Source organism: Gambusia affinis, linkage group LG20, assembly GCF_019740435.1.
Source record: "Gambusia affinis linkage group LG20, SWU_Gaff_1.0, whole genome shotgun sequence".
Lineage (NCBI taxonomy): Eukaryota > Metazoa > Chordata > Actinopteri > Cyprinodontiformes > Poeciliidae > Gambusia > Gambusia affinis.
In genome coordinates this window covers 3,369,484-3,482,976 of record NC_057887.1, presented here as the reverse complement: position 1 = coordinate 3,482,976, position 113,493 = coordinate 3,369,484, and the positions used below count along the sequence as shown (strand labels likewise).

Sequence of the window (113,493 nt, the reverse complement as noted above, 5' to 3'; positions counted from 1 at the left end):
TTCAGTCCTTTCTGTAAAAAGCTAAACAACCAAATGTTCGGTCTTTCAGATCGATCCCTTGTTTTGGCTCCGTTTTGTGCAGGTTTACCCCGGAAGTTGTTGTTTTTGTTTTTTTGTTTAGTTTATTCTTTTTTTTTTTTGTCTACAATAACGTGGGTGCGATAGCCCCTACCTCTCCAAAACCTTGTCAAAAAATACACTAAAAAAAAAAGGCGCATTGGTGCTTGTGACCTACAACAACCCATACTGTACACTTTAGAAAAAAGAAAAAAAAGTTAATACTGTACAGTAGCTTAGGAGCATTTCTGTCTTTTTGTTCCAGACAGCACATATTCCATGAAGAAGGGGGGAGGGGGGAAAGAAAAGGAGCAAAAACATGTCGTTTGCACAGATTTGTTTTTAAATATGTACACTTTTTTTTTTGACATTTCTTTACAAAGAAAAACAAGAAAATGCATCAAAGTCCACAATTTCCTATTTTTACAGTACTAACAAATCAAACCTTGCTGCTGCAAATGGGAAACGAAATAGGCAAAATAATTGAAAGGAAAACCGTTAAGGTAGAGGGCGAAGGCGGAACTTGCTCAATCTTTCATATGTCACAGAAAAACAGCGCTGGAAAAATATTTACAACCTTATTGAGGAAAAAAAAAAAAGAACAAAGAAAAACGGCAATATGCCTTTTAATTCCTCCACATTTTGTAGGGGATCGATAAAAGGGACTGGAGGGATGCATATTCACAAAAAGGCTGAGAAGTGGGCGCAATCCGTCAGGTACATGTGGCCAAAATCTGCCAAAACACGGTAAATGTTTAACAAAAACCTGTAATAGAAACCCCTGATTCTCTCTCTCATACACACACCTACAAAATAAAACTCGTGTGCGTACACACACACACACACACACATTTCCTCCCGCCTGCTCAAAGTAAATAAATATCTGGAATTTGCTGCAGTCACGTACAAAGCTGTGTTCACCATTCTGAAGAAGACCACTGTAACGGAAGATATGTTCGTGTTCCTTTCACAATTCATCGACGGAACGAAAATACAAAATAATCAGACTGGAAAATACAATCATGACAGGGGATTTCAGGGGAAAACAATATATATATATATGTATATATGTATATTTATAAAAAAGGTACATCACTCACTTTAACTTTTTTATAACCACATTTGAAATCTTAAAAATCTTCTTAAAAAGGCAAAATACTCAGTCCCCGAAAATATTGTCATATTTAAGGAAGAAATATCTCCACCAGAAACTCTACCCTTCTGCCTTTTTGTACACAGTTGGCAAAAATATATAGATATATATATATATATATATTAACAGCAATAACTTACCATTGTTTTTAATTTATTCATTTATTGATTTCTAAGATTAAAGTCGCATCTCCCATAGGAAGGAAGCTTTAGTTCGTATTTATACATCACAAAAATGTTTAAATAAAAAATAAAAACTTCTAAAAGCCCCGGCTCGCTGAATGGCAGTTTGTCGTCTGGGGCAACAAGTCAGAGCAAAAAGTGGAGGCGAGGCTACATGAGATTGTGGTTGAGCTCCTGGCTGTTGCTGCTGCCGTTGTTATTGTTTCCCCCCAGCATGTCCGGTTGCGTGCCTTGCCCTCCGTGAATCCCTGCCATCCCGCTCAGCTGGGATATGATGGAGTTCTGGTCACTGAACTGACTGGGATCCACGGAGCCCCCTGGTGGCTGCTGCTGCTGGGACAACGCTGGCTGTTGGACCTGTGGCGGTTGGGGCGGAGCCATGCTGGGGTGGTGCTGGGCGAGGTGGCCCGGGTGCGGCGACCCGCTCTGCGTCTGCGGGGAGATGCGGTGAGGCGAGGGCTGCGGCTGGGAGGAGGGCTGCATGCGTGGGGACGGGCTGGAGTGTGGCGGCTGCGACTGCGGCCGGGGGGAGGGCTGAGGGGAGCGGACCTGGCTGCCCAGTGAGCCTGCCGGGCCGAGGCCACCTTGGCCCGGGATGTGGGGGGACTGGGCCATCTGGGGGCTCATGGGGCTGCTGTGCTGGGCGGGCGAGCCGCCCCCCAGATGTGATGGCTGCAGCAGCCTCTGCTGGAAGTTCTGGTGAACCATGCCTTGGGACATCTGTGTCACTCCGACTCCACCCTGCTGCTGCCCCGGCCCTGAGGTACCCTGTCCGGGCTGCAGGGGGGGCCCAGAACCCCCCCCACTCAGGTCAGGTCCTTGGTGACCACCCATGGGGTTCTGCTGCATCTGATGCAGCCTCTGCTGCAGCGCAGCAGCTACTTGTGATATGGGGTACCCTTGCTGTCCCCCCTGTGGTCCTTGTTGCTGCTGCTGCTGGACCCCCACAGCGCCCCCTGCAGGCTGCGGCTGAGAGGACGGAGGCATCCCTGCCTGTCCTTGTCCAGGTTGCATGAAGCTCTGCTGCACTTGCTGCTGTTGCTGAAACTGCCCATGGTTCGCCATTTGCTGCTGCTGTAGTTGCTGCTGCTGCTGTAGCTGCTGTTGTTGCTGCTGCAGTTGTTGTTGCTGCTGCAGTTGTTGTTGCTGCTGCAGTTGTTGTTGTTGCTGCTGCAGTTGTTGTTGCTGCTGCTGTTGCTGTAGCTGCTGCTGTTGCAGCTGTCTCCTCATTAGCAATTCTCTGAACTGAGGATTCAAATTTGCCAGGTTGCCTGGTTGTCCAGCTTGCATTGCTCCCTGTTGCTGCTGTTGTAGAGCAGCCATCTGTTGTTGCAACATGGGACGCTGCTGCTGCTGCTGCTGCTGTTGTTGCTGCTGCAGCTGCTGCAGCTGAGCCATGGTGGGCATGCTGCCTCCCCCGGCTCCACCCTGAGCGATATTCATCCCCATCTGGTTAACGTTAACTTGTTGTTGCCCATCCAAGTTGCCAAGCGGGTTGGCTCCAGGTCCCCCTACATTAGGCAAGCCTCCAGCAGAGCCTGGAAACCTTACACCTCCAGCGGCCCCTGCTGGCGGCCCCCCAGGGCCTCCCTGAGAACCGTGGTACCGGGCCGTTCTCTGGCGTATGAAGGCAGCCATCAGAGTTGGGTTGGAGCGCAGGATGTTGAGGACTTGTTGCTGCTGCTGGGGTGAGGTTGGGGAGCGGAGGGTACGCAGTAGCTCCTGCACTGCTCCCTGGGGCAAGTTACCCGTTCCCCCTCCTTGCATCAGCCCAGGGGCCCCTGCTGCCCCTTCCGACACACCCAACACCTGCATCAAACCTCGGTTTCCTGCTTGGGTCTGCTGTGGATTCATTTGTGGCTGCTGCTGCTGAGTGATGGCAGCCTGCTGCTGGGGGGGCATAGACCCCATCATAGCTGTCCTTGCTTGTGGGTTCATGGTCGGTCCCCTGGGGCCCCCCCACTGCTGGTTTGTTGACTGAAGTGGTTGTTGAATTTGAGAGGTCAGCTGGGATTGTGTGCCAGCTACCATCCCATGTTGCTGCGATTCTAACATAGTCCTGCCAACCACTCCCTGAGTCTGGGGGGCCATGCCCTGGGCCCCAATGTGGGGCATTACCATCTGTGCCGGGCTGTTCTGGTGGTGAGGGTGTTGGGGGATCATGCCACCCTGCCCCAAGCCACGAATCTGCGCCTGGGCCTGAGCCATCCGACTCTGGGTCTCTGCTAGCCGTTGGATCTTCAGGGCCGTCTCTACTGCAGCTAGAGGAGGCCCCTGCGGCTGGCTTTGTACAGGCATGGACCCCTGCCCCTGGTTGGGCTGCTGCTGCTGAGGTGGGGTGGCTGGACCCAACCCAGGTTTCCCTAGCGACTGATGGAGAGACGCCGGCCCCGGTGGTCTGGGATTGTATGGAGGTAAACCTCCAGGGTGCTGCAGCTGCTGCACGTTGGGCGTCTGCTGCTGCTGAGGAGACATCATCATCCCTTCTGCCTGGAACTGCTGGTGGTGATGCTGAGAGGTCATCGCACCGCCTGGCTGCTGACCCGGAGTGACCATCCCACCCATCTGAACTCCTGGTGGCTGAGGAAGTGGGGGCATGCTGCCGGGGGTGGGGGTCTGTGGGGTTGGAGGTTGTGTACCAACGGATGTTGGGGTGGCTGGACCGGTTGCTCCGTTGTTGCCACTGGGAGACGGCAGCCCATTCCCCCCAGGTGGGCCGCCCGGAGGGGCCTGGCCGACCCTCTGCATGCTGGCCATTCTCCTCCTCAGCATCTGGGCTTGCTGCAGCCGGTGCTGTAGCTGCTGCTGCCGCAGCTTGTGCTTGATGTTCAGGCAGAATGGCACTGGACACTTGTTCTCCTGACAGTGCTTGGCGTGGTAGCAGCACAATGCAATGAGCTGCTTGCAGATGGGGCAGCCGCCGTTGGTTTTCCTCTTGCAGCCTTTCGTGTGTTGGACGACCCGTTTCATCTTCTGGCAGGATGGCAGGGAGCAGTTGGCGTTGCGACACTGGCAGGCGTGGACCAGGGACTGGATGCAACGCTGGATGCTGAGGCGGCGCGAGTCTCCCGGGCTCTGGGTGGTGGCAGCGGCCTGGTTACTGCTCTCATCGTCCAAGCCCAAGCCTAGCTTCTCCATCTTGTGCTCGTGGCCCTTAGTGTTGTAGCAGGTGATGCACAAGTCGTAATCCTGTAGCAAACACCACAGACAGAACAATTAAGATGAAAGTTGTAGAATAGGAAAGTTAGAATTTATCGACATTTTATCATGGAGATATTTAATGCGTTCCCAGACTTAGATATAAGAAGTAAAGAATAGCTGACATTTAAACTATGGGATAAGAGATATAGTCTGGAAACAGAAATGTATACACTTGTCAGTACACCTTCCAACTTCAACAGGTCCGACCCTCCACCCCGACACTCACCTCACAGACAGTGCAGTGGAAGCGGGTCTCCACATGGTGCTTGCACTCGTTGCACGTGTAAACAAAGCGGTCCTGGCTTTGGTTGTGCAACTCCACCAGCATGCACATGGAGCTCCACTTGGCCCTCCTCAATGAGCTGAATTCAAGGTGTTTGTCCCGGGCCAGTGTCAGAAACGCATCCCGACCGTCCATCAGGTCGCATGCCATCAGGGGATCCGGGTCCACGATCGGGGGCAAGGCGTTCGCCATGGGACCCGCGATCAGCCGGATCACAAAGAACACCTGGCAGCAGGAAGAGATGAGGGATGGGTGATTAGCAGGCTTTAAAAAAAACCCAGACAAACAAAGGAGTTCACTTAAATCTGCAGTAATATTGTTTTTCTGTTTTGTCACCATTGTAACATTATGAGGCAGGTAATCTGAAAAGATTGAGCTCCACCGATCAATCATAGCCAGATTGTCAATTTGACTGACAACCAATCAATTCTCAATCAGATTAACAATTGAGCAGCATTGGGTAACAATGATGCTCAATGTGCTAATAGCAGAGAAAAAAACTTACCATTCCAGGAAAACCATTTATGCAAAGACTATGCTAACTAGTCTTGGCATTCCTGGCAGTCTATATTGTGGTGAACCAGGTGTAGCGTAGCACAGAGCTAGGGTAAGGGGGTTAGCACAAGCATGATTGACAGCGCTATAAGACCCTCCCCCTGGCTCTGATTGGTTGTTTTTCTGATTTATTTCTGCAGTTTACACTGCAAGAGTGCAGAGCTCAAGTTTTTCACAGATCATTTATATACTTATACTGTCACAACATAATGCTAATTTTGACAAATATGTAAAGCACATTTTTCATAGTTGTTTACTGCCATGTTAAAATTATTCAGTAAAGGTGCCGAGAGATTTGGGCTGGTGTTTGTGATTGGACGGTACCAGCCCAATCCAGAGTGATTCAAATAGTATATTCCGCTTTACCTTTGAATAACCAGAACATTTTAAAGATATTTTAATGAAGATGCTGTCCCAAACCTGCACATGGTTCAGCTAAAATATTGTCCCGGGCCAGTGTATGGAATAAAATGTGTATACATTTTATTTTATGTATACACATTTTGGTTTTATTGTGTTTGTGTCGCCAGGTCGTTGTTTCTAAATGAGAATTCATTCTTAATAACTCACCTGGTTAAATAAAGACTAATAACAAATCTTTTGGCCCATATTTCTTATTGAAAATAATGGATTAAAAATGTTTGTGTTTTAGAGAGATCAGAGTTAGGGTTATGGATCCTGCGTGTGCCTCCATACCTCTTTGTGTTTCTCCATCGTGGCGTAAAGTTTCTGCGACAGATCGTTGGAAACGTTGGGCATCCCTGGTTTCTTCTTATTCGAGCGACTCAAGCTGCTTTTGTTCTTGCTCGTCTTTTTGTTGTTCTTCTTCTTTGCGTTTTTGCTGTCGCTTTTTGCATCCTGCACAAAGGAGGAAGAAAAAGGAGAAAACCCGTGATTGTTTCATCGATGCGTTCTGGAACCAGTTCATGACTCCTCTTCCCAGAAACACAGTCTGAATCAAAGAGCAGAGAGAAGTGACTCAGCCTTACATCAATGCTCTCATTAGAAGTACTGCTCTCCTCCTTCTTCCTCTCCTCCTCCTCCTGCTCCAGCTCCTTGATACTCTCCTCCAACACGTTGGGCCAAAAGTCGCCCTCAAAATAAGGCAGTTCCTTGGCACTGGTTAAACGATCCTCCGTCGCCTGCTTGAAAATATCCTTTGACGCAAGAAACAAAGCAAAGTTAATGTTCTGCAAAACTGATTTTAATCTGACATCCTAAACATTGTCCAGTAAAACTCAGAGGAAAAGGAAACGTAGAAACTAAAACAGGTTCTAGTGGTGTGTACCTTGTAGTCGTGCACTATGCGCTCTGCTACGGCTTTGTCGAGCATCTTCTTGTACCACTCCTGCAGTCGCTTGGGCTTTGGGATCTTCTGATCCAGAGGATGGCAGTGGAAGATGTAGTCGTCGCCCTCGCTAGGCGGGCAAGCCCAGATGTGACCGGTGGTGTAACTGGGCAAAACAGAAACCCAACACGGGTCAAAACCAGTGGCTCCTTACTCACTTCAAGATTCCACGCTGTGACACACTTAAAGCTTTAGATTTGAGAACGTTTTAGATATTGGAGGGGAAAAAAAAAAAAAAGACAAAAAAAGATTCTGATTGAATCAAAATCTATTGATACTGATTTAGAGAATCTGAACTGAATAATCATATTAGGGGCAAAAAGAGAGTTTATAAAGAGTTTTTAATGACTTGGTGTTTATCTGTGTGTTTTATACCAATAAACTCACAAACCAAAACAATCAATGGAACTGAAATTTTGAATTTTTTTTATCTTTCAGATTGGAAAGAAATGACAAAAAGTGAGCAACTTACATTGCATTCTTTAAACTCTGTGTACCAACAAAGTTTGTGTTCAAAGAAAGGGACATCCAAGAGCTCATAAATAAGTTGTACTTTGCGGCACTCACCCTAACTTCTTGACGTACTCCAAGTAGCTGATGAGGATTTCATGGTAAACTGCTGTTCTTAGGCAGCGAGGCCGAAAGAAGTGAACACTGTCCAGGTAGGAGATGTAGACTCGCCTGGGAGGAAACCAGGATGAAGACTTGATTCAAACTCCTTCACCTGATTTTAAGTCGGGTTAAAATCACAAGAGGTGGAAAAGGTGCGGCAAGGTGGGTTTCTGTACCTCTGGTTGGGCTGAGGGCAGTCGGAGCCGTACTCCTGAACATGCATACCAAAGAAGCAGACGTCCACACCGTCGATGTCCTCAAAGGCAAAAAGAGCTTTGGTCCTGTAAGGGAACGACTCGGACATCTCTCCACTGTCCACAAACCTGAGAGCAGAAAGATCAAGAAATCATGACTGTGACACATAAACCAACACATTCTGAGGTAGAAAGGCACCAAAAGGTTAAGAAAAATTGAGCAACATCCATGCATTTGCATTTAAGGCGACAACTTTTAGCTTAGAAACACTCAAGGAATCTGAAGGTTAACTCCTTCAGTTTAGCAATCACTGTAAAACAACCTACTTGTAGATGACAAACCATGTTCACAAGTCTTTTTGTTGTTGTTTTTTTTTTTTTGTTTGTTTTTTTTACCTGGACTTCATTCCTGGTTTGACTTCCACCACTTTGTCAGAGACATGGACGACCCGGATGAAGACCTCTCCGGATTCCGGATAGGCCTGGCGCTTCAGGAAGTCGTTCACTCTCGACTCCAGGAAGGTTCCCAGCTTGGTCTGGGGCAACCCTGTAGGACAAACAGCAGAGAACGGTCAAGAGAAGCACCATCACTTCTAACTACGATGACACTGAAGGACAATTCTCCTCTCATTCACCATGTGTATGCAGACTGTTACCCAGTATGCATCACCAGTTGGCTGGAAGGTCAGAATGTAAGAAAAACTGCAATCTGGACTCAATCTATTATTACTATTGTTACAGCCTATAGGTAACACTCAAGGTCCCAACACATTTTTCATGTCAAAGCTTCATGTTTTCCCACTCACATTTATTGCCTTGGTCCCTTTTAGTCATAATTTAAATAAATAAATAAGCTTGCAAACAAATTTATGGAGGTATTTTTATGATGATCCAGCTTTAAACATGGAATTTGGAAATCTGGAGCAGGAAATGGAAGAACACGCAGACAAAAAGAAGGATGAATGACGTGATGGTGAATGGATAGCTGGATTGAAAGATGATTGATAACCATCATCAGGATGGAAAAAGATGACTTCATTAGCAAACAAATGGATGGACAGACAGAAGGACCAATGGGCAAAAGGAAGAATGAACTGATGAGCTACAAGACAAAATGTTGCAAGAATGAAGGGATGGATGATGGACAGACAGATGGACAAAATGATGGATGAATGGACCTTCAGACAATTAGATATGGAATCAGGTTTGGAAATATAAATATTATTTATATTCTTTTAGCTATTCTGACTTTGAAGATACTTAAATTCCAGACTTCTATAAGATGTAAAAGAACTCTGCACTTAATAAAGTCTAATTAATTAATAATTAAACGAGCTTAATGCGCTGTTTGATAACTACGACTAACTGGAATACATGTATGTATGATTGAACAGAAATTATTTTTTGTAAAGTCCCACAGGACGTCCTTTTTTGTGAATTGGTGGTGTATAAATGAACCCGAACTGAGTTCACTTCTGCCTCACCATAAATTTGGTTCACCATCAATGCATCACAACAGGAGCAACATCATCATGCATTACTCACTTTTGGCAGAATACTTGTTCTCTTTCCTCGTCTTGTTTGTCTTCTTTAAACAGCTGTCACAAACAAACCTACGAAGCACAGAGCAAGCAAGAAAACAAAAACCCAGGTCAGGTAAAAATCAATAAAAGAAGCAATTTGTAAACTAATTAGCTATTCCATACAAAAACTATGTTGCTTACCCTGCTGGCCAGATTGTGTCATTGTGCAAAACGCAGATCTGATGCATCCTGCGTCCGCAGTCCATACATTCAACTAGCCTGGACAGAGAGAGAGACATGTTAGGTTCAGGTCGCCATAGCGCTGTGGCGACTAATGGCTCTCGACTTACAGCTCAGGGTCCAGTGTGTCGTTTTTCTTTTTCTCAAACTGTTCCTTGTTTATGGATCTGGAATGAGATCAGTGTGACAGGTTTAAACCTCAGCGATGGGATGATTAAGACGCAGCAGAGATGCTCCGGAACGTTGGCAAGAAAAACAGAAATACTCACGTTTGCGGCTGAGTGGGGTCGTCGCCCAGGGAAACGGTCTCTCCCTGGATCTCGTTGAAGCACTTCTCGCAGTAGTGGTACCTGTCAGCAACAAGCCCAAATTTTGGTGAACTACACCATTCCCCCACAGCACAGTCAACCACAGACAGCGCATGGGAGAGGGCGAGGGGGGCGGCCACCGAACAAGGCGGGGAGGAGGACAGCAGGACGGCGGGGGAGTCGTCGTCAACATAGCCAGGCATGATTTCAACGGGGAGGAGAGACGGGTGAGGGGAGGGGTTGGGGAAGGACAAGCCAGTGTTGATGTCACAGTGAGTGGGAGAGAAGACAGGACAACGAGACGGAACAGGACGAGACGAACACCAAGGACAGCAGAGAGGCGAGGCAAAGCACAAATTAGCAATTTGGACATGAGAGGATGAGCAACAGGTAGCATCGCAGCTAACGAAGCAGGAGCAGAGTTAACAGCCGCTGTACAAGGGGAGGTGTGGGAGGGGGGAGGGACATGTAGATTACACAGAACAACAGGGGAAGCACAGGAGAAGGCTCAGCTCTTCATTCAAACAGCTCATCTTAAAGTCGGTGCTTTTACAGTGAACTGGTTTACTTTGGTTAGCAAAGGTCAGAGGTGAAGGATGAAAATGAAGGTAGAGACCAAGATGTTCAAATAATAGCTTTAAACTGCATCATTTCTCCTCTCGACTGGCAATGAACACTTCAAAACTCAAAAATCCAATCTTTTAGTGTTCACTGGAAGTACCACCTAGTTGCTACTAGATTATGTTAACAACACTCTTCAGTGGGAATGTCGTTACTTTTATAACCTACCTGTAATTCCTACCTGTCAGGAATTACAGGAAGGTTAAGAAATGGAGAACATGAAGTGAAATGTTTAGGGAAACCATAAATCAGATCAACATATACATATAACATTCATATAGTTGATTATTAGTAGTAATGCTACCAGTCAAAATACCAAGTTGAAACCTGATCTTGTGTTATTCAGTAATCATCTCCTCTACATACCTGTTTTGGTAGCTGAAGTAAACGGCGTCTCTGGGGATGGTGCACAGCTGCTTCCCATAGCAGCACAGTGTCTGCGGAGAAAACTCCAGCTGATGGACACAAGACAAGAGGACAGCGGACAGGTCAATCTGATGGCTCTCTACAACTTGAAGTTTGAAGAAAAACATTGTCAGGGATCAAGAAGACACCTTCAACTAAAAATGCTGTCATTTTAAAAAGCATTTAGCGAATGCACTCAGTAATAATAAGTAAAATAGGAAGAAGACTAATCCAAACATCAACTTTGAATAGTCTGACATTAGTGCTAATATGTCTAATATTAAGTCGTTAAACGTAGACCACTCCTCATACACACAGTAGGTTTAGGTATTTGTCTGTAAAAACAAAAATAGACCCTCCAATAAAAAGTGAACATGATATTGCAGTAGTACGGCCCTGACTAAAATTAGTTATGAACCAACGTCACAGGCAAAGCAGACTTCATTTTTGCATTTGAGAGCCGGATCAGGTTTCATTAGCGGAGGAAACGACTTGTCCACACAGATTCACAGAAAACAAACACTTCTAAAACAATTAGAAAACTGGATGCAAAGAAATGGATGAATGGTTAAATTAAACAATGTTTTGTATATGCAAGAACTGGTTGGTGTCACAGAGGTTTGACTGGGCATTTCATTTTATTCTGCTTATTTCCTGCCGTTTTTATCGTTTGTTTGTCCAAACTGTGTCTCCTTTCGCTTTTGTGTGACCAAAAGGTCTAAACCTTTTGTCACATGGGACAAAATCATCAAGTCAAAAAAATAACTTTAGTTTTTAAAGGACTAAAACCACAAAACAAACATAGTATATATATACACATCTTTTTATTTAAGTGGCTCAACAAACTGAGCATACAACAATTTTAAAGAAACAAGTAAAGAAGTCAGTTTTTTGTTGTTTGTCTTGCTTTGTTTAAATCACTGTAAATCCAAACCTTAAAAAGGATTTTGCACATTAATGAAAATGCTTTTGGGTTTGGACAAAACATAAAAGAATAAGTTCAGCTTATCCTCAGCAATAAAAGCAGAATTTGGGTCCCACTTTTTATTTTTATTTTCAATATCAATCCAGGTATAATCAATTAGTAAAAAGAAGGTTTTCGTTCTCTAAAACCTTTTCCTCTAAGTACAGGTCAGTTGACATTATTAACTCAAACTTCAAAGAGAAAGCAAAGCGTGTTTTTGATGCAAGTACTTTGCCATATTTCATGCTGAAAGAAGAACTGTGTGTCTACACACCTTCCTGCCGCAGCAGTAGCCCAGGCCCTGCATAACGGGGTCGATCTCCTGCTCAAACACCTCGGCCAGCTTGGAGCAGTACTTGTAGACGCGGGACGTTTTGCGATTGTACAGCCAGGCATTGTTGAACATCAGCCAGATGTCGTCCACGTACTGCCACGGGTCCTGGTACTGACCTGCAGCGACACAAACGCCGCGAAGGCGGAGCGAATCCCCGGCTGGTCAGTTACTGTGTGATCACTGATGGATCCAGAGTTTTAAATGACTCTCTGGTCAGTAGAAGAACTTTACATTAAAATATAAAGAGAGGGGATTACTTATTGGTTAAGTAACTTTTACGTTTTGTTGTCACTTGACAGGACATGCTGAGTCGTGCATTAGTCATGAATTTTTTTCCACAATCTGTCACATTACAGCCTCAAACTTTAATGTATTTTATGTGACAGACCAACACAAAATGTCTCATAAAAAAAAAACTAAAAAAAAGTTTTTGTTTTTTTTCTTTAAAAAAAAAAAATCAACAAATAAATGTGGCATGAATTTCAGTCCACCTGATTTAGCTCTGGACTTTAATTAGGCCATTCTAACACTTGACAATGCTTTGTTCCAAACCAATCCTATGGGCATTAACTGTATGCTCTGGTCACCATCCACCAGTCAGGAGCTTCATTTACTGACCAACGTCTGACTACACAAAACTTTATTTACGGGTACCAGAGCAGAGCGGGGTGGAAGTTATTGAATATTTTAAAAGCAAATTCAGATTTTCCATCTTACTTCACAGTTCTCAGAGGCAGCTTGCATCGATTTATCACTTCACATCCAAGTAATATAGAGATGCGTATAATTTTTGCGGCGTGGAAAACGCAGACAGGATTTAACAGACAAAATGGAATCCACAACATTTATGTTCAGTGGTGGCGAACATGGAAGCTAAGCGCCAAAACGCTGGCAGTCATCACTTCACTGGAGATGAAAGAAATAAAAATGAACAAAAGGTCTTGTTCTTCAGGGAAGTGTGCATGAGCTTTTACTATTTACTGTTTTGTTTTTTAGCATTCTGATCAACTCGAAAATATTTTAATAAGGGATACTCTCTTTTACTTTAAGAACAAGATTCTTAGTTTTGCTCATAATGATCAAAATAGAAAAAAAAATGAAGGAGAAACTAACAGCTTGTAAAACCACAGCAGTTTGTTTCATTTGTGATACAGAAAAGAAGAAAATGTTGACCTCTACTCATCGATATGTTCCATCTTTTTTCTGTTCACACTGTAATCAAGTATTCCTTGAGCTAGGAAATATGGTTAAATTGGGAAAAAATGGAATTCTGAAAATAAATATAGTGAAGTTTGTAGCTCAAAGTGTAGAAAGAGACTACACTTCTGCTGGATACCTCTTCCAGCAGAGATACCTCTGCTGGAAGAGGTATCTCTTCCAGCAGACAGACACTCACCTGTATCTAACTTTCTCTTGATAGTCGACAGGTCCATCGGGTTCTTCACTATGTCAAAGTAGTCCTGTCCAAATGTTTCAGAGGAAACATCATTAGACACATGCAACACAGTCCAGACAGAAGCTTTGTTTCCATTACAAACGTTTGCAAAACTTTGTCAATATTCCACTAATTTCAAAAATACACAATTTTGCACCTGCCGTGTTTCCATTTAATAAGAATCACGATTAAAATCAATGAATAAATTTTTTCCTGTGATAAGTCATTAAGAAACATGATCCTACAACTACTTATTGTTGTTTTGTTTTCTTCACCAGCAGTGAAATCCATTTTTTGTCTTGTGTTGCGAGAAAAAAAAAATCTTTCTATTGTAGCTTAGATGCTGAAAAAAACCTCACAGTAACGGCAAAACTTTTGACTTTCCATTAAGCAAATGAATTCTTGTGATTCCAAGTAGTGCAGCTCTGTGGTTAATAGGGGAAAAGGATGTGCAATACTGCATATTTAGATATCAATCCAATATCAAGTAAATACAACTCTCGCTGATACCGATACTTTTTATTCAAGTTTGATATTGATATATAATCAAACTACTGGCGTTTTTGTTGTTCCTTTTTTCTTTGAATTATTTTATTCAAATAATTCAAAGAATAAATTCTGGCACAGAATTTGGACAAAGTCTATACATGCATCTACAAAATAATTTAATCACATATTAACATGGTTTTTTGTGCATTTTTCCTAAACAAAGTGGAAAAATGATCATTTGAGAGAAATCCAAAACAAAATTATTTCTGAGGTATAGTTGAGAATGCAAAGCCTAAATAAAATTTCAAGATGGAATTTTGAACTTACTATCAATCTTAGCACGCTAATGCTAACACCAACTTGGTATTGATGTTATTGATATTTTGGATGGATCCGCCCACCTCTAGAGGAAACGCGGCTATAGTAGCAACATGGAACTGGTAGTTATGGTAGTTATGAGAGAGAGCGGGTTGAGGACATTGGATATTGTTCTGACTCAGTATACGTACGGGTATGCAGAGCAGCTTTGGGTCCACAGGCATTCTGAATGGGAGGGATTCTGGGTCTTGTCGGTAGAGAGACTCCAGCGTGGGCATGAGGGCCTGACGAAGCTCCTCCGGCTTGAAGACTATGAAATTATGGAGAGGGGGGAAAAAAGTGAAATTTAACTCAACTAGTCTGTGACGTAGTATTTTCAGCTCTGTAAAACAACGCCTTACTCTTCTTCTTCACAGGAGCCTGTGGAGCAGCTGCCTCCGAACTCTCCTCCTCCTTCACCTCTGGCTTCTTCTCTTCGGTCTTCATGGCCGCCGACGGCCTGGACGTGTCCATGGGGACTCCCTTCCCTCCGTCTCTGGAACACTCCTCCTTCTTAGGTTCTAGTTTGACGGGTTTTTCCTCCGCTTTGTGGTTGCTCAGCTTCCCCCCTTTGGAGCAACTGCCTGTGTCGCTCTCCTCCTCCTCATCCTCGTGCTTCACCTCCGCCTTGGGCTCCATCTTGGTGGCGGAGGCGTCCAGCGGCGGCTGCTGGGACGCTGCGTCCAGACTGCCGACGGAGGCCGGCGTCATGGCCTGGCTGTCTCCTGGGAACGAGCCCTTCTGGGACAGCTGCAGGGACCATTACAGACAAACTCCAGTTAATAAGATTAAATTAACAGAAAATATTTGCAATCAGTGGCCTATTTTTTCCCAATCATACCTTCTGTGAGTTGTAGGACAAAGTATGAGGGCTGGTTATGGGGATTTTTGTTTGCTTTATGGGAGCGTAGTCAAAATATTGGCAGAATAAAGACAGAATTTTACCAGAACGTCTTAAAATTATAAAGAAAAAAAAGTTGTTTTAATAAGAAAAACAGCTTCTACAGGTACTAAGATCTATTGTGGCCCATTTGATTATTTCTTCTAAATGAACCCGGTCGTTTGCTCAATCGTTTTAAAGTCCTGTTGCTGTGAATAATTTGATGCTGAAATGAAAATACATCATCTTTTAGCACATCTGAAAATCCATTACCAAGCAACAACGTTACAAGTTTATCGACATTCCTCATTTCTTTTTTTGCGTAGGAGTTACTAATAAAATGCTTATAAAATTATTAGTTCATTTTTCTGGTATTACAATGTTATTTTTGTAAAGTCTTAGCCTGGACCTGATATTCCAATGTCGAGTTGACCTGAATTCAAAGGTCAACTCTACTGCTGCTGTGAAACATACTTATAACACAAGACGGACACCCTGGGCGAGTTTACGACCGTCAAAAACTCTAGGATGATAGATTATAGGGCTGAAACGATTCCTCGAGTGATTCGAGTACCTCGATTATTAAAATTCCTCGAGAAAATTTGTCTGCCTCGAAGCTTCATTAATTTATGTTTTATTATTTAATGCACCGTGTTGTGGATGAGTTATTATTAGCAATGTGCAGAGCTCTCACTTCTGCCTGAATTGTTGACGAACGCTAAGTGTTAGCAGCATAACGTCCAGTTTTCACGTTCGGCCCGGGAGGATTTTATAGATTGATAATAATGTCTGGGTCTTTGTCATTTTTTGGGGGACCAATAAGCATCTTTAAAATGACGGGAGCCATGCCTGGAGTACGGCAGCTTTTCTCCTCCGGGAGCTGCTGGTTCAGAGCGAACAGCAGGGAAGAGCGCTGAAGATGTATTTATACAGGTGAGCGGATAGACTGAATGCTACAGGCGGCTGTGCATTAGATGATAAACGTAAGTGTAGCTTTATGGACGAACCGAAAAATTTATTTCATATCATCCCAGTCTCAACAAATGTGTGGCGGAGCTCATCATGGCGACACGTAGCTGGTAGATGTTTCTGTGTCTGATGAACGAAGGTGTCATATCCCGTCACCAACATGAACACAAAAGTTAGAAATGTCTGGGCAAGATGAGAGTTCATCTATTAAATTGACTGAAGATGAAAACATGAACTAAAAGCTGGAGTATAGACATTTCTTCATTAGCATATTTGTGAGCTTGCCTCTTTATTAGTAAATTGAATATAACTTCAGATTAACTTAGAAACGAGCTGTTATTGTTACAGGTTCATTTTCTAAGCTACAGAAAAGTTATTGTTAGGGAAGCTCAAATGTGAAAAATTGGACTGATGTTGATATGCGATAGTAAAACTGCTGTTATGTTGGATTTATCAATGTTTTATTTTAGCTGTTTTTTATCCAAGTACTCAATTAATCGTAAGAATAATCGATAGATTACTCGATAACTAAAAGATGTGTTTACAACAGCCCTAATTGATTGTCTCAGAAATTACTGAGATAAACAATAATATTGGCATTTTGACATCAACTAATATAATAACGGCAATATAATGCGAGTTCATCCTCTCAGAGATCAACTAACTTTTGTTGTAATTTTGTACAGAACACTAAACACTGAAACTGGAAGATATTTTAAATATCCAAAACTAAATATAACAACAAAGAACAATAAATAAAGTGGAAATTAAAACCACACATGACCAAAACCATTAAAAAAATTATTACGTTTCTGTAAACAAAATTGCCCTTTAAAAAATATTCATCAGAATGGAAAATATGGAGCTCATTTCACATTTGTAAAAAAAAAAAAAAGATCCTGATTTTGCAAAAATTAAATCTATAATAGCCAAAATTTCAATAAATCGATTTCATCGATTTCATTGATTTATCGATGAAATTGATAAATCGAATCTATTATTGGAGTAGAGTCCAATAATAATGGCTCTATTAGCCAATAAATGGCTAAAAGAGCCATTAACAATAGAGCCATTGTTATTGGCTCTATTAGCTGTAGTTTAAAACCAAACAGAAATCGATTTATGACCCAGCCCTGCTTTATGATTGTACTGAACAGATTTATACTTGAAATAAAAAGACAAACGTCTTGCAAATAAAACTTAAACTAATAAGATAAATTATTTCCTTTAGAGCAGGAAGAGCTGCAGCTCTGACTAACCGGAGTGCGGGGCAGCTGAGCGGCATGCGGCGTGGAGCTGGGGGCTAGTCCGGGATGAGACGGAGTGGTTGAACCCGAAGGCCCCATGTGTTGCTGCTGGAGCGGCTTGTTGGAGCCAGGCCCCTGGCTGAGCTGATTCTGCTGAAGGGCCAGTGGGGGCCCCGCCAGCTGAGGAGCGTTGGGGGTGTGTGGCTGCGGCGTCTGGGAGCCCGCTAGTCTGGGGGGCGTCTGGTGGGGTGTTGGGGAGCGACTGTGTGCCGGGGAGGGGGAGCTGCCACGCATGGGTCCCAGGTGGGGGATGGAGTTGGCTTGCTGGTTGGAGTTAGATGAGGTTACGGATGGAGCGGAGGTGCCAAGAGATGCGTTGGGACCGCCGCCTCCCACGCTCTGGGGACCCATGGGCCCCACAGTGGGGACCCCACTGGGACCCCCCACTGAACCGGGCTGTGCCATAGGACTGGCCACGGAGAGAGATGGAGGAGTTCCCATCTGGGCCTACAGGGAGGAGGAGGAGGAGGAGGAGGAGGACAGGGTTCACCAACTCATATTTAAAACGTTTTAAGATTTTTTTTAAGACCACGATGAATGAAATCTAAGAGCTGTGATATACAAAAAAAAATAACATATTTTATACTATAGTGTCAATGAAGCATCATATGGCCTGGCAACAGAAATGAACCATTGGCGAAGAAAAAACTTGCCAATAATCTGCACCCACGATGGATGCAAACAAGCTAACTAGCGGTAGCCTCACCCGGCTCAAGTTACAGAACAGGATGAAAATGTCTGAATGAGACTCAGGGTTTTGTGTGACAGAAAAGTCTTGCGAAAAAAATAAACTACATGTAGTATAAGTCATTTTTTTGCCAAAAGTTTTTTTTTTCCTAAAACATCTTTGGGAGTTGGTGATTTCTTTCTTTCTTTTTTTTAATGAAGAGATTATTGAAAATGTTTGTCATATTCTCAGCATATACTCAGTTAAAGAAAAGCTAATGTCTGGTTTGAGCGTCTGATTTTAAAAACCTAAGAAACCACAAACATGATTAAAAAAATCTTAGCCATTGCAGGTGTGCTTGCACAGTGTTTGGTCCTGAGCCACAAGACAGGAGTAACACACCTGTGAAACTGATTTTACTCACCACCATTCAGATTTCAGATGGAGAGTGTCACAAAACCTCTCAATAATGTCAAGACCAAACATGAGTTCGGAGTAAATAAACATGGCAGACAGGGAAGAATTAAAGGAATGTGAGTCTTCCTACCTGTACCATCCCGCCCTGAGCTCCAGGCTGGGACAGTCCAGGCTGAGGTGCTCCAACTCCAGGTCCAGACCCAGGAAACTGTCCATGGGACAAATACTGGGTCGGCATTGTGTTGACGTTGGGCTGTCCCACTCTGGGCCCAACCATTCCAAGCTACATGAATAAATGTGTAAATAAACAACAACAAAAAAAAACTTTTTTTAATTGTCTTTGATTAAAACGTCATCTCTATGGAGATGTCCAAGAAACAATAAATGGCTCTATTAGCCGTAGCTTAAAACCAAACAGAGCAAAGTGCTGACCTGGTTGCCAGATGCTCCCATAGGAAGGGGCGGTGTTGACCTCTGACCCATAGTTGGCATCCCCATCTGATTGAACTGGTTCATACCTGACAAAAACACTCACATAATGTTAGGAACAAAAATTGTTTAATGGAAAATTGACATTTTGTGTGCAAATAAATCATATCTGAGCAGATAAAACAATCCTTTGAGGAAGTTCTCTACCTGGGTTTTGCATCCTGTTGATCTGATTGGGTACAGGCGGCCGCACCATGGATGGATCAGACAGAGGACCATCTGCAGAAAGGAGATAGACAGTGACACCCATAAGTGCAAAATGGGAGAAAGTAGAACTGCAGAGTTGGTTTACTGAGGCGCAGGTTTCAGAAGTTAGAAAAAGGAAAACAGATGTGACGACAAATTATTTACATTCCAAACCCAAGATTTCTATGCAACTCATAGGAGTGAAAACAGAAATAAAAGGTTAGGCACTGGCATGAGAATCTAGATGTCCACTTACTCTGAGGCAGCCCGGTTGGTGACTGACCCATGCCGGGCCCGGCTGTGCCCTGTTTCTGCAGCCGAGTCCGTCTTTTTTCCTCCAGCTCCTTCTGGATCTTATAGATCTTCTCCGCCAGCAGGTGATAGTACTCAGCCTGGGAAAAAAAAAAAAAAAAGAAGAAAAAATCAGAACGGCAGAACCACCAATGAAGAAGACTGAAGTCGGCATATTCCATTTATATATATTTTTTTGTATAATTAGTGAGGTTGAGAAGAGAGCAGCTTACTCTGCTGTTGGCCGACTCGTACATGTCTCCCTCTACCTTCCGGGCGTAGGCCACCAGGTTCTCCATCCGACGGTCTTTCAGCGCGGCAGGATCCGGAGTCGGAAAGATGGCCTGGACACTGTGAGCGAACAAGCAGACGAGAAGAGGCTAATGGACGAGGGAACAGCAGAGTCTGTGACTGACTAACGGAACGCTGTGGATAGTTGTCATGTGGAAGGAAATGGATACATGGGTTTCAAAGTTTCACAATTAAAACTCTGAATTTAAAGTGTGGCATGCATTTGTATTCAAGCCCTAAACTCTAGTTTCCCTGAATAAAATGTAGTGCAATCAACTGATTTCAGAAGTTATCCAATTAGTGAATAAAATCCACTTATGAGTAACTCAAACCGCATCAACAAGCCAAGGAACACAGACAAGTTAGAAATAAAGTTTAAATTGAAGCTAGAACGGTTCAATCAATCATCTCAAAATGGAAGGGGGTTGAAGAAAGCAGCATCATAAAGATGCTGCTTTTTTTCCCCTTTGGTAGAAATGTGCAAGTTGGCTACAGTACTCAAATGGATGGAGCTAAATAGAAGGAAAAGTAATTTAAGCGACAATGCAATGGTTTAGATAACAGCACAATCATGTGTTTAAATATCCTAGTCAAAGTCCAAACCTGAATCCAGATAAGAAACTGTGGAAAGGCTTTTAAAAGAAAGTTACTCAGCGACTAAAAAGAGCAAAAATAAATAAATGGGATAAAATTATAGTGTGCAGAGCTGCTGGAGACGCTGAAAGGAGCTTCCACAAAGTGTTGACTCAGGGAGTTGAATGCAAATAAATCCCACACTTATCAGACTTTTCTTACCAAACAACTCAGAAAAATCAGACGTCATTTCCAATCCCCTCCACAGTGATGTGCCACTTTAATTTGGTGTATTTACATGAAATCCTAATAAAATAAGCTGACGTTTGTGCTTTTAACGTGACAAAACGTAGAAAATCTCAAAGGGTTTTCGAAGTGGTGACACAAGTCGAAGTGTGTCGTGTTTTGCTGGTGACGCTTACAGCTTGTGCACCAAGTGGTTCCGGAGGTCCTGTGTGATGTCTTCATGCCAGCCTTTCTTTATGCCGGTGGCGGAGGGAGGGGCTGCTGTGGGCATGGATCCAACTCCCACAGCATCATTCATCAAACTGGAAATAATATTAAAAACACAAAATGGAGTATCATTAAACTGATTTTGATCTTGATATTTTAAGTCAAACTTCTCATCACACATCATGGTGCCATTTCTTACCTTTGGTTATTCACATTAAGATGCATCATGGTGTCCTGTAGTAAACTGGCTTGTTGACTCTGAGTGGGGCCGCCCACGCCGCCGTTGACCCCGATCGGATTAACACCTAGACAAATAAGAGATCGGCTTTATACAACTTCTTCTTTCCTAACAGAACGCTCTCTTATTGGGTGACTTTTGTCTGCAGTTTTACTCTTAATAATTCAGTTCCATCTAAATTTTCTGGATTTTGGCAATAAGACATTACCCAGGTTGGGGTGGGCAATACGGACTTACAGTTTTATCACAATATTTTGCCGTACTATTGCGGTAACAATAAAAGTGACAACATTAAGTATTTATTTCCTCATTTTTAGGTTACTGTATGGCATTAAGTATGTTTTCATTGTACATATAATTGCACAGTTTGACATTTCAAAAATAAATTTGCTTAATAGGAATTTTGAAAACATTGCTGTTTTTCATAAAACGTGTTAGCGTTAGGGTGAGGTGGTGTTTGTTTTTGGCTGCATTAAAAGTGGTTTATTTTGTTGAACTGTGACAGAAACACTTTCTTCACGAGTCACATGATCAGCAACCAGATGTTGGTGCAAACCATGAAGACGACGACAGGAAGTAGTTTGAGGATGAGCGTCGGCATGTTTTTTAGTGACACAAAGAAGCATGATTTGTATCACACATTATTTTCAAATTTACTGAATGTTTATTGACATTTTTGTTTCAGTGGAGAAAAGAGTAAAAATGACAAAAGTGACAGTTTTGGGGGGTTTTAAACATCATTAATTGGAATTTATCACGATAAATTATGAACGATGCAATTATCGCATCGTTCATAATGATGCACCATGCATCATTATGATCCAATTACATCCAAGTAATTGGAAAACATCCAACTAGTTGGATGTTTTCTGTTAGCTTAGCTTGTTTTGTTTAACTTACTCATTGGGTTCAGAGGCCTCATGCCAGCCTGACCTTGGCTGGACACGTTGGGTGGACCAGTCTGACCCTGGATCTGGTTTCCCTGGTAGGTGAGACCCAGGGCGGCGTAGGCTCTCTCTATTGAACTGGGGTCAATCTGGCTGGGTGGGTTGATGTTGGGAGTACTGGGCTGACCACCGGGAACCGAACCTAGTGAGCTTCCCAGTCCTGAACCTGCTGCATTCAGCAGAGCTGAGGACAGCAAGAATAATATTGGATCAGTGATTATTTATCTCCTCTGCTCGAAAGTATCAACAACAGTGATTTCAACAAATACATTTAAAACGTCAATGCAAAAGCTTCTAAAAGAGCAGAGTTTACAAGTGAGGTGAAAATGAGGTTGTTGGTTCTAATCCATTACCAAGCAAAGCTGGACAATCTTAGAATTAAAATGTCTACGAGCTACTGGAGTAGTCGAAGCTAATAAAATTGTAGAAAATAAAGCAGATGTACAGTATTTGGGAACAAAATAAGAACCAGTGTGGATGTGTCGGTTTGGTCAGATACAGACACTCACACTGCGGGTTCCTCTTGTCCCCGGCGTTCTTCAGTGGCAGACAAACAGGACAGTCGTGGCGCGTGCAGTTCTTCCAGTGGGAGATGATCTGTCTGGAGGACGCACAGTGAGCCACTGCAAAAGGAAAGAGGGGATAGGGCAGACACAGAGCACAAAATGTGAAAATGAAATATGAGCACATGAAGGACAGTAAAATTTTCAGTGCACCAATTTCAGTTTTCTGACCATTCATCAATCTTTAAAAAAAACCTGAGCTGCCCAGTCTGATTTTGACCTGATATTTTGACTAAAATTCTCTAAGTTAACAACAAGGCCCTGATTTCAGTAAATCAATAATGTGAAGAAATAACCTCTCTGTCTGTCAGCAGACCAAAAGGAAGCAGTGGCTGATTCTCAGACCTTTGCAGATGTAGATAAGATCAGAAACTTATGTAAATATCAGCCGATCGCCCAATATTAAGAAAATCAGAACTGATTTATTAGCACCCAGCGTCTTAGCGCTGTCAATCAGGCTCATGTACACGTTACTCACACCAGCCCACCTTTCTCTCTGCTACACTAAAGCTGAATTTTAATAGCAGAGTTTGCCATGAATGCTAAGGCTAGTTAGCATTTTCTGGAATGGTAAGTTGCTTCTCTGCTATTAGCACATTTAGTAGTGCATGCATGAGTTGATTGGCAGCTCTAAGCCCCTCCTCCTGGCTCTGACAGCAATAGCAGTTCAGGGGGTCTCATACCACACTGTCAGGATATAATGTCAGTTTAAGAAAATATGTTTAAAAAAAAATAGACCTTTTCTTGTTTTTTTTTTTTTACAAAGTCATATACTGTAGCTATAAGAGCTGAACTTCAGCAGAGTCAAACATACTTCCAGAGAAACGCAGTCATCATATTAAATCTGTCTGACATAAGGTAGCAGGTTTACAGCGCCGTAACTCTCACCTTGACAGGACTTGCCGGCCTGGCAGTGGGTCATGTGGTTCAGGACGTTCTTCATGGTGCGACAGTGGGGCAGGTTGCATTGCCGGACTTCTCCGTTGGCCTGCTCCCGCCGCTGGCACTTGTGCGCGTGAAGCAGGAGGACCAGCTGCTGCTGGATCAGCTTGCGCTTCTCGGGGTCGGCTGTGGGTGGCGCTCCGGCCGCAGCGGACGCCGTGGAGGCCTGTGCGTTGTACCCTGCTAGGCCCGCCTGCGCGCTGGGGACCATCCCTGGTGCTCCTCCCACCGGTGCGCCCGTTGGACCGCCCACACCCGTCTGCGACTGCTTGGTGGCCCGAAATGGGAAAGCAGCAGAAGAGGGGGGCAAAAAAAAAAGTTGTTTGTCATGAAAAGTCTTCTGAAGAAGCGGTAAAAACAATGACTGTGTTCGGCTCGTCATAATTAAATCTGAGTGCATGCCTTACCATGGCACCCATTCCTTGCATTTGCTGGGTCTTCTTGTCCACATTGAACTGGCCCAGGTTGTTGGCCATGGGCCCTTTGTTCTGGAGCTGAGGGCCCAGCCCTGCAGCTCCCAGACCCTGACCTCCTTGATATGGACCTCCAAACGAGCCGCCTGGGTTTCCCATCATGCCCGGCTGCAACAGAACGCATCAAAAGAAAAAGAGTGAAATTATCTGTCTGTGAACTACAACTTTTTCATCAATATAAATAATTATTGACTTCAACAAGAACTTACACCATGCTGGAAAGTAACTTGTAAGTCTTATTTCAAGTCTACCAAGATATCTGAACAAAAAGACCAAAAGTACTTTGTAAGATGTGGAGTTTTTGGGATTGTCATCATCACTAAAATTGTACAGACGTACAACTTAAGCTACAGAAGAATCTTGTTATAATATTTTGCAACCAAGTTATCAGAGATAATCCAAACAACTTCCGTTTTATGCTTTACTTTCTTTCTAGTCTTTCCTTTAAAGTCCAGTAAAGAATGTTGTGTGTAATAACTGCTTATATAAATAATTAAACTTGCTTATTTCTACTCAATCATTAAAACTCCATATGATGCAATAGTTGCACCAGCAACCCTCCCAATCCCACTAAGGGACAATGGTGAACAGAAAATGAATGGATGAATGAATGGATGGATGGATGAATGAATGGATGGATGGATGAATGGATGGATGGATGGATGCAATAGTTGCATATGAACCATTTGTGAAGATTTAGATTTAAATGTCTTCCAGCTGTAATGAGCCCAGTCAGGGATAAAGGAAAATGATTCCTTGGGATAAATCTCCAAACAAGCTTAAGATGCTAAATACAATTTGCGTCAGGCATGGGAAGTATGAATTTGAAGTTTTAATCACAATAGTTTGGTGAATGTATTGCAAAGACAGTCTTTTTAGAGACAAATGTTTCACTGCCTTCAGACTAGGAGCTTAGAAACCAAAGTTACAGAAACAGAGGTGGGACCAAGTCACTGTAGTGCAAGTCCTAAAGTTTTCATTTAAGGTTTTTAATGAGTTATTTGACCAATTATGTAATTTAATCAGAGAAACAATAGTTGGGGTTTTTTTGTAATGAATTGAAAAGGGGTTATTTTGTTTACCAGAACAACTAGGAAAAAGAAATTAACTTTAGAATCATTTGAAATTCAGAGCTGTTGTTGCTTTTTACTGTACATATCAACCAAAATAATGAAAACCTCCAATAAATTTAGAAAATTATTAACTAATTGACCTAAAAATGTTTTTAAAAAATCTGATTTCTACAAAAAAATATACCCATGTTAACCAACTACAATAGCAGTAGAATATATGAGTAACATCAGACTATTAAATTAACTCAAATTATGTATAAAGATGGTATTTGTAAAGATATGGTCCACCAGTGTCCGTGCTGATTTTTTTAAAAAAAAACTATTTTACTATGAAGTTAAAATGATTAGAAACCTGAAAATAAAGACTGGAATCAGAAAAACAGAAAGTAACAAACATGCCAAGTGCAACAGCGACTGTCATTTGTGCTTTGAAAGTTTTTAATTTAATTTTTTCATTTAGCACAATTTCTTTTAATAAAACAAAATCATCTGTAAGGTTTTGCATAATTATTCCAAAAAATTGTTTTTTAAAATAATGTTTAAAACTTGGTTTATGTGTTTTTAAAATGTTGGCAATTCTTTGTTTTGATGCATTTATTTAAGGCCACTGATAACCAATCAGAGCTGATCAATGGACAAATACTGACTGGTGCATTACTAATAATAATAATAGTGTATTGGATTTCATAAACTTTTACTGCGGCTCCTCTTACATATGTTCCTGTAGCACGGCTCACTACGCAGTCGTTCTACTTGATGTTTTAGATCCGTCTCTAACAGTAAATGTACATCGGAGGATTCACATTCAGAACCATGATGTGTTCATGCAAAGTACTTAAATGATCCAAAAGCTTCCTTGTAGCATCACCTGATTGGATAGCATATTAAATATTGTTAGACTAACGTTTTCCTAATATTAAGACACATTTTCTATCTGTAGACCGATTAGCTACAACCAAAGTTCAGGTTTCGCCCCCCAACATGTAACATGAGCATCTTCAGCTGGATGTGACTGAACTCCATCAGCTCTCCATGTGAACAGGCTCTGGGCCCCTACCTTGTTCATGGCTCCATGCTGTTGGCCCCTCATGACTCCTGGCCCCGCGGCTCCCTGCTGCTGCAGCGTGTCGGCCAACATGTTGCCGCTGCCGGCCATCCCCTGGTTCCCGAAGCCCATCCTGGGGGAGCCGTTCATCACCTGGCTTCCCATCATGCCCGGCTGCTGCTGCTGGCCGTTATTGGCTTTCTGCTGCACGCCCATCATGCCCCTGTTACCCATCATCCCCGACTGCTGCTGCTGCATCATGTTGGCCTGCTGCTGGGAGAGATGCTGCTGCTGCCCCCCCATCATCTGCTGAGGCCCCTGACCTGAGGATACCTTTATGTTGGCTAGGTGCTGCCCCATCACTCCGGGGCCTCCAGGACCACCCATGGCTCCCGGATGTCCTTGTTGACTGGAGGTGGTTGTACGCAAAAGCTCTGACAGTTGCTTGTGCTTGGCCACTGCGTCTTGGCCCCCGCCTACCCCGCCAGGTTCCCCCCCGGGACCGGGGCCAAAGCCCAGCCCCATTGCCCCTGCTGCTCCACCCGCAGGTCCTCTTCCCAAGCTGCTGTTCAGCTGGTTCAGGTCCCCATCGTTGACAAGAACCGGTTCGCTGGGGATGATCAGCTCATCCGGGAGATCGTGCTCCAAGTCCAACAGCGTCCCGAAATCTGAAAATAGGAAGAACAAAACAAAAACAAAAACAAAAAATATCAAAGATTAGACAAGGTGACAGGGTTTCCCCTGGTTTATTATAAGCCTGGTGGGCCAGCAGGCTTCATTTGTGTCCCCACCAGGCTATGTATTACTTGTTTATTCAAGTCATTTTAAAATGTTTGCATTTTTTAAGGTTTTATAACAAATAATTATCAAGTAATATTTTCAAATTTCCTGTCAACTTTAAACATTTTTTAACTCAAAAACACGACGTGCTGCTGGATGAGAGACTGTCCTAACACTCAACCACCGGGCTTAGCAAGATTTCAGGGGGAAACTTTGGGTGTCATTATTAAAACACACACACAAAAAAATAATCACCACAGTCATGCTAATATATAATAAATAGTCAAATTTCCAGAAGGATAAAGTGAAAAATGCAGTAAACCATTAAGACCAAATTAATAAATCACATTCATTCAGGAATACATACAAACGCAACCACTAGTGATGCACTGATTAGGCCTTTCGCAATAAGCAAACAATTTATTAACCACACAATAAATTAAAGCAAGCTTAATAAATTCAATTTGCCTGATTTATCATTTTTCTCTCTTTCTACCAGAATCTGGATGATAAAAGTCTTCAGTCTGGTGCTTCGGTGTCAATCAGCAGGTTTTTTAGAGGAACTATTTAAAGAGACTATAATTCATTTTATTTGTCGCTTCTGATTTGTTTATTTATTTTGGATATTTAAAACGTCTTCCAGTTTCCAGTGTTTAATGTACATTAGAATTTAAAGTTTATTGTTATTTGAGATTGTGTTTAGCATTATTATGTCATCAACATTATTATATTACTTAAAAACGACCTCAAACAACAATATCATAGTTTAGAGCATTTACTAGACAATTTATCGTATAGCTAGCCTAGCACCAAACCTTTTGACAGATGTACAAACCCACTTTTTCTCAAAACAAAACAAGAATCATAGGAAATGAAAATGCATTTTATTTTCATTACAGTAGAGATTTTAAATCAGTTCTCACAGAGAGTGAAAACATATGAAAACTGATGGGAGTCTTTGCAAATCCAGCTCTTTGCTGTTTCTTAACACCCGTCAAGTTTCTAGAAGCTAAGAATGACGTGCAACACCAATTTCTAAATTAGTGTTTTTATTTAAAGGATTTTCTGAATTTTGCTCATGATTTCCGCAGATGTAAAAAACCACGTAACCATGACAGCACACCTCACCTTCCAAGAAAGAAATCAACAATCAAAGTGAAATTTAGATGTAAAAAACTGTGTATTTTTTGCAATTTACATGTTGCACATTTTAGCTCTAGACTGCACACTTCAATGTAGTTATTGCAAAAGCATTCAGTCTACATATTTTGTTACGTTAGATCCATAAATAGCAACATACGTTTGGTGAGATTTATTTTAAACGCATTATTGCACAATTGTAAGAGAGAAAGAAAAATAATAGCTTTGTGACTTTTAAAAAATAAAAATCGGAAAAGTGTGGCATGCATTTGCAATCATCTGCAGTTGGTTGATGTTGCAGATGCTAATGTTTTGGGGTTTGGCTCCAACACTTTTTCACATCAGACACAAACTTTTCAGCATTCTTCTTTGCAAAATAGACTCAAGCTCAGTCTGAAAGGACTGAGACCATCTCTTCAAACATTCCTTCCAAGTCTCGATTCTCAAATTCTCAGTTGTGCTTTGACTGGGCCATTCTAATACAATAATACATTTTAATCCAAATCATTTCGTCACAGCTCCGTCTGTAACATTAGAGTCAGTGTGATAATAGACAAGTTAAAAAAAAAATAAAAAATCCACCCCAGAACAGTTCTCAGATCAGTGTCTGAAGAGCACTTTTTCCAAATATATTCTCAACTGATTTTAGGTCTGAACTTTGACTGGGACGTTTTAACGTAAAGTTGTTATGATCTAAATTATTACACTGTAACTCTGCCTGTATCCCAACTGCACTGAATGAACAAATTAAAAAGTTGTTTTTGCATGTTAGACCAAGCTTGTGAAGATGCTGGTGGCTTTAAGTGTGATGTAATGATGCAAAATTATCAAGTAAATGTGTAGTTAAGTACATTTGTGTCTGTGTTTTAAGAAGGAATAAACATTTTAAATCAATTCAGTACTGTTTTTCCCAAATCAAATCGGTATCGGTCAATACTAAACCTCTGATATCGGTATTGGTATCGGAACTAAAAAAATAAAACATAAAAAGTAGATCAGTGCATCCTTAGTTTTCTCCCAGGATTGTCCTGAATTTAGCCAACCCTGTTTTGTGTAAAGGAAACCAGGTGCACTGGATTTTATACAGGGGGTTTTGTGTAAAGATGACCACACTCTCCAGCTTAATATATGAAATAAAACATAGGTAATGCACTGTTTGCTTTCCATTTCACCGCTATGCGCTACTTTGTTGTTGGTCTTTCTCGTAAAAAGGGTACAGTTGTAGGTTGACTTTTGCAAACCACTGTTCTGCATGCCACTGTCACATACAGTAGGGACAATACATTGCATCCTTGCAATCTTAAGATTTTCTTAAAGACTGCAGTTCCTTCCCAAAATACCATAGAGAGCTACGTGACATGTGTGAAGCATTCTGGATGGTTAACCTGTCAACCTGACGATAAGTTGGTGACAATCGTGCCTGATCATGTTAGAAAGGGCTGAAGTGAAAAACCATAAAAATTAATCACGAGCTGTTTATTGCTAACAACTATCCTTGAATTGGAGCAATGTTTCAAGCGTGGCGATCTAGATTTCTCCTAGGCCATTATTCCAGTTGTTCCCACAAACCATCAACCAATTAAAAATAATCAAAAAGCAGGATAGAAAAGACAATTTCAGCTTAACAACAACTGAAGCCCAAATGTACATCTCATACACCGAGAAGTACCATTTTAAACACTCTACTTTCACATTCTAACATTTCAACATCTCATCATAGGTGAGACAGAGAGCAGTGCCTTTAATAATGCCTTGTATAATATATCAGCCTTTCCAGACAAGTGCTTATGTGACACAACGATAAAGCTCCCAAAACTTTAGCATAAGTTCCCCTGGGACAGAGCTTTTAATCAACCAAAGCGAAGTAGCCATTAGGCACGACATCGTCAGCTGTGGAGCCGTATAAGCGCTTGGAGTTAGCCCCGTGGCTAACGCAGCTTCCTCCGGCTAAAATGGCTGTTAGCAAGGGAGCTAACAGGGGAGCCCTTCCTCACGTCCGACATACACACTCTCATAGCAAGCTAACGTTAGCGAGCCGCGACAAAAACAGCCAAATAATGGCGCCTCGCCGCCCTCTTTCAGTCCCAAACGCCGCCGAAAAACATTTATGTAAACCAATATCACGGCAGCGGTGGATAGGTTAAATCAAAACTTACCATTTCCATCGCTGGCGGAGGCGGAAAGTGCCGGAGAGGAGAGTTTAGGCCTCTTGGCTGAAGGCGGGCCAGAGTCCAGAACGTTCTCGGCCATATTTTTTCGAAATAAAAATATATAAAGTATCCACAATTGCAGACGTTTTCACGCCTTTAGAAGCCCATTCCTTCTCGTTGCCAATATTGCGACTTTTCCCCCTCCGTTTGGGGTACTAAGAGGGGGAAAGTCCCGTGTACAAATTACTCCGCTTTCCCTGGGTTCGCCTCTCGATTTCAGCCTCGGCGCATATCAACCCCCCTCCCCTCCCTCGTCGGATTTTTTGTTCTTTATAAATTTCTGCCAGCGGAGGAGGAGGGGGTCCGTGAAAGTAAAGAGGGGGACACACGCATCTGTTTCTCTCTAGTAAACTTAAAGCGGCTCTTCTGGTGTAAATAAACCGTCCCCGGGTGTCGCCTCCATGGTTGCATCCGTCATTTCAGCCCCCTTTCCTGCGGAGTCAGGATGAAGATAATGTCGGGCAGAAAGGCTCGCTTGGCTGCGAAGTGACGGTGTTGCTGCTGGTGGCAGCGGGGTGAGGATGATGGGATGCAAATCAAATGTATAAAACTGACAAATGCACAGCAATAATGGACAAAAGTATTTTCATTAATATTTTCGCCATAGTTGTTACAGGTAAACAAAAAAAAGTCTATTAATGCAGAAACAAACTTGCATATCCTCGTTTTTAAGTGACCATAATGCAAAGAAATTTGAATTATTCCAGACAACAGTTATCTTTGGCAGAAGCTGACTGGTTTAATGTTTTGTTGTTGTTTTTTTTATTAGTAATAGACTCAAGCAAACTTTGTGCCCACAACACCAGAGACGATGTTCCAACTCTACAAATCTATAGTCCACAGTTCCCACTGAACTTAGTCACATTTTTGTTTCAACCAAGTTTAATGTTTTTAGGTGGAATTTTATAAAATACAGCAACACAAAGTAGCCTATGATTATACTGGGAAGAAAGTTATACTTTTTTTTTTTTTTCTCAATAACCCCCCCTCTGAAAACCATTGTCTGCTCATATGATTTCAGGTTTTTAATACAAATTTACATTTCTATTTACCCCTGGTTAATTCATTCTGCAACCACCTTTTACCACAATTACCGTTGAAAGTTGTTTGGGATGCACACTAAGACTAAACTTTGACTGGGCCATACTGAAAATGTACATACTTGGATTTAAACTGTTCATCTGTTGTAGAAAAGCAAACATCTTAAGTACTTTGAGACATCTTAATGTTATTCTTCTGTTGTCCGGAATTTGATTCAATATGTCTTCTCATTGATTCTAAGTTAGAATTAATAGTTTTGTTGGTCTGTCACATGAAATCCCAGTAAAAGTTTGGGATTATAACATGACAAAATGTCAAGGAATTCTGCAAGTGTGAATATTTTTGTAAAGCATTTCATGCATAATTTATTTTAAAGATGTATCTTAAAACCTTTCATGAATGATGCTCAGTAATATATTTTTTTCTTATTTTATAGGTGCCATCACTTCCAAAATAAAATTGAACCAACCCATAAGTGATGTCAAGAATTGTCTATGCATTTAAAAAAAAACAACAACTCTCAAAGTTGAAATTTTAAAATCTAAGTTCAAACAGCAGTTATTATCCCTCACATATACTATTTACTCTTGATCTCATAGCCTTTATTGCCCCACTCAGCTATATTTTACAACAGGGATACGTTTACAGTATAATGATTCATAACATCAAATAAAACAACATGTCATGAGAATAGTGTCTCACATTTCACCAAAACAGAATGTGAGTGTGTTATGTGTTACGATGATAATAAAATCAAACTTTTGCTGTGTGTGCAAGATAATGTAAAAAAAAAAAAAAAAAAAAAAAAAAAAAATATTTAAGAGCACTTATTAAAAATATATTAAATCAAATTGCCACACATTTCATATTTTTGCCCGTGTAATCAAATGTGATCAATGCTATCCATTCAAAATAAGCAGCGTTTAAGAAACAGCTAGTAACATTCATCCACTAAGCAGGTATATTTTCATGTGTGGGAATATTTTTTTGAATCTTGAATGTATATACATAGGAAGTAAGATAACATCAGTTATCTTACTGACAACTGCACTCAGTTATCTTAACAGCTCTGTTAGGAATATCAGCAGCCACATAGGTGATGGCGCTGTAGCTTGATGTGATATGGACAAGAGAGCTGTTAAATAAAAAACCAGAATGATGTTTTGGCATTGAACATCCTTGTTTGTTCACAATGTCAGGCAGGCTCATAGTTTCAAATTTAAAATTTAACATTTTTTATTAACCCCAAAAGGGGAATTAAGTGATTTTGTAACTTGCTTTAGCCAAGTTTCCTCTAAGAGTTATCGGAGATGGTGATGCCTGTGGAGGGATCTCCTAAAGCAGTCAGTGTCTCAGGATCAAGCAGTCTCTGACTGAAGACACTCTGTTGTCATATAATCTCATAAAGAGGACGCTCAGGGTTGTCACTAATCTCCTTCATATTATTAATAATCCTTTGCTGCATGGTCTCAAGAAGGTCGACGGTTGTCCCCAGAACAGAACCATCCATCTTTGTCAGCTTGTTGAGCCTTTTTAAGTCCCTGGCTCTGATGCTGCTACCCCAACGGATCATGAGCAATGGATTTATGGAAGATATGCACCATTGTGCTCCGAACACTGAAGGAGCAAAGCGTCCTCAAAAAGTACACTCTGCTCCATACTTTCTTCTTGACTGCTTCACTGTTGAGTCACAAGACACCTTGGTTCATTAGTCAATGATCAATATTCACGTGATTGTAATTACAACCATATTTCTTGACTGAAAAGATTATTTAGACTGACTGTTGCCAACTGATGGTAAATGGTAAACGACATATCAACAGAATCAAACCGGCAACCTACCGATTAGAGGATGTACTCCTACTAACATTGCCACAATCATTCCGCATTGATTTAAGTGGCAGTGGAGAGCATGGCTGACTGATAGAGTGTACTCAGACTTCCAGTGAGAGAGAATATATCTGCAGAATATATTACTACTCTGCCATACTAAAATATATGATAGAATATATTAATAAAACTGCCCATTAAAGAACAGGTAAAATTTCAAATAAAAATACAAATGCACGTAACATTGTTCAGATTTTTGGTTGCATCCTTTTCTGCCACTTCACATTTATTCAATAAAAAGCTTTCAGTAACAGCAGGTGGCAGTATTGAGACAAATTAAGTTTAGTTAAATTATCAGAAGTGTTGAAGGGGGGAAGAAATGCTATTTACTTATATTGCAGTTTCTTCGGTGAACTAACATGTTTAGAATGATTTAATTAATTATTATTTTCATTTAAGTTTATTTTTCATTTTATTTTGTGTAGATGTCAGAATTCTGCTATACACTCCTTACCAGTTGGTGGCAGTAATGCACCATTAAGTTGTTTACCAACCGCCAATAACTGTCACAAGAAGAAGAAGAAGAAGAAGCTGTCACTACTGTACATATATTGTGCTTCCAAAGATGTCGAACAGCTCATGTCTGAACATGTTACAGTTTTATACATCTTTAAATCAAATGTTTGGACATTACTAGACACATGAAGTAGTAATTGAAGGTAATATCGAATTACGTGTTGTATTATTCACGGACAGATGATGAAGTGTTCATACGGTTAGCAGCTAGCTTTGATTTACATTTTGTCATATTTTTGGTTCGATGTGAGTGACGAGCCTGTAGAAAGCTGTTAAAGCTAAGATACTTCGTTGTTTTAGTATTTATTTATGAAAGCTTAGCTTACAGTGTTTAGAAAACCAATTCTTTAATGCTTTGTCTGTAAAATAAAATTTTCGCTGTGATATTACGGGACATATAAGCCTTGCGTTTGAAAATGGATTTTTGTAGCATGGCTTTTCGTTCACTAGAAACAGACCACATGTGGAAAGACCCAGAAACCCACCACTGAACGCAGGCTTGTGCGTGAAGCTCTGAGAAGCTGATGGTCCCATTTTTAAGATGCCCTACCACTGCGTGGCCTACGGATGTGGCAAAACAGTCGAAGATGGGGTGACTTTGTTTAGGTTCCCAAAGGATCCAGATGAGTTCCGCAAGTGGGAGAAGCAGGTTCAGAGGACCCGCGTGAAGTGGGTGGCCACAAGCTTCTCTCACCTCTGCAGCGAGCACTTTGGCAAAGAGTACTTTGAGGACAAGATGCCTTCAGGGACAGTTAAGCTGAGGCCGGGAGCAGCTCCCACAGTGTTCGTCCGACCACACTGCTCCTCCTGCGGGGGAGTGGGCTGCAAACAGTGCCTGCCTTCCATCCAGCGCCGCGCCTCTGTAGCAGAAACAACGGAGCGCAAGAATAATGTAAGTAAGCTGATCGATTTGTGGGGTTTTCTCGGTGGTTCAACATAAACCTCCGCTCCGTTTCTTTACAGGGAGAACAAAAAGGAAAGGAGGATGACGATAAGAACATTCGCACAGAAGACTGTTTGCCAAAAGTACGGGTGATCAGGAGGGAAAAAGCAAGAAGTGATGGACCATGTGAGGAACAGATATTTGAAAATAATAATTGTAAATGTTTTGCAAAAGAAAAAAAACCTAGGCTCTGATTACATTCTCCACTTCGCAGTGATTTGTGAGATGTGTGGAACAACCGGCACTTTCAGCACCTTCTTTTCAAAATCAAAGCGTTTTTGCAGCTTATCCTGTTCACGCTCTTATTCATCCAACTCCAAGAGGTCGTCCATACTGGCACGTCTGCAGGTCAGAATGAAATGCATCCTCTTGGCACATGCTGCATTTTAGATAGGGTCTTCTTTTCAATTCTGTCTTAACGAATTGCCAAACTTCAGAGAACATTTACAGTTCTTAATGCACACTTTGGTACACATTATGTATTCTGCCTTTGCAAATTCCTGCTTTAGACTCAATCTGAGTGTCTTCCAGGAGGGTTTTAAGATTCAGCTTGATACCTTGGCATTGATCCGTTCAAATCTTTTTGTCAAATTAAAAAGTTGTTCCTGGTGTTTTGTTAGACATGTTTCCGATATAGTCAGATCTAGGGACCCATCTACACATTAATCAGCTTAAAGGTTTTGATCTGAAAGAGTCATTTGTTAAAATAAAATAAAAAAATAAAAAAAGGTATTTCTTGAGTAATTTTACAGGAAGAGAAATGGAATATTGTCTAATGTCAAAGAGCAATACATTTATGAGAAACAGGTTAAATTTTCCACAATTGAAGGCATAAATTAAAATTTGGACATTGAAAAATAAGAAATTAGTAAGAAAACAAAATTCTTAATTTTATCCACCCAGGAAATGTCATCCTGCTACAGAAAAATAGCCAGGATCTACTAACACTTTAGAAAATGTCCAGATGTGAATCTCCTGAATGTCCCTCTAAAATCCTTGACAACTTCTGGTATTTTTATTTTATCCTTCTGTTTTAATCCTCTCAGAAATTTTTTCTTTTCTTTCATGCAAATTTTTAAGATTTTACAACCGTCAAGAATATTTTAGTTTTACTAGTGAAAATATAGTAAATGATATTTACTCATTTAAAATTAGCAATTGGTTTCCACTCTTTAATATACAGGAACATTCTCTATTTTTTTCCTTTTTAAAATGTGTGAAGTTAATCTAGAAATGTTTGTCTTTTTTCGGCAGAAATGTACTACTTCGTTCGTAAGTTATTATTATTATTATTATTATTATTATTATTATTATTATTTTAATCCACAACTACCCTAATCTTCCATCGGAAATCCGTCACCAACCTTTCAACGCTCCTAGTTATTAAGTCTTATCGTTAAGTGACCAGTAGGTGGCAGCACTGAACTACTTTGCGGCTTCCAACTTCGGGGGAAATAAGTAAAGAAGAAGAAGAGCGCGCTAGACTTTAAATGCTACTGTTGTTGTTATGAGCCAGCGTGTGTTGGGCTCAGCTCGCATTCGTCTTGTTCCTCACGGAAATGCCCAAAACCTGTTGCGTGGATTCCTGCTTGAGCAGGCGGTCTGACTTCATCTACCATCGGTTTCCTGTCGGCGACCCGGAGCGATTGAGACAATGGCTGTTTACGCTGGGCATGGACCCGAACACCCCGGTCCACGTCGTCAGCAAGATCTTTGTGTGCCAGAAACACTTCCAGCCGGACGATTACCTAGAAACGGACTCCTGTGTGAGACGCCGAGGCCCCATGCTCAAAATCACCGCGGTCCCGACCGAATGCGTCGACGACCTGTTAGGCGTTCCATTCAGGCGCAAGGTGGTGAGTTCCCGCGGTCACCACGGTGGACGGGATGTTGGAAACCAGCGACCTAACACTGAACCAGCGTCGGTCCACCGTTTGATGGGGACATAAATATCTGAGGAAAATTCAGATGTTTATATTTGATATCGGAAAATAATTCAAATATCTATTCACTCCTAAAAAAGTTTGGAAAAGTATTACACTTCTATATGATTTGGAGTTTGGACAACTATGCAAAAATACATTTGACTGGAAAAATTTTTTTACATTTCCTGACATCATACCTGATTTCATTTTCTAAAAGGAGATCAATCCATTAAAAGAACTGAGTTTTTGACTACACCTATTTAAGTTCATATTTACTTTTGATGGCCTTTAGCTTCATGTTGGCAGAAATGCAGCAGTCTGTTTGTTTTGTTTTGTTTTTGAGCCAAAAACAAAACAATAATTCTAATTTTGAATCTAAGCATAACAAAACATGAAAGAGGAAAAACAAAGTGTTATTGATTCTTTTATTGGAGATAGATGTAAGAATACAACAGAAAAGTATTGTATCTTGATCATACATGGTCCCACCCTGGCATACTTGTAGTATGTAATACCACTAAACAATAAATTTTCTTCTTCTGTAATTTCAGTAGTGAGAGCAGAGAAACTGATCTAACTTTATATATAATGCGCTTTCATCTCTTTAGGGCCGACCACCCTCAAAAAAAGCCACAGTTCTGAACAGAATGAACAAAGCCTCCGCTACTGCAGGAGCAGAAGGTAACACACACACCTGGCTATAAGGGGTCAAAACTAACAACTTGCAATAAAATGCAGCTTTAGTATACAAATGTAATAATTATAAGCTATTGGTTAGATTGTCACAGATATGTTACTTTTGATCCTGTGATATGGACTTAAAGTTTAGTTTTCTTGTGATATTTTTTGGTGCCTAATGCTGGGTTGCAGAATAACATGCGAAATTCAGATGGGGGTCAGGAAGTTTATTTCTCCAATTCAAAACAGAGCAGGATGGATCACAGCGAGTACCTAATGCCCTACATGGGCTGACGCAGACGAGGCATCTTGGGGGAAAAATACACGCATGTTTAGGATATGATCCATATTGCCTCAGGGAAAATAAAGAGACTTGTCGTATAATCTTGAGGATTTCTTTGATCAGGTTGGGTCAACCATTTTGGGTCATTCTTTTGATCCTAAATGGTTGAAACTAAATAACGGCATGCTTCCAGGCTTTTGTAAACATTTCTTTGGCTCGTCGTATAATATGAAGTCTGCAGCACCAGATAGTTGGTTATGTCCATCGCCTCAACTCCGGGTAAATCCTCAAGATTATATAACGAGTCTTTTTTACAGAGACAATATGGACCGTATTGTAAATAAACGCGTATATGCCTCGTCTGTTCCAGCCTATTTGGGGGATTAGCGTTCTCGCTGTGATCCGTTTTGAACCGGAGAAATCCACTTCCTGACTTGGCCTTATTGTTTTTGTTTTTTTTCTTTTTCTAGCATCTCTCATACACGATGTTTCTCTTGATAACTCAAGCATACACGTAGCTTTCTGCTCTGCTCACTCTGCAGCACATTCAGTGTTTGACTGGGGCTCCTACCTGACGACTGAAGCAGCGCTGGCTGCTCCCGTCTCCAGCTTCGCACACGTGAGTTTACCTTACCACGTCCCGCAAGTTACACACATTATGTCCTGTGTTGCTTTTAAGAACTGATTGGTTAAATATAGAGAACGTCTTCAGGTTGAAAATACTGCTCTGACTACGTGTTGCTGCAGAGACGAGAAAAATGACCAGAAACGGATTATGGGTAGTTGTGAACTCGTGTTGTGCATGAAGAAGGCGGCTCATGATCTTCCCCTCTGCAGGCTCCACTCAGCTCTGACTGGGATGATGTGGTCGTCGGGATGAAGGTGGAGGTCCTTAACACCAATGCTGTCCTGTCCAATAAAGTCTACTGGATTGCTACTGTTCTTCAGGTCGCAGGTTTATAAAGATTTTCTGCTTGTTTTCAATTAATGTGCCGTCAAACCACGAGAGTTGTACTTTTTAATACCTGCTAACAAATGTGTTTTTGTCAATTATAAAGTTTGGTGTTAGATGATGATGATGATGAAACTCCTTACGTTTATCATCTCTGTATAACCAATGTACACTTGTTTGCAAAAAGAATTCACACCCTTTGAACTTTTCCAGATTTTGACACATTACAACCACAAACATGAATATATTTCAGTGGAACTTTATATGAAAGACCAACACAAAGGTGGTGTTTCGTGCTTTTAACTCCGTCCTCCGCTCGTCTGTCTGCAGGCTACAAAGCTCTGCTTCGATACGAAGGCTACGAACACGACAGCAGCCATGACTTCTGGTGCAGCGTAGTGTCGGGGGAGCTGAACCCGATCGGGTGGTGCTCCATGACCAGCAAGCTGCTGGTGCCGCCGCGAGGTGAGCTCCTTTTTTTTTTTTCTTTTTTCCAGATTTGAATCTTAGCTAACCGTAAAAGGACGCGTGAGAAAACTGCGTTCGCTACCGGTGGAAAAAACCCCCCAAAAAAACACACACACACAAAAAAAAAAAACCCTCGTCCGTTTTGCAGATGCGAAGAATATCTCCGACTGGAAATTGTATTTGATGAAGAAGCTGGTGGGCTCCACCACTCTGCCCGTTGACTTCTACGCGAAGGTAGACGTTTCGCTGTTTTTGACGCGTTTCCTGTTGTCGGAAGACGAAACTGAGTTTGTTTTGGCTTCGTCAGCTGGCGGAGAGCATGAAGTCCTCGTTCAGGGTCGGCACACGCGTGGAGGTGGTGGACCCCAAACACGTGAGCCGCACCCGCCTGGCCGTCGTTGACGCCGTCATCGGCGGCCGTCTCCGGCTGGTGTACGCGGACCGGAGCGACGTCCCCGACAACGTGGTCTTCGACTTCTGGTGCCACATGTGGAGTCCTCTTGTCCACCCGCTGGGCTGGTCCAAGACCGTGGGTCACACCATTAAAGCATATGGTGAGTTCATAAGCGTTGTTGTTGTTGTTTTTTTTTCACACCGAGTGTTGAGCCTTTTCTAAAGACGTCATGTGTTTTAAAGTTGATTTTTTTCGTTCTTTTTACATGTTCATGGGGAGCTGAATTTGTATTATTATTATTATTATTGCTACATATTAATTAATTCTTGTCATAATGGAGAGTTTAACAGACCATAATGGCATACCACTGCTCTGCTGTGGCAGTTTCTGCTATGATTGCCATTTCTTATTTTCCACTTTGTTGTGTATTGTGTGTAAAGTTAGAAACAACTCAGTCCTGGGAACATTATAAAAACTGTTAATTTGACTTGTGGGTAATAGCTTAGAATAATGAGGGTTTCTGTTTTTCTTTTTACTGTCAGTTACTCAGTCTTCTTGTTTATAGGAAACAACATGGAAACTTCAAGCAACCCAAAGGGAAACAGTGAAAATATGTTCCAGGGCCTCTTTAAAAAGGTAAGCTGTATCTCTATTGCAAAAATGTTTGACTGCATTCTCACATTCTGTAAAGAACTTTGGGAAAAATAAATAAGAAAAATACTATAACCTAGCATCACAAAAAATATATTGTGAATGATATTTACCTGTTAAACTCATCATGGATCAGGTAAATATTTTATTAAAATAAATAAGGTTATCAGATTTCTAAAGCATAGCAGGTGTTTAACTTGAAAAGGATTTTTGCTGGTGTGCTTTAACAAAATTCAGTTTGCAACATTCTTTATTTATGCTAAATTAAAAGTTTTGTGTATTTTCAGAAATGAGTTTTGAAAGCACTTGGCAAAGTATGATAAATCCAAAGCAGATTGGGGTTCAACAAAGTCTGCTTATGAGACTTTGATTAGATAAATGTGATCCTTTTAAGATTAAAGCGAACTCGGAAAACCTTCTTATTAAAGGACCGTCACGTTGTGTTCCCTTCTTTTCCCGTTGTAAGAAAGTTCAAATTTATGTGTAACAATTTTGCCCTAATTATGAATAAAATATCTGACTCAACCACCTGTGCTGGGGAAACTTGGAGATCCCACTTTAAAATGTTTGTGCTGCTTTAACTCACCACTAGTTGGCGGTGTTTTCCTGCCTTTGGTTAGGTTTCTAGGATCCTCCGTCCCCCATCAACTTGCGTGTTCTAAAGGATTACTTGCTTGCTTGGATGATTTCAGCTGTTCTAATTTCAAATTGTCAGACGTAAAAGAATCTTAAATTCCTGTTTGTATGAATTGAAATTGTTTTTGTGGGACCTGCAGCCCAGGATCGTCTACATGGGGGAGGGATTCTTTGAGGAGGGAATGAAGCTGGAAGCCATTGATCCTCTAAATCTGGGAAACATCTGTGTCGCCACTGTTCACAAGGTAACAAAGCTTTATTAGTTTTTCTGTTTGGGGGAGGCTCTCGCGTCTGATTGGTCAGCTCTGCCTTCATCAGAATCGATACCTCTGCTTTGTACCTGGTCATCTGCAGGTGCTGCTGGATGGTTACCTCATGGTGGGCATCGACGGGACGGAGCTGAACAACGGCGCCGACTGGTTCTGCTACCACGCCTCCTCCCACGCCATACTGCCCATCAACTTCTGTAAAAGGAACGACATCACCCTCACCGTGCCCCGAGGTGATGGTCTGCTGCCTCATCAGCGCTCCAAACGAGTCGTTCACCTGCGGATTGTGATTCATCAGCTTGTGGTTTTGTCAAGAAACGTGATCCGTGTCTGTGTCCTGGCAGGTTCTGATCCTCAGACTTTCACCTGGGACAAATATCTGCAGGAGACTAAAGCAACGGCTGCACCAGCACGACTGTTTAACACTGTGAGTTCTGCTTTGGGAGGCAGAAGTCTGAATTTGGTCTTTGTTATATGACGATTTGAACAGAGACAAACTAAACCACCCAGGATTACATACTACCATATAAACTTCAGTTTATTGCAGGTTTTACATGTTTCACTGTTTTTAAACGGGCAGTATTATGTAAAATTAACTTTTTTATTATTATTATTTAGTTTTTTACTTTATTATGTTGCATTATTCCCTCATCAAAAACATACCTGGAGTGTTGCCTTGATTCTTTCATGCATGTTTGAGAAATCCTTTCATTTCCATGGCAACCATTAATCTGTGCAAAAGTCCTGGTTGGACTTAGCCCCACCTTCTCTGAGCTGCAGTTTCCAAGTTTCCGCAGAGCAGCCCTCCCCTGTTTTGTCTGCTACTCGGCTCCTTCAGACTAGCCAGCAGCAATTAGCAAACACCTGGTGGAACTGTTCATCTGCTGAGCTCATTATAGGAGCTACTGCTCAGTGAAACACTGGTAAAAAAAAACGTTGTCAAAGGGTCAATTGAGGAGCCATGTTGTGATGACTTCCTGAAGGTGGAGTTTCATATAAAAGCAGGAGCTTCTTAAAGAGACAGAGACCCGATGTAAAGGTGCTAAAATACAAAGTCAGATTTCTTCTGAGTTATGTTTGACATGCAACATTTTTATAACAACTGGTAACATAGTTACATGATTGTGCTATAAAATAGGCCTAGAAAATATATAATATTGCCTTTTTAACACACTTGATTCAGATGATTACAGTTCAGTGAAAGCCTGTTAGTCAGCCAGCAATTGTAATGAGGCTTGTTGAATCAGGACGGCTAAAACATTCAGTTACTAGAGACATTCCTCATAACTATTCGGAGCTGATACTGCAGTAAAATGCTTAGAGGAGGTGTGTAAAAATCCTCTGCCCAGTTTCCTGGTCTCCACTGAAGAGAAACATCCCCACAGCCTCATGCTGCCACCACTGTGTTTTACCAGATGTGCAGCTTAGATTCAATAACAGTTGAACAGCTGTCGTCAGTAATGAGCAGTTTTAAGTTTATTGTTCCCCATTTAGGCTGCAGATCCTGGTAGCTATGTTTTCTTATTAGGCCACTTCTGAATCCAGTTTGTTGTGCTGGACTTTATTTTGGGGTGTCAGAGTAACTGGAGGCAGACTAAAAATGTATACAAGTCATTATTTTTCTTCCCATTTGACAATTTGTCACTTAAAATTCCAATAGGTTTGAGGAAAAGTTTTACTGGTGTAAATACTATAAACCATCACATGGTGTGTTTTTTGTTTGTTTGTTTCTGGTTGTTTTTCCTCAGGACAACCCAGGTCACAGTTTCTCCCCCAACATGAAGCTGGAGGCCGTGGACCTGATGGAGCCGCGGCTGGTGTGCGTTGCCACGGTGAAGCGCTGCGTGGGCCGCCTTCTGCTGATCCACTTCGACGGCTGGGAGGATGAGTTCGACCAGTGGGTAGACCACCAGTCTCCGGACATCTACCCCGTCGGATGGTGCGAGCTGGTGGGCTACCAGCTGCAGCCGCCTCCAGGACTTGGTGAAAACATCTGGAGAGCTTTTCTTTTTTTTTTTTTTTTAAGCTTTTATTCTTAACCCAATCTCAGCGGTGTGTTGGATAATGGAATGACAAAAGGTTTCTTTTTTGTTTTCCAGCACATTTGACTGAAAACCACTCGGCGCAGTACAAGAAGCCCAAACCCATCGTGCACGGCAGAAAGAGTACGTGAAACGTTTCCCCACTACACGCCAGGGTCACAATAGTTTTGGATTTTTTTCATTAGATTTATTAGATTACCCAATCGATAAATCTAATAGTGTGTTTTCTAGTAATTATTAGTTAGTAATCTGCTTTATGTTCCTTTATTTCATTCTATTCCCTGCTTCAGGAAGACGGTACGGTAGGAAGCGGATGATCCAGGAACACGCGAGCGACGCCTCTAACGAGCTGCCAGAAAGTTCTCAGAGTAGTCAGCCGGAGACCCCAGCCATCAAAACTGAAGCGGAGGAACAAGAGAGTGAGTGACTGGCTCTCAGATCGGTCGCTTCTACATTTCAAACAAGCGGCTGAATGAGGTTTGTCTCTGCAGTCGTCCCTGTCCAGGTGAAAGTGGAGGAGATGGAGACTCCTATCGAGAGTCCTCACAAGACTCAGCAAGCCTCACTGAGACCCGTAAAGCAGGAGAAGACGGAGCAGCAGACGGAGTCGATGCCACCCGGCCGAGAGGAGGTTGGATCTCCGAAGAGTAACTTCAGAGAAACTACCGTTCAGAGTGAAAACAAAAACACGGATCAAGAAGGCTTGAAGGCCGGGAGTCGAGGAAACGACAGCAGCCAGGATGAGATGTGGGAGAGCAACACTGACCAGGACCAGGCCGGAGAAACTGAGGACATAGACGTATGAGAGGGAGAGGCTTTCACAGACAATAAAAACCTCCCAAGTTGAGGACAAAATATTAGTTTTGACAAATATGTCAATGTCAATCGCATCGTGTAGAGTTTAGGAACTATCTCCCTTTGACCTTGTAAAAAGCATGATGGATAACTTTGGCTGTAATGTTAGTTCTTTTTATTTACTTCTGTTTTACTTTGTCATCTGCAGATCACTTTTGTTTAAATTTCCTATCAGTTACAAATAAACCAGCTGATTTGCTGTCGTCTTTTGTGGAAGTAATACCAGATAAGTTTGTTTATGGGTCTGGAGCAAAAGCCGCAAAGTCAAGATGGAGTCATTTAGCTTATCCAGACAGAAACAAGCTAAGGTTATGAGCATATTAGATTAGAGTTTAATGACAATTAGTTAAAAGTTTCAAACCCTTGTCAGGATATTAATACAGAATTTTATTTTGAAACAAAGAACTATCTGACATGAGTGGGGGATTTTCAACTTGTGGGAAACTGGATTAAAAATGCATACGGTTTGATTTTGGCACCAAATTTCCACCAAAAACATCTAGATTGACCATATTGCTTATATTTAAAATAGAACATATGGTACCTTAAATTATATAGAATATACTTTATTGTCTCCAAAGGGAAATATGTCTTTTGCAAAGTGCTATCTAGTTATAGGGAAAAAAAACACAATGAAAACCAACACAGCAAATAGATGGTGCAATGCAAGTACGTACTAAAGTAATATGTGGTGTCACCTAGAACACTTTATTTTATAATGTACAGACGGAGGCAAAAATGCAGCATCATCACCTGCTAAGTTTCAAAGATGCATTCAATTAAATGTGCTTGTTGCAAGCTGCCTGAAAGTGTCCCGCATGCGCAGTAGAGAACATAGACGTACATTTGTCTATGGATGGCAATGGTGGAGCACAGCTTATGATTTTACAATTAATCCTCATCATCGGATGTCCACCATGGTGGGTTTTTTTAATGTGTGATGGGATCTAGATTGTCTGTTCAACTTGTTGAATATTAATTAAACTGCATAAAAATTAAATGGAACAGAATAACCCATGTTGATGTCATTTAAATAGAATACGACAGAATATTTTTGACGCAGTCAGTTAAAATGTGCGACAACAAAAAAGTCTAGCCCACCTTTTGGTTTGCACTTGCCCTGGACTTTTGTCCATTATCCTGGCGGCAAAGAACACTGACAGGGAACCTGCATGGCCTATTTTTCGTGCCAGTGGCGTTGTGTGGAAGACATGCCTTGAACACGTAGACATCTTTCACCTTTCGACCCTTCACCTCAGGGGGATTAGCGCAAGTGGCTCTCACCTTGAGATTAACCTTCTCAATCCACCTAGATGAAAGAGATGAACGGATAATGTCCAAGTTCTCCATTAGCAATGCCAAAATGTCTGCTGGTGGGATATCTTTAAGTCAAAGAAGCTGCTTACAGGCGTAGTGGCAGTAGAGGGCAGTCGCACATCAGAGGGTTGTCGGCCAGGTTGATGACTTCCAGGGACGCAAGTTGGTGGAAGTCGGGCACGTCTTCCAACTTATTACCTTCCAGAAACAGACTCCTTAACCCTGGACCCACACCAACTAGGGAGTTCTCAGACATCTGCGGTTTGGAAAACATCATCAGAAAGCATTTTTGTGCACTTGGTTAAGCTCTTGAGGGGAGAAGCTCACCTTCTCCAGCCCCATCTTATCCAGATACAATTCTTTCAGAGATCCCTCCAGCGGTTTAAAAGCGTTTGGGCCCACCCAACGGATCAAATTACCGGATAACCTGAGGTCCTTGATGTTCCTTGTCTTGCTCAGTGCCTCAGTGGGCACCTCCTTCAGCTTGTTTCCCCCCAGGTGGAGCTTTTCTAGACCACTGGCCTGATCCAAAGCCCTGGGTGAAATGTTCCCGATGTTGTTTCCAGTGAGGTAAAGAGCTCTGAGACCCACAGCTCCAGTCAGAATACCAGCCTCCAACTTGGTGATAGCATTGTTCTCCAAGTGAAGTGCTAGCAGACTAGGCACCAATTTAAAGGCTCCTTTGGGGAAGACAGCAAAGCGGTTCTTCTCCAGGTGGAGGTAAGTCAGCTGTGGTAGACCTGTGGATTCAGAAGATGAACCAAACTTGTAATTATTGAAAGAATAAACCTTATGGATTTTTTTTTCCTCATAAAAAGCACCTTTAAAGGCTTCAGGACTGAGGGACGTGAGGTCGTTTTCGGATAGGTAGAGGTATGTCAGTCCCTTCATACCGCTGAAAGCCCCGTCCTCCACATCCACAATCTTGCAGCGCTGCAAGTGCAGTGATACCACCTGGGCCACACCGGGGAAACTGTTGCTGGGAATGTAGTGGAAGTTATTGCCTCGCATGTCAAGAAGATGTGTCTCGGGAGAGAAACCTTGAGGCACTTTGGTGTGGCCGCGGTTCTCACAGGAAGAGTGGTGTGTCTCTGCCTGCAGGCAAACAATATTGGAAGTATTATTGGTAACGACTCAAGGACCCACACAGACACACACAACTACTTGTTTAATCTATCCATAAGCGGATTTTCTGTTGGACTCATGACAGGTAGGGTAGGTTACCAGTTTATGCAAAACTAAGCGTAAATGTCTCAAACCAGGAAGGTGGTGGAGGGATGATGCTTTTGACTCATTTTGAAGCCCTCCTGATCTGGGAAACAAACAAGCATGGAGTTAGCCATGAACTCTATACGTAAATCAAAGTGTTGTAGAGACAACTGTGAAGCTGTCTGTCTGATAGTTAGAGGTTGGTCCAAACTTAAGGGACACCCTAAGTTCCACACCTAAATCACATCAGTGTAGCCAAAGTGCAACTGAAGTGACTGAAACATAAACAGCTGAAGGTGTTTCTCGAGTCCTTTATAATCGACGACACCTCAAAGAAGTCCACAATGAAGTAAGACAGGACAATGGCTTTAAGGTATTGCTGCTGAACTTGGTTCAAGGTCAAGATGATCTAGTTTTCATAAAAACCTTAGAAATATAAGAATGTGCATTCTTTCTCTGTATAACTTGTACTTGCTCTCTAGTATACTGAATCACAGGAGAGGGCAAGACAAATTTGAAAACGAAAAAGACAAAGTAAAACTTGAAACCATTCATTAATCCATCCAATCCCCTTAAGTAGCCCAATCACCTCACAGACACAGTTGGCAGGACATTTGATCTTGTTTTCTGGCTCTTGGGTGGATGGTGGAGTTATCCTGGTTGCTTCCTCAAACTCTGCCTTCAGCATGACTTCCTGGCTCTGGCAACGCAGCTCTTTAGGGTAGACAGCCTCCAGGCTCTCCCCTGAAAGATGGGCTGGTCCTCTGCATGTCCCCAACAGCTTCACTTTGCGATAGATTGCCCACTCTCTGGAAAGTAGTCAAAAAAATAATAATAAACATCCCTGTGGCTGATTAAAAACCAGTCAGTGAGTTTTGCTGTACCTGAGTGGAAGCAAGTAGCAATTGCAGTTGATGGGGTTCCCAGCCAGACTGAGACGTGCCAGCTTGGGTGAGCCTTCAGAAAAGGGCTGAAGGACACGCAGCTGGTTATGGCTGATGTCCAGGTGTACAAGGTTGGGAGATTTTGATACAGCGGTGTTGACCAGGTCCTGCAGGGACATGTGGTCCAGGAAGAGGTGTGTCAGCTTTGCCATGGACACTGCGTTCTCTCCCAGATACGTCATGGGGTTATAGCTCAGGTCCAGACGAGTCACCTCTGACAGCCTGGACACAGAAAGGAAGAGATGTGGAGGAGAAGAGGGAAACATGAGGATTTAAACATGTATGTTACTGCAGTGGATCTGCTGTCTGATATCTTCTTTGGAGAATTGTTTAAGCTCACTCCCCACTGAAACCAGAGGTCATCTCTCCGAGCATCCTCACCTTGTCATGGTTTCAGTTGGAAAAAACCGCAGCTCGTTGTGGTCTAGGCTGAGTCGGTTGAGCGTGAACAAGCCAGCAAACGCCTCAGTGTCCAGGTAATTCAGAGAATTGTGACTGAGACGAAGCCACTTGATGTTCTGCAAGCCCTTGAAGGATGAACATTTGCCTGTATCAACGATAACGACTACAAGAGGCACTTGTGCCATTTTCTGATTGGTGTGTGCGCAGTTTTCCCTTTCGGGAAGTTTTTGTGGTTGTGTACCTGGAAGGCCAGGTTGGGCATGTAGACCAGCTGGTTGTGGGTGATAGAGAGAAGGTTGAGGAAGCCCAGCTGAGAGAACGCTCCAGGCTGGATCTCTTCCACACGGTTATGGTCAATGAACAGCTGCTTCAGCGAGGAAAGGCCATCAAAAGACTCCTGGACTCAAAAGACATAAACCATAGTTTTACCCACATTGCCCTAAAAACACAAGTGTTATTTTGAATCTGATCTGACTATTGATCAACTGGATTAATTGGAAGTGAACTGGAGTTTCTTTGAAAGTGGATCTAAATTGGACTTGTCTAATCAATGGCATTTGTTGAAGAGTGGTGGTGAGCGTCTGGCATGCAGAATGGCAGGAACTCAAATTGGGACAGCGTAGGTCATAGCTGTATCTGTGACTTTCTGATCACCTGGTAGAGGATGTCTATGTTGTTGTTGGCCAGGTTAAGGAAGACCAGGCGGCCAAGGCCACGGAAAGCCCCCTCCTTAACTCTGCGGATGTTACACCTCGGCAGTGAAAGGTGAGTCAGATAGGGAGTGTGTTTAAAAGCTCCCGAGGGAAGTTCTTGGATGTCATTGCCTTGGAGATCCAGCTTCACGGTTATCTAGAACAAAACACACCGCAGCTGTAGCCTTACAGTTCAGTGACAAACTGTATGTGCAGAAATCCTGATGGGTGTGTGTGTGTGTGTGTGTGTGAGGACAAACCTCATCAACAGTGGGAGGAACTTGGGTCAGGTTTTTGTTCACACAGGCCACTCTGAGCTGGATCTGGTCACAAATGCACTGCTGTGGACATTTTGCTGTGTGACTCGGAGGGATGCGAAGCAGCAACAAGCTGAGCAACAGAGCCCAGAAAGGGTTCGGCAACTCCAGAAGGGGCATCTGTAAAGAAAGAGGATTTATAAGAGGATTACTTCAATACTCAGGAACAACTCACTTTTAAGCATGAAAAGGTGTGAAAACTGTGATCACATCAAAACTGAAATCTTTGGCCTGTTTGAAAAACGCTGTGAAGAGGAAAACTGACAAAGCACCATAGTTAAAAAAACCTTCCCAACAGTGAAACGTGGTGGTTGACTTCCTTCAGCAAGGACAGGGAACCTGATAGGATAAATACAGAGCAGTTTAGGTGTTTTGTCATAAACTCTAGAAGACACAGGTGGAGGGGTCACCATTCGCCTCTATCAATGACTACCTGACAAACAGACCACAGTTTGTGACATGGAAGGACTGGGTCTCTAACCAGCAAGGTGTACCACAGGGGGCTGTTCTCTCACCGTTCCTTTCCACTGTGTACACCTCAGACGTCCAGTGGTTCTTGAAGAAGCTTGGGTCCTTTAGTGTGGGTGCAGTAAGATGGTGCAGGTCTTTTGTAAGTCTGTTGAGGAGAGTGTCATCTCCTCTGCTTTTGAAAAGCACATTCCTTCCATTTAATGATTCTGCATTTGTTCATGTCGGTCTGACGTAAAATCCCAATAAATGACATTGACGGGTTGTTTTTGGTCTGTGTTGCCCTGTGATGGACCGGCGACCTCTCCAGGGTGACCCCACCTCTCACCCGAAATGTCTCGCTGGAGATAGGCACCAGCACCCCTGCCGACCCCGCCAGGGACAAAGGTGTAGGAAAACGGATGGATTTATTGTTTTGTGGAACACAATGCCAGCGATTTTGAGCTGTACAAATATTTTTGCAAGTCTCTGATTTGAGACGTACAGAAGAGGATTAGAGCCACTGATACAAAAAAAATTAATAAATTAGAAGAAAAGAGACTTTTTCCTCAAAAGTCGGATTTTAATCTGCAGAGATCAAGTCAGAATTCTGAGAAAGAAATATGGATTTGGAGGAAGAAATGTCAGATTTTTACAAAAGAGGCCCCAACCCTCATCTGTGGTGAAGAGTCATATGAAAAGTAGTGAAACCCTTAAGAGGTCTGAGCTTTTAAATATGAAAATGCCATATAATTCCTGCCTTTATGCCACTTGGCCCTGCTCTAGTTCCCACTGGAATGCCCTAACGCCACATTCCCATGTTGGATCAACAGCCTTGATCCACAGGAGCCGAGTCCAAAAGCTTAACAGTTTCAGGTTCAGAGACTTGGAGAACTAAAACATTAGCTAGTGCCTCAATCTTACACCAGCAGGACCATGAAGAAAAGCCAAACAGCAAAGACATAAATGTAGAATTGTTTTAAGTATCTAAAAACTTGGTTAGAAAAAAAAATCCTGTTTAAAAGTAGGCCATTTGTCTAAATGAAATGTTATGGGTTTGTCCCTTAAAGTAAAGGAAAACACTGAGGGACTCGGAAACTAGAGGCAGAGGAATGTTTGTTCGGACCCTTACTGGGGTCCAAACTGCAGTGGAAGCTGCGTACAAAGACGCAGTGTCTATTCCTGCTGATGTCGTGCCAAAAATGTATTCCCTCTGCACAAGAAAAAGAGTCCTTTCAGCCAGCAGGGTGTGAAAACTATTTTACACAGATTTTACACGTTCCCATGCATTAAAAGCCAGGAGGTAAAAGTCTCCATTGACTGGTTCATCTTAACGCATGCCAGCAAAACTAGGACCAAAAGAAACTGAAGAAAATAAAAGCATACATCACTGGTTAATGTAGCACACCTTTTGCATTGTCAATTGTTACAAAAAAAATTAAAATTACAGAAAGTTCTTAAATCCACAGATGATTCTAATCATCGGTACACTGACCTCTACTTCGCTGCAGCTCGCAAAGACTCCACTTCTCTTTACCCGGCTGTGCCTCATCCAAAACCAACTCTGCTTATCCGACCCGCCGGCCACCTCCCACTCCAAGGTGGTCATTTTCACCCAACTGTTGCTTCCAGGAACTACACCGCTTTCATAATTTAAACAAGTGCAACAAAAACCCCCCCAAAAAAAACAAGCTTCTTGGATGCTTTGGTAGCAGAAAAAGAGTAACAGTAAACACACAGATTCCAGTTTGTTCCATATATTTATTATATTCAATATAAATGAACACCAGGTAAACAAAGCTATCTTGACAGAAAAGTTTTTTTTTTCCCTTTCCCCCATTTTCATTTCTACAGCTTGTTATTATACAAAATTATATATAACATTATATTCTCTTCCCTTTTCACAGCAGAGATCCATCTAGTCAACAAGCAGATACATCTATGAGGTAAGACAGGATAGTCAAATATGTGCAGCTCTAAGTGGTAAGGATATGTGATATGGTGTTTGGTGGAAAGACAACATTGCACATTCATGCTGCTCACATGACCCATGTTTGACGAGCAGATCCCTCCGATTCAGCTGGACGCTTGACTCAGCAGGATGTCGACCACATTCCAAGGACCGATATGCTGCTTTATATGGCAGATATGAAATAATGTTGGCATTTTTTTCTAATTTAGTCAGAAAATTGTTATTTTCTTTGCCTCTATAGATCTGGTGGTGGGAATGTTTTTTGTCAAAAATAGATATGGTAAAAATGAGCTGCTTTGTTGATTATTGGCCAATTGCAGCGCCCAAATAAATGACAAATATTGGCCAGCAAATTAGGCTTCCTCTAATCTTGACAAAAATTCTTGTCAAGATTAGAGGAATCTTGATTAGAGGGCACATTTTGACAATGTGCCCTTTTCTTTCGGCGTCATGATTATGCGCCACTTTATATTGGTCCATAAAATATGCTGTGGTTTGATTGCAAAGAGATGTGAATGCACATTTAAGCAAAACAATGTAAACTGATTTTTTTGACATCCCTAATTCACACTTTGTGGCACTAAGTTGTTTTTTTTTACAACAATAAAACATGTCTGCCACCTTGCAGCTAATTTATTGTCTTCCTAGTATTTGCTTTCCAACTTGACATCATGTCATCCACTTCAACTGCCTATGTGTGGTCTGAATTTTTAGAATTTGGACGTTTTATTTCTAAAAAAATAGATATGTCACAATCAAAAAGTAGAAAAATAGAGATTAAGACGTTGCATCTTATAAAATGTACAAATCAGGAAGCATAAATAGTGGCTTTACTTGTGCCTTTGTTCAAGTGGGAAGTATCCCTGTTAGTTACATATCCAGAGGAATAAAGAACAGTGTGTGTTTATGTCCCAGTGTTGGTGTTGACTTTAATCAGTCAGTGGTACTTGTGGCTTTTCTTCTCCAGAGCAGAGCTCAGCCTGTCTCTGGCGCTGCTGCAGGACTTCAGAGCGTCGACGTTTCTGCGCAGAGCAAAAACACAGCATGAGACTAAAGTCCCACTTCTTCAACGAGCGCATTCATCAAGACAAGTGAGTCAGATTAGAATTAAGACTGTAAATAGAACTCCACCGATTTCTGCACGATTCCTCAGAGGGCAGAGAGCAAGCAGAGCGAAATGCCTCCTAGTTTAGCCAAAACAGGCTGGTGATGGTAGAAGATTACCTGGACAGCAGAGTGTGGAAAACAGAGGCGTGGTGCTGAGTGAAATACTCCTGCTGGACAGCATGTTCCAAACACAGCAGCTGACCTGGGACCAGTGGTACCTTCTTCATTTTGCCCTCTCCCTAAAAAAAAATAAATAAAAAAAAAAAATAAAAAAAATAAAATAATGTAGTATTGGAGATAGACCAAGATTTTTTTTTTTTTAATTAGGAGAATAAAGTCATGATATTAGTAAAATAACGAGGCAATATTACCAAGAGAATTTTCTTAAATTGTGAAACAAATTTTTTTTTAATGAGATAAAAATCTGATGCGACTCTGTGGTTCTTTTGAAATGAACTCTGTCATTTGCATGATTCTTCTTAAAGTCCTGCTACTGATAATAATTTGATGCTGATGTGTTAAAAGATTACGAATTTCCTTATTTGTAAAACTGATACCAAAGCTCATATCCACAAGATGCTCAACATTCCTCATTTTACTTTTAATTATTCTTCAGTGAGAAATTCTAAAAATATTTTTTTATTTATTACTGTTTTATTGTCCTAAAATACAACCTTATCCTGGTAACATAAAGTTACCAGGATTATTACGACTTTATTCTGGTAAAATTATAGCTTCATTACCACTTTGTTGTCACTGTTGCATCTTTCTTACTTGGTTAGGACTTTGTCACTTTATTACAATTTTACTCCATTCTCTGTTTAATTATGACTATTTTTGTAATACTATAATTATAGCCAAAATGAAAAAATAATAATAATTATCCTTGCCCTAATAAGCTGCTGTATGAAAATCTCCAATTGACTAAAAAGGGGGGAAAAAAGCAGCTAAAATACAAAGTAGAACACAGACAAATTTTGGTTTTGATGGATTAATAATTAGCATTTTTGTTTGGATAATCTATCTACCGATTGGCGATAGCAGTGCTTTTATATGAGGGTTTTTGTTTCTTTTTTTTTGCAATCCTTCAGAGATGTAGGAGCCTGAAGGCTGTCAAGCTGTACTCCACCTTCAGGACTCCCATCAGGACCAGCAGGGTGGTGAGGAAGCAGTGAGACTGGAGGGCCGAAGCAGAGAGAACCTTCTTCAAAACACCATCTGTTAAAAAAAAAGGAATGATGGTTACAAGCAACATAGTAAAACCGGAAAAGAGCTTCACTCTGCAGTTAAAATCCTATTACTTCCAGTCAAACCAGGTATTTCTAAATGCTTCATGAAAAGATATAACCTATTTATCCACATTGTCTCAAGTGTAAAAAAATAGAACATTTAAAAGGGGCCTGCTAAAGTGTGCGTGTCGGTTGGAATCCAACGTTCTGATGCTAAAAAATAGCACCAATACAAAGCTTAGCTTAATTGGTGTAAATAGTAAGTGGGGTATAGCCAGCATGTTGATTTCCATTGATTTACTCCATTCAGTAGGCTACATTTGGTCAAAAATGAGTTAAAATGCTTATTTTAGCTGGAACGCTAATGCTAGCAAGTGGGCTACCATTAGCATGTTGAAACTATTCATGGGATGTGTGTTATCACTAGCATGTTGACTAACTTTAGCTTACAAAACTCAATATGCAAATATTATTATATGTTAAAATTAGCCAAAATGCTAAGGTTATCTTAGTCAGTAGCATGTGGTGCTATCACCAGCATGTCGACTTACTCCATTCAGTAAGATAAACATAGCTGTTAAATCAAAAATTTACTAAAATGCTTATTTTACTTATAAGGCTAATGTTAGCATAAAGCCTATTACTAGTATGATACTGTTGGGTGTAGATTGTGTAAACAAATATTTGACCCAAATCATACATTTTAAAAAGGCAATACTAACAAAAATATTAAGGAAATATGGTAACACTTTATTTGACGCATAAGACTGACACGACCCTGTCATAAACATGGCATAACACCTGTTATGAACATGAAGGAGTCTTTATGAATGTGTATGACTGCTGTCCTAAAGTGTCATTCGGTAAATAATGACATTTTTAATGCAGAGTTCCTCTGAAAGTTGCCTTGAAAGCCCATTAAAAGTGCCAACTTTGCATTAGAATGTCATTATTTTCAAAATAATTAAATAAAATGTTACTGATAATATTTAGCAAATACAGAATTTTGCTGATCCCAAAAGAGCCGAAACAGGAAAAACTCTGTTTGGAGGCAAAAACAAAGATGTCTTTTCATACAGGTTGCAGCTCCATGCATCAATGCACAAGTGCTTTTACCAATGACTTCAAAAACAGCTGCGTTAGCCTCAGCGTCCTGGCTGTGCAGGGAGCCAATCTTCAGAAAGAGCTCTGCAGCTTTGTTTGGTTCAGACACATTAACCTAGAGAACAGAGATGGATATTTAAAAACCTATTTTGCCAACATGTTATGCATAAATAAAGAGTGAAGACTTTAATGAGGAGAAAGAAAACAAACTCACCCCTTGCTGAAGATTCATCTTCATATGGGACAAATTTTCTGCTGAGGGGTTACTGAGGAATGACAGGATTTCTGCCTGAGAGTTTGGAAAAATAAACGCTTTTAACTCCAGACGTCCAAAATGATTTAATAAGAAAAAGAAACTGGCATCCTAATATTGGACATATTGGTTATGCATGTGACTTGCTGTACTTGGCTCTGAGGTTTTTCTGGGCTTTCTCCTCCGTTCATTCCGTTTTCTTTCACAATTTCCTCATAACATTCATCACTGCCATCGCTGTCGCTGGTATCGCTGTCTTCATCTTCCTCATCATCTGGCTCACCCTCATCCTCACTGCAGCAGAATAGAGAAGAGAGTGATTCCTCATTTAGTAAAAAAAACAAACAAAAAAAACAATAGATGGATGGATTATCCTATTAATTATTCTGATGACTAAGAGAATTGGCACATTCTTTAGATTTTTCATTCAACTTTCCTGTTAAGCAAAAGATGCTAAATGTATACATTACTGTACAGTTTTGGTTTCATTACTGCTCTGATGGTGTTCTTACAACAATGGGCCTTTTTGAGTCTGTATCCTCCAGTTAACAACAAATCAATAATTAAACTAAAGATTACTTCAATAACTGATTCATCACAATTAATCTGACTGATCATGACTTTTACTTTAGGACATTTAATTCTACAATTCACTTGCTCATGGATTTAAAGCTACAGAAGCAAGAGTAGCATCATTCCCCATGACAACCACGTGTTGGACAGATGCGTTACCTGAGTGAGGCCAGCAGGTCTCCTTTGTCCACATTGTCCAGAACTTCCCTCAGGACATCACAGCCGTCCTCACCCAGACAGTTACCTGTTAAAATGCAATTTTGACCTTTATTCATATTAACCTGCCTGGTACCACACAAATTTAAAAGCTTCATAATCATACATATGAAGACATAAGTTTTATCTAAAATGTTACCATGTGGCAGAGCCACAGGAAGTGCAGTATATTGGCGTGCACTCGTACCGTTCAGATTGACTTTCTCCATATGAGGTTTGTCCATGACAGCCTGAGCGACCACAAGAGCCGCCCCCGCTGTGATCTCGCCGAATGACAAGTTGAGTTCCTGAAGACACACAAGAGCGCCATGAAGCACCAGTAAAAGGTTCCTTCACAGAGAACCCAGATGTTTCGCTCACCTTCAGGACCGGCAGTCCTTCTGTCAAAACTGCAGCGAGAGCGATGGCTCCTTCGGACCGGACCAGACAGTCGCCGAAGTTGATCACCTGGATGTTCCTGAGGTGCCTCAGAGCCTGCAGAGTCAGCATGGTGGGCGTGGCTTAAACACACGGGGTACAAAATGGATTCCTCTGATGGGGAGGTTTTTCTATAAGGAGGATGTCTCACCTGGGCCATGGCCAGCGTTCCTCTCTTGGTGAAGGTGTTGTCATTGAAGTTGAGGACTCGGAGCTCGGGGTTGTGACGGATGGCTGAAGCCAGCGCCATCACACCGCCGTAGTTTATTCCATTCTGAGGCATGTGGATCTCCTCTAGGCTGCCCATCAGCTTAGATTCAAAAATACATATTATAAACCATAGCACGGCTATTAGCATTGGTAAAATTAAACCTGTAGCCACGTTAGCATATTAAGATTTTAACCTAGTATATCCTGTAATAACAACCAGGCCTGTCACAATAAAAAATTTTGCTCAATAATAAATTGTCCCAGAAATTTTTGTTATAAATGATAATCTTGTTATTTTGAGATATTTTTTCAACAAATACAATAATAATAATAATAATAATAATAATAATAATAATAATAATAATAATAACAGCTTATTATTTGGTTTTTGAAGTATATCCACTCAAAGGTAAAACCCCACCCAACAACTTTCACTTGTAAAACAACATTCAACACTGGAACTGCACAACATTTAAATATACAAAATAAAACAAACAATAAATAACAAGAATTAAAATCGCATTTTAACTGGAAAGTATTTTAAATATCCAAATTAACTAAATAATACAACTGAAATAACAACAATAATTAAAATGGACTACGGAATCTTGTTAAACAAAATTGCATAAAAAAAACAAAAACAATCATTCTGCTTAGACAGAGAAAACGGGCAGAAGTGGCAGGAAGTGGAGCCCAACTACTTTGTGCTGAGTGTCAAATGTTTGCATCATTTCTCAAATTGGCGGCTTTTCTGGGATATTAAAGGGGAGCATCTCTTCACTGGCTGTTGTCCAAATGGAAATGATCATGTTCATCTTAATTAATTATGTTATTAACTGATTTATCGCTTATAGTGACATGCTTATAAACAATTTATTTAAAATGTTAGCAGTAAATGTGAAAAACACTTATAAGGAAAAACTATTATAAGGAAACACAGAGCTCAGTTAGTGTACCTGGAAGGCCTTGGCCAGGGCACTCGCCCCATCGTTCTCCAGACGGTTTCTCCCTGCAACGAACACTTTCAGCCTCAGAGCGGATCCAACGGCTGTTGACTTCTTGTGGCACTCAATAAGAGCTTCAGCCAGGATCTGTTGGTATAAAAATAATAATAATAAAAAAATCCCTTTAGTTTCTGTTTGGTTGTTGAAAGACGCTGTCGTTTGCACGGACTCACCTTCCCCCCTCCTATTCCCATGCCACAGTTGTTGAGTCTCAGTTCCCTCAGCGTGTGGCAGGACGGACTCTTCAGCAGCTGCTCGATGCCTTTGACGCCGTCAGGCCCAAAGGCGTTATCGCTCAGGTCCAACTCAGTCAGCTGGGCACCAGCGCTCATCAGTGCACCGCTCAAACACATCTGATAAACGCATGTTCGGATTATAAAATAAAAGCAGGAGCTTTAAGTGATGGGGGAGGGGAGGAGTGAAGAAAGGGTGAAGCTATTCTCACCAGAGCAGTGGGGATTTCAGAGCGGAGCCTTCCTGTGAACATGTCACTCCAGTAGCATCTCTGAAAAGAGACAATGATTAACAAAATCAACACAAGTCTGGGCCTAATCAGGAAGAAAGCGCCTCTTTAGGATAATGAGTGAAACCCGTTATGAACAGGAAGGCAACAAAAAGTCAGCTGGATGAGTTTTGTTTGACAGGCCATGATCGCTTGGTCAAAAACTAAACACTTATTATTCTCCCCCCAATCAGTGAACACATCACTACCACTTCACACTGACACCAACACTCTTCCGTAAAGACGTTGCTATAAAAACATGACTCAAAGTTGTCCAGATTAAATTAGGTGTTTAAAATCTTGTCAGAGAAAAAAAACCAAAAAACTTTTTCTTTTTTTTTTAAATATGACTATTTTACAGAGAGCTGTAAAAGCCTTTTGCGCTTTCAACATTACAAATGTTAGGTAACTGTCACAGTTAAAGAAATAAATCTCTTTACAGTCTCTTTAAAATTAGAGTCTTGGTGTTTGGCAAACCGACAGACAAATCCAAGTGAAATCTGTTGTGTGTTTTCCTTTGACAGTGAAATATGAAGCGAAGCGTACCTGAAGCTGGTCTTTGCTTTCAAGAGCTTTAGCAATGGCTTTGGCAGCTTCCACTCCCACAGTGTTGCCCTCCAGGCGCAGGGCTCTCAGAACCGGGTACTGCTCTATCTTACCGAGCAGCTCTGCCACTGAAAACACAGACAGTTAAAGTTATTAAAAATAAATAAATATAGACAGCAGCTCGTCAGATCAGAGGAAGTGAAGCAGAAATCGAACGGTCCCAAAAATAAATAAAAAAGATAGAAAAAAAAAAAAGGTTACGTCTTCTGACCTGACTCCGAGTCGTCGAGCTTCAGTCCCAGACCTTTAAGGCTCAACTCTCCATCACCAACGTGAGTTTTTGAGAGAGCATCCGCCAGCTGAGCGATGTCATCTGAGGCCATGTTCTATACCTGCTGAAAAGTCAAAGTAGGGGGAGTGAAGAGAAGCTCCAGCTACGTAAAACCGCGTCAGGTGATGCTAACATTTATGAGTTAGTCATGGCGAAACTGGACCCAGAATAAGTCTAGAAGCTAGCTGTAATAGCTTTACCGGTGCTAACTACCGGTAAGTGCGCAGCTTAAAAACAAATCCATTTGGATAGACTTGCCGAAGTCGGTTTTTCTGTCTCAGCGTTAACAATAATATAAAGTCCCGTCAGAAAACCTGTGAACAACACCACTGATTAAACTCACCTTTTAAAGACTTATCAATTAAGTTGAATATAGAAACACACGCGCTGCTTCCGCGCGGCGCGCCAGTTGCTAAACCTTCTGACGTCACGCTGCCGCAGTTCGGGTGTTTTCGTCAGCGTCGTTGTCAAGCAGCTCAAACAACAGGTACGTTTGCGCCATCTGCTGGCTCTCTTGTAAAACTGCGGCATGGTTTTCTTTCAGTCGCAGGTGCTTTCCTCCCACTTCTTCTTTGGGGTTTTAAGGGAACTTGGCCTTGAATTTGTTGCATTGTCACCATCTTCAGGATAAGACATTCATCACACTTCTGCTACATATTTTCTAAAGTCACATAATACGGCCAGTATCAGTAAAGACACGAAAAATATTTTCTTTTCCTTCAACTTTGTTTAACTGAAATAAAATATTCTTTACACTTGGTTTTCCTGTACTCTGGCTTGACCCTCCATATAAAATCAGTTTAAACAACCTGGAAAGACCTAATTTTTAAAACTTTGAGAGGTTTTGCTGCCATCTTCTGGTAACAACCGGATCTGGAAACTTGTTGCGATTTAAGCACTGGCTGAAGCAGCTAGCCGCTAGCTACGTGAGGAAGCCAGTCCAGTTTGTATCTGAAGCAGAGAAACTGGTGTTAGGTCCACTGTCCAATGACACGGATACTCACCGTACAAAAATGCGCCTGGTTATTGACTGATATTCGGTTGCCCAGATTCCCCAACCTTTGTCTCCAACGCACCGGGGGAGCTAACCCTGATCCGAAAAGCGCAATAACTTCTCGGTGAGTTGCCATGCTAGGCTGTGTAAGGGCTTTGGCTAAATTATCCAACTAACTTACTTGAACGCTAGTTAAATCCCGCGGGATAACTCTTCAGCTGTGCTAGATAATACACTAGCTACAGAGCGGCTGGAGTTGAACGCGATAAATAGCCTTTACTGCTTTCTTCATTAAAGCTAAATCTTGAGTTAGCCAAAATTAGCAATTAGCATTAGCTGGCTAACAACCCCCGCCAGGTAAACTCAGGTAGGGGTGCTTATGGTAACTGAATTAGCTACATTCTCAAGTCATATTGTTTATTTATAGTCAGCGTAAAATGTAAGTTAGCAGATAACATGTATGTGTGTAATGTGCTGACTTACATTGGCAAATGTTGCTAAAATGCTGCCATTAAAAATCATCTGCCTTCAGTTGTTGTATATATTTTTAAAGAACTAGTAGTATACATGTGGTGATTCATATGGTTAATGTAGCTAAGCTCATTAACATCATAATTAGGTGAAGACGGGTACTAGGATTGGTTAGCCTATCTATTTACAGGCCTTCTATCATCTCAGAATAAAAGTTAAGTGTTTCCAAATCACATTTGTGTCAAAACTGAAAAAATTGTGCACATTTTGTGGAGTTTTCAGCCGTTTGGAGTCAGTCGTGTTTCTATCCTCAGATGATGGATCCGGAACGACAGAGGCGACGAGAGGAGATCCAGAGGGCAATGAGCTTTATCCAGTAGGAGGCATAAAACCGACCCAAAGTTTCACACCATAGCCAAACCACACTCTAAATGCATCGAAATCCTAATGTGCTTTCACTTTCCCGTCCACCAGGTCGTCGTTGCCCTTTCCTGAACCAGAGAGTTACGAGGTCAGACTTGACTTATCCTTATTTTTCACTTCCACCTTGGTCTATTTAATACTTATTGCACTTTTGTTCTCTGCCTACTTTCCCGTTAGGCCTTCCTGATGCAGTTGGTGTGCAACTTGCTCGACGAGGGGAACTGCTGCTTTCGAGACGGCGACTGGCGTCAGGCGGCTCAGCAGTACGGGGAGGGGGTCAGCGTTGCCCGCTACGCGCAGGCCGAAGCCGTCATCATCCCGCATGAGCTGCTGGAGAGCCTCTACGTTAATCGAGCCGCCGCCTTCTACCAGATGGTGAAGTCGAATATGAATGAGCAGAGAGGATTATCTACAAAAATGTATTCTGAATGTGAAGATCTGATAGTCTATTTTTTTTCTTTTTTTTCACCTTTTCAGAGGGAGTATGAGCGGGGCATTCAGGACTGTGAGAGCGCACTGTGTGTGTCGGAGGGCAGCCGCAGGGCTTTGTACCGAAAGGCGCTCTGCTTCAGGGAGTTGGGGCGGCTCAGAGAGGCGTACGAGAGTGGAACCAAATGTCTGCTTACAGCACCACATGTATGTATTCGATATTTTGTTACGGTTTCCGGCAAATGTATTCGGTAAGGGTGCACCGATAAATCTGCCCGGATTTCCTTAATTTTGGGAGATCAGTCATCGACCGATAGAGAATTGGCCCCTTTTTTCTGCAGCCTAAGCATTGCTGATTTATTTCAAGACTTTATGGCTGGGGTGTCCAAAGTAGGGCGGCCCGGGTGACATTCCCTCGTAACGAGTTTGACCACAGTTCAAGAATGTCCTAAATTTGGTTTCCCAGTTTGGGCAACTGATGCACATGTAAAATCAAAGTTGGGGTGAAATTTTCCCTGACAAAAGACAAAATTAAAATCTGAAAATGTGAGGTGCAGCACAAAGTATTCATCCAGTTTTTTCCTTTTAGTTTAATTTGATTTATTAGTAATCGAGGCCAAAAAAAAAATAGGCCTGTATGTCACAATAAAAAATATAATTGTCCCAGTAATTACTGCGATAAATGATTAAATTTAAATTTGAGATAATTTTCCAGTCATTTATTGCATGACGATACATGTTTGTTCTCTCAAAGATCAATAAACAATTTTTTTTTTTTTTAAAGAACACCTAACACTGGAACTGGAAGATATTCTTTCTATCCAAAATAAAACACGACAACCAAAAACAACAAGTGGGAAATAGAAACCACACACAACAAAAACCATAAATAAAATGGGTTATGACGTCTCTGTAAACAAATGTGCCCTTCAAAAAGGAATCTCAATCGTCAGAATAGAAACGATCAAGCTCATTTTAATTCATCATGCCATTAATTGATTAGTTTCTTATTGCGGCTGGCTCACCAAAAGCATTCAATTGCTTTAGCTAAAATGCAAACATTTAATCAATCAAGTTCATTTGCATAGCACGTTTCAGCAATAAAGCAGTGCAAAGTAGTTTACGTTATAAAAACACAAAAATAAAAAGTCATAAAAACAACATACAGGCGCCAATTGACGCCAATGCTGTCTGCCGTCATCAAAATCATCAATACATATCAATATGTTGGTCAGTGTTCCATTTCTGATGGTACCAGAACAACTCTAAACAGGCGTGTTTTTATCCTTGATCTAAAGGAACTCTGTTTTCTGTCCGCTCTGCAGTTTTCTGGAAGTTTGTTCCAGATTCGTGGCGCACAGAAGCTGAATTAGCTTTGCTAAATAAAAGCAGGAGTGAGCAAAATCCTGTTGTTGTTGCTAAAAAGACACAAAAAGAATCTAGAAAAGATGATAAACCTGGAAATGTTAGGATATGGTCTACAGAAATCTGACTGCTTTACTTATTACTTTAGATTATTGTGTGCCTTAGTTTGCTTAACAGGTAAATAAAATCATAAAGTGGATTTCACTATGAATAAAAAGAAGATTATTTTTGGCCCCTCTGCCAAAAGGTTTGAACGTATCAGCTTTATGTTATTCTCCTAGTAGAAAGCCTGGACACCCGTTCCAAACAGTATCTTTCTGCCTGCTGCTGCAGGATGTGCTGGTCATCGACCTGGCCCAGGATCTGGCCTGCAAGCTGGGCCTGAAGGGCCGTAAAGCCTACGTCAGCCCCCAGACCGAATCAGCCGCCATAGAAGGGGAGAGTCTCGGGGAGACTTCCCCGCCCACTGGAGAAGTAGGTGCTACTCGCTCCCAAAACCCTACATCTGTCCCGCGGCGACTTAAACCCGACGTTTTCCCGCTCTTTAGATGTCCTCCAACGGGCTGGAGTCCCTGGGCGACATGGGACCAGGTATGACGCGCCCGCACGATCCCAGTCCTGCTCCCAACGTTCCCGTCAAACGCTTTCCCTTGTCTCCGGACTTAGCGGACCTGTCCAACGCGCAGTGCATCCCCGCCCCTCTGGCCACGCCCATCCCGGTGAGCGACGACCCCACAACCACGGTGGTGACCTCGTGCACGGAGCTGTCGGAGAGCCCCAGCAGCCAGACGCTGCCGCCCATGCCGTACTCCGTCCCGGTGTCGGAGCACATGGACGAGTGCAGCAGCGTCATGAAGGACGGTCTGGACAGCATCTTGGACTGCATGCCAAAAAAAGTTAGTGAGGTGAGGACACAAAGAAAACCAGATCCTCATCGAGTGCTGGTGACATTTTCTCAGGGTCGCCCCACCCAACAGAAAACCTGCTAAGCCCAGTCAGTCATTCATGTTTTTGAGTTAAGGACAAAATACAATTAAAATAAACATCAATTCTTACACTTCAGTTGTTTCTTTCTATTTAAAGTGTCCAAAATCTTTTAATCCTTTATTCTTGACTTGCCACTTTATTTGCTGAAGTTGTTGTCCCGCCTGACGCTTTCGATGTGAACCAATCATTAGCCTGGTGGGGGGGCAAGTAAATCCTGGTGGCCCGCCAGAGGAAAGCCTTTTAATGCCACACTAAGTGAATGTTAAGATCACCTTCTTTTTGGCTAATGAGGTCATCAGTTTTGTTGCTTACGTCCGTCTCCGTCCCCCAGAGTCCAGTTCAAGGTGCCATCCCCACCAACCTTCCCAACACGGCCGTCGGTCTTCGGCCTCCGTACTCGCCCGGCCTCCCGGCTCCGTCGCCCCAGCTTCCGCCAGCCTTCTTCAGCTCCCCCGTCAGCGACATGCCCCCCTTGGAGTCGTACCCACCAGTGCGGGACCAGGGCTCCACCCAAGCGCAGGACGCACTGGGAAGCTTTTCTACAGGGACCGCAGATGGTGAAGGGAAAGGAGTCGCTGCTGGTGGGCTGGACTCGCTGTCAGAGTACACACTACCTGGTGAGCCATGCAGGGCTTTAAGGGGCCGGGGTTTAAATCCATTTGATTCATTGATCAAATTCTTGGTTTTTGAAGATTTTATTTTAGGAAGTTCTGTGTGGGTTTTTTTCCACACCAATGGACCCCTTGGTTCTCCATAGTTCAGAGAGAGGTCATTGTGCCCAAGGCCGCCATTTTGTTTTACGGCTTCTATTTGTTTGGACTTTGAATTCAGGTCAGCTCTGCGTCTGAATATTTTCATTTTTTTTATATTCTAGTTAATTATGTTATTTTATAAGGTAAAGCATTTTGAACCTCCTTGTTACTAAAATGTACTATAAAGTTATCAAAATAAAGACGTACCAATACTCAAATAAACTTGTTACATTACCCAAATAAAGACAATATTCCTATTGTATTTTTAGCACAGTAAATTGAGCAGGCATAGAAATACCACAGCATGTTTTTGAATGACCGATTTTTGATCTTTTCCGAGTTGGTGAGCGACACATTTCATTAATATGAGATAAGGAGCAGGATTAAATAAATGTTCACTTCTTCCTACTGCTCTTTAAACAGGAAAGAAGTGGTAGGCAAATTATTTAGTCTTTGATTCTGGATGTTATCTCTTGTCCTGCCGGTTACTTGCTGTATTTTTTTGTCTGTTTTGTTTTTATAAACCCGTTTGAAATAAATAAACCAACATTAAATAATGTGACAAACGTGCAGAAGTTTAGGCGATTGCCCTACTTTGACAAGATGCCGAGAAGCGAGTGACGCTCCCAGTTGCTGTGGCGGATGGATTTGATTGCTGCTGCCATCAGAGGTGAGTCAGCATCGCTGCAACACACCGTCTGACATCAGTGTCCTTGTTTCCGTCGTCAGGGGGACGAGTGTGTCACAGCTTCATCCCTGGAATGCGCAACCACAGCGCTGGGCACACGGTGAGTAAAACGCTCATTTCTGTTCCACTTTTTAAAATTTTATTTTAGGGTTTTCGTTGTGGTTATAAGTACGTCTAACTCTTTGGTCCGTTTCTCCTTTCAGAATGGTCCGGGGGGAACCAACCTCTCTCTTCTCTCCAGGAATCCTCTGGCTGCCACTCACGAGTTTCGCCAGGCTTGTCATGCCTGCTACAGCCGAATAGGTGGGATCCTTAAATATCACCGGTTTAAACTCAAGTTTGGATACTTTGCTCTCTGTTCATAACCAGACGTGGGCAGAGGACCCAAAAGTCTTACTCAAGTAAGAGTAGCACGACTACAACATAAATTTACTCAAGATAAAGTAAAAAAAAAAAACGTCCAAAAATTTGGGAAAAGGTAACTAAAGTGCTGAGTAACTTATCAAAATATAAAGTTATGTGGAATTTTTGGTATTTAAAGACCAAAATGTTTCCTTTAAATAGCATAATAACAAATTGACAAATTCAGGACAAAGAAACAGTCTTCAAAGTCAGTTTCTTTCAATGTAAAACTTTTGAAACCTTAACAGAAGCTGCAGGTGTGTGTCTGGTGAACTTACTCATAGTAGGAAGAGGATCCAGAGATTTTACTGCAACTAAGAGTAGCGATACTTCCTAATACAATTACTCAAATAAGAATGCTGGTAAAAGTAAAATTTTTCCAAAAAGTTCTTCAAGTAAATATATCTGAGTGAATGTCTTCAGTTACAACCCAAATCGTTTAGGTTGATAAATCGGGATGAAAAATCCATTTTTAGAAATCTGAATTCTTTATTTTTTTCTTCACCAGTGTACTCTTTGTATTTCTGTGGTACAGAGGGATGTCGGCACGCCAAGCATGTTTTATAGCTTCTGTCTACTTACGCTTTCAATTCAAGTCAGCGCTACGGAAAAATATAAGGCTCATATTTTTTTCTTATAAGAATACAGTTGTATTGATAAGAAAATCAAGTCATATGGCAATAAAAATGAAATGCTGTGGAGGGGAAAAACATTTATTTCGTAAACTTGAACTGGGGGAGCTAAAATTCTGGTTAACGATTAATCAGTCACTAAATTAGTCGATGATTATTTCAATAATTGATTCATCACGATTAATCTGATAAATCATTTCAGCTCTATTACAGTTATGACAACTAATAATCTTCCATAGGGCTCAATAAAGGCCTAAGGGAGATTATTTGAGTTGAGTTAAAACAATCAGATGTAGGTTAGAGGTAAAAACTCTGCACCCGTCTACAGGTCCTCGAGTGATGGACTACAAGTACCAGCCGGAGGCAGCTCACCGCTGCAAGAGGGACGTGCTGCTGTGTCGCCTCAGAAACACAGACGACCCCACCTGGAAGAGGATCCGCCCCAGGCCCGCTCGCAATAACTTCCTGGGGGCGTTTGTTCTCTGCAAAGGTATCTAAATCTGCTTTTCAAGTCGACTGTTGCATCGGTTTCGGCCCACGGTGGGGAATCTTCAACTTCTACCGCGTCCGACAGAGGTGCAGGAGCGCCAGGAGTGCCAGTACGGCGAGAACTGCACGTTCGCGTACTGCCAGGAAGAGATCGACGTGTGGACGCAGGAGAGGAAGGGAGCGCTGAGCCGAGAGCTGCTGTTCGACCCGCTGGGCAGCACGGAGAGGCGCGCGCTCAGCGTCACCAGGCTGCTGCAGCTGCACATGGGCATGTTCATGTTCCTCTGTGAGGTGAGGAGGGGCGGGGCAAAGTGGGGAGGGGCGGGGCTTAGTGTAACATGTTTATGTCAAACTTTAACTTTTTAACACAGGGGTTCCCAAACTCTTTCATGCCACGACCCCCTCTAAGAGCATTGACCTCTGGTCAGGGACCCCCTTTGGAGACCTACAGACAATGCTACAAATTATGAAACATTGACTTCTTGAAGATGTATTTATCTTGTATTTTCTTAAATACAAATTAAAAAAACATCAACTTTTAGTATGTTTGTTTTTTTGTTTTTCTTTCATTATTCCATAATAATTCTATTTATTTAGCATAAATGCTTCCTGGCACCGCCTGACTTCGGATGGCCATGAACTCTGTGGTGGAACATTTTATTATCCGGTGATATTATGACATATTACCAGATAATATTTCATGTGTTGATATTAACCACATCACATTTCCTGTTATTCCCACAGTTCTTGTGTTTTTGTTAGTTTTTTTTTGTTTGTTTGAAGTCGTTCTTTCTCTTGTCAGAAACCTTTCCATTTTCTGCTTGCTAAGCTAGAAAGAGCAAAACGGCTTGATGAATTGTTCTGGCATCGGAAATAACATCAAAATGAGTTATTTTAACTTATATTTTATATATGTAAATGTAAAAAAAAAGATTTCAGTTACAAAAAAAAGATAATGAATAATGTATGGAATTTATTTTGGTTAATTTTTTTACATTTGTATATATTTTTTTCCTCATCTTCTCTCCAACACAGCGCCCCCTGGCGGCCTCCACTTTGTCGAACACCGCCTTAATATATCAGTTTCATTTTTTCTTGTGCAGGAATGTTTCGACAGTAAGCCTCGGATCATCAGTAAACGCAGCAAAGAGAACCTGGCGGTCTGCTCAAACCTCACAGCACGGCACCCATTTGACGATAACAAGTGAGCGAACGTATAAATCTACTTCTTCCTTGAAACAACTCCAAATAATCTGACAAAATATGCAATTCAAATGGTTTTTTGGAGCGTCTTGCTCTGAATGACTGTGAATGGGACCTGCAGGTGCCTGGTCCATGTGGTGAGGTCAGCCAACGTGCGTTACAGTAAGGTTCGGCCCCTGCACCCGCTCTGCCAGTTCGACATCTGCCGCCACGAGGTTCGCTACGGCTGCCAGCGCGAGGACAGCTGCTCCTTCGCTCACTCTGTCATCGAGCTCAAATGCTGGGTTCTGCAGCAGGACACTGGTACGCAGCAACACAGGAAGACGTCAGCCTGTCCGTCATCCATCCATCTCACTCTTTCTTGCTCTATCCACACCTTCCTCTCTCTCTCTCTCATTCTATCTTGCTCTCGCCTCATCCATCCATCTCTTTCTTCCTCGCTTTCTTTTGTCTCTTTTGTTTGATTCTGTTTTCTTTCTTTATTCCTTTTTTTGGCTTCCTTTCTTTTCTTTCATCTTGTCTTTTTTTTTCTTTCTCATATTTCCCTTTTTTTCTTCCTATTGTCTTTTTTCTTTCATTTCCTTTGTTGCCTTCTTTCCTTTCTGTTTTTCTTTCTTTTTCCTTTATTTCTTCGTTTTTACTATCTGTCCTTTTTTCCTTTTCCTTTCTCTTTCATCTTGTCCTTTTTCTTTCTCTCTTTGTCCTTTCTTTGTTCCCTTTTCTCTTGTCTTTTTTTTAACTTTTTATTTTTTTATTTATTTGTCATGAAAAATGTATTAACTCTTTGTTCTAACGTGCCGTCCTGTTAAATAACGTTGCGTTTTTGTTTCTTTTGCTGTGTGTGGTGTTTGTCTCCAGGTATTACTCATGAAGAGATGGTGCAGGAGTCCAAACGACACTGGCAGAGGCTGGAGCAGAACTCCCAGAAGCAGCACAAGGTGTGGTTTAGTTTCAGACAGGGATGGTTTTTAATCATGTTCCAACTCTAGTTAAGTGTGGGGGGGGGAAGAATAATTTGAGGATGGTTGAACGTTTAGGCTTGTTAAACTTGAACAAAATTCTAATAAGTGTCGAGTGAATCAGGTCTGTAACATGTGTAAGAACTCTTGTCTGTAGTAAAAGTATGAAACCTCTCCGCCTCTTTCAGCCAATGCACATATCCCATCCGGGCAGCAGCCTACCAGCAGGGGGCATGGCGGGCCTCGGGGGCGGAGAGGGCGTGGTAGCCGGCGGAGTGGGTCCAGTGGGAGGTGTTGGGGTGGGGGGGCTGACAGGAAGGGGCCGCCCCCTCAACCTGAAAATGAAGTTCGTCTGCGGCCAGTGCTGGCGAGAAGGTCAGGTCAACGAGCCCGACAAGAACCTCAAGTACTGCACAGCCAAAGCCCGGCACAGGTAGGATCTGGAGTCCAGACCTGTCCGCTTCCTGACCCGCGTTGTCTTCTGACCTCGTCTTCCGTTCGTCTGCAGCTGGACGAAGGAGCGCAGAGTGCTGCTGGTGAAATCCTTCGAGAAGAAGAAGTGGGTCGTGGTGCGACCTCTGCCCTTCTCGCGCTCGTACCCACAGCAATACGACGTGAGTCCTTCCACAGTCCATGAAAAAAAAAAGAAGCATTTGCCCGAAGGCAACCAGGCGATCTGTAAAACTGAACAAAGAAAGAAAGCGTTTTAAAAGTAGTTGTGATCCTGTTGATGTAAAGTGACGTGTTGTCTGTGTGGAACAGATGTGTGTGCATGTGATGAAGCAGAAGAAGTGCCACTATATTGGGAACTGCTCCTTCGCACACAGCCTGGAGGAGAGAGACGTGTGGACGTACATGAAGAACAACAACTGTGAGTTCCCACTTCCTCTTTACACTCTGTGATAAAGAAAGGTAAGCTATGAAGAATGACAGAGTATTAAAGCCGTAAGATAAAAAAAATATATACCATGGTCACAGAGGAGTAAATTTCTGCCAAAAAAACTGAACATTTCAAAGGGTAATGGTACATTTTTAAGACAAAATTTACTGTTTTTCATTATAAAAGCCATAGATTTACGATATAAAACCGATTGAATCGTTATGAATCTGGAATACGCATCAGTGCAGTGTAGGGCTGATTTGGGATGAACGAAAAGTTTCTCTTTATCTGATGATCTTACCTTCAGATCCGTGTCTTTACTATCAGAGTTGTCATTTTTTACCTGAAGGTTGCTCTTCAGGTTCTTTGAAATAAATATGAGCTTAAACCTTTCTTTGTTTTGAAGTTATTGCTCGTTTTTGTCTCCCCTTTTTTATTTTTCCAGTGAGAGACATGCAACAGATGTATGAACTGTGGCTGCAGCTCACCAATCAGAACCGACGGACGGAAAACTCCGCTGTAACTCCGCCCCCCGACGACAAGCAGGTCACCATAACAGCAGATTACACAGAAAACCTGGTAAGTGGGTAAAGACCCCCCAGAACTAGAAATGCTGCAAGCAGGTTTATTTTTTATTTCTGATTTTAAAAATAACAGCCGATGCTAATTGGTGCCTGTCATGAAAATTCATTAGAGAGCATCCTACCCCGAGTGTCAACATGCTAGACACTTTACATGCTAGTGACTAGCCCTCATGCTAATGTTAGCCTTACAGCTAAAGAAAAGACTTTTTGCTTATTTTTAAGATGTTAGCTACATTTAGCTTACTCAATGGAGTAAGTTGAGTTTAAGTTAATATACTAGTAACAGCATTTAAGCTAACCTTAACGTTTTAGCAAATTTTAGCTTACACAATATTCCTTGTATACTGAGTAAGGAGTAAGTCCATGTTAGTCAACATGTAAGATGCTGGTTACTACATTTTAGCTAACCTTAGCATTGATGCTAATTTTTTAGCATCAGAATGCCTGACACTTCAGCAGGTCCTTCTTTAAATTTCTTCAGAAATGTCCTAGCTTATTTAATTTTTTTTCTTTTGATTACAGAACCAACATTACACTTTGTCTAAGGTTTTAGAACAAAGTACAAAAATAAAATAAAATAAAACTTTATCAAGCAAAACCACCATATCATACTGCTGTTCACATGATGTACTTTGTTAATTTATATTATTTTGATATATATATTTTTTTGTTTTATCTACCTACTTTTCCACTCTAATTTTGTTGTCGAGAGAAATTAACAAAATTGTTTCCTTTATATAAGGGAATAGTGGATAGTAATAAATACAGTGAGCTTTAGTATTAATACTAAAAGCTGCTAAACCTGCTAGCTTCTCTTGGTTAAATTTTTGTTTTATCAGAGAGGTGATTTATTTATTTATTTATTTATTTTTAAAAGTTGGTTTTATTGCATGATTGTAGGGAGGCCAGCATCTGTCAGACGGCGATGACCTCTGATGGTCGCTCGTTTTGGAAACGCATCTGATCATCGCTGAGCCACAGACGGAGATGGAGGCGAGCCGACCGCGACCAGGCGCGGCCGAACCGCCCATCACCCTGCCAGTCGGACCACCTGTGAGACGGCGGCCAGGCGGGCGCACATGACGTTCGAACCCCATGACCACATATTCACGCACTCAGACATTTACACGCAACACACAAACCCACAGGCACCAGTTAACACGAAGAGAAGGCTTCCGAAGCGAGACCTAAAAGTCGGGCTTTAACGTTTTTGTTTTGTTGTTGTTGTTGTTTTTGTTTGTTTTTGTCTTTCTGCAGGAATCCCACAGCCTAGTTTTCCTCTAACACAGTCCACTTCCCTAATATTTAGAGTTCGTGTCCCCCTGGCAACTCTTTTTTTCTTCTTCTTCTTAGCACTGACACGATTCACATTCGGCTGCGCTGGTCGCAGTCCGTCAATCTGCTTTGTTTTTAACGCTGAAACTCCCAGTGCTTCCTAATGCAAGTTGAAACTGTAAACCACTGGCAAAAAGAGATATCATGTGGACACGCCTCTCCAAACTGAAATGACCAAATCCTGCTCTCTTTCCTCTACAGGAATCTAAACGGAGAGATCAAACTAAATTAAGATTTTAAAAACTTTTTTTTTTTTTTTTAGCAGTTTTCTTTCCCAAGGGGATTTGCGCTTCCTTGTTAATATCTGCCATATTGGTGGAAAAGTCTGAATGTAACGCCTGCACAGGCCTTCAAAGACAAGGAAGCGAGTCGTTTAGGATGTTAATGTTGTAGGATGTATGTGCGCACACGCCCAGAACATTTCAGTTTCACATCGGCTGCTCCCTGCGTCGGATCACACAGAGATTCATGTTCCCCTCAGATATACGCAAGAGAGATTAAAATGAATCTTTGGCAATGAAAGGTAAAAAAGAAGAAATTTCGTTCCTTGTTCCTATAAACCGACTGAAGTTTGTGTAGGAGGAACACAGAAAACCTGATCCAGTTTTAAGCATATTAAGCACCCAATCGCTGAGCTGTTTCTCCAAATAAAGACAGCTTAAATGTTTTCTACGGCTTCCTGGTTCAAGTGTTCAGTTGGAAACTCCTGCAGCCTTCAGTTTGGAAACCTAATGTTTGTCGTCTGATCCCCATAAGCCCCAAATATTTTCTCCCCATTCGGTCAGAGAGGGCCTGAGACATGGAGAGGATTCACGCCGCATACCGTGCCTAAAAACACGCAACACACACACACACACACACACACACATAAAACGCACACGAAAACAGGCAGGAAATGTGTTGCCATCTTATTCTAGCCTTGTAATGTAGACATGATGAGAGTATGTCTTTATTCAGCTACATGCATATTATACATATAATACATATAATATACATACTACTAATAATAAATGATAACTTAGCAGTTAAGCTTAATAAATATGTAACCTGGAAAACTTGTATTGATTACATAGATAAACTTCTTGTTATTGAGGTTTTGCTATATGACTTGTATCGCCGAAATAGATGACTACAGTGTTTTTGTTTTATTTTTGGTTTTATTTTGAAAAGATTTTTTTTTTCCTTAACTGTGGGTTGTTCCAGACGGGGCTAGTTAATTGAAAATAAAGGTAAAGATGATCTAGAGAGCCAGAGATGAGGCGACCTTATTAATATATAAATACGGTAAAAGCAGCATTGATTATTGAAGACGTTTCCATCTAATTGTCAACTGAAACTCGGTGGAGCTTTATTTCACGGGTTTAAGGAAGTTGATGCATGAAAACCGTGGAGTGGAATGTGATTATGTAAAACAAACAAACAAACAAAACAAAAAAAAAGGAAACACGACGGACTTGCACAGCTGCAGATAACGTGACTCGACTGCTTTCCGTAATCCCGCCTCCGTCTGGAACAGCCCAGGTATTAGCTTCCTTGAGGGGATCGTATTACTATCACTCCTAGTATTATGATGAATATGATGACTATAATTATTGCTATTCCTATTTCTCTTCTATATGCTATTGATATATGTATGTTAATTGCAATGTATACCTTTCTCTTTATATATGTATCTATGTACGAATATAATAATTGACGGTAATTACGCCTCTGCGCGCTGCTGCAGACAGCTCTGTTCTACAGTTTGATCAGTCAAGGACAGATCTGGACACAAAGGAGCTCAAAGAGGCTTGTATACTCCCATATAGCGCCTTATTCGTTATACTACACCTATAAGATACATACATACATACCCCTATTGTATAATCCTACTTACTATATACAGTATATGATACCTGATAACCTATGATAATACTTAGACATCCTTTATAAGATGTTTTAGATAAGAAACGGTGGCCTGTCTCCTTTTTTTCCTTCTCTTTTTTTTTTTTTTTCCCTGTGGCTGTGAAAAGTGCTGTGATCAGAAAATCGGTTTTATCTTTCGAAGATAAAAAGCTCCGAGCCGCACTCTCAACGCTCTTTATCTTTAACTTCAGTTCGACACACATCCGTTTCACCATGAGTCCCAACCAGAGCGGTGAGCAGGAACATGTCGGTCATTTTGAAAATCCCAGCGGTTTAAATAAAATGTAAAGCGTGATGGTTACAGGATTCCTTTTTTTTTTTTTTTGACATATGTGTGACTTCAAGCCTCTTTTCACAAGCTAAAAAATAAACAATAATAATGATAATAAAAAAGCATTAAAGGTGAGCGTTCTCTGTTGGCAAAACCCCAGAAATGATTATGTAACACTTGACAGACATCAGTTCTGCTCCCTATGTGTCGTCTAGAAGGGATGTGAATCATGACAAAACCTTTTTAAGGAGTGTTGTTCGGTTTCCAAGTAATTCCGAATATCGCTGACATAATCTAACTGACATAATAAATTCGTACCTTTCTAAAAAAAATTTTTTACACGTTTGTTAAAACTGTAACTATGTTGTGACAGTATAGTGTGAGATGGTTAATCTGTGAAAAAAATCTAGATCCCGTGCCTTCTCCCAGTGCAAATTCGAAACAGCCAATCAGAGCCAGGAGGCGGGTCTTTGCGCTGTCAATCTTGCCTTTGTGTGCTTTTCCCCGTCAATGCTGAGACTAGTTAGCATGGCCACCGATGATGGTGCACATTTTTTCCTGGTACAGAGTTGGCATTATCACATTTCACAGCGGGTTCACAAGGTTGATTGACAGCAGTAAGACCCTCCCCCTGGCTCTGATTGGTTGTTTTTGGTGCATTTCTTCAAACTGTAAAAGTAGCTCAAAGAGATCAACATTTTCACAGGTTTTCTGTCTCTCATAATGTCACGACACGGTGACAGTTTTAACAAATATGTAAAAAAAAAAAAAACCAAACATGCTCTATGAAAGTTAGATACTGCATCATTAAGTTAAAATATACTCTTTGGGCTAAATTTTTCCTAAATAATTTGAAGGTCTGTTTTAGCAAGAAGAGTTTCATTCTGATGCTCCTGAAGTTCATGATGCCGCGTCGCGGTCAAATGACACTGTCCTCAGCTAACAAACGGTCTTCTCTGGAAACGTTCATGTTTCAAACAAACGATCATGGCCTGTTTTCCCTCCTTTGGTTGAATGCAGCTACTAAAGAAGTTCACCATCAGCTGGTCATCAGCATATTGAAGTTGTTTTCTGGAACTTCACAGAAGACGACAGGGATGTGGGAAGGGGAAGGAAGGTCTGTTTTTGTACTGGTTTTATTTTCACCTTTTGTTTTTTTGTTACAGTTTTATGTGTTCGGTTGTTTCCTCAAATCTTCCTCTCCTCCTCCCTTGTTGGAAGATCATGATCACACAAGTGGACCAAAATCTTTTGAAAGCGTTCAATAAAATGTTTTAGAAAAAAAAAAATATGACTGTGCTTTTTTTTCTTCTTTTTATGCAAAACTATTCACACCTTTGGAAGTTCATTTAGTCACTTTGGAATTGCAATGTTTGTGTCTAATTCAGATTTTGTGGCAGTGAAAAGTGAATTACATAGTTTTGAGCTTATTTTGTATAAATCTTTGGAGTCTGGTACTGTTGACAGAGTCTTCCTGAGCAGTGGGTTTCTGCAGCTCATCCAGAGATACCTGGGGGAGCTCTTGGCTGCGTCTCGTCTAGCTCGTTGTGTCATGTTTAAATTACAGTAGTGCTTCCTGAGACATTTAAATCCTTGGATATTGTTTTATAACCCAACCCCACAATTTTATGCTGACTCGTCTGGTGTGTTCTCTAGTTTGTCGTGGCTTTTGGCAATTCATGGATCTTCTTTTGGGCTACTGTAAGGCAACTGGTTATATTGGATTTTATTCAGGGATATTGCTGTAAAGATGGCTGAAAAGAAAGCCACACTTTTCAGATTATTTAAAACATTATGAGCCATATATACTTCCACTGCACAAATGCTAATAAAAGGCGTATACATTTGTAATGTGATTTAGTTTTTCTTGTTTAGGATGACATCTACTCTAAATACAGTAGCTATGAGAAAAAAAATTGAGCTTTTTCGCACGTGTCTGTAGAACATCCTACTAAACGTTTCTGCACGTGTAGGCTTAAGTCCACTGAACCTGCTCTGCAAGATACAGGTATGATTATTGCCTGCAGTATGTTTTCGATCAAAACACATAGCGAACACCATAACTTTTATGACTGTTTTAATCAGCAGAATCCAAGTGGATGCTTTGATCAATAAAAAGTTATCTTGATCATTTCATTTGCCTCAATTTGAACTAAATCCACGTATTTTTTGTAGTTACAGCTGGGGCAACGTAGCCTACACTTATAGTGTCCCATCACACTTAACTGAATTAACTAGTACAATTTTAAGATTGTTTTAAAACTCATTAAGAAATTCTGTGGATACCTGGGTGGTATTACGTCTCCTTCTGGCCTAATTTACAGGTCAATAGAAGATTTTTATCACACTGTGAAGCAATTGGAGTTTACACGGGTTTTTTTTACTCTTAAGTAATATAACTGCGTCTCGTGATTGGCTGTTAAAGTCGCGATGAACAACACCGCCAGCCAGTCGGTGTTCGCTCCGCTTATTTCCCAGGTAACACGCGTTGCTGATTGGCTGCTGGTGGCAAACGGAGGCGGGACTTCGTTAAGTAACTTGTTGTCCAGAGTTCACAGCGAGGGACCCGTTAAAGTTACAATCCCAGCGGATTGCGGGTTAGTCCGTGTAGCTGCGGGACTCTGAGCTGTCTCCTCGCTTTCATTTTAATACCCTGCAAGCTTAAATTGTCGCCCTGAAACGTTTTATTTATTATTATTTTTATTTAATTCCAGTTTAAAGGAGAAAAAAACATGACTACAGAAATCCCCGAGATTTTCAGGGCTCTCCTTGAGCACCCGTTCACTCTCCCGAACTTTGATGATAATGGTAAGTCAAGTTGCACATTTGAGCAATGATTTAGCTCGAGTGAAAACGTTGCTCGGCTTGTTTCTGCTTGGAATTCGGATCACATCTGAGGGATAGTGAGAAATTGCAAACATTTTTTGAGTCACAGTGTGTTTGTTGTGTAATTTCGTGTCAGCTGGGCTACAAGAATCTGAACTCCTGGCTCCAGAAAGGAGTCCGAAGGTTTGAAGTTTCAGCACAGTGGGGGGGATTTGGTTCACATGAACAATCCAAGGTGTGGCACATCCTTTTAATACGCAGATCGAGTGGCTTTTACATGGAAATCGGACGTGGTCACCACTTTGCGATTGTGTAACTCCCGTGTAGGAGTGTGCTTCAGTGCATGGGATTCATTTAATCATTAGTAAGTTACAGTTGCCTCCATTTAATGCTGTCAGTTTGGTGGCCAAAATTGATTTGCTGCAATAAATATAATTTTTTAGAGTTACTTAATTCTCTGATGTGATTGACTGACTATAGAGTGTTCCGTGACTGACCCGGGTTACAATCAGTGTGCTTTTATGCTGCTGTTGTCATTTTGATTCAAAATAATGTTTTGTATAATACTTTCTACTGTGTTTTATTTCACACAAGAATTATTTCATGTTTGAAATATTTTCATTTTTCACTTTTTGAAATGGTTTTAGAACAATTTGTAGAACATTTGTGACAATTTGTAGAAAGCATTTTTAGAACCAAAACGACGACAACAGCAATTTCACAACAGCAATGTTGAAATGTCAATAATGGACATTATCAACATCCATTATGTGTGTGTGGGTGTGTGTGTGTGTGTGTGTGGGCATGGGGAGGTGGTGCGAAAGAGCACATTTCTTAAAACTAGCTAGCCAATCAAGCTAGCTAATGTTGCTGTGTGTATTCTATGATGCTATGTGTATCACGTATGTGAGTGTATGTATGTGTGTGCATTTATTTATCCATCCATCCATCGTCTGCTTATCTGGGGTCGGGTTGTGGGGTCAGCAGCCTAAGTAAGGAGGCCCAGACTTCCCTCTCCACAGCCACTTGTTCCAGCTCCTCCAGGGGAATCCCAAGGCGTTCCTAGGCTAGCTGAGAAACATAATCCCTGCAGTGTGTCCTGAGTCTTCCTCTGGGCCTTCTCCCAGTGGGACGTGACCGGAACATCTCACCAGGGAGACGTTCCGGAGGCATCCTAACCAGATACCCAGGTCACCTCATCTGGCCCCTCTCGACATTCTCCCCAACCCGGGGAAGGCACTCTATTCTTTTCCAGCTCATTTGTTTATACAGCTATGATTTTTTTTTTTTTTTTATGGAGATGATAAAGGAAAAATCCTTGGACACATTGATCAACAGGTTTTGCATGTCATTCAACACTTTCTCTCTCTTGGGTTCCTCATCCAGGGTGTCAGACACACACAGAGACACACACACACACAAATAATACACGTGGACAATAAAGTGTAGGGGGTAATGTTAGCTAGTTGATTATTTAACTAGCGTTAGCTAACTTCAAAGAAAGCTAATAAGGTTGATTTGTGACAATAACACTGTCACAGTACTGATGATCAACTATCTTTTACAGTCAACTATGTTTTACTAGCTGACTAATGTTGGTAGTCTCGCTCCTAGGGATGCAAACAGTTAATGAACTCTCAATGAACTGTTGGTTAGTGGTTTATTACATTAAAATCAGCTACATTTAAAAATTAAAAAACAATGTCAGCTACGCCTTCTTTTACAGCTGTAGTTTGGCTGCCATCCAGAAGAGGGCACCGCTGGTCATCATTAAGCAGAGCCAGTTGATACAGAAACAAAGATGGTAGGGCTATTGCAGGACGGGAAAGAGAGATGGTCCAAACATTTTATGAGGCTCTGTTTTGAAATATAATAACTCGACAACCTCCTTAAGTTTCAGGATGTGTTTTTTTAATCTAGCATATTATGAAAAATGTTACCCTTTAAGTTATCCAAAGATGGCCGAGCCTCTTCTTGTAAGAGAAAATTCTTTTTGTTTTGTTTTTTTAAACAGCAGCTAAAGATCCATCAACTTTAAATTAATTCATTAATCAATCAATCTACTTGCATCCCTACTTGCTACTTTAGATACTTTGAATTCCAAACCAACTAAATGTTGAGCAGCAGACTGATCGATTTGTCAATTGGACAAATGGATGTTAGCTTTTAGCCTCTTCTGATGACTGATGATGAGCGCTAGTGCCATGGTTGAGCTACACCTCACGCCTACATCTGTCGCCTTTGTAATTGTAAACGAGTTATTGGATTAACAAACTTATTCGTGTCTGATTTTAATGCAAATTATAATCCCGTCTGTTTCATGGAAGCACCGCAATTGCGAAATTAGTTTTTACAACATTAAAATATCGAAAAAGCTTTGCACACATTCGTAATGGAAACACAGTTACCGTGGGCAATATTGCTCCACAGTACGACTTGGAGCTGTCATAGCAGTGTTCGATAATGTTTCAGTCGCAAGTTTTTCTTGTTTTTTCCAGCTCTACTTTGCTTAAAGCCGTAAATAACCTCTCATGTTACCCGTTGGACGTTTTTCCTAACCAGAAAAAAAATGCGTACACCGCATTCCATGCGTACTGACTCGGTCATCTTGTTTCACATCAGTTGCTCAAGCAGTTTCTCCTCCCTGCCAGGACACTCATTATCTTCTATAAGTCAACAATTTAATAGTTTCTCTAAAATTTTCCAAAATAACCTCAGTCGTAGCAGACATAGTTAAATGTAAACCTCCCTGAGTGAGGGTGGCCACTGTCTGACGTTCTAGAACAGGACATAACACAATAATGTTGTCTCAGATAGAAGTGGGTGTTTTCTGTTTGCAGCTGCTCCTTTATTCCGTTCATCTAATTAGATCTTATTTGCCATAATCAAAGGCTGAAGACATTTTTCTAGTCAACAATTAGTCAAGACTGACACTGTGACGATAAAGAGTGTGGGAGAAGAAACACACTTGCGCAAAATTTATTTATTTTTTTGCAAATTTTCCAAAATGATTGGCCTTTTCTGCTTCATAAACATGGGATATGAAGCAGGAATGGCCATACAATATATTCTGTGTGAGTTATGTTTATTTGGTAGTCAAGTACAAAAAATAAGCAAGGGAAAATGTAGGAGAGATTTTTTAAAAATGGCAGAAGACCTTCTCCAGGGTTAATTTTATGTCCCATCTTAGCCACCAGCTTGGTTCTTTCTTTTACTCTATCCCATGATGCCTTTTGGTCAGGAGATTAGCGCTAAATTCCACTTTTGTTGTGTCGTAGGATGCCTCAAGCTGACCACAATAGTGAAACTAAATTGGAAATTCTAGCGAGAAAGACAAAAATTACCAGGAAGTGAGAAGTAATGTTCTGAATTGCATGGAAGAAGTCGCCTCAAAATTCTAAATCTCATGATCAAGAATGGCACCGCAGAAATTGCTTTTAGATAAGCATCAGAACCCGAAGCATGTCTCAATCACTTGTTTGTTTTTTTAGAGCAGCTAAAAAAATGACATAGTGCATAAATAACCTTGCGCAAACCCATGACTTCAACAGTTTGTCAGCACAAACAGTACCTTAAAGAAGTCACACGTGCTTCCTTTTTACATAAAGATTAGTTGGGGCCCCTTCTACTACCGCCATAAAAATCTTTTATAGCTCTAGGGTTGTGTGCTTGTTGTAGTAACTCGCAATGCTGGCCAAATATATAACCGTACATACTGTACATATGCATACCAAATAACTCCTGTCTGCTGCAGTGTTGTGGAAAAGTATCTGCTTTGCAGATTTCTTCTGTTTTTTGTTTCTGTTATTTCTTTAGACCATCAAACACTTAATCCATCTGTATGTCTTGTCTTCTGGACAAGACGTACAGACTCTTTGCCCTTGGTGTGTCTGCTCAGCTAGGCTGCAGGAGAAATTGACACCTGAAGGTGTCAGACAGGCATGCATAATTACGAGTTCTCCACCGCGGCCGCCCTTTTTGCACACCCTTGCATGTGAGAGACAGATACAGAGCCGCAGGGCTGGAAGGAGCCAGCAGATATGTAAGCGCGGCAAGTAGCACGTGTGTCCCCACGTGAGCGGACGCCGCAACACAAAGGCAGAGGCTCGTGGTCATGAGTTTGTTTCCATCTCCTCAATGGTTCTAGTTTACTCTTTTGCTGCCAGTTTGAGAATTGGGTTAATATGAGGTGAAATAAGCAACTGACGTATCATACAAGCCACCCCTAGGCAAAATTTACACTAAAACGTATAAGTTGGTGCGTTTATAGCTTGTTTGACGGAAATAAGTTGCAACAGCTGGTCCAATAGATATAATGTATGGTGTTTTAGCTAAATATGAATACGTTTAGCCGTGTGACAGGTCTTTTTAGTTTTTTTGCACAACTCCGTGAAACATATGTAACTCAGTTAACCAATAAAATTGCGGCTACTGCCCCAGGGCTCCGCCTACACATGCAATTCAATTAATATTAATGAGTTGCGGTCCAGTACGCCAATCGAAGCGATGCAGAGCAGAGATGTTAATAAGAAGGTGTGGTTTCCCCCTACACCAAAACCTGAATACAATTTTTTTTTCAGAGGAAGTGGGTTTAGAGAAGCGAACTTATTGCGATGCTTTGATGTTCGGGCAACTTTTCGGTGTTTTCGGGGTAATAAACCGTCTTATGTCACGGAGGAATAAATAATATCGCAGTGGAAAACAGGTTTAGTGGAAAACACCGCAGTCTGCTTCTTTCGCCGTGAACAACAACAACAAGAGAAGAGGGAAACATGTCGGTGGAGCCGATTCACATAAAGCTGGAAACAGCCGGAGAGCCTCCTAGCTCGTTCCCGGTGGTTCTGAAGAAAATAATGGAAATGCCCCCACCGAATATATTGGACGGGGACGACGGTAAGAGGACAACATTGGCGGAGCAGAGAGAGTGGACCTGTAAAAACTGACTTCTCAACCCTTTAAAAAGGGAGGGAGAAGCGCGAGAACGCCGTTTACTACAACGGGTTTTCCAATAAGAGTGACTTAAACAGATATAACGACAATAGCATAGTCTATATAAGCATGGCCTCTTTAAACGGTGGCCTCTGCTCCTTTGACAGAGCTCACAGTCTAGATGTTTCTAGACACGCCCCGTGTTTTGAATATAGCTTCGTTGACGCTGACGTTTTATTTCGCGTCTACATTAAATAATTTAATTTAGGTTCTAGATTTGTATCTATTGTATTTGGTGCAAGTGTAGCTTCCCGCGAGATCTTGCCACTCTCGTCTTGTTAAATGCCATCTGCAGAGCGATTGAGGACAGAGCACACTGTTCAGGCAAAACATTGTAGGTTAGCAAAAACATTGTGTTATTGTAGGTTTTCTACAGTAATACAGCTATGCATAAACCATAGCTGGTGGTTTGTGCTTGGTGGATGAAGAACTAGGACGTCCTGTACTGGGTTCAAGGGGGAGGGGCTTGCGTGGGTAGGGTGACGATGCTATCCGGATGCCCGGATAGCATCGCTAAAATATAAAAGCGATGCTAAAATATAAAAGTCCCAGTAAATCTTTGCTATATGTTCTTCGTCCTATTTTCAGCTAGTTTGCCACTCACTGCACTCAGATATTATTTTTAGAGTAGGTTACCACCCAGTGTGCCATGACCTAGGGGGCGCCACTAGCACTTTGGATGTCCTTAAGTGAATTAATTTTTATTGGCTATTTGACATAGGCCAATAACAAATTTTGCTGAACGATAAGTTATCCCAGAAGTTAGTAATATTATTTTGAAACAATTTTCAACTAATATAATGGTAATGGCATAATATTGCAAGAACACATTCTCAAAAATCAATAAACTTTAATTTCTAACAAATTCTTGACACTGGAAAATGGAAGACAGTTAGAACAACAGATAAAATAAATCATGACATGTCTGTAAACAAAATTGTCCTTCAAAAATAGGGCTGACTGAGTCCAAAGTACCAGACTGAAGACTTTTATTATTCAGTTTTTGGCACAAAGAGAGAAAATGATAAATCAGGCAAATGGAAATGATTGAGCTCGTTCTAATTTATCACGCAACTAATTGATTTATTGTGACAGGCCTAACTTGATAAATTGTTTTTAATGGCTTTGACCCAAAATGTTTTTTTTGGTTTTTTTTTATCTACAATGGCCCTAATAGGCTATTGTACTAACATGCTACACGCAATACCAGGTATTTGTTTATTTATTTATTGTTTTTAAAATGAAAATGAGTGACTATACTTATTCATTTCAGCCGCCTGGATTAGCCTTGTCGCTGTATCAGATGTCAAAATCTGGTGGACTGTGTTGAATTGAACATGGAGTTCAATTCAACTCAGGTTGGTTTTATCAGGTTAAAACCTGATATTTAAAAATGTCAGGTTTTAACATTCCTCTACTGATTGGTTCAAGCATCAAAGAGTCGGCCGTGGGCACTTCCCACAGTTCCTTCCACTCCACTTAATGAAAAAAAACCTGGTATTTTTTTGTATTTTTCAGTTTACAAAACCCCCCTCATTTTTATTATTTGCACCACAAATTTGAGTTGGCAGTCAAATGGTTAACCTGAGTGATTTTCTACCTGCACTCCCTATAGGTGATTAAACTAATCGTTTTGCCTTGGAGGCAAACGCGAAGTGGCCCTTTTGTTTCACTGGAGCAGAGACATGTTAACTCCTGTTGCAGGTCAAAACGCATATTTAAAGTGGGCTGTGCTTCTGTCAGTGACTCGGCATACTTGTCGCCTCCTCTTTGCATGTGAAAGCCACAACCCCACTGTTCACTTTCCCCGTCTTTCACACTTTTTTTGATCCGCTCAGGAATTGTTTTCATGTTAGGGAAAAAAACTTCCTTTGTTTTCTTTTTTTCTTTCTTTCTTTTTTAAGACGCCTTTTTCATAAAGAAGTGTAACCGAAACCGGCTGTTGCCTCTTTCAGACACGGATAAGGAGAAGTTGGGTCTGGAAAGCAGCGCCGACCTGGCCAGAGGGGAAAGCGACATGGGGCCTTCGGCCGCGCTGACCCCCGCTATCTGGGATAAAACCATTCCCTACGACGGCGAGAGCTTCCACCTGGAGTACATGGACCTGGAGGAATTCCTCATGGAGAACGGCATCCCGACGTCGCCCGACAGCACCACTTTAAAGGGAGAACCAGAAGTGAGCGTGGCTGGAACTGAGAAAGTAAAGAGCAAGCCCGTCACCCTGCTGCCCATTACGGAGCTGGACAGGTGCGAGGAGGAAGTGGTGATCATCACAAAGAGTGATTCGGACATTACCTGCGACGTCAGCACAGGTGAGTGGGGAACCTGCGCAGAAAGCAGGGAATCACATCTTTTAGTAAATGGAGGCAGTGTTTACCCAGTTTGGTTGTTGTCCAAATTACGATTCAGAAATTCTAGAAATAAAATGTACTGGGCAAATTCACAATTTGATTGTTTTCAGACGAGTTTTGATGAGTAGCATGTCTCAGTATTTGATCAGCAAACAGAGAAGTGGACTCACTTGTAAAAACGCAATAATATCCTGATATTAACCAACTTTGTTTTCCCCTTAATGCATCTTTTTAATATTGTTTATTTAAATAAAAATTGCTGTTATAATAATATAATTGGAGAATTCAGAAGTGATATGCCAAGTACTTCACCATTTACGAGTTCATTTTGTGCGTTTCTTCCCATTTTGTATTTTAACTTTTTTATTTATTTAATTTTTTAGTTTCTGTTTTTTTCATGTACACATCAGATATGTTAAAATGAAAATCTTCTTTAATATTTAGGTGGTCTGGTGGTTATAAATGGCTAAGAAACATGATATGCTGTGACCTGAGTGTGACACTGCTTTGAAACAAACCTGGAGTGAAAATAGTTTTGGCTGCATAGTGGAGCGGGTAGAGTTTACTGCAGTATTATCTATAGACTGTATACATGGACGCCATTATAGCACACAATAGGAACAGGAACATGGGAGGATTAAAATAAATATATATATGTATAATTCAAAAAAATATGTCAGTTTAGGTTATTTGTATTTTATTTCTCTGTTTTCATTTTGCTCGTCCGCTTAGAGGTGACCACCACGGAGGAAAGGGCGACTCCGGAGCCCATCGACCCAGAAGAAATCGAAGTGGACGTCAACTACGAGCCGGACCCCACAGACCTGGTGCTGTCCAGCGTTCCCGGAGGGGAACTGTTCAACCCGCGCAAACACAAGTTCAGTGAAGAGGAACTCAAGCCGCAGCCCATGATCAAAAAGGCCAAGAAGGTGTTTGTCCCTGAAGAGCAGAAGGTAAGACATGAATATGCATGTCAGTCCTTGTGATTTTTGCAAATTGTTTTCCGTATTGTATCTTTAAAGGACAAGAAGTGTCTGGTGGGTTTGACTGGGTCGCAGCAGATTGTAGTGGATTCAGATTCCTCTTGAATATTTGTAAAAACAGAACTCAGTATTTATTTCTTTAGCCTTCTTAGAAAGCAGACGGTGTAATAAGTAGTTAAAGTTATTCTATTAAAAACAGTCACCCCACTGTAGCTGGCAACTTTATTACTATTCTGCAACTTTTCAGACAAAAAAGAAAATTGGTATTGGCCAAAATTTGAATCTTCAATGTTGTCAACTATTTAACTGGGTGTCTCACTGAGGATTGGATTAAATATCTACACTAAAAATATGGTTTTTAGTACTAAAACTACGTCTTAGAAAAAGGTGTGAAAAGGGAAAAAAAAGATGTGTGGTTTCGATTTTCTGAGACGAGAAGGAGGAATATTATACTGAATAAAATGTTGACCTCTGTGTTACAATGATTCATTTAGAGAAAGTTAGAGTTGATATTGCTGAAGTGCTTTTGAATGAATAGACTGCAACATCAGTGCTTCTTGCAACTCACAGTGACTCAGCGGTTTCCTGAAATTGACATTCCCGGTCTCAGTCGCCCGGCTCGCCCCAGAAAACAGAGCTTTGCTTGTAAACACAAAGGAGACTGGCTGTCTGCCATCTTGCTTAAAGGCAGAATCAGATTCTAACGGATGTGTTCCGATAACGCCCCTGGACTCGGGTCTAATCCGCTCTCTGCCATCTCTTACTCCCAGGACGATAAGTACTGGCAGAGGAGGAAGAAGAACAACATGGCCGCCAAACGTTCGCGAGACGCCCGCAGACTGAAGGAGAACCAGATCACGGTCCGAGCGGCGTTCCTGGAGCGCGAGAACACGGCGCTGCGGCAGGAGGTGGCCGAGCTGCGGAAGGAGTGCGGCCGATACAAGAACGTCGTGGGTCGCTACGAATCCAAATATGGAGCAATGTAAGGGATCAGGAGGAGGAGACGTGTTTGAACGTGTCAGTGGGACGCATTCACAGTTGATGGCACAGTGTCCCACCGCAGTCCCGCTGAGTCTCGATTGTCAGTAGCAGATAGCAAATCATCCGTTCTGCTAAAAAAAAGCAACAACAAAAAAAACCAACTTTTTCTTCATGATTTTTATTGGGTTAAACTTGAAGGATGTCTGTGACAGTAGAGTAGGGTGGAGAGGGTGACCTGGTTGAATTTCTGATTTGTAGTTAATTGGTACAAACCAAGCCTCACCTGGTGAACTGAACTGTTTTAGAGCTACAGTCAGCAAGCAGCCGACTGCAGGCCGGCCTCGCAGATAGCCTGAATGTCATCTTGGTGTGCTTGAGGTGTTTTTGTTGAAATATCAAAATAAGTCGGGGTGCACCGATCGATCGACTGGCCTATCAATTCTTGCATGCCAAACTGATTTTATCTACAGATGTTAAATGAAAATCAGTTGGTTTGCTGTGAAAGAAAACGTAGAAATGTGAAAAATAAAAAATTAAAGGAGCTGATTTTTTTTTTTTTTTTTTTTTTCTGGCAACTTAGTAGTTTGAACAGCAATGCTCTCAACCTTTTAATTTGAGAGCACTACTGAATTTCTTGTATTGTTTCGCTTGTTTCTTATTTTTCAATAAAATAAGATTGGAATGTTGAGCATGTGTTATTACCTGGATAACACATGCTGGTTATAGAAAGAAAAAACTGGTGACTGGTCAAAAAACTATCAATCGGTGCATCCCAAAAAACAAAACTTTTTTTTTTTTGTAATTATTGTACAGTGAGTGAAAACTGCTAATTGGACTATGTCTGTCTTGAAATTAGACAGTAAAATGAAGTGACAGCTCAGTGGTGCACGTGTGAACTAAGCTTTCTTATGCTGGTCTCATAATCTGGCAAAAGGAGAGCTGACAAACCTATTGATGAGACACACCGACGTTCTCTGAGGGAGGCGGTAAATTAAAACCCAATTCTCCTGTTATTGGAACAGAGAGGCTACACAAAGAAAAGCTTTGATTGATGGACAAAGAAAAGTATTCTTTCTGCTTCCGCTGTGGCACCTGCTGCTGTTTGCCCGCTCATTCATCCCTGTTCTCTTCTCTTTCAAGTGCGCCGCCAGATGATGAGTAGACATCAGTTGATTTATTCATTTATTTTCTCTGATGAATAAATAAATCAAACCGTTGCCGGGGGTACGCAAGAACCGATCTGATGACGTCAAGGCGGAGTGGAAGAGCTTGTGAAGGCAGGATGTGACATTGCCATGGAGATGTAAAATATTAAGATATCATCTGTTGTTTTTTTTATTTTTTATTATTCTTTGTATTACTGCCTTTCTGAATGAGGTGAATGTAAGTGGATATTCAAGTGCTTCTTCAGCACACCTTGTTCGTTTGGTGCACTTTCCGTTTTGTACACCTGTAGCCTGAAAGAGATCACATCCATGAGTTGTTTTAGAAGAAATCCCAAGTTTTTAAGTCCTGTCCGGTGATGTTTAGGCAGTCAATGCCGTGGTTTTAGATTAGTTCAGGTAATTGGGTTTGCAGTTTTATTTTTCATACGTCTCTCATACCAAATTGTTTTGAAGAGCTGGGCCTGTCTTTGCCCACTAGAACGTCTGACTGTGACCCTTCCAGAGACTTGAGCTTCTTCAGGGGATTTCAGTGACACGGCAAAAAGAAAACCTAGCCATGCTCACTTCTTTTTATGTTTTCATTACCACTCCGGAGGCGAACTGCTTTCTAAAACCCTGCTTTGATGTCTGTCGTCTGTCCGTCTAGCACTTTCTCACCAGACTGGACTCCTGCTTTCATCCCTACTGGATGTCTGCTGCTTCAACTTATCCATTTTAGCCAGCTTCAGATGTTGTGTTGACTCTGTAAGCGTAGCTGGCAGGTTTAACTCTCCCGCAGTCTCTGCTGGACTTAGCTTAGGAAGAGTGCAGCAGATGTCACGGTCAGACGGAGGGGGTTTGTTCCATCAGTTCCCAAAACCACGAGCAAAGCAAACAAACAAAAAGAAAATCAGATAGAATTGCATGTGGGGACAGTGCAACTGCAACTCCACCGGGACCGTACAAAGCTCACGAGAGGTCCATTCAATGGCTCTTAGGACTGCGGGAGGGCTGGGAAAAAATATAAAGCCCTTTTAGGGAAAAACAAATATATGTATCATGTTGCAGATGTTTTAATGTTCATATTTACAGTTGTTTCATGCAAGTTAGAGAAAATAACCTCTAGCACATAGCAGCATAAGTTCATCTATTAAGCTAGCTATTTCAAAACGTATTTTTACTGCAGCACGTAAGCTAAATAGTCCGTTCTGTATCGCTGGTGTTCTGTGATACATACTGTGATGGGGCCTCTTTTCCACACATAAGGAATCTCTAAATCTAAAGTGTCTCTTTCGCCTAAAGCCATTTCAATGCAGGCTGCAGTCTCCCAGTTTACAGTCCCAGTTCTGACCTACCCTCAGGTTATCTAACTTTCCAGCTCTGACAATAAAAGGGAAAGGAGCTTTTCTTATTTAGCTCTTGTGCTTCCATTCTTTACTGTTTTGATCAGATAAGTTCAATACTATGTCCTTTTAATTTGAAGAGGGGTTTGAAATGTGAGGAGTATAATCCCTTTAAAAAATATATAACAGCATTTGTACGTTTATGATGTACAAGTGATTACTGAGAAAATATTTTAGATTTATTCAACTAAAAGTTTCATTATTTTCAGATGCATAATGAATTATATTTTCCAAATCAGGTTTTTTGTGGATAAAAAAAAAAGTGTTTGGCTTTTTTTTTTTTTTTATTGCCTTGTGCAATAATGGAGGCCGAATCTGCCTTTTCTTTAAAACAGGTCAAATTCTTAACTTACTGGTTTCCCTTTTTTTAAAAACATATGGCATTTTGAGTGACGCTGTCTTGTATATATTGTACGAAAAATTAAAGCCTTGTTGACACAGGTTTGGACTTTTTTTTCCTTTTTCTTCGGAATGGTTTTGCGCTAAAGTAAAGAAAATTAAAGTAAACCTACACTGCCCTCTACAGGTTGGAGCACCCCTTTGTGAAAATTTTTCAAAAAGTTTAAGGAGATTTTTTTGCCATTTTTTTAACCGTGTCATGAAAATTATTTTATTTTAAAATCAAATGTTTTGAGATATTAAAAAAATATATATATTACAACTTTCAACTCCCATTTTAGGCATTACTTATTATTATGTAAAAGCAGTGTGTAGGTGCAGTACAATTTCTTCTTTTTTAATTCGCTCATGTATGATTAAATAACCAACTTGGAAATTAGGTACATTTTATTTATGAGGGAGGGGGAATCCCATGTCAAATGGTTCCACTCCAGAACATGGTTTGTGTTCCAGTGTTCTAGTTTTGCTCATATTATGAATTCATTTCACTTGAAATGTTTGAAACTGGCATTGTAACACAGGGTAGGTAAACTAAGATTACTTCTAGAGAAGTAGTGCTGCTTTTCCAGCATGACATAATGTTACTATAGTAACAGAGTGATTAAATTTTTTTTTAACCATATCTTTAGCAGGGTTGCCAATAAATTATCTATACAAGTATTATGGTCTTTGTATAATCAGTATAATCTTTCTACAATCCCTCCAAAGTAATTTAAAGCCACTATTATTGTTTTTCTTTACTAGGGATGCACCAATGTGACAATTTGATTTGATAGGTATCCAACTTTACTTTTGCTGATGATCAATGTTTAGAGATGCACATCTTTCTCCAACCATATAACACTGAAAAAAACAGACATTGCCTCTCTGCTTCAGTTAAACACTCCACAATCCTCTGCTACGTCACCATCACGGTCACATGACCAAGCCCCTCCCCCTTCAGGAACACAAGAAGGAAATAAACGCCACCGATGTTAATATTGATATATCCTGGATCCCTAGTCTCTACTATATTCCATATATATTAATTATGTGGTTGTGAAATGACTCATGTTTCTGACAAGATTTTGAACATCTAGGATATTGAAGAAAGTATTCAGCAGTCTGAAAATCAGCCTCTTGATTTTTAGACTATCTTAGGGAAGGGACTTCTACAGGCACAAACACTCAAGCAAAAATAAATAAAATGCACAGAAAGAGAAAAGAAAAACTTTATTTAGAAAAAACAATGTTTCTTTTTGTGGATGCTTTAGAAAAACTGCAAAACTAAAAGCGCAGGCTTCGGTTTCTTCACCTCTTCTTAAAGCCGTACTTCTTCCTTTCATAAAACAGATCTGTTTTAGAGCTGCCCAAGTTCACGATCTTAGGACAGCCATCTCGCTGCACACAGAGTCAAAAATAGAAAAAGTTTAGGAAGTGTTTGGAGAAGCACACAGCAGACAGAAATCACAGCAGAGGAGACTCACGTCTTTCTCCTGGATGGTGCACTCTTTGCAGTAGTAAGCATCAGATACACCAGGGCCTCCGCAGATCACGCAGCGGCCCTGGTAGGAGCCGTAGTTACACTCGTCACAAATACGCACCAGCGTGCACGGCCTCACGTAGGAATCACAGATCACACACTTCCCATCACCTGGAAAAAAACGGGAAAAGAGCGAGACAGGTGAGGAACCGAGGGGCAGGGAAGGGACAGAAAGGGGAACTCTTAACTGTAGTGTACACTTCATGTTGTTCCTAGACGTTTCTCATGTCAGAATGCCAATTTTTCTCAAAATCCTCACTCTAGTTATGCCCAAAAGTAAAACGTAAGGTACGAATTTAAGATTTAAGGTCATTTTATGGAAGATATTTCTACAGAGGTAGTGGTAAGACTGCTTTTGAGTAAAAGTCACCAAATAAATACTATGAAATTGAGAATGCAAAAAGCATGGTTATTAAAAGATTAATATTTTCTTTTAGATCAAACATATTCCAAAATGAAATTTTAATTGGTTTGCTGTAATTCTGCTCTAATAACAATCAAAATGTCTCCATGTGTTTCAACCACCTGTGCTGGCAGAACATTTTTTGTCGGTTTTAAATTGTAGTTGGCCACAATTCGTTTATTTAACACATGTCATTCTATAACTACGTTACTTTATTTTTAAAAATATATATAGTTCACAAAGCTACGATATTGAACAGTGAATTAGTTTTTTGTACTTTGTTTTATTAGGTAAATATAACTAACTCAACACACTCCGGCTGAATCTGTTCTTATGTTTCCCCTCAAACAAAATGATTCTGCTAAACAGTAGCTTACAGGTGACTCAATATTTAATTTATACACTTGACCAAGAAATCAAAATAGTACTGCAGTAAAACCAGCTACAGTAGATATTCGTTATAATTCCTGAAACAGGGTTGTTGGTGTTAGCTAAATGGAGATGACCACACTTACATTTCTCGCAAAGTCTCCCGATAGCTGCGGAATTGAAACAAAGAGGTTAGTCAAACTATAACATTTATTAAAACTCACATTTCATAATTGTTCTATTTTTGCTCGTTAAACAAACCATAATAAAAGTCATTGTTAATGTGTCAGGGGAGAAAACATGCACGGAGAAACGTAAAGGCTAACATCACAGCTAACATTTTCATTGAAATCCATGCTCCAACAATTAGCTTAGCGGCTAATGCTATCTAGTGTAAAAGTGTAATAGAGATAGGCCTCTGGTGATGTAGAGCTGCTTTGTATGTTATTTATAAACGAACTAAGTCAGACCTACCGACACCGGCTTGTTTTCGACAAAAAATCAAATCTGGATGATGCTTGGCCATTTTAGGCTAACTTACACCGAGTGTGTTTCAACTACAACCTTTCACCCGAGTCCTGTGTTTCTGTTACCACATTACCGCCACTTAGCGGCTCCAATAAGGAAATGCAACTTTGGAAATCATTGCTAGAAATTAAATCAGTACATCATTATTTGTCCAAATAATAAAATGACACAAGAAGTTAAATAGTCACGTAAATGGATGTTAAGTAAGAGAAATATCCACAAAAATACCAAGCTTCTACAACAAATGCATTAAATAAAAAGTGGACACAATGATAAATGAAATATATTCGTTGACCTACAGCATTCCTATGGATTTACAAATTTTTTTGTTTGTACTTTTAGAAATCGTATATAATGTGATTTGATTTAAAAAAAAAAAAAAAAAAGCAAAACTAGAAAAAAGATGAAGATGACGAAAGACCTGTGAAAATGAAATTTGACCAAATAAAGTTTTTCCAATAGAAAGCAGCTGAAGGTACAGAAATAATATTTTGTTCAAACAGGGTATGAATAATATTATTATTGATCAAAAACAAGTTTGACATATGGTCGTGTCAGTTACAATCAAATGAGGGTAGGAACTAGGTACATTTACTCACTTACATTTGCTTGAATAACTTTTTTGGGAAAAAATACTTTTAGGAGTAGATTTACTGCACTGTGCCTTTTGCTTTTTATCTTTTACTTTAATGATATTACTTAAGTAATATTATAAGTCTTAGATGAGTAAAATGTTTGGACACTATCCAATACAAATAACTTAAATGAAAAGAGACAAACTCACCAGCTTTGTAGTTCTTATGCGCTGCTATATAACCCTGCTGAGCTGGTAAAACAGCTGCTGAGCCTGTTTTACCATTATTTTACCATTAGTAAAATACAGTATACACTACATATTGTCCTTGGAAGTATGTTACCCAGTTATAATATACTATTAAATATTATATTAAATTGTGAAAAAGTGTTTATTCTGCCTGAATTTGAATTTATTTATTGTAGTTTTTATTTATATTTGTCTTTAAAATGTCAGAATTTGGACACAACTTTATATTTTATGTGTGGTGAAATAATTTTAAAATATTAAATCATATATTATTTTATTTTACCAAATACTTGAGTAATTTCTTGGAAAGCTACTTATTTTTACTTTCACTTGAGTAAAAATATGTTAAGTACTAGTCGTACTTGAGTACTAAATTTGGCTACAATCCTGGTCCTGGAGGGCCGGTGTCCTGCAACTCTTAGATGTCTCCCTGGTCCAACACACCTGAATCCAACAGCTGAATCTCCTCCCAAGTGCAGTCAGGTTCTCCAGAGTCCTGCTAATGACCTCATTATTTGACTCAGATGTGTTGACGTAGAGATAGATCTAAAAGTTGCAGGACACCGGCCCTGGAGGACCAGGATTGCCCACCCCTGCACCACTACAGTTAAGGATTTCGCTTCATGAAGTCTACTACTACTAATTTGTAGTAATTGACTTTCTCCAGTAGTTGGCGGCACATTGAAGCGCCAACTCCTCCCAACCACAAAAGAAGAGAAAAGACTTTACAATCGCGTGACGTCACATTCGACCCTCACATCTTTGTCAGTGAACAAAATGGCAACCTACTGTCTGACTGTGGCCCGGCTCCAGGTAAGACTCTCAAAACTCAGCTTAAATCCCCTCAGCCGACAGCAGAGCGGGGTCAGCTGTTGTCTCCGAGCGGATAAACCTGGTAGGAGGCGTTAGCGAGCCCGCTGGAGGTCAGAGAAGTGTGGCGGGGAGCGAAGAAGCTGGCTCAGGTCATCGTGTCCCGAGGCTCTCTGAACGTTATCTATTTGACGACAGCTGCTTCAAAACTACCCGACTCCGCAAATCACTGTCATTCACTAATGTTATGAGGTGTTATCGTGGACACCCAAAGCTTTCAAACGGCTACGGTTGCTTTGGTTCTAACGCTCGGATTTGGTCGCGACTAGCAAGGTTAACAGCAAGGTTAGACCTCTCAGTGGGTCCTTTAAACACACAAGCTGCGGTTTTCAAAAATTGTTACTCAAATCTCTTTGCTTTACTTGAAGTTAGCGGAACGTCTTCTGTTTATTTTGCCTTTAAAAGGCTCCAGATTTCTGTGCTGCAAGCAGCTGATTTTCTACTGAATATTCTCCTCAGGTGACCAAAAGCCCGTAAATTAAAAAACAAAAAGCCATCATGTAATACCTCTCTAAATTTGACAAACAAATTTAGGGCGTTGGATTTACAGTTGGAGCTCTGCACACGAGTATATTATTACGATCCCACTCGATGTTAAATGAAAACTCCAAAATACAGCATAACTTATGACTAATAAAAAATAATTACTATTGTGTTATGTTATAAACATGCTGTGGGCTACGCAATCATTTGAAATACTGCTGAACTGAAACCTGTTCAGCAGACAGTTGGTAACATGAAAGGTCGTTGCTAAATACCCGAGTTCAAGCTTATTGATGAAAAATTGAGTGGAAGAAAAAAAATTTACGCAAGCGATAAAAAGGATGTTGGAAGATTGTTAGGTAAAGTTAATTTAAGAATTCCTGTTGACCGGCAACGCCACACATCCAGGACATAGACAACGACTGTCACATTTCTTGTGCTGAAGCCACTCCTAACCCAAGTAGGAAGATAACTGGACTGTTGATTTTCACCAAAGTCCTAAAAATCAGGCTGACGGCCTCCATGTCACGCCACATTGATGCAGTAATTGTGCAAAAGGAGCCCAACTGAATACAGAGTATATATATATTGGACATACTTTTCAGTCAGCTGACATTTCTGGATTGAAATCTTTTTATTGCTGGTCTGGTGTCATATCAACACCTTACCTTACATTTATGTCCATGTTTAAAAAGATATATCCATATTTTTTAGTCAATTCTGCACTGTTTTTCTGTATTGGATCAGTAACAGGCGATACTTAATATCAGTATTATCAGCTAAAGTCGAGAGCCATAATAACAAATCGTTTGTTGGTGGCGACCTCAATAGATTTCCAGCTGTGTGTTTGGACTCATCTTTTGATGTTTGCGATGTGTGTGTGTGTGTGTGTGTGTGTGTGTGTGTCTGTGTGTGTGTCTCCAGCTGGTCCTGGGTCATGGTGCACGGCGCCTGCATGTATCAGCCGCTTACAGAGCCAAGGCCAAGGTGGCCATGAGCCGCTTTGAGCCCACTTCCTTCATCAACTATGACAAGCTCCATAGCAACGTTGAAATTGTCCGAAAAAGGTCAGTGCCTATTGCTCTGGGTTTCCTCCAGCTCTGCCTCATCTGTGTTGATGGATATTCTACCAGGATTTTCTCTCCTCAGTCTGGCCGGAATATCCTCAAAGTTCACTCTGTCTGCAGGCTCAACCGTCCTCTCACTCTGTCAGAGAAGATCGTGTACGGCCACCTGGACGACCCCCACCACCAGGAGATCGACCGCGGTCGCACCTACCTGCGGCTGCGTCCCGACCGCGTGGCCATGCAGGATGCCACGGCCCAGATGGCCATGCTGCAGTTCATCAGCAGCGGCCTGCCGAGGGTGGCCGTTCCCTCCACCATCCACTGTGATCACCTGATCGAGGCCCAGATCGGCGGAGTCAAGGATTTGGCCAGGGCAAAGGTGAGGAAGCATCTAGTGGGGGATGTGAAACCGCGACGATCGAAACAGGAAGTTCTGCTTGTTCTGCAGTGGATTACTTGTGTTGGTCTACCACCGCAATATCTTTTGCAAGGCCTTGTAAACTAGGCCAGACTTCAGAAAGGCTTTACAGAGGTAATGCCTCTGTAAAGGGTGAAAAAAAAATTCTTTTTGGGTTGGGAATGCCCACTAATTTTTATCTTTTAATTATGTATTTATATATTGTAATAAATGCATGTTTGGCAAACATTGAAGTTCATATAAGAGTCTTAGACCCATATCAGGGGAGCTGTAATGGTGTTTTAGGATTTTTATTATTGTAAACAGTGTTCAAGTTAGGAATGTAGCATTTATCATATTGTTTTTATCAATTTTTGTGATAAATTTCTTATTGTAATAAGAAGTTTCATTTATAGTTGTCACAATAAATTCCAATTAATGATGTTTTAAAAGGACCCAAATGCTCCGTATTGTTGGGATTATCAGTTAATTTGAAAATATGAATAAATGCAGTTACTACGTGCAGTTTAGTGATGCAAATCATACTTCTTTATGTGACTGGTGTCCTAGAGAAACACATTACAATGTATTTCAAGAGCAGTATTTGTGGTTTGTGATTGCTGGGCCATTTAGTGAGAGCCATCAAGTTACCTAAAAAAAGAAGTAGCAAATAATTTTTGTTCTCACAATAGTTCCACAAAATATTGTGATAAAACTTTTAAGTTCATACCCCCGACATGTAGCTGCTGGCCAAGGGATGCATTGAACCTACCATCATCAGTCTGTACTGTGTTTTTATATAGGACTACATATTAACATACTGTAATTTAAGTTTGCCAAAGAACCTTTTAGTGGACGAGGCACCAAAGTGGTTTCCAGCCAAGGGGCCCACATCTTTGTAAATTCAGCCTGGCTTGTAATTTGTAACCCACAATTGAGTCACAGGTCTGTTTGTTCCTATAGGAAGTGAACCAGGAAGTCTACGACTTCTTGTCCAGCGCTGGAGCAAAATATGGAGTGGGCTTTTGGAAACCTGGCTCTGGAATCATCCATCAGGTACGGTGAGACAGGAACTTTGAGACCAATCTGCTCCAAGTATGGAGGTGGTTTAATCTACTACAGATGTAGCTCTATATTTCCGTAGGGATTGAAACAATTAATTGTGATGAATCGATTATTGAAATATTTGTCAATTAATTTAGTCATCAATTAATCATTAACTTGGCGATACAATCTAAAAAACATTTAGTGAAGAAACAGCACAGTTCTTTACAATTTGCATTTCAGATAAAAAAACATCTTCCATGTAAATTTCTTGCATAGTTTTAGTTTAAAATTTGGTTAAAATTCTGTTGTTAAAATCTTAACATAAAGCACCTTTTATTCTTCAGTTATTAATCGGTTAATCCAAAATATAATCACCAGATCAGCCTGTCACTGTTGATGTTGGGTCCAGCGGCCAGAGCTGAGCCTCAGACAGGTTGATGTTTGAAGGATTGTTTTAGCTGCAGATGCATCCTTTGCTTTAAATGATCCAGTCTTCACTTAAGGAATACTGGAGTATTGCATTTCAGGCAATAAGCTAATTTTCTTATTTAAAAAAATAATAATCTATTTATTTGCATCTCTCAATGTATTTCAAAATTTTTTCATCCAACTAATTGATTAATTGTCAGAATAATTTATAGAATCATCGATTGTTAAAATAAGCATTAGTTGCAGTGTTAATTTCCCCCAACAAGACGATCTGCATCTCCACAGATCATCCTGGAGAACTACGCCTACCCAGGAGTGATGCTTATCGGCACAGATTCCCACACGCCAAACGGCGGCGGGCTTGGCGCCATCTGCATCGGAGTGGGCGGAGCCGACGCTGTAGATGTCATGGCTGGAATCCCCTGGGAGCTCAAATGTCCCAAGGTTGGGCCGATTCCTTTTTTTTCTCTCTCTCTCATTCCTTACAGGTTGCCTTGCAGCAAGAAGGTCCTGGGTTCGATTCCCGGCTCAGGGTCTTTCTGCATGTTCTCCCTGTGCATGGTGGGTTCTCTCCGGGTTCTCCGGCTTCCTCCCACAGTCCAAAAACATGACTGTCAGGTTAATTGGTCTCTCTAAATTCTCCCTAGGTGTGAGTGTGTGTGAATGGTTGTGTGTCCTGTATGTCTCTATGCTGCCCTGCGATGGACTGTCCAGGGTGACCCCGCCTCTCGCCTGTTTATAGCTGGAGATAGACACCAGCAACCCTCCTGACGCTGGGGGCATGAGGGTGTAAAGAAAATGGATGGATGGATTCCTTCCAGGTAGTTGTTGTGATCTCTTCTTATTTGAACGCATTCCCCCGTTTTCACGCTTCCAGGTGATCGGCGTGCGGCTGACCGGCACCCTGTCCGGCTGGACGTCTCCCAAAGACGTCATCCTGAAGGTGGCAGGCATCCTGACGGTGAAGGGAGGCACCGGCGCCATCGTGGAGTACCACGGACCGGGAGTCGACTCCATTTCCTGCACCGGTCAGCACAATGAAGAAATCGTCTAAACCTATGAACATTATGACTCAGAAAGCACAACTGCAGAATCTTCTGCTGGTATTGTTTAGGAATGGCCACCATTTGCAACATGGGAGCAGAAATTGGAGCAACAACCTCTGTGTTTCCATACAACCACCGCATGAGGACCTACCTGGAGAAAACCGGCCGAGGAGGTGGGCTTACAGCTCATGTCTTTATGTAATAAAAGAGAGAGAGAGTCATCTGTCACTGAATCTGCAGAGCGGCGATCAAATGTGTGTGTTTTCGCTCAGAGATCGCTGCTGTGGCTGATCAGTACAAGGACTTGTTGGTACCAGATGAAGGCTGCGAGTACGACCAGATCATCGAGCTCAATTTGGACGAGGTAGGTCTTAACTCCTTACTGTCTGAATTTATTTATTGACCGTATATATGTGGAAAAAATAAATAGTTTTTGCTGCCAACCTGATTCTTAAATTTATAAATTGAACTCTAATAAACGTTTAGCACTGGAACTGGAAGACATTTTAAGTATCTAAAATAAAAGAAACAACAAGTAAAAGGAATTTTAAAGTTTCTGTGAGCAAAATTGTCCTTCGAAAAAAGTCTTTTATTATCCAGTTTTTGGTAGAAAGAGGAAAAAAATTAATCAGGCAAATGGAAACTATTGAGTTCTGTTTAATTTTTAAAAATCCAATTAATTAATTAAGTCATTGCTTATTGCGACAGGAATATATCAGATATTTAGCTAAATAATGGAGGGAGAAGAAATCCACATTAAACACAAAGTTCTGGTTTTAAACTTCACCAATTTTCCACTTTGAAAACAAACAGTTCTGCTGCATAATAAAACATAGTTATATACTAAAGGTCTGGCATCTCATGTGTTCAGTTTAATAATAAAATGACGTTTTCTCACCTGCAGTCCTTTTGCTGTTCCACCTGATAGAATGTCCTGACAATTCGTCACACATTAGGTGTTTTTCTTCCTAACTTGTGTGTTTTCTTGCTGTTTCATTCCAGCTCAAGCCTCACATCAACGGACCGTTCACCCCTGACCTGGCGCACACCGTCTCCGAGGTCGGCGCCGTGGCCAAGAAGAACGGCTGGCCACTGGAGGTCAAAGTCGGTGAGGACAGACGGAGACGTGGTGCTCTTCATGTATCCAGGCTTGACTTTTGTTGAGGATTTCTTCCCTGCTTTGCTTTAAAGGTCTGATCGGCAGCTGCACCAACTCCAGCTACGAGGACATGGGCCGGGCCGCCTCCCTGGCCAAACAGGCCCTGGACAAAGGCCTGAAGTGCAAAGCTCAGTTCACCATCACCCCTGGCTCCGAGCAGATCCGGGCCACCATTGAAAGAGATGGATATGTAAATGCTGCCTCAAACAGACTGCACATAACTTCTCGTTCTGAAGTGGTAAAATGATCAGTATTCTTTGTTGGGTTTTTTTATCTTTTAGTCAAAGATCCTCAGCGATGTTGGAGGTGTGGTTCTTGCCAATGCATGTGGACCCTGCATTGGACAGTGGGACAGGTAATTAGTTTTAAGTTGACATCAGGTGATGGGTTTTTTTCATTCTTATGAAAAAAAAAAAGATTTTTAACACTGAATATTGAAAAAGAAAAAGCTGTTGGGTCTTTTAGACGTGTACCGTCCAATTCTGTGCTACTTTGGGTTGGTCTATCACAGGGGACTGCAGCCTGCGGCTCCAGAGCCACATACAGCTCTTTGGGCCCTCTGATGTGGCCCTTCACAAGTTTGGCCCAATCTGCTGAAGAATTTATCAATATTTTAAAATGTAAAGGTAATTATGCTAAGAATGATAGCTTTAGAAGTTTTTCATAGGTGTTTTTATATAATTAATGGCAGAGCATCTTGCCAAAGAATAATGTTAATAGTGTTAGGAATATTCTTTTTTTTTTTTACTAAAGGGGCATATTTAGGTCAAACTGACTTTTTATTAGCTTATTACCATGATCTAATACAACTGAATGTTACCTAGTTACCTTCAGCCACATTTAAAATGATAATATGTGGCTGAGCATACATAACACTGCCCTGTTAAGTGAAGTTTTTATTAGTAAGTCTGTGTTTTTGTACCAAGGTCCTAGAGGTCACAAAAATTGAACATCTCATTGAAGGAAATGTGTTTAAACCCCAAAACAAAATTAATGACACCTGAAAGGAAACAAAAAATCTGAACAAATTTTCCATAGTGGGTATTATTAAAAACAAGCTATTTGTCTCAGTGAGTCATGTTGCTAAACAAATGCTGTTCAGCTGGACTGAAGGCAAACATGGCTATTAAAATTGTTGAGGTTGCTGACCCCTAGTCTATTACATACAATCATCGTAAGGATCTGGTCCTGTTGTCACTTCCTGTTGTAATAAATCAGCTTGGTCAAAGTTTGTATTGATATTCTGTATATCTGTTTATGTGCAGGCGGGATGTGAAGAAGGGAGAGAAGAACACCATCGTTACGTCCTTCAACAGGAACTTCACCGCCAGGAACGACGCCAACCCTGCAACTCATGCGTTTGTCACCTCTCCTGAGGTAAACCCAGACCGGTCCACACCTCCCAGCACACGCAGGTTCCCATTCCGTACCTACCGTCCTTCCTCCTGCCTGCCTCCCTCAGATCGTCACTGCCCTCGCCATCGCTGGGACGCTGGACTTCAACCCAGAGACAGATTTCCTCACGACCCCCACGGGAGAGAAGTTCAAGCTGGTGCCCCCCACCGGAGACGAATTACCGGCCAGGGACTTCGACCCAGGGCAGGACACCTACCAGCACCCTCCCAGCGACGGCACCAGCCTCACGGTGGACGTCAGTCCTCAGAGCAACCGGCTGCAGCTGCTGGAGCCTTTTGACAAGTGGAGCGGAAATGATCTGGAAAACATGGTGGTGCTCATCAAGGTGGGCGCACGCCAGTTTAGATGGGAACCCTCTCACGGCTGCTGGCATCGGAGGGTAACTCTCACCCATCTCTCTGTAGGTAAAGGGGAAATGCACCACAGACCACATCAGCGCCGCAGGCCCTTGGCTGAAGTTCCGCGGCCACCTGGATAACATCTCTAACAACATGCTGATCGGTGCCGTCAACAGCGAGAACGACGCCGTCAACAAGATCAAGAACCACCTGACGGGAGAGTACGGAGGAGTCCCTGATGTGGCACGACACTACAAGGTGAGAGTTCAAGATGTGACTGTTCAATAGGTTTGCACCGATTAATCAGCCACATCCATTTCCTTAATTTTTGATGATTTGTGATTAACCGATAATTACTTGCATGTGAACCTGATCTTATCTACTTCTGCAAAAGTCTGAAAAAAAATCCACTGCCTCCTGTTACTTTGGCATAAGAAAGGGCAGACTGGTAGACCCCCACCAGTTTACAGCAAATTACCTGACTTTTTCCAGCTTAAGGTTTTTGACATGGGAGGCAACATCACTCCCCCACCATTCATATCATATAGAACCTCCTATGGCAAAGATTTCGAGCTAGAACACGTAGGCGTGCACACATAGCGACACAAGAAAAGTTGAAAAATGTTCAACTTTTGTTTCCTTTGCCATTGCTAACACTGTTATTGCCAACACTGCAATCACTATTGCTGTTATCGCTGTCGCGTCCGATGTGTTGGGTTCACCTTGAGTCATTCGTCACTCCACGTGTCAAGCCCATTAGCAAATTTGTAGCTAAATTTAGCAACTTTTTAAACAAAAAAAATTGCAAATTCCTGGTTTCAAAAGCATTTTCTTTCATAACAAGCTGTAAAATCTTGAATTGAAAGTCAGTGAAACTCTGTTTTCTATTACTTCTCCTCTGCAGGCCAACGGCGTGTCGTGGGTCGTGGTTGGAGACGATAACTACGGCGAGGGCTCCAGCAGAGAACATGCAGCTCTGGAGCCCCGGCATCTGGGTGGAAGAGCCATTATTGTCAAGAGCTTTGCCAGAATCCACGGTGAGCCACAGAGTTCATGCTGCAAATAGCTATATGAACATGAAGCCAGCTGGGTCAGGTTGATTTAAATAGTCCAATTTTTTAACAAGTGTCCTTTAACAAGACAAAAGAGTTTAGTTTCTATCAAATATAGAATCCTACATAAAATATAGTCATATATAATGTAACACAAATACAGCTGGACGATGTATTTGCCAATTGGTAAAATGTTGCCTTTATAAAAATCAGTCGACTCCATCAAGTCACAGCTTTCTGTTCTTGTTAGCAAGCATGTAGCGACAGTTGAATAGAACCACTTCACCTTCAGAAGAACTGTGCTTCAAATATCTTCATTTCATTATAAAAAGTAGGTTTGCCTTTAATATGTAAATCAAATTTTGTCTACTATTTATTCTTGTGTATTCCATGTTTATATTGGGTTGTTTTATTTCGCTGGACTTTTCTAGGCAAGTTTGAAATCGCACTCAGACACCTTCATTGTGTTCTGTGACAAGAGACTGTTAAGGCTACCGTAAACTCAGTGCTAACTAGCTAGATAAATGTTTGCAACTATTATGGTAGGTAAGTGCAAATTTCTCCCCAGTTGGCTGGACAAAGTTCATACATTTCTGTGGAGATGCAGGTCTTAAATTCCATTCATAGTGGTCTGAAATGTGAGTTGGTGAAACCTGCAAAAAAAAACTGTGATAACGGTGCCCCAAAGAAGCACTGAACCACGGCTACTTACCATGGACAAGTAAAAAAATAAAAATAGGGGCAATATCTCTATCAATGTTTCCTTCCAAGACAGAGAGAGCCAAGCACTAAAGCAAATGGTGAAAGAGGACAGGAAGTTGGTGGCAGCAATAATTACAAATGACATAAATGGAGAATAGCAGCAATGAATAAAGTGAAAAACATTAAAATTGTGTCACTTAGTTTGATTGATTTTGATCTGAACTGAACAATTTATCCTCCATGTCTCAGAAACAAACCTGAAGAAGCAGGGCCTGCTTCCCCTCACCTTTAGCAACCAATCCGACTACGACAAAATCCGCCCCGACGACAAGCTCTCCATCAAGGGACTGAAATCTTTTGCACCAGGAAAAGTAAGAGCTAACCTCTGATATACTTTAGCTGTTCAGAAATAGGTTTTAAAGAAATATCTCCTCTGAGGGTCTTTTGTCTTGTCTCATTATTCTCAGCCCCTGACAGCGGTTGTGACGCACAGCGACGGTAGCCAGGAGACACTAGAGCTCAACCACAGCTTCAACGAGACCCAGATCCAGTGGTTCCAGGCGGGCTCAGCTCTGAACAGGATGAAGGAGCTGCAGCACTGAGCCGTGGAGGGAGGGAAACAGGGTGGTACAGCTCGGGAGGAAACAGAATGTCATAACTGTTTCATCATCAGGATTAGCTTGCAGCTTTCACTGAAGTACAATTACCTGTCAGGCTAATGATTTTGATGGAACAGTTGAACTTGGTCCTGTAATTATTATCTTTTAATCCTCATTCATCAACATTAAGCATATTTTTGAAATGATGTGGGGCTGCTGTGTGTTCATCGAGCAGAGAGTGTCGGTTGTAGACCCACACACACTCTTGACACGATAAGCTGTGACCTGACCCGGGACATAGTAAACGCTGACCCCTGGTCGCTATTGCAGTTGTGTAAACAAGTTTGCACAATGTTGAGCAGCTGCTCAGTCAGCTGAACACAGTCATTCTGCTTCTTTTGGGCTCATCTTTACAACGGTTTCTTCTATTTCTGGACTCAGTTAGCAAACCTACATACCCACAGCAGAACATTAAAGGAAAAAATAAACTTTCTCGTCTGAGACAAGATACTTTCTCGTGCGCAACTGATGCCATCTCCTGCGCTCAAGACACTGTCAAGTATTCACCGCATACCATCTCGTGCACACCAAATATTACCTGCTTCTCACGAGGTAGTATGTGATGCGCGCGACACCATGTCACGTGCGCCACATATTATCTGGTATAATAATGAGATAATGAGACATTAAGTGGTGCGCATGAGATGGTATCCGGTGCGGTCGAGAAAGTTTAGTTTTTCTTTTGTCCTTCAATGTCCCGGTTCGGGTTCGGTACAAACCTGTGTTGCATCACACGGACCTAAAATAAACTCTCACATTTAATGCTCGTTTTTTCTGCCCTCTGGTGTCCTAAAGGCGGTACTGCAGAGCATCGTAGCTGCAGCAGGCAGACCTGTTATATGTATATGAAAGGAACATAAAGATGACTCGTGAGACGTACTGAACGTCAGATTGCTGTATATCTAACAGAGTTAGACCAGTAGGGGTCGTTTTTATATTTATGTGCTAGAGTTGGTCTTCAACATAGCACAGCAGCGCTTCATTTGCTTTAATAAGCTGTGAAACTGTCGTAACTCTTCCCCGATGCTTCAACTGCTCCCATGATCACTTCTAATGAGGTCAAGCGCATGATGTTTTCTCTTCTGCTGTTATGTATTCATAATAATTTTCCTGCAGCAGCTCCAGGCCGTCGTCATTTCACGCACAGGGAAACCATGCAGCTTGTATTTTTCAGTGGTCTCTTTATGTGCAGATTTCATATATATTCTTTTTTTTTTTTTTTTAGCCCTGCTGAAATAATTTAACATATTATTTTGAGCAATGAGAATTTTAAGAAACTCATAAAACTGTTCTTGTTCTGAGCTTTTGTCTATATATAAGGATAATTCCCAGCAAAATGTACATTTGGGGAATGTTGGGGGTCAAAATAAAAAAAAATAAAAAATCTACATTTTGGATTTATTCTGCCATTCAGACGAAGGCTCTTCCTTGTAATCACTCCATGTAAAGTGCCCGACTCTGTGTGCAGTTCAGTGTTTGTTTTGCTCCCAGATGATCTTTTTTTCTGTATTACAGAAATGTCAGCAGATTGTAAAATAAAAATTCACTGATATCATTTCTTCAGCTGGTATTGTGGCTGTTTGTTAAAAATCTATATAATCTGAAAAAATGTAAGAAGTTGTTTTTTTTTTTTCTCCAGCAAAGCAAAGTACAGAAAGTACATTGCTTTGCTGACTTTTTTTTTCATACATGGCAAATTCAAAAGTATACACAGCATGCAGTCACAGTCTCAAGAACGTCTCCATATTGAAATTGTAGAAATGTATCAAGAGGAAGTTCTAACCAAGAACCACTAAATTCAAATGATTCTCCACGATTATCTTGCTAATCTGGATCAGGATCATAAATCAATATATGTATAATTTCTTTGAGCAATTTGGACTCTGGTCAATTCTGGTCTCTGCATCTAAATAGTGATTCTCTTTTAATTTTCAGATGATGAACTAAAAAAAAGGCCAAAACTACTGTTGGCGTCGTGTAATGTGGCCTGCTTTCTTTAGAAGTGCTTACATAGAACTTCAAGATAAACACTGTGTGCTTATATATCTGGATACTTTCATATTACAACAGTGTGAAATGTTAAATATTACTTAACTTCAAAAAGTACTCATCGAATGCACCTGCAGCTATTTAATATCATTTTAACAGTTTGTTATCTTATCAATACATTTTGCCACAACCGGCTCTTTGATGACATTTATGACCTTGATGGCTGAGATGAAAATGAGATTGACACCTCTGTAAATAAAAAATTGGAAAGAAGTGATTCAAAACTCGAACATTTTTGACTTAAAAAAAAAAAATTTCATTGTCATTTATTTATTTGTTTCAAACGGGTTATTAAAAACAAGAAAAGAAGCAACCAGTAGGAAAAGAGTAAAAACGTGCATACACGTAATCAATGCACGTTTGAACCTTTTCTTTTCAAACGTAAATCCGCAAGGTTTTTTTTCTCGAATGTATTTTAGATTTTAATTTTTGAGGTTTTTCCTAGCAAATTTAGGTATTTTTAAGCTCAGAAATGTCTGTTTTTTGTTTTGATTTTTTTTAGAAAATTTCTGAGACTAATCTCAAAATATCGGAGGTCTTTGGCGGAAAAGTACTCCTTTTTTCCTTTTTTGGCCATAATACCTACGCCGTCGTACCAGACAGCTGTGATTCTTTTTTTTTTTTTTTTTTTTTTAAGTAAAATATGAAGACGCATATGATCGCATGAAGCAGTCATGTTGTAAACAGTGTTGTCCTTTAAGCTCCACTGATTGTTTCCATCCATTCTGACAACAAAGAATTGACTGTGGTATAGTGAAGCCGGCTGTTGTTTGGAGCTCCCCCTCCCCACGCCCCGTCTCTGCTGCCTCCTCTTTCATTCGCTGCCTCTCTCTCTCTCTCTCTGTGTGTGTGTGTGTGTGTGTGTGTGTGTGTGTGGGTGTGTGTGCGTGTGTGTGTGTGTGTGTGTCGGAACCATCCATACCAAAATCCCCGCACTCATTCAGCTCATGTTCCCGCACCTTTTCGCCGGATCTAGTTACACAACTGCCTTATTTAAGAAGAAGAAACCTTTTGACGTCCGCGCGACGTTTTTAACGGTGAGTAATCGTTCATCTGTCTTTTTTTTCCTCTTGTTTTGTTTGTTTTTTATCCTTTCAACCGGTCACTTGTCTGAACATGATGGCACCCGGTTAAAATTCCGACATGACAATACAAATAGTGATATTTGTTCCTAGGCGGCACGTGAGAGTACGTCCTTCTACGGCAGAAATGAGGTTTTGTCCACAGGCATCCTCTTCCCTTCTTGTCTCCCGCTTCCACAGTGAGAATGTTCTGGAAACAGTCCGCCTGAAGGGCTCGTGTTGCCTATTAAATCATTTAGTCCCTGCTAATCTCAGTCTCCGTTAGATTGGACCACAAAACGGCCCGCTTGTCCCTTAAACGGCCAATTTAAAGTTTAAAGACAGTGTGTGTGTGTGGGTGTGTGTGTGTGTGTGTGTGTGTATGTTTAGAGGAGTTGACGTGTCCCTCATACTGATGCAGATGGCCACTGTGTCCTGGTTTCACTTGGCTGGTGCGTTTGGCCCTCTTTACCCTCCTTCAGTACTAAATTCTACAAATGAAACCCCTTTTAATGACATATTTTAGTGAGTCATGTGAAACATTCACTGCAGACTCGTTAAAGTCCAACTCCTGGCCTGCTGGCAGTCTTGTAAGTGGGCTAACTCAGCCAGTCAAGTTTTTGAATTATTTATTGTCCGATTTCCTCCAGCAGTCCTCAGATCCGTCCTTTCCTCTGTGACTCCAATACGTGCTCTCTATCACTGCATCTGCACCACCTACAGACGTCAGCCATCTTTAATTTACATGGACTGGAGCAGAAAGCCCCCCAAAACAAAACAGAGAAATATTCTTTACTGTCTCTCAGTGCGGAAAATCCAGGTGCCTAGGCAGCAAAGTGAAAGACGAATAGAAGCATACAAATTGACACAAAGGTTAAAACATATATATTAAAAACAGAACAATAAGAACAAAAGTGAATGAACTCACATTCTAAACCAATCAGAGCAGATTGAGCTTTAAATGGGCTCTGACAGTTTTTCGTAGAAAACAACTGGAATTGCTGAAATCAACACTAAAACCATTTTTTAAAAACATTTCAAGTTAAAGCTCACAAAGCCATTACCTAAAATGGTTTATAATTTTTTTTTCATGGCTGTAGGATTGTTGATATTTATTTCTTGGCATTTTGATTCTAATGCACAGACGCACACATAAGTGACTGAACATGGGCGCAAGACGAGCAGAAAGAAATCTAATCCATCCCTAACGCCAACTTGACAAAGTCTCTCCTAAATACTATTATTATAAAATAAATATTAATATTAAAGAGTTTGGATGCCACCTTACTTGGCTGGCCGTTAAGAGGTTGATCGGCTAAAGTCTTTCCTCTGCCTACATCCCCCACAATGCTGTGCAGTTCTGAATCAGAGTTCAGTGAAATTGATGAATACATTATTATTGATCACCTGTATTTTGTTGCTGACATGTTTTGGAATAGCTACTTTTTTCTCGCTATATTGACCAAAACTTTGTGGCAACAAAAGAAGTTTGACTTTAGTTTCAAACATAAGATATAGATAATGAGCACAAATGTCAAGTTTAGGGAAAACAAAATAAAGGACAAAATGAACCGTTTGTACATGCATGTGTATGTTCAGCTAATTAGTTTTTATCTGTTTAAAAAAGAACAAAGGCAGGTTGTGGTAATGCAAATATGCTTAGATAGTTTTATACTTCGGATGACTTTTTTTCCCCTTAAAGATGAAATAAAAATGATCACTTTAAAACTGTTTTTCTTCCTCTGATATATTAGGACCACTGCAGACAGAAGAAAGAAGTACATTTCTGCTTGAGACATTTGATCTAAAAAGTTTACATTGTCAAAAATGTTCTTGAAAAGCTTAGGAAATTTTAGATAAACCTCAATATTTTTCTAGGAAAAGTTAAATTTCTGAGTTTCAAAAGTCCACTTTTTTTGTTTTACTTTTTCAAAATTTCCTAAGTTTCAAAAAAATTTTTAAAAATTTGAAGTTTGGAGCTCAGTAATTTCCAAGTTTTTTTTTTTTTTTTTTTTTTTTCTAGAAAATGTATGAGATTAATCTCCAAACTTCAGAGTTTTTACTCCTATAATGACCCTCCCAATAAGCTGTTATAGATACCAAATTGGGTTTGATGAGCCACAAATATTTAAATATAAAAAGGGAAAACGAGGACGAAGAAATCTGCAAAACCTTTTCTCAAACACATGTCTTTCATGAAACACAACATCAGTTATTTTGCTCAGATATCTGATAATCTACCTCAGATTTGAAGCTGAAACACTTCATTTCTAATCTAAGGAATGTGTGAGTAAGACTTCAGGTCTCCTGCCTGGACATTGTAGTCCACCTCAGTAATGGCCCCAATCCAGCCACACTGAACTATATATAGACTGATGGGAAGAGGCACAAAGTGTGCTGCTTGGAGCCTTTGGGAATCACTCACACACACACACACACGCACACACACACACACACACACACACACACACACACACACACACACACACACACACTTACCTCATGAGTCTTTCTCAGGCTTTCAGCCTGCCTGTATATGGCCGCTGATGAAGCTGGTGACTCTTCCACCCGCAGCTGTGTTTTCATTACAAACAAGGTTTCGGTGTGAGCGCTGAACCTTTGTTCGACGATGCCCTGCAGTTATCAGTGTGTCCACAGATTGCCATAATAATGAGCCGACTAACGATACAGATCAATTCTCCCTGTTGTGACGGGATAATTTGGTTTGTGTCAAGTGGGTGACAGAGCTCATTTGTGCTCAGGAACGGCTGTTATGAAACGACCCAATGAGCAGCTAGTGTTGTGGAAGTAATACGTTTTATCTAATAATGTCTGATCAGAGGATCCTGAAGGGGATTGTTTTCACGTTGTATTTCATATCATACTGAGGTATTTTAGCTGCCACAAGCTATGACAGACTTTGCTTTATTCCAAAAGATCAATAATATCGATACCACGTCGGTATCGGATTGACACTAGTGTGGTAAGATCAATACTTTTTGTTTCTCTCAACTCTACATCAAAGATGACTTTGGTTGGATTTGCTCTCTAATGTATTTTTTTGCGGGAAAAAAATGCACACAAACTTTTTTCTATTGTTACTGTTTGTCACGTTAATGTGGCATTAAGTAATTGAAAGGAAAAACTACAACATGTCAGAAGTTTGGTGATATGTCAAAGTTTGACTAGAAAAATGTATCAGTATCAGTATTGGCCTTGTATTTACTTGTTATGGGATCGATGCCAAAATGTGCAGTCACACCTCTACTGGAAGCACAACTTTAAAACACTTTAGTGTTTTAGTGGTGATTTGAGGGGAATATTCATGATGACATAATGGGGAAAATAAAAACTGAAAAAGACAAAAAATCCCCAAAAAACTCAGGATGATCTTTTTTGAATTTGTTTTGCTGGAAGTTGTTCTACTTTTACTTGATTCATGACAGTTCCTAATGATAAAACATTTTTATGTGCTGTTATCCACACTGATTCATGCCAAGTGATGATGACTCATTTCATGACAGCAGCAGTGTGGGCTGGGAACTTCAGACATGATACTAGAGTGTTTAAGAGAGTGAGCAAAGCTCAAAGTCCTTATAACTGATTTTATTTCCACTCACCAATGTGGATTGATAACTCAGAGCTCAATCAGAATATGAAGCAAAAGAAAAAAAAAAACTTATTTCATGCCTTTCTTCCTGTCCAGGTACTAATTGATCAACAAATACATTGTACATACCTTGTTCTACTCTTCGTTCAGACTGTCTGGACCCGCTGCTATTGAAAAATGATTGCTTTCTGTAGGCTTCCTTGAGGTTCTAAATGTCACCCAATTGCTAAGGTTTGCCCTTGACGTACGTGTGTACCGTTCCAGTTCAACGCTACGAAGCTTATTGGAAATGACCTGCGCTGTCATCAACCATCCTCCTCCGTAAAGGGAGAAGAACCGCTCCAAACAAGATGGCTCTAAATGTTAATTCAATATTTGTCCAACGTGGACAGAACGCCTTCATTCACTTCCTTCGGTGCCATTTATAAAACTACAGGCAGACTACAATTCTAAAACAGCTCAGAAAAATCAACGTCATCCTTCAAAACCCTTTAGGTCCTCCAGACAGAACAAATGTACATGAGGGGCCGCAACAGGGTTTCTTGTTAATATTGGTTTGTGATGTCACTGGTTTTGTCATCACCAAACCTTCAGTGGAGGCAGCATGATGTTGTGGGTTGGCATCTCAATGTAAAGTGACCGAACTCTCCACAGAGTAGGGTTTGTCAGACCATCTCCAGAATTTGGAGCAGAGTGGAAGGAATGTCCTGCATTCCTGACCTCGGTCACATTGAACCCTGTGGCATGCTTTCACACTGCCTGACTTTTTAACAAATGTTCCACCCTTTATTTTTTCCTTCTCTGCTCCAGGGTGTCGTAGCTTCATCAGTCCACCTTGAAGAGCTCCTTTCTGGGCTTCCTCTCCCCGTCAGAAACCCTCGTGCCATGCGGGAGGTGTAACCCTCCACCCTTTTCTTCTTTGTGTGCCACGGAAACCCTAAGCCAAGCCAAGATGTCGGGCACCGACCCGTCATTGCCGACAGACCCCCAGCTGCCTTTGACGTCCCCCCGCACTCCCCTGCAGCTTTCTTTTCCTTTCCTCAGGGAAGGCAGCCGTGTTTGGGAGAGGGAGAGGAAACCACCTCAGCCTGGAGAGCTACCCAGCCCACTGCCAACAAAACGCACACGCACATACTCAGCGTGAGTAAAAACACATTACACAAGTTTGTCTTTTGTGTTTTTCCTCTTGATTGTTTTAAGAAAGAGCTTCAAACGACCATCGTATTAAGTCAGCCCGTCCATCTCTACGTCTTTCTCTCTCTGCAGGACAGTACGAGCCAGATCAGGTCCTGTATTTAAGGGCGTGTGTAAAAACTTTTCCAGATCTCAGGGTCATGGATTCATCCGTCCTACTCATGGAGGAGAGGACATCTTCGTTCACATTTCTGAGTGAGTGTTCCTCACCAAGCACACCATCCTTCATTTTAAGCAATCTCTGCTGACTCCTCTAGAGCTGGTGACCGTCGTTTTGGGGCAAACTATGTCGTGTCCTCGTTTCTCAACATTAGATTCTCATTTTCCGTGAGGTAACATTCCAGTTGCTTCATAATCCTGGAGCAAGAAAATAAAAAATTCAGAGAGTGAATCTATCTTTGTCACTTATTTACTTTCATGGATTTCAATGGACTTTGGGGAAATATTGTGCTCTGTCCTTTTTCTGCTCTTCCAATACCTGCATTTCCATTACCATTGTGGTCAAAACTAGGGCTGTTGTAAAAAAATATTTTAGTAATCGAGTACTCCTATAGAATAGTTTTACGATTAATCGAGTAATCAGATCTCTCTCTCTCCACTCTCTTTCACTCTCTCTCGTCCACCCGCAGCGCTCCTCCTACCGTTCGCTCCAAATCACTGAGGACTCGGTTCTGAGAGCTGAAAAACTGTCCTACTCCAAGCATCGCCCCACACAATTTAAGAATGCTTATTTCACCCCAAAACCTCTGAAAAGGCCAGACAATTCAGCATCATGGTGCTAGCACTTAGCAACAACTCAAAGGTGGAAGTGACAGCGCTGCCCACCAGATATAATGACCCGGCGGGAACACGGCACGCTAAATAATAAAACATAACTTAACGAAGCTTCGAGGCAGATACATTTTCCTTGAGGAATTTTAATAATCGAGGTGCTGGAATCACTCGAGGAATCGTTTCAGCTCTACTCAAAACTTTTCCAGTATTCAGCTAACTTTGAAAAAACACAATTTTGCGGTTGTGGTGATTCCATTAACTAAGAAAAGAAATAAAAATCACATGTCAATAAGTTTATTCACGCAATGAATCATTAAACTTGCCAGACCATCATCCTCCGACTTCTTCCCCTTGTTTCTCTGTGTTGCCCTGGGTGACCCCGCCTCTCGCCCGAAACGGTAGCTGGAGATAGACACCAGCACCTCCCGACCCCACAGGGGACAAGGGTGTTAGAAAATGGATTGATGGATGTTGGTTCCTAGAGAGGTGTAACAAATTTTCTGACTTATAAAAAAACAGGAAAGAATTGGTTGTAATTTTATAGTCTTTATCTGTGAAATTGTTCAACATTTGCAGGACTTGATAGAGGAAACTACCTGTTTCCTTTAATTGACAAATACATTCAAAGTATTGTAAATGTTTTTGCTTTTAAAATGAACAGATCTAATCAACATGGTGGGAAATGATAGTAAGCAACATTACATATGATTTAAGAGTTCAGGTCTCTCAAAGTGAGCTTGGGAATGTACTCTCATTTGAAACAGCACAGCTTCAGATCCATTCTCAGGTGAAAATGTCTATTCAAGTTGTGCCTTTGACTTTTCTGCAGGTCTTATTTTATCGTAATTTCTCTTCTCTGGACAGCATTGACGGGGAGTACGTGCCTATGGAAGGAGACGAGGTCACATACAAGGTGTGTCCGATCCCGCCCAAGAACCAGAAAGTCCAGGCTGTGGAAGTGGTCATCACCCACCTGAACCCGGGCACCAAGCACGAGACCTGGTCGGGTCAGATTATCAGCTCCTAGACGAGCGCTTCGGGCGTCACGGCGAGAACGTAATGGAGGATTAGGGTTTTTTAATTTTAGGTTTTATGTTTTTGTGGTGTGGCAGATAGGATCAGGCACGGGGCAATCTGAGCTTTCTGAGAGGTACAAGCGGAGCCACGGATGTTTTGGTATGGAGGGCGAAGTGCGCCGTTAGGCTTGAAATTAAGCATTGAATGTATCTGAATGTTTTTCTAGTGAAGGTTTATGGGGTCGTCTTTAGGATTGAAGTCTTTTACGTCAGAGCCTCGAGCTCGGAAAGTAACACCGCAAACGTTGCTCATTTCACCTTGATAGGATGTGTGTTAGTTGGTTTTGAGGATGTGGCGTCTCGGTTTATTTGGGACGTGTGAAAGAGGCCAAAATGAGCTCAGATCAAACGGGAAACGGTTTTGGCTCATTGACTGCCAGTGGGAACCATGTGACTTATAAATTCAAGGGACCAGCTTGATAGAGCTATTTTCTTTTACTTCCATGCTGGAAACTGGCGCACACTGTGCTGCCAAATCTAAAATAAATAAATAAATTAAACACACACAGTATATTTACCCTTCTGTTTTTTTCTGTTTACAGACTGCATGTTTTAGGGAGAAAAAACTAGTTATTTTCACGGATGCTCACAAGAATATATTCATAAGTCAAAACCTGTTTAAGGTTGTTCTTTATGCTGGTAAACCACCAACTGAGTGTACTCACACAAGCAGTTTGGTTTCACAGACATCCTGTTTGTTCTAAAGACGTTTTGGCCTCACCAGTTGTGTCGAGCTTGACAGTTTAGGAAAAGTTCTTTCAGTATTGTAGCACTTTCTGTTAGTAGATAAGGGTGGAAGTCCAGTTTTATTGTAGCCAGCTCCTATGACGGTCATACGTTTTCTGTGGTGGAGATGGTATAATGTTGTTAGTCTGCCACTGGAAAACAAGGCCAGAGGGTTTAGGTGGCGATGGTAACAGGTTCTGGGTAAGAGTAGGAGATGAATTGAAGGACTGAGCAGTGATGCAGCTACTTAGGGAATGTGAGGAAGGAATATAAAGATTCAAGTCAGCACATTGCAAACCATTGTTCACAACCTGAAA

At 41.2% G+C, this 113,493-nt stretch overlaps 9 protein-coding genes across 21 annotated transcripts in view; 5 read left to right on the top strand and 4 right to left on the bottom strand.

The window, feature by feature from the left end:
• Window positions 1-382: 382 nt before the first annotated feature.
• Window positions 383-37,100, bottom strand: ep300a (E1A binding protein p300 a). 7 transcript variants are annotated; one of them, XM_044102548.1, is made up of 31 exons: window positions 36,787-37,100; window positions 26,078-26,733; window positions 23,882-24,055; window positions 23,421-23,742; window positions 22,473-22,592; window positions 21,923-22,153; window positions 20,984-21,089; window positions 20,754-20,879; window positions 19,701-19,818; window positions 19,433-19,568; window positions 19,138-19,209; window positions 18,934-19,019; window positions 18,632-18,784; window positions 17,370-17,864; window positions 14,624-15,011; window positions 14,414-14,532; window positions 13,377-13,440; window positions 11,921-12,096; window positions 10,644-10,732; window positions 9,618-9,728; window positions 9,459-9,515; window positions 9,310-9,387; window positions 9,131-9,198; window positions 7,982-8,132; window positions 7,568-7,714; window positions 7,347-7,460; window positions 6,720-6,885; window positions 6,421-6,588; window positions 6,128-6,289; window positions 4,820-5,101; window positions 383-4,581 (listed from the first exon to the last, which is right to left on the bottom strand). In XM_044102548.1, exons 1-31 carry the CDS (start codon window positions 36,989-36,991, stop codon window positions 1,543-1,545), a joined length of 8,379 nt encoding a protein of 2,792 aa, XP_043958483.1. In that variant the 5' UTR covers window positions 36,992-37,100; the 3' UTR covers window positions 383-1,542. The 7 variants fall into 7 exon arrangements, with proteins under 7 accessions (XP_043958483.1, XP_043958487.1, XP_043958486.1 ...); XM_044102552.1 differs by having other exon boundaries at window positions 9,618-9,698; XM_044102551.1 differs by having other exon boundaries at window positions 22,479-22,592.
• l3mbtl2 (L3MBTL histone methyl-lysine binding protein 2) lies at window positions 33,635-43,958 on the top strand. 3 transcript variants are annotated; one of them, XM_044102556.1, is made up of 18 exons: window positions 33,649-33,785; window positions 34,093-34,534; window positions 34,606-34,711; window positions 34,800-34,933; window positions 37,119-37,191; window positions 38,014-38,090; window positions 38,309-38,426; window positions 38,754-38,888; window positions 39,040-39,125; window positions 39,199-39,445; window positions 39,851-39,921; window positions 40,713-40,817; window positions 40,927-41,074; window positions 41,186-41,268; window positions 42,590-42,824; window positions 42,941-43,006; window positions 43,174-43,302; window positions 43,375-43,958. In XM_044102556.1, the coding sequence occupies exons 2-18, from the start codon at window positions 34,184-34,186 to the stop codon at window positions 43,686-43,688; spliced, it is 2,478 nt and encodes an 825-aa protein (XP_043958491.1). In that variant the 5' UTR covers window positions 33,649-33,785; window positions 34,093-34,183; the 3' UTR covers window positions 43,689-43,958. The 3 variants fall into 3 exon arrangements, with proteins under 3 accessions (XP_043958492.1, XP_043958491.1, XP_043958493.1); XM_044102557.1 differs by having other exon boundaries at window positions 33,635-34,534; XM_044102558.1 differs by lacking the exons at window positions 33,649-33,785; window positions 34,093-34,534; window positions 34,606-34,711; window positions 34,800-34,933 and adding an exon at window positions 36,013-36,441.
• Window positions 43,959-44,078: 120 nt separating this feature from the next.
• On the bottom strand, window positions 44,079-50,581 carry chadlb (chondroadherin-like b). Its single transcript, XM_044102559.1, has 11 exons — window positions 50,562-50,581; window positions 48,563-48,739; window positions 48,265-48,459; window positions 47,852-48,007; window positions 47,590-47,735; window positions 47,149-47,430; window positions 46,854-47,073; window positions 45,877-46,150; window positions 45,383-45,795; window positions 45,145-45,311; window positions 44,079-45,047 (listed from the first exon to the last, which is right to left on the bottom strand). Exons 2-11 carry the CDS (start codon window positions 48,737-48,739, stop codon window positions 44,831-44,833), a joined length of 2,247 nt encoding a protein of 748 aa, XP_043958494.1. The 5' UTR covers window positions 50,562-50,581; the 3' UTR covers window positions 44,079-44,830.
• A 497-nt stretch (window positions 50,582-51,078) lies between these two features.
• Window positions 51,079-58,978, bottom strand: rangap1b (Ran GTPase activating protein 1b). Of its 3 annotated transcripts, none has more exons than XM_044102546.1 (16): window positions 58,874-58,978; window positions 58,471-58,594; window positions 58,200-58,327; window positions 57,597-57,656; window positions 57,325-57,504; window positions 57,104-57,238; window positions 56,089-56,247; window positions 55,881-55,994; window positions 55,708-55,807; window positions 55,464-55,548; window positions 54,884-55,025; window positions 54,693-54,767; window positions 54,491-54,593; window positions 53,275-53,363; window positions 52,263-52,384; window positions 51,079-52,060 (listed from the first exon to the last, which is right to left on the bottom strand). In XM_044102546.1, exons 2-16 carry the CDS (start codon window positions 58,580-58,582, stop codon window positions 51,976-51,978), a joined length of 1,689 nt encoding a protein of 562 aa, XP_043958481.1. In that variant the 5' UTR covers window positions 58,583-58,594; window positions 58,874-58,978; the 3' UTR covers window positions 51,079-51,975. The 3 variants fall into 3 exon arrangements, with proteins under 3 accessions (XP_043958481.1, XP_043958480.1, XP_043958482.1); XM_044102545.1 differs by having other exon boundaries at window positions 58,471-58,591; window positions 58,874-58,973; XM_044102547.1 differs by lacking the exon at window positions 58,874-58,978 and adding an exon at window positions 58,789-58,848 and having other exon boundaries at window positions 58,471-58,591.
• Window positions 58,979-59,386: 408 nt separating this feature from the next.
• zc3h7bb (zinc finger CCCH-type containing 7Bb) lies at window positions 59,387-71,791 on the top strand. 2 transcript variants are annotated; one of them, XM_044102544.1, is made up of 21 exons: window positions 59,387-59,648; window positions 60,310-60,371; window positions 60,470-60,506; window positions 60,596-60,793; window positions 60,896-61,054; window positions 62,546-62,686; window positions 62,761-62,803; window positions 62,879-63,108; window positions 63,531-63,816; window positions 64,681-64,739; window positions 64,843-64,942; window positions 66,002-66,163; window positions 66,248-66,453; window positions 67,266-67,366; window positions 67,487-67,668; window positions 68,224-68,303; window positions 68,513-68,757; window positions 68,833-68,938; window positions 69,087-69,195; window positions 69,650-69,783; window positions 70,689-71,791. In XM_044102544.1, the coding sequence occupies exons 2-21, from the start codon at window positions 60,310-60,312 to the stop codon at window positions 70,722-70,724; spliced, it is 2,676 nt and encodes an 891-aa protein (XP_043958479.1). In that variant the 5' UTR covers window positions 59,387-59,648; the 3' UTR covers window positions 70,725-71,791. The 2 variants fall into 2 exon arrangements, with proteins under 2 accessions (XP_043958479.1, XP_043958478.1); XM_044102543.1 differs by having other exon boundaries at window positions 62,879-63,117.
• Window positions 71,792-75,850: 4,059 nt separating this feature from the next.
• Window positions 75,851-88,418, top strand: tefa (TEF transcription factor, PAR bZIP family member a). Of its 2 annotated transcripts, none has more exons than XM_044102539.1 (5): window positions 75,851-76,107; window positions 83,070-83,426; window positions 84,198-84,418; window positions 85,219-85,430; window positions 86,570-88,418. In XM_044102539.1, the coding sequence occupies exons 1-5, from the start codon at window positions 76,032-76,034 to the stop codon at window positions 86,589-86,591; spliced, it is 888 nt and encodes a 295-aa protein (XP_043958474.1). In that variant the 5' UTR covers window positions 75,851-76,031; the 3' UTR covers window positions 86,592-88,418. The 2 variants fall into 2 exon arrangements, with proteins under 2 accessions (XP_043958474.1, XP_043958473.1); XM_044102538.1 differs by lacking the exon at window positions 75,851-76,107 and adding an exon at window positions 80,679-81,018.
• A 1,153-nt stretch (window positions 88,419-89,571) lies between these two features.
• On the bottom strand, window positions 89,572-91,281 carry phf5a (PHD finger protein 5A). The gene is made up of 4 exons (XM_044102542.1): window positions 91,145-91,281; window positions 90,817-90,840; window positions 89,843-90,009; window positions 89,572-89,756 (listed from the first exon to the last, which is right to left on the bottom strand). The coding sequence occupies exons 1-4, from the start codon at window positions 91,194-91,196 to the stop codon at window positions 89,667-89,669; spliced, it is 333 nt and encodes a 110-aa protein (XP_043958477.1). The 5' UTR covers window positions 91,197-91,281; the 3' UTR covers window positions 89,572-89,666.
• A 1,440-nt stretch (window positions 91,282-92,721) lies between these two features.
• aco2 (aconitase 2, mitochondrial) lies at window positions 92,722-104,244 on the top strand. Its single transcript, XM_044102537.1, has 17 exons — window positions 92,722-92,834; window positions 94,299-94,441; window positions 94,562-94,820; window positions 95,802-95,894; window positions 96,600-96,758; window positions 97,192-97,342; window positions 97,429-97,533; window positions 97,633-97,724; window positions 98,363-98,468; window positions 98,552-98,709; window positions 98,801-98,874; window positions 99,785-99,896; window positions 99,982-100,260; window positions 100,340-100,531; window positions 101,178-101,310; window positions 102,277-102,398; window positions 102,495-104,244. Exons 1-17 carry the CDS (start codon window positions 92,799-92,801, stop codon window positions 102,627-102,629), a joined length of 2,349 nt encoding a protein of 782 aa, XP_043958472.1. The 5' UTR covers window positions 92,722-92,798; the 3' UTR covers window positions 102,630-104,244.
• A 1,333-nt stretch (window positions 104,245-105,577) lies between these two features.
• csdc2a (cold shock domain containing C2, RNA binding a) overlaps window positions 105,578-113,493 on the top strand; it is a 9,898-nt gene continuing 1,982 nt past the window's right edge. The window contains exons 1-4 of the mRNA XM_044102540.1: window positions 105,578-105,772; window positions 110,217-110,546; window positions 110,673-110,795; window positions 112,239-113,493. The exon at window positions 112,239-113,493 is cut by the window's right edge and continues 1,982 nt beyond it. Of these exons, the coding sequence (XP_043958475.1) occupies window positions 110,359-110,546; window positions 110,673-110,795; window positions 112,239-112,401 (474 nt within the window). The 5' untranslated portion in view covers window positions 105,578-105,772; window positions 110,217-110,358 and the 3' untranslated portion in view covers window positions 112,402-113,493. The remainder of the gene's footprint in view (window positions 105,773-110,216; window positions 110,547-110,672; window positions 110,796-112,238) is intronic.

Bases quoted from the DNA above. Each gene is read 5' to 3' on its own strand.
- l3mbtl2 (XM_044102557.1), top strand. From the start codon at position 34,184: ATGCCCTACCACTGCGTGGCCTACGGATGTGGCAAAACAGTCGAAGAT. The intron at 39,446-39,850 runs GTGAGTTCATAA...TCTTGTTTATAG, and splicing joins TCACACCATTAAAGCATATG to GAAACAACATGGAAACTTCA. The intron at 42,825-42,940 runs GTGAAAACATCT...TTTGTTTTCCAG, and splicing joins GCAGCCGCCTCCAGGACTTG to CACATTTGACTGAAAACCAC.
- ep300a (XM_044102548.1), bottom strand. From the start codon at position 36,991: ATGTATGATCAAGATACAATACTTTTCTGTTGTATTCTTACATCTATC. The intron at 24,056-26,077 runs GTAGGGGCCCAG...GTTCTGTTGCAG, and splicing joins AGCATGGAGCCATGAACAAG to CCGGGCATGATGGGAAACCC. The intron at 14,533-14,623 runs GTAAGGCGTTGT...ATAATTTCATAG, and splicing joins GGCTCCTGTGAAGAAGAAGA to TCTTCAAGCCGGAGGAGCTT.
- chadlb (XM_044102559.1), bottom strand. From the start codon at position 48,739: ATGCCCCTTCTGGAGTTGCCGAACCCTTTCTGGGCTCTGTTGCTCAGC. The intron at 47,074-47,148 runs GTACAGCAAAAC...ACTACTTTCCAG, and splicing joins TGCTACTTGCTTCCACTCAG to AGAGTGGGCAATCTATCGCA. The intron at 45,048-45,144 runs GTAAGCAGCTTC...TCTTTCATCTAG, and splicing joins CCTCTACTGCCACTACGCCT to GTGGATTGAGAAGGTTAATC.
- rangap1b (XM_044102546.1), bottom strand. From the start codon at position 58,582: ATGGCCTCAGATGACATCGCTCAGCTGGCGGATGCTCTCTCAAAAACT. The intron at 57,239-57,324 runs GTGAGTCCGTGC...TTATACCAACAG, and splicing joins TGGGAATAGGAGGGGGGAAG to ATCCTGGCTGAAGCTCTTAT. The intron at 55,026-55,463 runs GTAACGCATCTG...ATTCTGCTGCAG, and splicing joins GACCTGCTGGCCTCACTCAG to TGAGGATGAGGGTGAGCCAG.
- zc3h7bb (XM_044102543.1), top strand. From the start codon at position 60,310: ATGATGGATCCGGAACGACAGAGGCGACGAGAGGAGATCCAGAGGGCA. The intron at 62,804-62,878 runs GTATGACGCGCC...CTCCGGACTTAG, and splicing joins CCTGGGCGACATGGGACCAG to CGGACCTGTCCAACGCGCAG. The intron at 69,784-70,688 runs GTAAGTGGGTAA...GCATGATTGTAG, and splicing joins CAGATTACACAGAAAACCTG to GGAGGCCAGCATCTGTCAGA.
- tefa (XM_044102538.1), top strand. From the start codon at position 80,898: ATGTCGGTGGAGCCGATTCACATAAAGCTGGAAACAGCCGGAGAGCCT. The intron at 81,019-83,069 runs GTAAGAGGACAA...TGCCTCTTTCAG, and splicing joins TATATTGGACGGGGACGACG to ACACGGATAAGGAGAAGTTG. The intron at 84,419-85,218 runs GTAAGACATGAA...TCTTACTCCCAG, and splicing joins TTGTCCCTGAAGAGCAGAAG to GACGATAAGTACTGGCAGAG.
- phf5a (XM_044102542.1), bottom strand. From the start codon at position 91,196: ATGGCCAAGCATCATCCAGATTTGATTTTTTGTCGAAAACAAGCCGGT. The intron at 90,841-91,144 runs GTAGGTCTGACT...TCAATTCCGCAG, and splicing joins TCGAAAACAAGCCGGTGTCG to CTATCGGGAGACTTTGCGAG. The intron at 90,010-90,816 runs GTAAGTGTGGTC...GTTTTTTTCCAG, and splicing joins CGGGAGACTTTGCGAGAAAT to GTGATGGGAAGTGTGTGATC.
- aco2 (XM_044102537.1), top strand. From the start codon at position 92,799: ATGGCAACCTACTGTCTGACTGTGGCCCGGCTCCAG. The intron at 94,442-94,561 runs GTCAGTGCCTAT...CTCTGTCTGCAG, and splicing joins GTTGAAATTGTCCGAAAAAG to GCTCAACCGTCCTCTCACTC. The intron at 97,725-98,362 runs GTAGGTCTTAAC...GTTTCATTCCAG, and splicing joins TCGAGCTCAATTTGGACGAG to CTCAAGCCTCACATCAACGG.